This window comes from Acanthopagrus latus, chromosome 4, assembly GCF_904848185.1.
Source record: "Acanthopagrus latus isolate v.2019 chromosome 4, fAcaLat1.1, whole genome shotgun sequence".
Taxonomy (NCBI): Eukaryota; Metazoa; Chordata; class Actinopteri; order Spariformes; family Sparidae; genus Acanthopagrus; species Acanthopagrus latus.
In genome coordinates this window covers 18,818,610-18,935,678 of record NC_051042.1, presented here as the reverse complement: position 1 = coordinate 18,935,678, position 117,069 = coordinate 18,818,610, and the positions used below count along the sequence as shown (strand labels likewise).

The 117,069-nt window shown below is 39.5% G+C and overlaps 3 protein-coding genes across 8 annotated transcripts; 2 read left to right on the top strand and 1 right to left on the bottom strand.

Moving 5' to 3' along the window:
* The first annotated feature begins 13,723 nt into the window (after window positions 1-13,723).
* spi1b (Spi-1 proto-oncogene b) lies at window positions 13,724-24,233 on the top strand. Of its 2 annotated transcripts, none has more exons than XM_037096147.1 (5): window positions 13,724-14,909; window positions 15,438-15,528; window positions 16,708-16,940; window positions 20,228-20,378; window positions 23,065-24,233. In XM_037096147.1, the coding sequence occupies exons 1-5, from the start codon at window positions 14,868-14,870 to the stop codon at window positions 23,376-23,378; spliced, it is 831 nt and encodes a 276-aa protein (XP_036952042.1). In that variant the 5' UTR covers window positions 13,724-14,867; the 3' UTR covers window positions 23,379-24,233. The 2 variants fall into 2 exon arrangements, with proteins under 2 accessions (XP_036952042.1, XP_036952043.1); XM_037096148.1 differs by having other exon boundaries at window positions 13,753-14,909; window positions 16,744-16,940.
* Window positions 24,234-28,231: 3,998 nt separating this feature from the next.
* mybpc3 (myosin binding protein C3) lies at window positions 28,232-68,342 on the top strand. 4 transcript variants are annotated; one of them, XM_037094665.1, is made up of 32 exons: window positions 28,232-28,367; window positions 33,929-34,198; window positions 36,268-36,411; window positions 37,047-37,124; window positions 37,650-37,798; window positions 38,250-38,367; window positions 38,504-38,552; window positions 41,144-41,203; window positions 41,321-41,323; window positions 42,062-42,085; window positions 43,605-43,771; window positions 43,864-43,996; window positions 44,161-44,163; window positions 44,291-44,415; window positions 44,510-44,615; window positions 46,378-46,544; window positions 49,122-49,287; window positions 51,044-51,150; window positions 51,259-51,288; window positions 51,373-51,512; window positions 53,491-53,650; window positions 53,784-53,888; window positions 53,997-54,185; window positions 58,680-58,814; window positions 60,277-60,444; window positions 60,561-60,649; window positions 61,436-61,631; window positions 62,051-62,190; window positions 64,399-64,558; window positions 65,021-65,157; window positions 66,404-66,590; window positions 67,841-68,342. In XM_037094665.1, the coding sequence occupies exons 1-32, from the start codon at window positions 28,343-28,345 to the stop codon at window positions 67,888-67,890; spliced, it is 3,780 nt and encodes a 1,259-aa protein (XP_036950560.1). In that variant the 5' UTR covers window positions 28,232-28,342; the 3' UTR covers window positions 67,891-68,342. The 4 variants fall into 4 exon arrangements, with proteins under 4 accessions (XP_036950560.1, XP_036950561.1, XP_036950562.1 ...); XM_037094666.1 differs by lacking the exon at window positions 41,321-41,323; XM_037094667.1 differs by lacking the exon at window positions 42,062-42,085.
* Window positions 68,343-71,455: 3,113 nt separating this feature from the next.
* lgr4 (leucine-rich repeat containing G protein-coupled receptor 4) lies at window positions 71,456-107,981 on the bottom strand. Of its 2 annotated transcripts, XM_037094670.1 has the most exons (18): window positions 106,320-107,981; window positions 94,942-95,013; window positions 88,264-88,335; window positions 87,143-87,214; window positions 84,338-84,553; window positions 82,609-82,680; window positions 81,262-81,330; window positions 80,440-80,511; window positions 80,141-80,212; window positions 79,972-80,040; window positions 79,817-79,888; window positions 79,430-79,495; window positions 78,940-79,011; window positions 77,994-78,065; window positions 77,767-77,892; window positions 76,929-77,026; window positions 75,956-76,009; window positions 71,456-75,830 (listed from the first exon to the last, which is right to left on the bottom strand). In XM_037094670.1, exons 1-18 carry the CDS (start codon window positions 106,499-106,501, stop codon window positions 74,422-74,424), a joined length of 2,937 nt encoding a protein of 978 aa, XP_036950565.1. In that variant the 5' UTR covers window positions 106,502-107,981; the 3' UTR covers window positions 71,456-74,421. The 2 variants fall into 2 exon arrangements, with proteins under 2 accessions (XP_036950565.1, XP_036950566.1); XM_037094671.1 differs by lacking the exons at window positions 94,942-95,013; window positions 106,320-107,981 and adding an exon at window positions 93,762-93,942.
* Window positions 107,982-117,069: the final 9,088 nt, after the last annotated feature.

Below are 117,069 nucleotides of genomic sequence, written 5' to 3'. Positions count from 1 at the left end.
CAGTTTTGGCCCTCAAAGTGAAACTGTTTGGTGGTTTGCTTTGTTTTTGCTGACGCTGCTCTCTCCCTTCATTGACTCCATAGCTCGTTTGACCACTGCTGCTGCAGTAGTGTTGTCCTCAAGGGCCCATTGCAATGCATGTTGTTAGGTTTGACTTATGACATCTGTGTAATTGTAGGCTGTGTTAAATGTTGGAGAGTGATACATACAAGTAAATAATTTATCTAGCATACTGTCACCGGAGCATCTTGCAGGAAGTAACTGCTGGTAAACCCCCGGCCTGCTGGTTTGGATAGAGTGCATCAGCACAAGTATGCAGAGCTAAGCTGGCAGGTTTTTGACTGGATTATGTGGAAATGGTGGGAGGAAGCAAAGAGAGAAGGATTTTTGCTTTGTTTGCTCCAGAACCTCAGCTCAAAAAACTATATTACCCTGGAATGAACTCAAAAGCTCCTTCGTGCAGGTTTCAGTAGATTATTTGTTGCACTGATGAACTGTATTACTGCTATTACTACAGAGAGTTTTAAAATACGGCAACAATAAGTCACCAGATAAAACATATATATATATATATATATATATATATATATATATATATATATATATATATACACATCGAGGTATAAGGTATAGCTGGTGTAAGCCACATCATCCTCACAGTTATTTTCTTCTTTATATAAACACTACATCAGTCGAGATCAAGAAAATGGGGTTAATAAACTGATATATGTGGACTTCATAGAAACCGGCAGGGCTGCCACAAGTAAATTACAGACCCCACACCAATAGAGACAGTGGAGACCCCCTGTGCTTCCCAGGTATCTCCAGACACCCATAACTCATTGACATGTCTGCGCACTATGTGTATTATAAGTAATATAGCAATCAATTATCATACATACTTGAGGTTTAAAGCACTGGCTACTGATACAACACTGAATGTACTGTTAGTCTCTGTCAAGGGAGGATTATTTGATCCTCATTTTAACACATTGCTCCTGTAATTGAATGAGTATGGATGTGTGTATGGGTAGCAGAGCTTGTTTTGTTTTTTTTTCCTCTACCCATGCCAACCTGGGTACCTAGTAAATATGGAGCACTTTGAATCCAAAACAGGCTTCTGGCTTCTTTTAACCCCCACCCCCCAATACAATGTAAACTTAGCACTTTTCATCCATCCAGTTTTTGCCTTTGCCTCTTAGAGAATGTTTTCTGCCACTGCCTTCTGTTTGTCAGCCTGTCAATGGGGATTGATGTGGTGGGACCCCAAACCCCCCCATGACTGACAGAAACACCAACATGGCAGATTTTACAGCCCTGTTTCCTTTAAGACTTTAGAAACCGGAATTCTTGTCTCCAGGGCATCTGAAATTTGTTTAAATATTAACTCTCTCTCTCATTCTATGAGGCAGACCAGGTGCAACAGTATAGCAGACTGTATAGCAGCAGTTTAAAATCAGGAGGAATACAGTAGAATCGTGGCCCCAGGAGGAAACTGGGAGAGGGTAATGAAAAACAGGAGTCTGTTGGGAAAATCAGGAGGGTTGGCAAGTAGCCGACCCCATGAATCATCTCACAACCTTTGACATTTATCTTTAAAGCCTGAGGTAGGGAGTCACTGAGCTGATACTCCAAACTGTATACAGGCTAAACTTGATCTCGAAGGGCTACACTGATCAAATGCAGTCTACAGTTAAATGCATCAATTTTAACAGTCTAATTATATCATATTAGAAGAGAAAGGTCTTCATTGGCTGATTTTCTTTCTTCCTAAACAAACTAAATAAACAAACTCACTTTCGTAACATGACTGAAGAAACTGACCCTGAAGGATAACACAATTTCATACTGTTTTACTTTGTTTACATGTGGCAGACCCTGCCACCTTTCTAGCTTATAACAGAGTTCTGTGGACCTTATTATTTTCAGAGAACAACTTTTTTTAATGTGTCATGACAAAAAATAATATTTCTGACTTTGTATTATTTACTTATTAATGTTGTCTGAATTTCTTCTCCAAAACTACATAGTGCCCCTTTAAAATGCCAATAGACAACTTTTCAGTTCATCATGATGAAGCAAACGTTCCCTTTAATCCTTGCAATCACTATAACATTTTGCCAGATACCTCTGAGACAAACATAAATGATCCAGTTGTCTTTGCAATACCGCTTGGACATGTTAGAGGAGGATAAAGTTGTCTGTTGTCTTCCTCTCAAACAAAAGCACTTAACATGGCAAATTCAGAAAAAAAGTATTTGATGTATTTCCTATGTATATTCTGTTGAGGTCCACTATAAGCATTTAACTTTTTATAAATTACTCCCAGGGTTGGGTCCTGAGGTAGTGAGCACCCTTATCCCCACCTCCCCTCTAGAGCACCCCCGATCAACTGTACAATTCATTCTGTCAATGAATTGCCCGACCACCAGGGGGTGCGTCTGACAGGAGTTGATAACAGCCAAGACCTCTCATTATATTGTCACAGGAATTAGATTTTTCTCTTCTGCCTGATCTGTAATTTTTAAAACCTTTTGCACTTTTAGCTAGAATCACATAAGTTGAACGGGGCCCATATGTTTTTTTCCTCCTTTTCTTTGGATTTGGATCAGCTGTGAAGCCTCTTAACTTTCCTTTTCATTTCTCATAGTCTTAGATGTTTAAAGGGAATGTGTAGGAGTTGCAGAATGAATAATAATGGTCTACATTTTTAGGTTTACTTGTCACCATAATGATGAATAACATAAATTGCCTTACATGTACAAATCTGCAATGTTGAACAGTCTTAGCAACATTTTCTACATAACATATTATAGGAGCCACACCGACGGTGTGATCTTTGGGGTGGTTGTTTTTAACATTTAAGAAGTCAAGCCAATGTTTAAGTTCTCGGATTTTCAAAAATAGCCTGACCAACTGTGGCTCTGACGGTGGTGGCCTTAGCAGTGTGAGATGTGAAGATAACAAAAAAAAAACATGATTAATATCCGCACTGACTCATCTTTGTCTGACTTGAGCAATACATAAAGAAAGAGGAACTCAGTTGTTTGGTGGGATAGGGGCCCGAGGCCTTATACGGGTGTGTATGGGTGAATGTGCGTGTTTCTGTGCAGTTTATTTATGAAGACGTGCAAAAAAGTTAAATTCAAATGTTATAAAAGAGACAGCAGGTTAGATCTAGAACTGCCCAGTAGTATTCTAGTGTGTCATGCAAAAGAAAAAACACATTTTCCAATGTGAATGTGTGTGTGTGTGTGTGTGTGTGTGTGTGTGTGTGTGTGTGTGTGTGTGTGTGTGTGTGTGTGTGTGTGTGTGTGTCTGCGTGTGTGCGTGTGTGTGTCCATGTGCCTTGTGATTCACCCTTGTCTAATAATACCCACAGCCCAGTAGTCTGATAGTTGAGTCTTGTGGAGTCCAGAGAAAATGAGGAATCAGGAATAAGAAGTGAGAGGGCTGGATGTCCCCTCGCATGCATGTCAAGCGACCGTTCCATGTCATTGTGAAACACATGATGGCCACTGAAACCTCTGTTGACTATCAGCCAGGAAACAAACGCCTGCTCTGTGGACTGTCCACCCACAGAACTGAAATTTTCAGTGTTATATTCTCATGTTTTAGCAGATTTCAGAAGAATCACACAAGACACAGAATACATTTTATTTTAACCCACTTGCAGATCTCACTCGTAGACAGGCCCCACCGTCTGGTAGCTGAATCGACCCTGTAGGCGCCTGCTGGATTGCCTGTCAGGCTTGCTGATGATAGCTTGCATGCTGAAAGCTCAGAATTGGGTCGCGCAAAATTGCATGGCTTGTACAAGTGACAATGTTGTCACACACGTGTTAAATTGTGGCTTACACTCGTGTCATGAGAAATTAAGAAGGCGTCAGTAAAATAAATCATCCTACACATGTTCTTCAGTTTTCTTGTCTCTAAACTGAATTACTCGTGCATTCATTTCTGTGCTTGAATCCTGCTGTTTTTATTGTTAGCAGGTCGAGACTCACACACATATCAGATTTTATGCACCTTAGAACACATATTATGTGCAAGCAAACATTTCAGTGTAAGTAGAAACAGAAATTTTACTTAAGGGAGACCTATTCTGCTTTTTCATTTTATTCCTTTCCTTCTGTGTTTTTTATAGGTTGTGCATGTAAAAGAGCTTGTGAGTTAAAAAGGCAACATGTCCACACCAACAGATGCTCCTCTTTCCCACAGAAAACACTGCTCCTGAAACGCCTCATCAGTCGTCAGGCCTTTAATCAAGTGGCCTCATGACATCAAACTATGACACCATGTCACACATTTTTATGATTTATGGCAAGCATTGAGTTTGGCACATAAGAATTAACTAAACTGAGCTCCTCTGTTGTTATCAGCGATGCTGGCTCAGACATGAGTGAGTTGACCAATCAGAAGAAATTGGGTATTCGGGGATGGGGTGGGGTGGGGGGCTTAAAGAGACAGGAGTTATAACAGACAGTTTAAGACAACTGATGTGTTTTCTGAGCACTAAAGCACGTAAACCTGTTCTAGAAAAAATCAAAAATAACATTATGAACCTGAAAATAAATATGTCTCCTTTAAAATCTGTATTTGCTCTCTGTAACTCTTATTACAACTCTGTACCTTCTGTAGCTGCGAGGCAGCTTTCCTTTAATGCGAGCTGGTCTGGATACTCCTCACCATGGGTGCAGCTGCTCTGTTTTTCAAATGAGCCCCTCTCATTCATTCAGTGAGAACAAATGAAAATGAATGAGCTGATTTGAATACTTGTTATTTATTCTAGCTTTTGATGTCTCAGGGGTGCCACTGCTGCTGTGCTGACAATTCTGCACACACAATTATCACAAAAATATCTGTTGGTCACACACAAAAACAGTCCTTTAATTCATGCTGAGGTATTGTTTTATATTCTAACACTCCTTGAAATGCAGTATATGTGAGCTCTCTGTGCCTTTCATTGAAATTAATGAGATAAATCGGAGGCATCTATTTTCTAAGAAGCGCATTGTTCAATTCAAACAGTGACCAAACTTCTCTAAAATATCTTATGTTTACACATAACCTGCATCACTTGAAACTGTAAAAGTTATTGTTGAAAAAATGCACCAACATATGCTCTTTACCAGAAACCATAAAATGAAAAAAAAAAAACAGAATTTTCTTAGTGGACATGCAGTGTCAACACAAAATGGTAACCCATTTTGTCATTATATGGTGGTAGTTACAGTATATTAGAAAATAAAGAGAGGTTCAGAGAGTTTAGTGGAGGCCACAGATTTTAAACTCTAGATTTCAAGATGTGACCTCGAATGAACCGAGCTCAACAGCATCAGGAGTTAACAGTGGATTCACTCACCCGTAAACACGTTTTGTAGGAAGAGTTTGTCACCTTCTTGTTTTTAAAGGAAGAAGAAGAAGGAGAAGAAGAAGAAGAAGAAGAAGAAGAAGAAGCCTATGTTACCAACCTAAATTGGTAGAATTAAGGAAGTTTTTAGTTCCCCTGGTAATTCAGAGATATATAGAAAGCCTGCATTTTTCAACCACCTTTAGCAATTTGCTTCCAGTACTTCAACAACTCCCCTGTGGACACCTTTACAGCCTGTCGATGGATGTTACAGTACAGAGCGCAACGGTAAGACTGTCTGAGACTGTGGGCGTATCCTGCCTTTCCTTTTACGAGCACGCTGATGTTAGATTAGTATTACTTTGCGTGCTGTAGGTGTACAATGTTGAGTTTATGAGCTGATAAATCTGCAGTATTTACTTTTATTTCATGACTTCAGCAGTGTGTTTTTCTCTGTTTGCCTACATTTACATATCTTTTTAATGCAGTTTATTACTGATAGCATGCTTTTATTTTTATTTATTTTTTGTTATTTTACTCTACATTATCTTGCTCTTACTCTACATTAATGTTTAGATTCTTTTTTAAACTTATTTTATCTGTAACACATAATCCACTAAAACCTACAAATCAAAAACAGATCTATGTGAGTTTGTTTCTGTTAGTTTGTAATTTAATGTAGTCATTTTTGAAAAAAAAAAAAAAAACCTTCTATTTATTAACTTTATACTGTCATGGACGATTCCATTTTTTGTGGTTCACAATTTAAGCAAGTTTTTCTCTGCCTGCATTCGAGTTAAAGAACAGCACAACCTGCGTAGGGGACTTTTCTCTCTTTCTTTCTTTTTTAGACAAAAGCTCTTTTTTTTATTTCAACTGAATTACTCAACCAGCTCAGAAGAAATGGTGAGCGAAGACGATTACGAAATTTGAATACTGCCGCAAAAGCTACAGAGTGTGGACATCAACCTGCAGTCATTCTGGTCAAACTGATGTTCTGCAGAGGAGGAGTGCAACACTTCCTGTTGCGATGCACTCTGTATCCTGTTTTCCACAGTCAGTGGTCATGCGTGTCATTCCCCCTCTGCGAGGCTGTGTGGGTATGATCTTGTGACCCTGGGCTGTGAATCTTCTGAGACTCAATACACAGAGACTTTGAAAAACTCTGAATGTCAGCAAAAAAAAATGTATAATAGCACAATGAATGCATCCAAGTCTGTTGGGAAAAAAACTGTGACGTTAGTCCAGCTTGCACAAAGTTGACAGGCCAGACTACAGTAAATGGCAGTCTTTCATTGTATAATCCTTCTCAGTTTGAAGTGTTGGCAGCTCCAGCAGTAGTACTGTTTGATAACTATCAGACCGTGCTTCCCTCAGAATATTAGCAGCCTCTCAAAATAAGTGCATACAAAGATAGTGATGAGAACACTGACACCTCCACGCGACAGGCCCCGAAGGCCCCAGGGGCACAGCTATGTGACCGAGTATTAAGAGGTGCCAATGTTACTGTTTGTGTGCTTATGCGAGCTCGAACCATCAGAGATGTGTATCTTGTGACAGCATTCAGATGGAAAACTGTGAAGTGCTCAGTTACACCCTTGTGGTGGGACCAAACCAGAAAGCAGCACTTGGTCGGACCGACTGCAGGTCACAAGTATGTTACTTCACAGTTTGCTACTTACACCAGAAAACAAATATAACAATGTTTGCGACTTTACTTTATGCTGTAGGCCCATATCTAACTGTTTTTTATAGAGGTAGAGACACAGTAACATCAAAACCTAATCACCAGAATAAATGATGGCTAAGTAGGTTTCTGCAAAACTACTACTGCTACAAAGATCAACCTTAGGTTACAACTTCACGTTTGTTTAGGTTCAGTTTTAAATTTTACTTGTCTTGTCGATGGTTAGGTCTAGGCACAAAAACCTGGCTATTGTCAGAAAACATCACATTTAGCTTTAATTACCTCTTTTGGTTGCCACAACACAGCTGGAATTGTCTCCAGCTCTCCTAAAAAAATATCCAATGGTGTTAGGTTTAGGGTTAGGGTTACGCAACATAGACTTGAACAGGGTTTTTTATGGTTCTCAGCCTCGTCATTAGTCAGTATGGTACATAGCCTATGCAGCGGCAACCTTAGATATATGTGTGGTTTGCAGAAGTGTTAACTGCTAACATTATGTCCTGGCACTTGGCCGGAGCACCCGTTCATTGTAAGACAATATAATGCACTATAGTTTTTTAAGCCAAAGATTGTGTTTTTCTCGGTTTGGTATTATTTTGCATTGGTTAACTCAGAAGAAACAACTAGTATTGTTCCATTCAAAACTGACATAAGTAAGATATAGCTCATTCTGCACCCGTGCAAGAAATAGTACGGCCTGTAACCGCTTGTTAAACCAAAAATGGTTATGCTTAAATGTTTATGCAGATCAGACTAATTGGTATAAGTATATTTATTAGCAAGCTTAAGCCGTGCTGGTAGGTGGATTTTGGTTCCTTTAGAGCAGTGGTGTCAAACTGATCCAGTAAAGGACCATGTGACCAAGAACACACCTGATTTGGATCAGGTGTGTTCTGACTTGGTTGGAATGAAAAAAAGTTCTCGACTACGCTCTTATCTTGCAATACCAGACAATAAAACACTCAACACTAATAGTTTAAAGTCCAAGTTTGAAAATGTCAGTGCAAGATTATTAAACTAGCTCATGTAATTGTGTTGAATAAGAAATTATTACAAGTAAAAATGTGGATTTTCAAGCAATAAAACTTACCTTTGCTCATTTCGACACATTAGTTAATGTTGAAAACGTTAAATAATGCTGCGTACTGAGCCAGCTTTGTAGACATGGTGATCTTTCTCTATTTGTGCTATTGGTACACTACATTATGCAGTAACTGACACTTGTTACTACATATGCTCTTCTTCACAAGTTACATGGGATCACCTTAAAGTTAATGCTTTTGAGCCTCATTAGCCAAATGTAGTTAAATTAAGTTAAAGTACTCAATTCAGAAAAAGGGGCTTTACTGAATACTGATGCCATAATGTGCTATAAAGATCTTTTTAGGTTTTGCTGATCAGTTTAATTCCTGAAAACAAACAACCAAAAAAAACCCCATAATTTTTCATAAACTGCAAATTAAAGCCTGTATTTAAACTATGGCTGAAGTCCAAATGTAGTGGAGTGAACAGTACAATCCTCCAGAATTGCTTGTGGAGAAAAAGTTTACAAATGCATATCAGAGATACCCAAGTCACATACAAGCACCCCAGACTAGATTCAGTACATTAGTTAATGTTACTTCCCTTTTACTGCTTACATTATGTCTTGTGAGGCTTTTCAGTTATTTTGTTCAGGTGTGAACTGATATGCATCAACATATCTCTGACAGGGTCTAAGCTAAAACTGGGCAATGTGTGAGTGTCACATGTTGTAAAAGAGGTAACAACACTCGTGTTCATGTTTTTGTGTCTACAACTGCATCATGAAAAAAGAATGAAGTAACATAGTTGTTTATTGACTCTTAAAAATTTGTCAGCTGCCCCAGGCCACTTTATTTGGAACATCTAAGAAATTAAGTTCAGATTGAACAGATCGAAGAAATTCAACAGTTATGAAGATTATTATGTACAAGAGATGTCAGTACCACTGCATGTTTTTGACTGAGGGTGTAGTTTGCAGTCGCGTTGTACTGGACTGCATTTTGTTGAAATGTGTCACATCACTGCACACTACTACCTCAATGACAAACATACAGATGTACAAAAATGTTTTTGTCTGAGCAAGTACAGGCATACCTAATGAAGGCTTCACTGAGTACTACATTGCCAGCGTATCAACAGTAATATAGTCACGGTAAAATCATATGCACATGACAAATAGAAATACCTTGGAAAAAACACAGCAGGGCATGTGATCTGTGAGGGCAATGTTGTTTACGGCCTTTTTACGATGTCGCAATCTGTCTGCAGATGTCAGAAAAACAGTTTTGGATGAGCACGAGGGTTTCAAATGACTCAGTTACACTATATAAAAAGAAAAGTTTTTGAAAATCCATTTTTTGCCATTGCTTGTAGTTGATTTGTGTCTTAGTAAGACTGTGGTGAGCTTTGGAGGTATGATTTTGGTTTTAGAGCTGAAAGTGTTTTCTTCTGTCATTTATGTTCCAGTTTTCATTTTGGAGTTGTGTCGAGTGTATACAAAGCTGTGTCTATTTATCTTCCTGTAAGATCTGGCAAAAAAAAAAAAACGGTGCCAGTTCTGTCCTAAAGAGGATGACTCAGTGTAGTTTGCACAACAGCACCTGCAGCACGTCTAAAGTCAGTGCCACGTTAAAGGACATTTCACTGCACGTTGTAGAAGAAAGCATTAGCAGATTGAGGCACAGTGGGCTAAACCACCCAGGTCATCGTGTCACACAAGAATCAACAGAAAAAAATGTAGCAGCGAGGCTTCTAACCCCCCACAGAGTCCTGGCTCATCCCCACCATATGACACGTAAATGGATTCGTTTAAAGGTAGCCTTCAAGGAACTGAATCTGAAGGACGAATTCCCAGTTCCTCTTTTAACAATATGTCACTTTTGGTGTGCATGTGCTGTATGCTGTGTGTATTTCATCTCTTAGGCCACAAGGATAACAAACAGGCAGAGAAAAGAAGTGTTCTATGTATAAACCCAGATGTCAAGGCATCACAGAAACAAACCAAAGGGCTGAATGAGATATGTAGATGTTAAAAATTGTTATTATTATTTTTTAACACTTTATTTATAAAGTTGTTTTTAGGTTTAAACCACAGAAAAAAAAACAGATGATGTACAACAGCATAAACAGGATGAAACAAGGCAAAACGATACAAGACAAACTGCCAGTCGTCAGTAATATAAACATGGGAGAATTACAGTTATACATGGCAGCCCACTCACTGAGTCAAGTGTACAGAGGTAGCTTTTAAAGTCCAAGACAGAGTCCAGAGAGCCGGGATCAAGGGAGGTCAAGGAGAGACTTGGTTGTACAAAGCACAATGCAAACAGTACAAAACAAAGTGAGACAGAATAATATAGTCCAGTGTAACTAGTCCAGGGGATGAAGATTATCACTTTGAATGTAACCAGTAAAGGGTCCCCAGACTTCAAGGAACTTTTGGTGAGTGTCTGACAAAGTGTATCGAATTTCTTCCAGGTAGATACAGGAAACCATATCATTCAACTTTTTTTTTAAAAAAGGGAGGAGAAACTGATCTCCAGTCTCTAGAAAAAATGTAATTTTTAATTTTTAACTTTAGCAGGTGCAACAGTGATCGAATCAATTCTTTAATTTTATTTTGACCACTAATTTAATTCCTCCACTGACCCACCCAGGTGAAGTAATGCTTTTCCTCAACCAAATCAGATTCATTTCATTTCTTAAACAAAATACAACACACAATGATCTTTTGTTTTGAGAGTTTTTGAAGGTCTGTCAATAGGCAGTACTACAGTCAGACAATCTCCGACACAGACACTACACAAATTGATTCACATGATATAATAGCTTTCTTTAAGGCATATTGGAACTCATCTGTTTATATTTCAGTATTGATACACATTTGGTGACCACTGTCTGGGCACCCGAGTGACAATCAGGCCCCAGGCCTAGAATGCCGACACCCAGATCCTGCCCAGATCATTAATCTTGAAAATAAGTCAGAAGTCACTTCTGTCATCAGGCACACGGTGGTCATAACGGCATAATTAAATTAACAAGTGATTGACGGTATGCAGGGTATTTGGGGGTTCTTTCACAGATCAGTATGAATTCAAATAACTGCATGAATCTGAACACAAGAACAGAGAAGAATATTTAAATTCCTGCATAACCACAGGAGTTTTTTGGCCATCAGGTAGCTTGGCTGAAAGATTTGATGTAAAATCACCAGCTTTATACTTGTACTAGTCTTGAGTACAGTTTTGAGGTATTTGTTCTCAATGTTACTTCTTTACTTCTTCTTACTACATTTCAGAGGGTAACTTTTTACAACCATACATTTACCTTTGGGCCTCTGCTTTTGGTTTGCAGCTTCAGAGTGTATGTATGCAAAATATCCCCAACAACTGAATAAGGACATATTAATGTGTATCAAAAGTATTTACAGTAATTTAAAGGCAACATTATGTAGAATGAAAATTTTTACTTTATGCACTTGAAGTATTTTTTGATGCCTAACTTTTTATTTAGAGGTAGTATCAGTTTATCAATACTTGTCAGTAGTCTAGATCAGTGATGTAATGTAACAAAGTAAAAATATGAGGTACTTATACTGCATCAGATCCAAAATAGTGTATTTTCAATTAACTGTATTAATGAAAGTAACTGAGTCCAATAATCAGAACAATGCTTTACAAATTTACAAACATTAAACCCAGTAATCTGTCAGGCTGATAAAAAAATTAACTACTTTAGCTCATTATTCAATGATCAAACTTGACGTCTTTAACTAACTTTATAATGCATCCTTATTGAATAGTCACTTTCCCAGTCATTTTGCTGCTGAAAATGAACAAAGAGTCTCCATAATAAAAAGGACAAAAAACATTATGTCTTGGCTTCACTGAAAATAGTTGTGATGGAAATAGTGGCTGGCTCGCTGCAGCTCACTTTGTGTATTTATATTCTCGGAAAAACACTCTTGTATATGTCATCAGTTTTGCTCAGCCAGCTGTGATTAAGATGGGGCCGGTCGGGGCTGGCCACAGTCTGTGTGGTTTTAACAGCTCCCAAAACAGAGGCTCTACCCATCAGGGTCCTGCATCAGTTAACAAGAAAACAGATCATCACAGTCATATATGATGAAAGTCATCTGAGGTTAGAACCAACATGAAGTTGGAATGCTCCAAATAAAACACAGAATGTTGGCGATGAATCTTAATGCACTATTTTCTAGCTTCTTGTGTGATTAATGTGCCCAACTGACTGTTGCATGAAGCATGAAAACTGTATTTTTAGAGTATTTAGCCATGTTCCTCGTGTGTAGCTCAGATCAGACAACAAACATATCGATGGTGGTTAGAAGTTAAACATAACTTAAGCATTTTGATCTCACAGAAAGTCATATTTTCAGCACATTGCCTTATCACAAGGCTGCAGTCTTCCTCTTGAACAGGCAGTGCTAACAATATACTCTCAGATTTGTGCTGCACTGTTACTGTACTGCTCAACAGTTACCTCCACATCTGAGAAACACGCACCACTTCAGTTGGTACAGTTGCCATCGTGTGTCCAGAAACCAACCTATTGAACACTGGCAATTGTTCATTTGTCCGTATGTCAAACGTACAGTGGACCAAATACTTACCACAGTTTATTGCATAAAAAAAAAGCATTACTACACCAAACAAACATAGTTTTGCAGGTATTATACAGTGACAGGACTCAAACTTCCCCCACAGGAATAGTTTTATCTGTTCTTTGTGATAATTATAATCTCCATTTACCTCACAGTACAGATACTGTACCCTTCATCTTATCTGCCAGCTGTGTGTGTGTGTGTGTGTGCGCGCGCGCGTGTGTGTGTGTGTGTGTGTGTGTGTGTGAGAGAGAGAGAGAGAGAGAGAGACTCTGAGTGTGTGACTGTGTGTGTGTGTGTGTGTGTGTGTGTGTGTGTGTGTGTGTGTGTGTGTGTGTGTGTGTGTGTGTGTGACTGTGCATGTTTGTGCATCAACATTTTTCCTCAACAAACTTCTGTTTACATCACAAAACAACATGTTTTAGTCATTTAGCTACAGAGCACACTTTCAGTCAGTCCATCAGTTTCAGGTCTACCATACTGGACTCTCGGATGTTTACAGTGTGATACTTCACACCTACTAAAAATAATGTCCATTGTCACACTAATCACACTAATGTTTGTTCTAGACTAATGTTCTACTGTAACCTCAAGTACAGCCTCTTTCATTTCCTATGCCACCCATGGCAGTATTAGCAAAGACTTTATTTGCAGCCATCTTCATGTTTGCATTCATGTTAAATGTTGCGTATTTTGGATGTTATCAATGGTTTGTTGCACGATGGGAGGTGTATATACTTTTGCTAGCCTGTACTTTGGGAGAAGCGACAGTCAGTGTTCCTCCGAAGTGACCAATAAAGCCAATCATTCAATCAGTATATCATTCAAATTATTAAACATGTGTTTATATAATATATGATATAATATATGACTCATGTTGTTTTTTTATACACATATATTTCTAGTGTATAAACTCCCAATCATTTCATTTGATCTCATAATTGCATTTTTTTAGGGGGGTTTACGCAACTGAATGTTATTTTTAAATTATTCTAATTTTAATCAAATTAATCAAGTTTTTGTTGTAATGGCTTTTGTTTTATTTGTGTATTTTTCCTCAAACATTGTCTTTCCTGCCATCTTTGTTTTGAAAATGACAGTCACGTCTCAATGCTCTCTCTAGTATAAATAAAGCTTGACTGACTGATTGTTTGGTTGACTGATAGCGTGTTATTTTCTTTTTAACTTATGTAAAGTGTCTCTAAGTACCATGAAAAGCTCTGTATATATATATAGAATGCAATATTATAATATAATTATCTCTGTCAAATGCCTAAACATACCTTGGTCAATAAAACATATTTCGAATTTGAATCTCCTGATTGCTGGTTGTATAGTAGAGCCATAATATGCATTTACGGATCATATATTCAATTTACTTTTTTATAAGAACAGTATTGAATTTGCCCATCCTCTAATTATTAATTTCTAACACCTTATACAAACATTAAATAAATGGATTGTTAAATATATGGAACATTTTACTAAAACATCAATCATTATAATTACAAACCAGCTGTGAATAAAAACATGGATAAACATTTAAAGATATTTCCACAATGTGTTCTAAACTGCCTATAAATGCAACCTATTAGGGCCCGCATGGCAACAACAGCGTCTCCCCCTCCTGCTGTTGAGACCAGAGCACGCCGCCATTGAACTGAAACATGTTTTAAAAGCACAGGAAATGAGTTAAAGTCAACCAAACTCTAAAAGATTAAATTCACCATGTGTTTATCACAGTAAACTGGCAGTGAGGAGAGCCCTTGATGATGATTGGCTGCTAAGAGGAGGGGACAGTATATAGACTCTGATAAATGTGGTGTTTCATGGTCTCCCCTGACAAATCATCAATGGCCAGGAGCCTTCAGCAGACACACTCTGTTGCTCCCACCCACAGACATTTTACAGAAGTCAAAAGTTCCTTTTTTTCATTTTACAGTCGGGCCTTGTTTATTTCATTTTATTTGACACAGCTGAAGATCTCCAGTTCAGAAGTGTGTGCTATACAATAAGAGAGAGGGAGAGAAAGAGAGAGAGGGAGAGAGACACTTTTTGCTTTTTCGTTGAGTGAGAGGAAATTTTGAAACGTTGTGCAATGGTGCCGCAAAGGTTTTGAAAGGTTGTGAGAGGGTTTTGCCAGCAAAGCGTTTGAGAGCCGGTCCGTTGGAGACGAGGTCTCCATGTTGCATCCATACAGAATGGAGAGCTACCTCATCCCACCTGTGAGTATCTTTTTATTCTTTATTTATTATAGAAAATAAATAAATAGAGGAACTCTCAGGAATTTTTTACAGCATGTGATGCTTGAGAAAGTTTGTGTTTAAAGCAGCATCAAACAACAAACAGGTTTAACAATCAGTATGATGGAAGACGTGTGTAATCTCAAAATTACATGACTTTATGTGAGTTCAACTTCACTTTGAATACAGGACACAAACTGTAAGAGTCTTTTATACGACTGGAAACATGAAAATGAAACTCTAGAGTTCAAGAGAGTTTCAGAAGAGTCACGGGCAAGAAAAAAAAAAGTATTGTTACAACACAAATATTTTGCGATGCCTCATCTGATTTACAACTGAAAGATATCTAGAGACAATGTGAACATTTTATAAAAGAGAGAGGTGGGTATTTTAAGTTCTTCGATGTGTAATGGCACAAATAAGTTGTCTGCAGGATGAGCACCATGCAGTCAAAGACTTTGCTCCCGTGATATTTTGTGGCTGAAACTGTTTTTTTATTTGCTCTTGCAGCACTCTGAAGAGATGTACGATGCTGAGATCTACAGACATCAAATTACAGAATATTATAATCCGTATGTCCTAGATGCAGATATCCAGGCAGGTGAGTTTTACTTCAACAATCCTACTTTGTCTCATGTGAACACTGTTTGAATTGAATCACCACTTGTTCTTTTAAAATTATGTCATCTATATATTTTTAAATTAAAGACATTTTTAAAATATATATATTTTTTCTTTTTTTAAAAAAAAGGCCAAATGTCATTAATGACATAAGATTAACCTGCTGACAAGAATCTTGTCTTTATCTCAAGTTTAATTCAAATAAAAAACTGGTCCTCGAGTGAATTTATTCTTCAGATTAATCATGATGACCCGATGTGGTGACTTCTCTGGTGTATTCTACATAAAAAGCCCTCAGCGTGTGCAGCTGGAGCGCACCACATTAGGGTGTATGGAACACAGGAAACAGATGCCATTTCTTTCGGCTGCTACGGCTACAGACATAGAACAACTTTCGCCCCATGGGGTTTTGTTGATACATGAGAGGCGCTTTACTTTCTCTTGTAATCAACTGTTTTGCATATTGCACCAAAACAATCTAAATAGGGAGAAAATGCTGTTCCTGACCTAATGGCCCACTGAGAAGGCTTCAGTTAAGAATAGTTCTTGTCTGAAAACCACATCTAATATCTGAATCTAATCTTGAAAAAATATATAATAAATAAAGTTTGGACTCTTTACATGTACTGATATACAACGAATGATCCTACAGTGTTAAAGTATATGCATGACATGCCTAAATGATCCAGTTCGATGACTATGACTACATTTTGCAGCACTTATGCATCTGAAATACTTTTATTTGGCTCCAATTCAGTGACCTAGACCTAAAAGTAGGTAAACGCCTGAACATGTGAGGTGATTCTTGAATAGATTTTGAGAAAAAGAAATAGTCAAGGACAGCATGAGAAAGAGCGCTAATGCAAAAGTCAACGGCTGTGGCGACACTGCGAGTGTGTCGAAAAAAAAAAAAAAAACAGGAAAGAGCTTCATGCTGAATTCTCCATTATTCCCCTCTTTTCATCTGCTTTATGCAAACTCAAGCATTATGACTAAGCAGCTCGCTGTTGGCTCCAGTTCCATATGAATTGGTAGTTTTTAGATGAATTTCACTGGTTAAACATTGTTTTACACTGTATGAAACCATTTGAAGATGTGACCTGTATGAAGCACTGTTGACTTTACTGAGCTTCATTTCTGTCTTCTTTTCCGTTTTCTGTGGCCATTATGCCGTTTCTCACCTTCTTTCCTTTAGATCACTGGGACTACCACTCTCACCCTCACGTACACTCCGTAGAGTATGAAAACCTGCAAGAGACCAACTTCACGGAGCTGCAGAGTGTACCGGCTCTGCACCCACCCAGCCTCATACGACACGAGCCCATACGATACGACGCAGACAGCCTGCTCGATCCCAATCTGGGGGCACATCCACATGTTTTACAGCCCCAAGTAAGTCTTTTTGTCACCCCCCACAATCCATGTAATTCCATATGTCAGAGAATGAACATGCAGTACAGAAACACACACACACTGGTATCTGAACACAACAAACAACTTCATGCATTCAAATATGAAAGGAAATCGGATTAAAAAGGAGAAAAGTCTGTTGTTTCTTTAGTAAAAAAGTTTTTCCACCCCATGACTTACTGTTGCTGGAGGTATGTACTGTATTATTACTCAGAGGCTTTCTTGTAATGACACTGATCACTCATTGTTGAAGTAATGACCGTGATGATGAGTGAAGGGTTTTCCTGAACATAGAACTAATGGTACCCAGAGGGCTCTCAGCTTCTTTTGATGGTAAGGTAGTCAAAAAATAATTACAAGGAACAGACAACTGCTGACAAATACCCACTGAAGTTGTTCTAGTGCCCATTAACCAGTGTTGTATCTGAAATACATACTTATGTCTTATGTCTTATACATGAGATTAAAATATTACTTTGGTAAAAGTGAAAGACACCCACATGAGCAGGACTAAATGTGTTAAAGTACTTGGTGTGCTTAGGTATCAAAATGATTTTTTTTAAAATTACAAGTAAATTATATACGTGTGTAATAGTGAATACTATTGGTTCACCAGTTATAGCTGTCCCATTATTGGATAAGATATTCAGCATGTTTCCGATTATCAGAATAAGTGGTGAAAAAAATGCACTGCTTTGGCTCTGATGCAGCATGTACATAGTAACTAGTAACTACACTCGTCAGATTAATATAAAGGAGTAAGAGTACAATATTTGCCTCCAAACCATAGTGGAGTGTCAGTATAAAATAGCAGAAAATGCCAAGTACTATCAATACCAATAACCCAGTGCTGTAATCAGTACCCAAAAGTTATACTTGAGAAAAGTAAATATATTAGATTAAAAAGTCATAAATACAAATAGTTAATGAGGGAAAGTCTTTAAGTATCTGATAATAAATGTATTTAAGTATCAAAAGTACAAGTAGAAGTAACTTATACATATGATTGACATGGTTATACGTACTGTATACTACGGGTCAGCTGATTGTTGGACACAATATTCCGTGTTCCTAGTTTCTAGTTCTAGTTTAAAAAAGCTCTACTTTGGCTCTGATGTTGCATGCATTCTGCAAAGTAACTAGTTTCTAGAGTCAAATGAGCAAAAAGTGCAACATTTGCTTCCAAATGTCGTGGTGGGGAGGTAAAAAGTAGCAGAAAATAGAAATACTCAAGTACAAGCAGCTCAGAATTGTACTTATGTCTGTCTATGTCCTCAAACTCAACATTATTCACAGTCTGGTCTCAAATCAGAGCCGACATTTGAGGAGCTGGAGGCCATTTATGGACATGTGACAAAAATCAGGAAGTGAATCTTTGAGCTACAAGAAAAAAACTTTAATTTTAGCTTTTTTTTCTTTGTTGTCTTTAATTCCAGTTTAAAAAGCACATTTTCTTTGAATAGAGTCTGATGGCTCAGCTCGGTGTCCCAACTTCACCCCTCCAGTTGTAAACCACCGAACCAGAACAGAGATCTCAGTGTAGTGTGTTCAACCAAGACAAGCAGAGGGGAAATGTGTGCAGGACAAATCGTGCATAATGTCATAATGGTCAAAATACAAAAGCTGTATATACCAAAAGGTGTCATGGATTTAAATATTTCATAGCAAGTGTGAGCGAGTGCCAGTAAAGTGCTGGACTGAGCTGATACAGTAAATGTGCCACAGTCAAATATCAAACATAGAAGTATATTACAAGTATATACCAGAACAATTAACATATTTTGAATAACTCTGTGAACACTGGGGCACCTTTGTGTTCATACCTAAATACATTCTTCTTCTTTATCAGCAGTTCCTTAAAGCACAGGAGCTACAGATGTACACTGACACATTCACTTAAACACAAGACATTTTTTCATTTCAGCCACGCAAAACAGTTTGAACCCTTTACAAAGAGTACACAAAGCATGGGTGCTTCAAGGTCACATGGTGATTTTTGTAAAAAAAACAAAAAAAAAATCCAACTGACATTTTTATAACTTCAGAGTGTCTGTGTGTGTGTGTGTGTGTGTGTGTGTGTGTGTGTGTGTGTGTGTGTGTGTGTGTGTGTGTGTGTGTACGCAAAAAGAAAAAGGCGTTATTGTGCTAATTGTAACGTGGTGTGAGAATACAATGTGAAAAACCACTCTTCACACAAGGAATTCACATGAAGCTTTACACCCCTGACTGCTTTTTTTTTCTGAAGGATGTAAAGCGTTGCCCACCCAGGCATACAGCTATAGCAGCGTCCACACATCACAGCTCATGCAGAGAGAGAGACGCTGCCTTACTGTTTTCGCTTACAGTGGCGAGCGCTTCAGTGCAGAACACAGGTCTGATGTTAAGTTGCAGCAATGCGGTCTGTTGTTTGAAATGTGCTGAGAGGACACGAGGTGTCAAACATGGCAGTTTGAAAGTAAGAATAGACGTGCATTAAAAGATATCTGTTTGAAAGTAATAGGTGGAGGGTGAGATACAAAACAAATTAGAGGTGGATCTAGTATTTAAATGATTTACTTAAAGATCCACTTCACACATGCGTTAAAGCATCTGTACAAATTCTTTTTAACAGGAAAAAATGTCTCATTAAGTACAGTGCTCATACTTTGTTACCTGCCACCACTGAATATTGTAGCTTCTGAAGCTGAAGTGAGGCTGTGCAGAATTTAGACCAGTAATTGCACTCTTTAACGGTACAGACCTACACAATAAAAACAATAAATGATATCATTAAAAAATCGTACAAAATATTCTGGCAGCAGGGGGTATAAAAAATACTGAAAATAACCACAAAAAAAACAGTCATTTTTGTGCTAAAAAAAATATGTGCAAATAAATCCATTCATTCACAATTACAGATTCTTCATGTTATTTTACATTACACGTGTAAATTCACTGTCTATTCTTGTAATTGTTTTGTCTTTTGTGAACATTTTGTGCATTTGAAAATTCAGCAGAAATCTGTTCAGTGTACATTCACGTCCATCATCATGAGGTACATGTTTTACAATTAAACATTGTTTGCTAAATTCTTCCAAAATATCCCAAAAGATCCAAACATTATGATGATGGGGTCCATAAAAACAAAAAAAATAAAAATAATCTATGTTACATTTTGCTAAAACCTTGGGGCAACATAAAGTAAATTTGTATGTGATCAGCAGGCTCCAAATTCATTTATCGCAAATGTTTTGGTTGAAGCCTGATTGACTTTGACTCCTGTCCTGTAGGTAGCGTTCTTCCCCCGGCCTGTGTATCCAACGCACATGTCCCAGCGCAGCTCTGATGATGAGGAGCACGGAGGACGAAGCCCCCCGCTGGAGGTGTCTGACGAGGAGTGTCTGAGAGAGCGAGTCTCCTACATCACACCAGGAGATCTGGGTAAGGAACCAGGTTTACAAGACACTTACAACTATTTGTACAGCGGGTGAGTGCTCAGTCCTCAACTGAGCAGTTAACACGGTTACTTTAAGAAACAACAACTGTACCAGCAATGTGAAGACTCTCGGTCATGCGGGTCTGGTATATCTAGACGTGCTAAGACACTGGACCTGCTTCAGCTTCTTTAATCTCAAGACGTGTGCAGTTGCTTTGGTATCGAATCATCAGCTCTAAATGCCCTTTTCTGGACAATGGGTCAGTTTTGGTTTCCTCACATTGGGATGATGATGGTTGAGTCATGTCAGCTTTGTGTCTTGCTGACCGTATTAGATGCACTTTTAAGATGAGTTACTAGTTGCACAATTACTTCTACACTGCTGCTCATGCATCTTCTACAGAAGCGAGTCACAAAAGGACAAAGTTGTTGTATGTCTACGAGAAACTTTAAATGTCTCCAACGCTGGATTTTGAATGTTAGATTGTACCAGAAGAATGGTAGGCTACCCCAAGACTACATACACCTCATGACAACTGAAGTTCTTCTCATCAATATCATGACTGTTTTGATATTGTTGGTTGAGAACCGATTCATAATGTACTATAATAAATGTACTAGAGCATAGCTTAAGCTACATGACAGTTTCAGTGCACTTTCTTAGGCTCACTACAAAAGCACAAATATACACCTGTGCTGGAATGTAACTATAACATTTACTCAAGTACTGTATGTAACCCAGGTGGAAAAACCCTTACTAATTTATCATCAAAATACATCTTTGTGGTACCACTTTTCTTGAGTATTTCCATTTTCTGCTACATAATACTTTCACTCCACTATACAAAATTGTAATTTTTACTCCACTGCATTTTGTTATTAGTTTTATTACTAGTATCTTTGCATGCTGCATCAAATGCTGCACATTATTCAGTAACCCCCGATATACACTATCAAAAAGAGTAGTACAGACATCAACAGACTTACAAAAAATATACCTGAACACGTTCAGAAAACATGTTGTAATGTACACAATCAACTAAGAAAAGTCTAATAAAGTGTATCTTAGACTATGTTCATTTTGGAGTAATCTTGTAATAAATATACTGTTAAAGCACATTAAATACTTTAATCAAAGATACAGTAATGTTGAAATGTTCAGATGTTTTTGAAAATGTGTGTACAGTCTATAATTGATAATATATTTATAAATATTTTATGAATTTTAGCAAATTGACTTAATCACAGATTAAAGTTATATTTTTTCCTCAATATTCTTTATTTTACTTTTTTGAACATAGTTTACTTTGAATACACTGTCCACAAAAATACACATGACAACTACCATTATACCACTATGACACTACTCAACCCAAGTTTTACAGAGTTTTTTTGTTAGCTACATTTAGCTTCACTAAGCTATCAACCGCAAACACTGAACTTAACAGCTGTGCATATTTGATCAGTCACAGATCTACACAAAAGAGTTCAATTCTGTTTGATATGTGAACTCAACCATTGAGTATGATCAGTTCTTCAGACCTCGTATCTAGGGCTGAACAATTTGGGAAAAATTGTGCAATTTTTCTGACCTCCATTGCAGTTCCATTCGTGAGTGATTTTTCTTTTTTTTAAGTCAAGCTTCAGCTCAATATTCACTCTGTAATTGATTTAAAACATATGGTGGAGCATCACCACATTGATATACCATCAAAATATTAACTGATCTGTATCCTAATGATGATGATATCCCACTGTGCTTTCGTGAGCACGCGGTTCTGATATAGTCATTTTTTTTGACTGGGATGCAGCATCACTTGTTTCATCTTACTTTTTTGAAGTACTCTGGTCATAAAGGTACCTCTTGTGTTTTTTTTAAATGTTGGTACAAGTTTGTGGTGTTGCCTCGTCGTGTGGCAACTGTTCCATGATAGGTCTTGATTAGTACCTCTTTTTTTTTGCATATCTGTCTCTTTGAAGCTTCTACATCACGGAAGTACCGCCTGTCTTTGTTACTAAATTGGCCACGCTTGCTGCTGGATCAGAGGACGGCATTTTTCCGCAACACAAGTGTAAAGCTTTACTTGGGTTTCATGTGTTGTTGTTGGTAGTTGCCTTGGGCCATGGCTGATTGGTGAGCATGATTGGTGCACGAGGTGCACAGCACTAGGAGCACAGCATGCATTTGTAAAACCATTGACACGTGTTTAAACAATGGTTGGACGGGCATCCGACAGCAAAATTAACTGTAGTCTCAATTACTGCAATTTCGGTTGAAAACTGGTTAATCATTCAGCATTACTCATATTTCATATAACTATTTCAAAATCGGTTTATACGTCATTAACTGTGTTTATCACATAGCACCATGACAGTGTAGAAACTCTTAAATGATGAGTCATGAACAGTCTCATCTGCCAGTATTAGTTAGAATTGGTTCTCCGAAGTCAATGTCCTGTCCTACAAAATTAACTCATACTTTTTTTTGGTTACTAATTTGACACATGTCCTACTCTGAGTGCTCCAACTGATCTGGTTGAAACTAACAAAACTAGTTGACCCACTTCATTCACACTGACATGATTCCAACACCAACAAATTGGTCTTCTCACCGGTTTGAGTGTGATAGAATAACAAGGTGCGTATCAGTTTCAAATCAGTAATGATGGAACTCTTTCATGTTTCCAACAGGAAGTAAAAAGAAGATCCGTTTATACCAGTTCCTGTTGGACCTTTTAAGAAACGGCGACATGAAGGACAGTATCTGGTGGGTGGACAGAGACAAAGGGACATTCCAGTTTTCTTCCAAACACAAGGAGGCTCTCGCACATCGCTGGGGGATCCAGAAGGGAAATCGCAAAAAAATGACCTATCAGAAGATGGCACGTGCGTTGCGCAACTACGGCAAAACTGGGGAGGTGAAAAAGATCAAGAAAAAGCTGACATATCAGTTTAGTGATGAGGTGCTGGGAAAGAGTCATCTGGAGAGAAAACCATATGTGTAGGCTGGAGGGAGACTGAAAAGTCAAGATTTACTTCCCTTATGACAGGTGATGACAGCGTAGGCGTAGTTTCTGATGTTAGATGCTCAATCAACCCTGTTGACCTGGTGACTAGCATTTTGTGAATAGCCCCGTTACTGCGGTACAGTAAGGGAACAATACTTTGAAGGTTCGAGCTAATGCTGCATGAAAGTATCAAAAAAGACTCTTTCTAGAGACCACTTCATACAGAGCATGTAATCCAAAGTAGAGAATCAATATCATAGAAAGCTCAGTTTGTCTGTCTGTCTGATTGTTTGCATAACAAACTACTTCATAGCAACAGGACCAGCTATAAAAGTATGTAACTCAGATTGGGAAAACCGTGATTTGCCCTCTGATGTAAAACCTGCCCACAACCAGTGCAGCAATTTAGACGTGGCATATCAATTTGGCACACACACGAATCATGTGAAACAACTGAAATACCCCCCCCCCCCGTGCATACTGTAACAGAAAAAGTAATAAAATCCACATTGAAATCATGTTTTAGATCAGGGATTAGACATTAAACATGATTTAATTTGATGTTCTTTCCCTTCCTGTCTGGGCCCCCTAATCCAAAATGGCCATAAGAACACCTCTTGAAGACAGTTTCAACAAACATCGTGGTAAATTTAAATACCTGGACACCTCTTCCAAATTGATATACATAAGGTGCTACAATCAGCTTTACAAATAGCAAAAACAATCAGGAAAATTTGGAATGTATATGTATTTTATTCTCTCTCTCTCTCTCTCTCTCTCTCTCTATCTATATATATATATATATATATATATATATATATATATATATATATATATATATATATATATATATATATATATATATATATATATATATATATATATATATATATATAGCTTATAGCTTAGCATTAAAACAGGAAACAATGGGAACAGACAAGCTAATGTAACAAAATGTCTTCTGACACCTCCAAAGCTTGTTAATAAACATTTTCCATATGTTTTATTTAAACTGTACAAAATCCTCAATGTGAGGACAACAACCGTTCATAGCTTTGCAGGGAACAACTTCTTTCTAGTTCTTGTCCAGGAGCACTGATTTCCTTGAGTCTTCCATGTGAGGTTTCCAGTATACCAACGGACTTCTTATTCCTTTAATAAATATATTTGTTATTGTACAGTCAAAGACAGAGGGGGAAAAGAGAAGATGGGATGTTGCAGTAGCCTGACATGCATCTCAGATCCTGAGTCACTGAGATGGCCAGTTTGCATTTTTAAACACACACGTCGGTGCGTATTTAAATTGTGAATGTCTGTTCACCCATTTTCAATATTAAAGTCTTCGTTTCATGTCAGAAAACAACTTTTTGTGCTCAGAGGATGAATGGACACTTCAAAGTTGGACTCTTTCCGGAAACGCTTAAGTTCTCTTTTATCTGTGGGTCGTACCACTGTATGTATATAAATCCACTTTGCATTTTAATATTTAAAAAAGAAACTAACACAAAGAAGTCATAAATGAGAAAAGACCAACATTGTGATTATTTACATGACTTGAAATGTTTTGTACAAATAGATGAACTGTATGTTACAATGAGGAATTACTTGTAAAAATAAATTGTCTATGAATGTACGTGTGTTCTTGGTGATAACAGTGATAACATCTCACACCAGCCACGATTGCGAAAAGAAGAAGAAGAAAAAGAAGAACAGTTAACTTTATATAAAGTTGTAGACATCTCTAGATTTACATGGCAGCTATAAAGATAATCAGCAAGTATGAGGAACTATGAGGTTAATACAGGGCGGAGAGGTGAAGTGCACTGTCACCCACTTCTTATATCTGCCTGTGTGTCCTGACACACTGCAGGCGCCGGCTCTCTGCTCAGAGAAGGTGTAACCAAGCCCAGCGTGACAACCCCTCTGTGTTCATGTGTTGTGATTATAGATCGTTTCCTATTGATGATTGAGTTTCACAATTTTTTTTCACATCAAAGGAGTTTTTTAGGAAGAGACTTAACAACAACGCTCATGAATCCTTATCAACTTCACAACCATCACATCTCTTTCAACAGAAAAACGGGAAGTCATATTGAGACTTCACTGTATGCTTACCACATTTCAGTACCAATCAATAAAATGTAATCAAACAATGCTAAAAATAACACATAAAATCAAATAATGATGAGAAACATAGTACACAAAACTGCATTATAAACGAGTAATGACTTGCCAGAATGTATTATGCAGGGTTGTAATGTAAAAATACTACACAGCACCTGGTGTCCCAAGAGCCAACAGCTCCCCTCAATGGTCAAGCTGTAATTGATATCCATGACTAACAGGTGAGAAGATGAAAAGAAATGGCCTTGAATAAAATAGAACAGAGTCCAATGCAATGCAGGGCAATACTATACAGCAGAGCTCCGTCTTAATCAGTCTCACATTAGACACAATCATTTCACAGTGGTGCACATCTGATCATCATCACATTGGGGTGAGTAATGGTAAAAATTGAAAGCAAGGGTTGGTAAATGCATCACAGAAATGCAAGAAAACTGCAGATTTGGGAATACTGGTCTAGATAGATTAAGGGTGTCACGATATGCCAATGCAAACAATAATTCTGATATCTAAAGCTAAAATATTTACATGGTGTTAATATTGCACTTTAATACTGTGTTATTAACCACACCCCTTTTAAATCATCCTGTCTCTTTATCTTCTACATTTAGTGCCTTTAGCAGACACTTGTCCAAAGCAATTTACAAAAAATCATACATACATTCATACACTGATGGCAGTGGCTGCCTTGCAAAGTGCCAACCAGCACATCAGGAGCAGTTTGGGGTTCAGTATCTTGCCCAAGGACACTTTATCATGCAGACCAGAGGAACTGAACCAGTGACCTTCCAGTAACAAGATGTTGGCTCTACCCCTGAGCCACAGCCACCCCTAGCATCTTCTAGCTTTGTCATACTAGGTGGCAGTTATGAGCCTTAACCCTAGTTGCTGTCTGCCATAAGACGAAAAAATTAATTGACCCAAATTATTCTTTTGGCTCATTTTTGTACAATTATAGTTGAAGACTCTCTGTTAATCTCGAGTGTAATTCATTTCCCCAAAAAGAGAGAAAATGACAAATAAAGTTAAAGATGAATTGGATTGAGCATTAACATTTTTTTTTTTTTTTTTAACAATTTTCAATCGATAGCTCAATAATATCGGGAACATAAATTGTCAAGTCCATGATAATCCTGTAGTTAAAACCTAATATTGTAACAGTCCTGATCTAGCGCCTAAAATCCTCATTCACAAGGTTCAGGAGGTTCCAAAAGCAACAAATGTGGCTCTTTCTGAACATTACACAGTGTCATTGATTCTTTGCAATACCAGCCTCAAATACATCCTCTTCACCCTGCGCTTGTTCCGCTGCTTGAGAATCTTTATCTCTGAGCACCAAGGATTAGCTGCTTGGCGCTTTAACCTCTCACTCGCCTCATCGTTGGCTGGGTTTTTCGAGGCGACAACCCGCGTGTTATCTTTAAAGCAAACAAAGTTGAAACTAACTCAACTTTTTGTTGCAGTGCATTCTTAGACTTTTATGAGGGGATTTAGATTAATGTTAGCACGCATGTGTTCCCCCTCAAGATTTCCTCTTCTGAGTAAAAATTCAGGAGGAATAAGACAGCTGGATGGACAGGTTAACATGGTGTGAGTCAATCAGATGGTTGTGTTAGTGGTAAGCTTAGTAACGTATGCTGTGCTATGGTTTAAGCGTATGAAATATAATATGATAAGAATAATAAGGTATTGGGGTTGGCCCAAATGGCAAAAAATGTCAGTTTCTACATAATGTTGCTTGGAAATGACTACGAGGAACTTTCCGATTGCATTTATTCTAGCGGCCCCTTCGGACAAAAGTGGTACAACACCAGTGCCTGTTGTCGTAAAGATATTTGTTAGAGTGTGCCACAGTTAGAGTGTGTATTTGCTTTGGAAGTGAGTGACTGGATGGGACACGATGAGGTCATGTAATTGTATGTGATTATATATGTGATAGATGCGATCGGACCCGAGCACAGGCATTAACAACAGCTATTTGAAAGTGGCAGTCTCTTCGCTGATGGTCTCGTTTGCTGTTATAGCTCATTTAAAATCATCTGAGGAATCACAAGAGTGTTTCATAAACACTTAAAAGTTCCTCATAGTGTAGTCACTTTAACATGGGGACTAAACAGAAGCCAGTCACGCCAAATGGCACTTCCACCGTCTGTCTAAACCGAGGCTGTTCAATGTGTAGCCCTGCAGGGTAAAGGTAAAGAAAATATTGTTATTATATTTTGTGGGAGGTAAAAATGCTCTTAAAATACATAGAATCTCTTAATAATTTTCAACAGCCTGAGCACAGCCAACAGAGTTAAGTTACTCAAGAAGTCAGTCGGTCAGGGGAATGTTTTGCAACTTAACAATAAAATCAACAATAAAATTAGATGTTCGCTTTCGGCCCATGACTCACCAATAACTTTCCTTTTTCACCTTCCAAAGGAAGCCCACGTTGGTTTACAGGGTGACAGGGTGCAACACAGATGTGGGAAGAACAAACAAACTTTTTTAGGATTCAAGGTTCTAAATTTAGCCTCACATCCTCTCCCCTCCCTCTCAAAGCCTATCAGTCAGCCGAGGTGTTGGAGGAAAGGATGGTTGAAATACAGCTCGGGGACTGACGTGACCGGGGGTGGGCTTGTTGCTGAGCTTTGGTGGTGGTGGGGGGGGGGGGGGGGGGGGGGGGGGTGTTTTCTGGACATCGTGTTGGGCCTCAGAAAAAGATGGCAGGAGAGGTGGGATGGTTCAGGAAAGGAGAGGAGGGGGCTTCACCACTATTAAAGGCATGAAGATTGAGACAGAGAGCAGACTGTTAGGATCTGAGTCAGGCTGTGGAGGAGAGGAGCTTGTTCAAGATGCCAGAACCGGTCAAGAAAGCAGGTAAGTGTGCCCATTCGCCTACTATTGAACATTTTGTCATAACATTTCACACAGGAGCTGTCAGCTCTGTTGTCTTTACAGTACGCTGTCTGAAAACCCAAACCTTTTTATATTAACACTGGCCTGTTGTCACCACGTATCTCTCAAATAAAGTCTACGTACAAGTGACCTGTTACTTCAACACTTATTGTTATCAACATGCTGCAGCTGATATCTGGTGGTATATTTTACTTCCTTTGTGCAATCTTTTCCTTGAAGAGTAACTGTGATATTACAATGTGCGTGAGAAATGATTCGACTGTGCTGTGGCCACGCCCCTCTTAGGCAACTATAAACCACAAAAAAAACACTCACATGAGACCTGTGCAGTTTATTCATCATTACATACATTCTGACTGTCTGCTTAACAATGTAATAGTAAATTTAATGTGTCATGTTATTTAGTTTAATTGTGTCAGTGTTCTTGAAGTCACGAATGTTTTCATTAGTCAATTTGAAGCTAATTTTTGCCATTATTGAGTATCTATTGAAAATATGGTACAAAACTAGGACACTTCAGTTCACAGGGTAATTATTTCTAGACCTGTAAAATAGATGAATTTCATTTTAAGAAAAAAAGTATTTTATTACTAAGAATGTCATAATGATATTTAAAATAAGGAGGTATACAAATAAAAAATGTAACTAAGTACACTTACTCAAGTACTTTTTTAGAGCAAATATTGTTTTTCTAACTCTAATTTTCTTTTGATAACTTAGTTACTTAGTTACAGATTACAGGCTGCATAAGAGTCAAAGTAGCACATATTTTGAAATATCAGATCTAATAACCTTCAACCTATACTGTATATACATATATGTATTTATGTACTTTGACTTGTACTTTTGGCAGTAAAGTACATTTATTGCCAGACACCAGGACACTTTAATATCAGTTACTATTACTCCTTTTACTCAAGTACTGTTAATATGGGTGACTTTCAAGGTAATAGTTCCACATGATAACTAAGTAAGACTTGACATACAACACTGTGTATAGTCATTTAAATAATTGCTTTAAATTGCATAAATGTACAAAGATGTAGCAGATCAAGTAAAGTAAACAATCAGTGCTCCCAGCACAAACAATTAAAATGTACTGCATTGCTTAACAAGATGGCACAGTTTGCTTTGGTAATGTCATGTTCCAGTACACACGTGGCCAGCAGCCAAAATCACAACATACTACGTGCAATTATCCATCCTCCACTTCAAAGTCATTTCCAGTGGTGTGACAGTCACTCTGCTCCATTCTGGCCTCGTCAGGAACTCAGTTAGACATCATGTTGGCCAGGTGGAAACATCGTCCAATGTGAAATCGACACTGTCACATATTCAGCATCGCTACATTCACAAAATGCACCACTGATCCAAAAATGTTCAGCAGGATCCTAGCTTGACAAATGACTCTCCACGGGTTTTTTTTCCCCTCCTCTCTTCAGTGGGAATGTATTGTTGTATCAGATGTCACAGTGCAACCCAAATGACCAGACTGTGTGCGCCAACAGTTTGAGTCTCATTCAGGATTATAACACTTATGAGCCTGTAGCATGTAGCATCAATTAAAAATTAAAATCCTGCTATCAACAGGATGCTCTACAGTGTTTTGAAGTGTTGCCAAAAAAAAAACAAAAAAAACCCAACAACAACAAAAAACAAGGACTGATTTGTTAACTTTAAAGTTAAAAGATCTTTGATTTATATTTTTATAATGATGTATGAAATGTTGATATGAAAACATGAGAATGTGAACAGAGTCGCTCATAGTGATGAACCTATGTTGAATTATCACTTGAATCTGTGGCTCCTCAAAGCTTTACAGAGCTTTATAGTGACTTCCAGCTCAGTGTTTGGCTGTGCAGCTGCAAATTTACTTATTTGGTTCACGGTCAATAATCTCATAGCACTGTGTTGTTTATAGTGAGAAAACTTGTATGAACCCACTGTACACTTCTTGCTAAGCAGTAGCTAACAGACGGACGTAGTTAGCAGATGACCTGGTGAGCAGAGGATTTAGGAGAGCATTTAGCAGCTTAAGAGCAACATATTTCCCTCTGGAGACCAAAAACTGAGCTAAAAGAGACTCAAAAAATGATGCCGTTGCTCTTTAACTGCTGGATGTGTTATTAAGCAACTGAAAGAGGCTAACATGATTAAATAACAAAGTTAAAGTCATATTTTTAGATTTTTTTATAAGTCTAAAAGACTAAACTGTACATTTTAAAAGTTGACTTAACTTTAAAAAGTCAATAAACCGATGACCTCAGAGTTACCAAGTAAAGAGGACTATTACACTTAAGTTATACAAGCTAAAAAGTTTTAACAACTCAATCACTTTACTTGGTAATCTTGAGGCAGTTTCTTCAGTTCTTTAAAGTAAAGTCACAGGTTTTACAGTGTACAGTGAGTCATGAGGAGCTTTGACTTGTTATGCCCTAAATTGATAATATGCATTTTGTAATTATCAGATATCCATATCAAATGTTGAGTAAAAAGATCTGAACTGTCTGCCTGTTCATTTTATTGACGCAACAAACTTTACCAAAACACGCCTTTACAAACACTTCTTAAAGCAACATTATGTAGAAATTGGCATTTTGTGCAATTTGGTGCTCCCCACAGTTTCTGAGTGTAACACCACTGTTGTAAATACAAATCCAATGTCTGTAACAATTTGTCAGATGTAATGTAGGTGCCAACTACAAACAAAACTCTTTACCTCATAACAAATGTAATGGACCTCTCACCTCTCAGTTACACAGTGCAGTAACAAGTGATAGAGACACCATTCACCTGATTCCAAAATGTTGCTTTAAAATCTATCCATAGTTGTTTACCAGCTAGACATTTATTGAGAGAGAACTGTATTGTACTCAAATAGTAGAGTCAATATCCAAATCTAATTTTATAATGTGGAAGTTTGTTTTTTTAATTTTAAAATCGAGGTTAGTCTTATTTTTAACTGCCACCAAGAAAAACAACACGTGTTTTATTTAAAGTCAACTTGACTTTAAATGTGATAATGGTAAAGCAGCAGGATTAATCGACACCATGTCAAGAGCTGCAGACAGACAGAGGGCACATCATTCTTTCTGTCTGTCCAGAGTCACAAAAATAGAGTCAGCTTAATCCCTTAACTATGATACCTGCACCCCATGTCGCAGCCTGCCAGCGTCATTTATTAGGCCAGTACATATGTCCCCTATATTTAAACCTATAAGGTCATCTAGTGACACACACAAGGTTCTTTTTTTTTTTTTTGTTCCGTCTTGGTTTGTAATGCTATGTTGAACTCGTTCAGGACTTAAAACTGGAAATATGCATCAGATTACAGCTACATACAGAACATGTCCTGATTCCAAACACCTGGTGTTACTGTGAAACACATGTCTGCTCTCAGGCCTGTCAGTTACAGTTACAATCACTATTTTTAGGTCCTTTTTTTAAGATGACAAGTGTTGGAGAACCACATCGCTGTGCACAATTTATAACTTTAGAAAAAGAAAAAAAGACTGTAGGAAAGCAACAGCTGGCGTTTCACACAATGATTGTAAAAACCCACTATTTATAGTTTCTAAGCTCAATGTCGACACAGTCTATTGTATTTATATCTCTTTTTTTGGCATTTAGCATCACTGACCATGCCTATTATTGATATCTGTGGGTAGTTCAGATGTTCGAGGTGGGTCTCTGGTCTTCTGGTGGGTTAATACTTACTACTTCTGTTATGGTTACACACAGAAAATAACCTAAATGCAAAAAACACAACAGCAGGCAGGTTAAAAAAACTCAAGGCAAGCTCTAGTAAAATAAAACTAAAGTCCATAATCCAAAATCCAAAGGCGCAATCAACAAATGCAGGCAACACAAAGCTAACAGCAGAAGGTGGACACAGGGAAAGTCCAAAAAACTAAAGAGAACAAACCAGGATGACAATCAGAGAACACAGGCAGGATGGAAGAGAGCACAAGGCAGAAAACACAATAAAACAGACAAACTGGGGGAAGAGAGAGGGAGAGACACAGACTAATAAAGAGGGGTCATTAATTAATGGCAAACAGGTCTACACAGAAAAAGGGAGGGAAGGAGACAAAGGCAGGAAGTGGAAAGTAAAACACGACAAACAAAGACAAATCTACCAAACCATGACAACATATTAGTGGAAAAATTGCTCTTCGTACTTTTGACTGATAATACATTCATTTTACAATTTCTAGACTGATTTTGTTAATAATGTTTCACAACATGTAGATGATCAGTCTGTAAAGTATAATGTTTTTCTATTTGAATTCTTAAAATTGTCTCTAAATTGATCAGAGCAGCTTTTTTAAAATGCTGTTGAGATACTGTATTTCAATAGGAATAGAGGCAACTCTGCATAATAACTCATTTTGATACATAAAGTACATATAGCTGATAACACCTCTTTTTTCTTATTTGAAAACATTTTTGAATGCCAGACTTTTACTTATTTTTTAGATTGTGGTATTAACTTGCATTAACTAGTATTGTATATTAACTAGTCTTGTATCTTTCAACCCTTTTCTATTTTAGCAAACTTCCCTTTCTCTCAACCTGTTTTGGTTCTTGATGTATTACTTGTTTTTAAATGTTTTTATATGCAATTATTAATGTCTTTAATGTTATTTGTATGATCCTGTAAAGCACTTTGAGTTGCCTTGTGTCTGAGTTGTGCTATACAAATAAACTTGCCTTGCCTGGCCTTGCAAGTAAAATATGTGAATACCTAATCCAACACTGTTCTCAGGCATGACATTAGTTTTTTTCACATTTGAACAGATGCCACATTATCAAGAGGAGGACAACAGCACTGAGTTTGCATTCTTAGGAGCAACTAAAAATGTGTCATAACTCTGATAAATTGGTGTTAATGTGTATGTTTGGAGGACTCCCTGCAGCAAACTTAATCTGTTTGCTTTAGAATTCAGTTTTCTGCTGTAAGAGAAAACCTAGACTTCACAAGTACAACTTACTATAAAGCCAGATGTTGGTGCTTTCATGTTCTGTGTGAAGAGGGTAAAGGCAAGTTCAATGGTTTTCAGTTAGCCCCACCCAGTGTGCTGCAGACTGTACAACATGTTTTCAATATGAGCAGCTCCGCTCAGCACATGAGCCTGCCTTTTCTTCTTTTTTAAAAAATATGAATGGTCCCATCCATCTTTGCTACACTTCACCTCTCTCTCTCTCTCTCTCTCTCTCTCTCTCTCTCTCTCTCTCTCTCTCTCTCTCTCTCTCTCTCTCTCAAAGAAGTAGTATAACTGTGTTGTGCATCCTTCCAAGACAAGATTAGGTTTCAACAGAACCAAAACAAAATGAACTGTACTTTGGGTCTGTTAATTTATTTGAATAAACACTTCAGGTGCAAACAGTGAGATTAAATGTCCACAAGACGATTATAGCCCCTGTGTTTTCCCTTCAATATGATTCGATTCTACCTTGTATCCCCTAACTCACACTTCAGAAGCCTTACTTTTTGTTTTGAACCCACCCTCCTTCTACAGTTTCAGCATTTGCCAAGAAACCAAAGACTCAGGAGGCAGAGGAGGGCTCCTCTGTGGTCTTCACTGCAGAGACCGAGAAGCCTGATGCTAAAGTAAAGTGGCAATGCAACTCAAAGGACATTGCCAATGGCAACAGATATGTGATCGCAGCTGACGGAAACAAGCACTCCCTCACAATACAAGCTATTACCAAGGAAGATGCCAATGTCTATGCAGTGATTGCTGGGGGGTCAAAGGTCAAGTTTGAGTTGAAGGTCGTATCAAAGCCAGGTGGGAGACTTTGATGCTGCAGCTGTGCGTTCTCTGCTCCATCACCTGCAGGCTGCGCCGTTGACACAGAGCACAAAGCAAAGTGGGGCACTTGATGCACAAACCCACAGAGGCCGTAAACACTTGATGCACAGCATGCTCGTGATGTTTCTGCACATGAACTCACACTCTGCACCTTGTGACAGCAGTTCACCACCAAGTCTCTGAACAGCTTTGTGTGCTCTATCCTTAAGAAGTGTCTGCTCTTGAAGGAAAAGTTTGACAGTGTGGGAAATACGCTTATTAGCTTTCTAGCAGGGAGTTAGCAAAGACGGTTAGCTTACCTTAGCATAAAGACTGAAAGCATCGCATGCAAGGAACAACAGTTAGTCTAGTTCTGCCTGCATGTACGGAAATGTGCCATTTACAAAAGTAGCCTGGAATGGGCGAACCAAACACTGTCTCTAAAGATTGCCTTTAGATTTTATAGCATCTTTAGCGTCCACTGAAGAGTAGGGTGACCCATTAGTCAGACTCACCAGATGTAGACTATTGGTATGAAGCCTGTCGCTGGGAGCCTATTACAGGACCAACCGACATGCTGAAACTGCTGAAAGTGACCCTAACCTAACCTGGACGCTAATGGTATAAACCAAAACAAGCTCTTTCCTCGTCATTCTGGGGGATTTAGCTATTTTAAGCCGGGGCTTAAAACAAGTTAAAATTTGCAGGGGCGCTATTTCTGCAAACCAAGATTTGCACTGACTTAAGATGTTTGCAGTTGGTTTAAAGAAATATAAATAAGCCAGATCATTTTTCCCTGTATACCAAAATGTAAATCAGTGCAGCCAAACATTTCTACTGCGCTGACACATTGCTGCTTGGATGGCTATGTGAGACTAGGTGAGTGAGGAGTTGGTTTTAATCTGCCATCATGCTACCAAATACCATCAAGTCAAGAGACTTGGATATACAGTATCATACTACTCTAGCTGCCAATTTCCCCCCCAGAGGCCACTAATGGTACTGCAACAAAAACCCCTCCAGGGCCCAATTAGCATTTTTCCCATAGACTACCATTATAACCATAATCATTACCAAAACCATCATGGTAAAACTCATACATCATACTTCCCAGAGACTAGGAAAGCAATAATTGGGGGCATGACTTCATCTGAATTTAAAGTTTCTGGGCCAGTAAAACAAAAACAGGCATGCAAAATAATGTGGAAACCTGGAAGCTAAAACTAATTCTTGTATTATATTGCTGACAGAATCCCGTATAAATCCATAGCTCCACTAGTAGGAGGCTTTTGCTAGCTGTAAACAGGGCAGGCTAGCTTTTTTCACCTGCTTCCAGTCTTTATGCTAAGCTAGCTGTCTCCTGGCCTGGTTGTAGCTCCATATTTATCACACAGGCATCAGCGGTATCCATCATCTCATCTATCAGCAAGAAAATGTATACGTTTATTTCTCAAAATGTCAAACTGTTGTAAATCACATCCATTACATAGAGCACTGCACTGCATACTGGAATGACTGTGTGCTAAGTGTGTCACAGAGCAACGTTGGTGCCATTAGTCTGTCAGTGTTCCCCGCTGAGGTCGTTTGTTTGAATTTGATAAGGTGGAAACAAATTTCGAAGAAAGGCAGCAGACTAATGGGCCCAGTCCTGCTGCAAGAGAGGCTGTCTGTGGCTCATATCATAGCCACCCTGACTCTGTCTGCAGGCTGACCTTGACCCTCGCACCAGCACATTATTTCCCCATGAGTAACCACCACTTGACTGGTGCTCGGGATAGGAATGAGAGGCAGCTGATAACACACGGAAAATCAGTCGACCAGTCGAAGATGATAAGACATAAGAAATATTCGGATGATAGATGTTTGCCAAAGAATATTTTAACTCTGTCAAAACAATGTTTGACAGAATATAAAGATAAAACGATATCAACCTCTGAGACAAATAATCAATAACACTATATTTCAGATTGGTCGTTTGTTTTTTGAGTAGATTATCAGCAAACGATACAGTTTTTTTTTTCATTCTACCTCTTACTTGTCACTTCTCTGTGGTGATCTAAAAACAGAAGCCCCGGCTGAGGCCCCTGCAGAGTCCACTGCAGAACCACAACCAGCACCAGCACCGGAGCAGAACCCGGCTCCGCCTCCAGCAGAAACACCCACTGTGGACCAGACTGCTGCCCCACCTCCAGATGCTCCCCCAGCTGAGGGTGAGTTATGCTGCGTCAGTCATTGATATACATGATGCCCATCGAATCATATTCTTTGACGGCAGCTTTTCTGGAAAATTTCAAACATCCCAGTCTGTTTAAATGGGTTATATCTCAGATTATAGTTTTTGACAAACCAAATGTTTGATGGTTTGTCTAACGAGAGAAGTGTCTAATGCAATAACCCAGCTGCAGACGTCGAAGTTAAATTTCAAAATAATGCAATTCCAGATGGTAGAGTTTTTATTCTGTAACTCATGCAAGACATTAAAGGAGCAATTTCTAAGTTATAGTTAGTTATGGTAAGTTAATAAAATGTAATGAACTGAAATATTCTGCTATTAAGACTTTGAATGAGCAATTCAGTCTGGAGTGAACTGCTGAAATGCTAGAATTTTTTTTTGATCTCTTGGAATTCTTGTAAATCAACACATTATTGAATGTAGTTCTTCAGAAACCCAAACTGTCTTGAATGAAAGAAAGCCATGTCAAAGCTACGAGCTCATGATATTCTGGTTGTAACTTCAGTGCAGCTACTGAATGAAGAAAGTCTTTGTTTTTCATCGATTTCTAACATGCTTTTAAATGAAACTTCATCTGATGTTGACTGCGCTCTGACCCTGTTGCATTTTCAGACGGACAGCCTCCAGACACCAGACAGGACCTGACTGGACTCTTTACAGAGAGACCCCAGAGTGGAGAGGTCACTGTGGGTGAGTGGCTTCACATACAGGACGTCTTCCAATATACTGGAAATAATCTTAAATATACATCAGTGAGACCGCTGCATTAGTGCTGGACGTCACATTTTGTGCAATAAACTGTTGACGAAATAGTAAGATTTAACATTTAACATTTGACACTCTGAAGAAGGCCATGCCACAAGACATGGATTGATATTCAGCTCCTTTTTAACATTTCAGGCATTTTAGTTTAAACAATTTCAGTGTAAAAAAGCCATTTTTAATCAAGACTTTTTAACCTTTTTGCCAGAATAGTGCCTTGGATTATTCTGTTCCCTACCAAAGGGCACCTGAGCATTCTGGACCTTTTCCGTCTACGGATTTAATCAATTTAATTTAATGTCATTTAGATAAAGCTTATTTTAGTTTTAAATTAAATTTTAAATTCGTAGAATTGAATCACAGAATAAACAATAAGCAATAAATCCGAGCCGTCCTGGGTGTCAGAATCTGAAGATCGATTTGTTAAACCACACAAACTATTTGCTTTCGCAGGTGGAAACATCACGTTTGTGGCCAAAGTGAATGCTGAGTCATTGCTGAAGAAACCAACCATTAAATGGTTCAAGGGGAAGTGGATGGACCTCGCTAGCAAGTCTGGGAAACACCTGCAGCTGAAGGAAACATACGACCGCAACTCAAAGGTAGACTAATGCTGCAAACACCAAGACAGAAGAAAACAAATAAACATATTTTTAATGTCATGAAACACATTACATACCTACCTTTTATTATAGTTGGCTGAAAAACTGCAATTGTAACATTTTTCTTTGAAGCAACAAAGGTGTGTGGCAAGTCTAAAAACTTCTCACCCTTGAATTTTGCAAGTTCTTGCCTCAGTCCTGATAACGTGATGAACCGCAGCCGTGGTTACATTAGAGGTAATGTTTTCGTGGAGGCATGAAGACGTGTTACAGATGTGACAAAAACAAGACAGAAAGAGAAACACTGAAAAGCAAAGTAAGGAGAGAAATCAGTGGTACACCCAAAAAAGATCCCTCATCTTGAAGGTACATTAAATGGTTATAAAGCATATGTACAACAATCACCTCACTGTGTTGTGTTTGTCTTGCCACTACATGCACGCGGTTTCAGGTCTATACCTTTGAGATGCAGGTCATCGCAGCCAAGGCTAACTTTGCTGGAGGTTACAGATGTGAGGTTTCATCCAGGGACAAGTTTGACAGCTGTAACTTTGAGTTAACTGTACACGGTGAGTTGGGCCGCTGTTGAAATATTTTTGTTTTTTACCTTGTCATTTGCTCTTTTGCTCGTGGCGCTCATCAATTTTGTTTCTAACATCATTCCAGTCACTAACACCATTCTGACTTTGCTGCTCTGCATTTTAGAGGCTTGTGTCACTGAGGGTTTTGACATAAGAGCAGCTTTCAGGCGCACGTAAGTTTTACACGACTTTATTACTTCACATAAAGCAAAAAATAACCGTTGGTATTATCAGAATTTGATCATATGCTGATTGATTGGTTTCTTTTTCCCCATGTTAGTTTCTCATTGAGAGTCTGACTTCTGGCCCGCTGACACATTCCATTGATAGCGTCATATACATATGAAAGTCAATCTGTTTCATTTCCCTTACAGGGCTAAAGAAAACTGTTGTGTGTTAGATATTGAAATGTCTCAAACTCAAAATGTCATCTTGGAAACTTGGTGTTTGTGATTGCAACTACTATTATATATTCTATTATTTTTAAAAAAAATCTGATATCTATTCAAAATAATTTATATAAATATGAATTAGAAACTACGACTTTTGATCAAGAGTATATGAAGTTTTTTTGAATTCTTTAACTTTAGCCATATAATAAATCTGAGATCTAAATTTATTGATTTATTGATTTATTTATTTTAAGACAGTCAACATGTGATAAAACATGACACCAAATAAATGTAAAAATAGCAGTGAAATTGTCTGTATTATGCTAATCACTTGTTTACTACACTGTGAATAGGTTTCTTCCAGGTCAGATGTATTTCAGTCGCACTTTAGGCTCCATCTAGTGAGCTTCATTCTGCTGTAAATACGGTATAAAAATATAACCGCATGAACAGCACGGTGACAGGGAGGCAGGCTGACATATACAAAAGAATTAAAGACCATTTAGCGGTTAAAGAGCTGAAGAGGTTTCACAGTGATTAGCGTCCAACTGAGTGTCAAAAAGACATACAGATAAGTTTGTACAGTGACTGATATCAGAGCTGATAAGGATTATTGTTAATGTAAACAGTTGTTTGTTGCCAAACTTAATTAGCACCAAGTCATATAATCAGTCCAATCATTTTATTGGCTCATCAGGAGATTTAAGGGATTAAAGGTACACATAAAATACACAGACACAGTTGCCAAACATCAGTGGAATTAACTGTGTTTTGTGTAACAAGTAACTGTGCAAATGCTGACCTATCAGGAGTGAAGCCAGTAAGAAGAGAAGTGGACCACAATCAAGGTAGTAAAGGTGCTTGTTGCAATGATGGAAGCTCGTATTCAAACTCTGAGGACTCTGTTAAAGAACAGAGAAACCAGGTCCGGGAGCAGAGACTCTTTCTCTCTCCTGCGGCCTGTTTCTTCTCTGCCTTCACGTGAAACAGAATCTGTGTTTTGGATGGTGCAGCCTCCAGCCTGCTGAATTTTGAGACTGACCACAGTGAGAAGACCATGAGAGAGCTGAAAAGACTCAAATTCAAAACCCTGAATGTTGTCGATGACTTTAGTAGTTGTCATTGTGTTAACCTTTGACTCAGACAGATTTTGATACCGTGAAATTTGGTTCATGAGCTTTTAAGTAACATGCGCTGCTCGCAGCCATCAGCTCTGTGATCTTCTCCTGGGTCTCAATCAAAACAGCAGAGCCAGCTGCACAAACAGCTACCCGGTAGAGTGAGATTTGACGGTGGTTTGATCGTGCTGAAAGTGCAGGATGTGCTAAGACACACAGGCTTTTCAGTTGTCGTGCTCGTCCACAGGGTTGCCACAGAGAGGAAGCGCAGATATGGTGTGTTGTAACTTCACCACATAAACCAGAGACTCAGCTTCTAATCCTGCTGTTGGATTAGAGGCAGGAGACAAGCTCACAGTCAAATATATGCCCTTGTCTTTGTGTTTCATCCAGCTGATTAGAGTCCAGCAGACACTGTGGTCACCGTTGTTTTCTTTAACCTTGAGTGTTTTGTATTGTTCTTGCTTGAATGACTGCTGCTGCTCATGACCTTAAGGGAATAGCTTGACATTTTGGAAAATATACTTCTTTACCTCCTTTTAGAGAAGAGGATTCATATGAAATAGTTCAGATCAAAATGTTGAGGTGCATTTCAAATACTTAAAACATCCCTGGTTTGAACCTGTACATGTAGAGATCTTTGTTGTACGCCATATCTCTCACTCTCTCAAAATAAATTCCAGTAAAATTAGCTTAATGTCATCACTAATTATAAGATATTGTAGTTTTTTTTATTTTTCAGCTATCAGTCCAGACTGAAAACTCAGGTTAGTATAGAGTATACTATAGTATAATTTTAAACTAATATTTCTACAAATTGCACCTTAAATGTGCTGCTAGCTAATCTAGGCTAACCCTTTTTTTCATTATTATTGTTTATGCTAATTCAAGCTAATGGATTCCCAGCCCTGGTTTCATAGTTAACATACAAACATTACAGTGGTAGACATAGATAAGTGTATACCCAAAATGTCGAACTATCCTTCAAACATGGTAACACCTGTCACAGCAAAACATCTGCCTGTACATTCATTTTCACACTTTAATTCTTAAGTGTACACATTTCCTTCAGTCTGAGTGACACTGTATCCTTCTACATGTCGGAGCACGAGTAAACAGGATTGCTTAAATGCCCCAAAATGTGGATTGATTCTATATAAAACAAACCATGTCTGTGAGGTATTAACATTTATCTTGTCCTGTGTTGCGCTACCGATGTTGATGTGTTGATGCTGCTGGCTGATGTTTCTGCAGTAGCACGGATGGAAAAGAAGACTCTGGGGAGCTGGACTTCAGTGCCTTGTTAAAGAAGAGGTGAGCAGTTACAAAATTGTGACAGTAATTTGTTTTTGTAATTTTCCCTTTTTTGCCACTTTTGATAATCGAACTCTGTCTCACTATCATTCTTCATGGATCATCCTGCATTTTCAGAGAGTAAGTTTAAAGTTGGAATGATCGCCTGATAACACTGACCTGCAAGCGAACGAGCCCGAACATTCTCTCACAACGCCTGATGATAAGTTAGGGTGGCACTTTGTTTCACCATGGCATCTTTTTGAGTCCACAAATGTTTCTTTAATACATTAGCATCTTTGCCAGTGAAAATACAGTTGAATACAATACAATCATATGTTTTGGTTGATCCTGTGATCGCTAATATTGCATTTGGTGTTTTCTGTTTTGAAGGCATTCTCACTCATAATAACTCAGACAACAACACTTCTTTAAGATCAGGCACTAAAAGAGTTTCTACTCTTTTCTCTCCCCTTTAAATGTTTCTGATGGTTTCCCTGACATATTATATATGGCCAGCGAGACTTCCTCACAAGCTTTCTTTTGTCATTCTTACGAGCACATATAAAAAAAAATCACTTCCATGTGTATCACACACCATTATTAGATTTTTGTTCCCTTTTGCACAAGAGATGTGGACACCATTTCCAAACCCTGAACAAAGAATGATGTTCACACATGACTTTGACTGATCGGGTGTCATCCAGGCCAGTTTGTGCCGGCTTGCGTCACAGATTAACAACTGGTATAACACTAACTTTGTTTTAGAGGCATATCTCTAATATGCTGATTGTGCTGTTGCTTTCGTAATGCTGTGTTTTAACTTGTCTGGTTTGTTTTGCCATATTTGCCTCTTGGGTTCTTCCTCTGAATGAGCAGCAGTTTCTTAAAAAACTCCAATCGGTAAGAAACTGCTGACATGTCATTTTACTGCAGGAAAACTTTGTTGTGCATGCACCTTAATTGTTCAGTCAGGTGGCAAATAAACCTTTTACTGTATTATTTAAAAAATAATTATTAAATATATAAAAATTGTTGTTCATTATTCTTCATTACATCAATCAATCATTACAACATGAAATGACAATACACAGAAATTAGGAGTTTTATCATTTATATCAGAAGCTAAAATGTAGAATTATTATTGTTTATTAATGGTTTAAATAAATTCACAGGGCATCAAGGTCACAAAGTACATTTACTATTCTTTTATTAACAATCTTTAGTTGTTCCACCACATTTATTTGATAGCTCAAGTTATTTGTTATTTTGCAGAATGAGATTTTACACACAAAATGGTATGATCATTTAATACGATGCTTTGTTGAATTTACCTTTCGACCAACTGGCATCAGCCAAATGCTAAAAATGCTAAAAATAATAATAACTAATGCTTAGCATTTATAATGCTAATAAATGATAATAACTAATAATAATCAAATCATATATATATATATATATACATACACATATATACACATATATGTGCATATGATGAATATACACATATATGTGTATATAATGACATACACAAGAGTTATTTTGCATAATGTGTTGATATAATTCACTCGTAAGATTTCTGACCTTAGTGTACTTCAGTATATATCAAATATTTCAAAATGTCAGCAACAAATAAGCAAAAAGGTAAACAGGTAGACCAAGAAAACATCTGACAAGTGGCAGCTTGATAAAGCGAGATGAGTCAGCAGATTCTCTCACCTATGTACACTGTGAGCTACTGAGTTTATAGCGATAGCGGGAAGCTGCAGGTACATGGCTGCTCACAACAGCTCTCAGGTGATTGTCTGGGGTAACAAGGGGTAGCTGAGGGCACCTACTGGACAGGTGTGGTAAGAACATCAACTAGTGAGAGAGCGATAGAAGAAAACTAGGCCAAGGGAAAATCATAAATATAACCTTTGTTTAAATTAATAAGCAAGATTTACTAACCACATTTACTCACAAAGGCCTGTAAGGTGAAAGAGAGGGGGTAAAAATCAGCTGTATCAAAGCCGAGCTATTATATTGTTTCGACTCCCCTCTAATCGTTATTGACGGTTCTCCCTGACTCTCTGTCTTCACCCTCTTTACCTTCTTTTTGGTCATGCAAGAAATGTTTGCACTGTAAACACCTGTTGACAGCTTTATTACACATTGTCAGGAAAATTAGCATCTACATTATCAACCTGCTGGCCATTACATACTGTAACAATGTAAACAATGTATGAGGCTGATTATTCATCAGTTATCCTTTGATTCAGTAACATAATGGTTAACAGTGAGTAAAATAGAAACACAGAGTAGTAACCTGTTAATAAGATGTGTTGGTATTACTGTACTCCTGTTACAGTCTATGTCCTTGCAATCTCTGAGCCAAGAGACTGGTTTTATCATTTTCCTCCGCTTGTTTCACGTGTGTCAGAACCGTGCAGGTGAGCAGCTCCGAGCCTGAAGTGGACGTGTGGGACATCCTCAGCTCTGCTCCTGCTTCGGAATATCAGAAGATTGCTTTTCAGTATGGCATCACTGACCTGAGAGGCATGCTCAAGAGACTGAAGAAGATGAAGAAAGAGGAGAAGAAAAGCGAAGGTGTGTGGAGACTTCATAAAACACTGATCTAACTCTGACAAAAGTGCGTACACCTTATTGAATATTGTTCGTCTAATTTCCCTGGAACTTAGCTTTCCTCAGGAAGTTGGATCCTGCATACCAAGTGACAAAGGGACACAAGATAAAACTGGCCATCGAGGTCGCCAATCCAGATGTTGATGTGAAATGGCTGAAGAACGGACAAGAGATTCATCCAACTGGAAGGTTAGAAATGAGAGAGGAGATGGAAACTATTCACATAAGCCCCACTAGACATGTTGTACGTCATAATGCATTAAACAATCCCTGACTTTTTATTTCTTCCTGTCGATCTTTGACCTCTGCTCTCATCAACACATGGATGAACTCCATATCTTTCACATCACCAGCAAGTAAGTCCAAGAACAGAGAAAATTGTTAATGTTTCCAACTTGTCTTTTCCATAAAATTACACAGATATTGTCACGTATATATTATTAAAAACTTAAATCCCAAAAAATGTTACCGGCCTTCCTCAAGGTACATCTTTGAGAGTGTTGGCAACATGCGCTACCTCACCATCAACCACTGCTCCCTGTCAGATGATGCAGCGTACAGCTGTGTGGTGGGAGAGGAGAAATGCACCACTGAGCTCTTTGTTAAAGGTATTCAAAAGGTTTAAAAGGGGAGAAAAAAAAACAATTTGGAAGATCAAAAGCTGCTGCTCGTTCTCTCACGCTTTCATCTTCTCTCTTCTAGAGCCTCCCATCCAGATTGTGAAGAATCTGGAGGATCAGATGGTGATGAAGGGTGAGCGGGTGGAGTTAGAGTGTGAAGTCTCGGAGGAAGGAGCCAATGTTAAATGGTTAGATATTCTTCTTTTGTACTCACAAATCACGTGTGTGTTAGGAGTTACATTGTCATGCTATATGTTGCAGCTTTACATCTTTTAGGTTGAATGTTCTATTTCTCTTGTCACAACACTGTACTTATGCTCTGGTACGGTTTACGCACACAAAGCTCTTGGTCAGGGTTAGGAAAACATCAAGAGACCTGTTTTAGTCGCCATGATCGCAGATGGAGATTATATGACTTCCAGGGAAAGAGGGGCAATTTTGGTTGCCACAAAAACTTCCGGAAACATGGGCAGGTCTCCTCAAAAAACACATGTTTTTCGTGCCACAGAAACAGTTGTCCCTTGGTGTCCCTAAAGGTATCCAGTGGTGTGACACGAGCTGCCTCGTTGGCAGTATCACCGCAACCATCCCGTCCACCTCCTATTGAGAGAGGGGTCTAACGATCATGATGCAAACGAGATATGCCACGTTTGGTACAACCATGAACGTGTCTGTGCTCTGTGGAAACATTATATCCAGCACTGTGTAAACCTAAAAATATTAAGCATCACTTACAGATAACCCTACAAAGAACTAATACCCATTAAGGTCCCATTGATGAGTTGTTGTAAATTACTAAGATATAAAACCAGTAAGCAGATGTTGCCATGTTAACTGCCGTTCTTTAAGTCACTCTCACACAATGTCCATTGCTCACACTCCCAGTAGGTGGCATTTGAGTTTGTCATGTCCCCAGGCAGAGAACTGACAGACTGAATTATAGCTACAAGTCGTAAATTATCACCTCTACAAAAAGGTCCCTTCAGCATTTAAATATGTCCCATGTAACCTTTGTCTCAAGGAGAAAGTTGCTGCCAGTGTGTTTGGGCTTGTGTCCCAAATAATGTTCTTGGAAACGAGGCCAAAGATCAACATGCGGGGTGAAAAAGTCAAATGATTAATGGTGAAACGGAGATAAATTTAATGTCACAGAAGGTGAGTCATTGAGTTTGTCTGCTTTAGATTGTGACACTTCATGATCTAAAGTAGATGATCTCAGTTCAGATACATCTAGTGTAGTTACCATCAAAGGTCTGTACCACCTCTCCATGTTAACATCATGTTTTTAGTCTGTGCACAGATGATTGTTTCTGACCTTTATCATGTCATCACAACACCTACACACGGCCTGTCTGTGTCGTAAAAACAAGTCATATACAACATGGACGAGAGATCATAAAATGATGTTGAAAGCTCCAAAAATAGGACCTCTGAGCTCAGATTCACTTCATCATACGGTGTTGTAAGTAAACCTCAGCTCTTTGTTGCTAGCTCTTCCGAAGTCTGTCTGTGGCTGTGGGCAATATGCGGGTTACAACTGAATACCTAACATTAATTAAGCTAAATCACATATCACTGAATTATTACATTTTACACAAGAAAACTAAATAGATGATCACAAGATAAGAATTGTATTTTAAACATTCACACTTTCAATCAACTTAAAACTTATAGTGCAGAGCTTGTTTCTCTAGTAAATATAGTATTAAAAAAAACTATTAATATGCAAAACAGTATTAAAAATAAGAAGCATCTTTCTTTCGCTTTCTTACAAAACAAATGCACTTGCTAACCTGATCAAGATTTTGGCCCCAGAATCAACAATGAATGAAAGTGTCTTGTACTTGTCCCTTGTAGCTGATCTAAAGACCTGTCAATGAGGAATAATCTTAAAAGTAACTTAACTTTTAATCACGACTGTTTTCTCCACCATGTGAATTTTACGTACAGGGAGAAAGACGGCGTTGAATTGACAAGAGACGAGTCTTTCAAGTATCGCTTTAAGAAAGACGGCTGCAAACATGTCCTGATCATCAACGAGGCCACGAAGGAAGACTGTGGCCACTACAAGGTTAAAACAAATGGTGGCGAGTCGGTGGCTGAACTCCTGGTGCAGGGTGAGTGTCAGTACAGTATGAAACACTTGTGCACATTCACATACCCTACGAGTAGCCGTGTGGCCTTGCCACTCCTGGCATGCTGTCTATGTTTGGGATATCGTGTCTATTGCCACTGCCAACGTCACTCTGCCAAGGTTACCACGGCGTCGCAAGTCCACATGCCAGCTAAAGTTAGAAGACGTGGACCATATTTCTCCTGAAGGGCACAGGTCTGCACGAGGGACCCGGTTTGTCTCCCTGCTCTATTGTTTGTGTTGTTGTATACTTGTCGTGTAGATTTAATGTTTGTCTTTCACACTTTTTCAGTCAATACATGATAACGTAGCAGTCAACCGCCACGTTATCATGTGTAACCACAACCAATACACAACCCGAGATTTCTATCATTCAAAACAAAAGAACACTATCCACTGAACTGCTAAGTTTTCAACTGCAGGAGCTCCCTCATTATATTTATTTATGACATAATAGATTTTCTCTCTCATTCAAGATACAACAGCCTGATGATGCTGATGAAATGTCTGCACTTGGCCCCTCAGAAATCTGATTCTTTCACTGTCGGTTACTATTCGTGAACACACAACAAGCTGCTATAGTAGGCACGTTACATTTGCTGTTATGGAAAGGCCGAAACTTTAATCGGCCAACTCCTCATCCGCATCCGCCTCCATTTCTCGCACGCAGATGAGAGTCAATCCCAGACCTAAAATTTTTTACACTCAGGTAGATTGCAGAGTCCAGCTCTAAAAGTGTGAAACAATATATTTGGGGCTTCAAGATTGATTTATTGAACGGTATAAGCACTGACAACCAATCAAAACCCATCTGAATTTGCAGTTCCATGAATTACCTTGATTTTGGGGACATTTTTCCAAAAAAGTAGTGTTACAGGAGTGCTTATAATAATGTTTTATCACTGTAGCAGAACTCTTTTATGAAAGCTAATTGATAGCATTTAAGAGATCGCTTTTTAAATGGTCTACTCTAGTGACCCAGTCTTGGATAGTTATCCAACACGCATGCTCAGCACATCTGTTTACATTGTCACTGATAGGTATGGATGCTCACATCGTTGTCCTTATACTTATGGTTGTAATAATAGCAGTGGATGGCCTTTAACTCTTGCCTAGAAAGTTGTTTTAAACTGCTTGCCTTTTTACGCCCTCAATATTTTTTCTGTTCATTGGTGCTCTGTCCTCAGGTCTTATAGCATCTTCCTAGTGTGGGTGTGTTGCTTACGGTCTGGCCTTTAGAAAGCCCTGACCTCATCTGCTAACATTGTTATTGGCTGATACAACAGCTGCCCAGTGATTGATGCCCATAAATGTCACAACACACCAAAATGAGAAGAAAACAAGGAAATAAAGGTTGAGGATTGCAGACAAATACAATGCCACGCACACCTAATGGGTCATAACCTTGTTCTGATTGAGAGAGAGTTGCATGTTGTTTTTTTAAGAACATCCTGCAAAGTGTACATTTTAATATTATGTTTTATAAATGTATTTGAGTTATGAAATGTTTTGCAGGTGAAGGTTTGAGATAAATATGCTTAGAAGTCTTAATCTCAATCCACAGATGATCTTAAAATGATGGATGCGGACGGTTCAAACTCATCCACACATGGACATGGGCGGAATACAAACTCCAGCGAGTTACAGCCTATTTATTTTATTTGCCACCCAATAACCATTTCACTTTAGCACCATTATTCCATGTAGCAAAACTATTTATTAAGAGTAAAAAGAGAAGTTGAAATCATCACATGACAGCCATCTACATTTGGACATAATTTGACTTTTGTGTTTCCTTGTAGAATCTATAATTTAGTCCTGGCTACATACTGAATGAATATACTTTTGCATATATATTCATGTGTATGTGTAACATCCTTGTGTGTCTATGTGCAGGTGTGTGTCCCAGTGGTTGCTCTGTGTAGATTTAAACCCAACTATTGTTCCAGCTCTGAGTCTAGTTGAGTTTATCCAGGCCGTTAGTCGAGCCTGCCAAGAATCACCAGCTGCCATCATGTAGCAGGAATCAACACCTCGGTCCACAGCAGAACTCCCATTATAATGCCATTCTCACCTTATTTGCTCTCCCTGGCAGCTAGCTTAACATGAAACTCCCGTAACCTTTACCAAGAGCATGGTGTGAGTTATCTCACCCAGGTTTCTTTGGGATAACTTTAAATACTCAACTAAACTACATTAGTTCTTGTGATATACAGCAATAGCCTGAAGCTCCAGCATCTGGTCTTCATATCCGTCCACTTTATTTTCTACCATAAACCCAATTAGCTATCCCCTCTTGAGTCTGTTGCTAAGAGACAATGCACAAAGGCTGCACACTGATAATGAACACCTCACGCTCAAACATGTTATTACCATATTGCCCTCACATACAATAGCTGCATCTAATTCTTTTGATTTCATTACCCCCCCCCCCCCACACACATCATCAGCTTATTGCATCTTATTCCGCCATCTCATTCTGTAGCACCTCCTCCGGAGTCCGGAGGCCTCCAGAGTGTTCATTATCTGCACTCTGAGCCTTGTTTTTCTGCCCGAGTAGAGAAAGAGCTGGAGGTCTACCAGAGCATCGCGGACCTCACAGTGAAGGCGAAGGACCAGGCGGTTTTCAAGTGCGAGGTGTCGGATGAGAACGTGAGGGGGACCTGGTACAAGAACGGCGTAGAAGTCAAATCTGACACCAGAATAAATATCACACATATTGGCAGGTGAGGACACTTAAATGTTTTAAAAATGACTAGACCCTTGTTACTTACACCATCCCAACATGTTCCAACAGTGTTTAAACCCAGACAAATCTGCAAGTTTACTCAAGGTAACATTGCTTTTCATTGATATAACTCCCGGGAGAGAGTCAGAGAGTTAGGAAGCTTAACTGAATCAAACAAACAAAAAAAAACCTCTTCTGTGAAAGTTTGTGCAAGTTCAACAGTGAGATCATTTGTTTTTATTCGCTCCAACAGCCAGTCTTACTTCACTGTGTATTAGCTGTAACCTTGCAAGCGCCAGCACGTATCAAGTGTGTGTTTCTGTCATAGATGTAGTGGAGTTTGTGAGTGAGAAAAAAGTGTTAAATGCTCAAGATCCAATTGAATCCAAATTATCACTGAGGTGTCTGTCATGCAAAGTTGTCAAACAACAAAAGAAACAGAATGTCATACTGACATTTATGGTGTGCTAATTGATTCATGACATCAACTCATGCTTTGAGTAACATGCAAGAAAATGTTTCACCTTAAAAGATGCTGATAGTCTGTAAATAATTAACATTAACATTTTTCCTTGATTTTGGCAAGCTGAAAACGTAGAAACACAACTTTGATTTTTTTGGAACAGTCTTAAGAGTTAAATCAAACTTTACTATACATAAACAAATAGCACTACATTCCCTGGTGTTTAAATTCAGGTCAATTCTCACTCAACTCAGCACCCACCAGAGACTTTGGTTCTCTCTCTGCTTTCCATGATGTTACATTTATGAAGTAGAGTGCATTTACACTGTCCAAATGAACATCCCACAATGTGGATCACAGCTGCAGTCAGGTTGATAAATGGGAATGAAGATAAATCCACCTCCCAAAAGTTTACAAAGTAATCTCTGAACTCTCCTGCTGTTGGTTATTAATCACTCTGGATCAGAGCAGAATCAGATGTGACTCCAGGTGCCCGACTCTCTTCCAGAGCTAGCCGTCTCTGAGCAGCGGTAACTGCTATGCCCCTCACCACCCTGCTCCGCCCTCCCCACACAACATTCTGCAAACAACTTTCAACTGATAACGAACCCCCAGACATATCTTGCGTTTGAATATGCTCCATAATTGTCAGGCTCAGACAAAAAGAGAGGACTTAGATGCAGAATGGCAGAAGTAGACAGGCTTTATTTCCTGAGTTGCAACTCTTCAGATAGAATGATAAATCAAATTCTGTGAAACTCTATGGTGGACAGACAAGACGAACGAGATGAAAAAACACAGAAGGAAATAAGGACGCTTCAAAGGAGGAAAGCCTACACTATTTTTAGGTCTGGGTTAAGAAAATTAAACAAACAAACACTCCGAAGAGGAAAGCACACAGGCTATGAAAATTATCTACTCTATGACTGTACAAAAATCACTCTTCTCAAGAGTAAAAAAAAAAAACTTAGCTTTCAAGAGATTCAAGACTGTGAACAGGGCTGAAGTACATGACAAGACGACAAAATACTCCGGCAACGCAGACAGAGGAAGACAAAGACTTTATACACATGGGGGAGGGGAACACAGGTGAAAAAAATCAAGGATTAGGGATGACGTCAGACCAGGGACACAAGAGGAAGGGCAAGTGACCTGAAACGAGAGGAGAGTTACCTTTCAAAATAAAACATGAATTTCACAAGACAAAAAACCCAAGACAGGACATCCCTCATCGCGATGTGACAATAATAATGACACCATAATATAAATTCTGGCAAATCTCTTTTTTTAGGATCCACAAGTTGACGATTGATGAAGTCAAACCAGAGGATGAGGGAGACTACACTTTTGTGCCAGATGGCCACGCTTTCAACCTTTCCGCTAAACTCAATTTCTTGGGTAAAACTGATGCCTTTACTTTATACACTTCATTAACATAATTTATGGGTTCGCAAGTTAATCTCTACTTCAACAATTTCTCACCATCTTGTTTACCTGTGTTCCTAGAGGTGAAGATCGATTACGTGCCACGCCAAGGTACCATAAACTTACCTTTTTGAAGCAAAGACTAGTTGAAATACAAGGTTCTGCCCATTTAAACCGTTTCTCTCATCTTCTTAGATCCGCCTAAAATCCACCTGGACTGTATGGGCCGCACTGCTGAGTCAACCATTGTGGTTGTGGCTGGCAACAAACTGCGTCTGGATGTGCCCATCACCGGGGACCCTGCTCCCACAGTGATCTGGACCAAAGGAGAGAAGGTAAAACAGACAAATAGATTGTTGTTATATTCAGCATCATACCAACTGTCACCGAGAAAAAAGTAGGTAAGGACTGTAATCTGAGGCTCATTCACTATCAAAAGATCTCTCCAAAGATGTACTAATGCTGCAACATTAAGAAAAAGGTTGGCACATGTTGTGCAGTTAAAATAATAAAAGCTAAGGAGATAACCCTCCCATTATCCAACCTTTTTGAGTCTGAAAAATAAGGTGAGCTTTGTAAGCACACCGATGTCTGACAACTAATACATTTAGCCGGGACACAGAGATGTTTTAACTGAGCTGAGTAAGTACAATCCCACTGACAGCTTACAGCTTAATGCAATGATGCCCAGCAGCAAGCTGATCCTTGAGTCCTTGAGGAGACAGAGAGGTCACGTGGCCTCGCTGTCCTCTTTTGCTTTTACCGCTTTGCTCTGCTCAAATGTAGGCTAGTTCTGTAAAACCCAGTGATGGAGAGGAGACAGAAGGGCCAACGTCATCTTGGACCATGAAGGATGGGGAAGTAAGTGTGCATGTCCCGTACAAATACGTGCCTGTTTCAAGTATTCTGGCTCAGAAGTACAAGTCACTATGTTGACAGTATTGTTTTTCAATACGTTTACGAAAGAAAAGCTAAAGAAAATCTATGGAAGCCAAACACAGCCTCACTTGCAATTCATTTTTTAAGGCGATATCTTGAGATAACAAGATAATCAACTGAGAAAACAAAAGGTTAATTCCTTTTATATTCATCATGTTCATCAGTGATCAGGAGTGCAATGCCAGCATGCATAGCGTCTCAACAACTGTGGCAGCTAATTTAAGCTGAAATTGTCAGATCAAGGAGTACCCATTACTGGTGGTCGCTCACCTTCGCCCCCTTGTCCTGAACCAAAGCACTGGGTTCGATTCCAATCCATCTATCTTCAGCTCTTCCATCATATGAAGGTACAAAATGACCTCTGAAAAATTACAAAAAAGTTTACAGCTAATGTTTTATTGTATTGTATTGTAGTGTATCGTATCGTATCGTATCGTATCGTATCGTATCGTATCGTATTGTATCGTATTGTATCACCATATTAAAAAATAATTGTAAGCGTTCTTGGCTTCCTTAGGAGTCTAAATACATTCCCACAGATGGAAACTTGCTTTTGTGTTACAGCTTGGGTTTCCAAAAGAGAATGTTTTCAGCTGCAAAAACACAAAAGAATGAACTGAATGTATGTGTTTTGCTTACATGGCTTAGTTTTACAAAGAACTAAGAGCGAAGTAAAACAACTGCATGAGATGTTACTCAGTACTACACAATAAGGTAAGTGCACGTTTTACATCTTCCTACAGGCAGACACAGGTCAGAGGAAACTGGCAGTAAGTATATTTTTGTGTGACAATTGAAATAATCTTTGGATCGCATTCTCAAATATATAATTGCATAATCAAACAAAGATGAGAAATATTCTGGAGCTTTTTGACAGTGGGGGAAAGGTCCACCTTCCCTGACTGTCATATTCAATAAAAGATGCTTTTGTAGTCCGTAAATAATCCTTGAGTTAAGATTGTTTTTGTCAAAACACTGGAGGTTTTTAGTTTTTCCTTACATGCTGAACATTTTTCTTGAAGTCATTTTAATTAATGTTAATGGGATCGATATATAACCATGACCATCTTTTCAAACTGCATGAAATCAATACACGGAGACAGCTGCCTTGGTTTTATCTCAGATGGCACTGGTCCTGCATCTGCATGCTGACATCTAAAGATGTGTGTTCAAATCGTCATGTGTTGTTCGCTTTGAACAGCATGACTTTCCCGAATACTTGAAGAAGCTTTGTGCTCATCACCTCTCCAAAGTGTGGGGTGATTCTGAAATGCCTCTGCTACATCTGCAGTGCAACCAAACAATCAGTTTCAAGTGAGAGGACCAAAAGGCACTCCACTCAGGCAACAATCTGCTCTGGCTCTCGTTGCGTAGGTCGTCACAGAGGGAGACGGTCGGGTCCACGTTGAAACCACCAAAGGACACTGTGTCTTCACCATCGAGGGGGCTGAGAGGCAGGACGAGGGAGTCTACTCTGTGGTGGTTCGAAACCCTGCAGGCGAGGACACTGCAGATATCAACGTGAAAGTTGTCGGTAAGACAGAGAGCAGTCAGTTGTCATTATCATCGGTGTATAGACCTGAGCACTGTTTACCACACAAACAATCAAAGCAGTGGAATCAGGCCATGTAGCTACAAATATTTGATATGAAATGGATTTTCCTCAGACGTGCCTGATCCTCCCGTGGCTGTCAGAGTCGTCAGCGTGGGAGAGGAGTCCTGCATCGTCCAGTGGGATCCTCCTCTGTTTGATGGAGGGCAGCCAATCATTGGTAAAAAAAAAAAAAAAAAGAAGAAAACAAGAGGAAGTATACTGTATGCTTAATATGTGTATCAAAATGTAATGCAACAACATCATTTGCTTCTGTTTTAACTCTCAGGCTATGTGCTGGAGAGGAAGAAGACGAAGAGCTACAGGTGGATGAGGCTGAACTTTGACCCTTACCCTGAAACAACCTATGAAGCCAAGCGGATGATTGAAGGAGTGGCGTATGAGATGCGCGTGTACGCTGTCAACAGCATCGGCATGTCTCGTCACAGTCTGTCCTCGCATCCTTTCGTGCCCGTCGGTGAGTCTTTTTACCAACAGGTTTAAACCGGCTCCTATCCAACTTGTTGAATTCAATTTAATCATAATCAGGCATATGCTCCACTGCATGTTCATATAAAGGGCTGATGGCGATGGAGTTGACATGTCTGTATTTAACAGCCTTGGGGTCATGTCAGGCCTGGTTTGGGAGGTTTAAAGTTTCACTCAGGTCCTGGGACCTGGTTGACTTGTGGTCATGACAGAAGAGGGTCACGTCTGCTCTGTGTATGTTGTAATCCAAGAAGTCTGTGAGACAAAAATACTGGTTGCACATACATGATCCGTAAATCACATGGGTGAGTGTGTGTGTTCGTGTGTGTGTGTGTGTGTGTGTGTGTGTGTGTGTGTGTGTGTGTGTGTGGTCATTTGACTATGATATGGAACAGACAGATTGTTGTATGCCAGGTGACGAGGAAACAACACACCACAGTTATAACATGCTAGTTTGGTTGTTAAAGACCTGTGTCTGTGGCCCAGACTGGTCGATCAATCCTCCTCTTCCGGCAGTTTGTTGAAGTGTCCTTGCGCAAGTTACTGAACAGCTACTCAAAAGATAGCTTTCAAAGTTTTTGAGGGAAAATGAGGACCCTGAAATTTTTTTTTCGCAAACAGACATAAGTAGTCATGGGTCACTGAAAATGCTTGAATTGATATGTTTTGCACCTGAATAGAAATTGCAGTTCCTTGGATATTGCTGTTTTTTTTTATTTTTTTATTTTTTTTATGATGTCCCACTGTGCAAAACACATCTAAAAGAATTCAACTCAGCATCTTCATCGAGCATTTAAAACATCCAGAGAGAAACCTTGTGTGACATACACTACTGACAGGCTTCAATATGTGGTGAAGACAAGAAAATACTTCATAAAAACGCTTCTTTTTAACCAACAAAGGACATCTGTGGTTCGAGTTGACGAAGGAATCTAAAATTACGTCTTTAAAACTTGTGAGCACTGTAAGGGCATCACTGGATGTCAATGGTGAAGATTAAAAAGATGGAAAGTAAGCAGGCTACATTCCACTATTTGCATGTATCTGTCCCACAGCTGTGTCATTGCTTCACGCGCCACCTGCCTCCAGAGTGTGCAGCGGTCACGTTCGTGCATGACAGAATGGAGTCACATGATGCATGTTACAGATAGCAAGCGAGAAAAGGAGGCTCTATCAGTAATAAACCTTGATCATCTCACTGTGTTAGTCGCTTGAATTTGAGAGGATTGGGCTTGGTGACTGCACACTTCAAGTTTAAAACATTATATAAATGCAGTGCATGCAGTCCAAGGAATCTTTCTTCTGTAACACAGTACTCACAGAGCTGCATTCATGTCATATCACATGACCACTTACAAATCATTTGTCTGATTGTGACCAATTTTTTAATCAAACTAATTAATTAAAACTGTATTTATTAAAGTATAGCTATTTAGTAGAATGTATTAAGTCCAGGGGCTGAGAGACACACTGTCAAACTAAGAAGAGTCGATCTAATTGTCTTTTCATTATTTTTTTGGTGTTTGGCCTGCTCTATATTTTTGGGGCGCCATTTTAATTAGTGTAGTTTTGTGGTTGAAATGTGAATAAAGACCCCAGGAAGACTAGCAGCCAGTCAGTGGAAGCTAAAGGGGTTTCATGACAAATTATGGTAGTAGTAATCCAGAAGTCTGCAGCCACTCCAGTAACTTGTACTACTTCAGCGGCTCAGGTTTGGATTGCCTCTAAGTCCATCATTCATTTTTTTCGAAAGTACCATCTCATTCTCCACTTGTTGATTTAAGAGGGAACATCATGGTATCCAGAGGGCCAATCGTTCGTAAGACAGCTGATTAGGAAACTATCCACGGCATCCCTCTCTATAAATAATGGCTTGGAGGGTCTGGGCTCCGCTGGGACCAGCTGCTTAACACAGAGGAGCTCAAGCTACTGTGGAGGAGGCTGCTCCAAAGGAACCACCGTTGTCACCACAGCAAAGACAATAGCAAAGATAGACTGTATGTGTGCATGAGAGAGAATGAGAGCGTAGGTTGAGCGAGGCATTTTGTAGAAGAGGCGGACAATCGGCTTCCATCAGCAGCAGGACTGCACAAGACTGAGACAGGATGACAAAGCCTAAACTTCCAAAAACAGCTGAGAAGAAGCCGGTGGAGGAAGAGAAACTAGTAGAACCAGCACAAGAGACCCCAGCTGATGCTCCAGTGGAGGCACCGGCAGAGGTGGAGGTGGAAACCAGCAAGCCTGAGACAGAGACGCCTCCACCTCCTGTGGCAGAGCCAGAACCAGAAGCCAGTAATGAACCAGCAGCAGCTGCAGACGCCCCTGCAGACGCAGCTCCCAGCGGGGAAGAGGGAGCTCCAGCTGAGAAAGAGACACCACCAGCAGAGGGTGTCCCCCCAACAGAAAGTGATCCCCCCGCAGAGAAGACCCCTGCAGAGCCTGTTCCTGCAGCTGAGCCAGAGCCAGAGCCTGAACCTGTCTGCAGTAGGCAATTATTTGTTTTTAAATGAAATAGAAATTAATCTCAATTTTGTTTTTATGGTAATGACAATGGGGAAATTGTCAAGCTGTCTTGAATGTTCCACCGTTATTTGTTTGTCATGTACATGCTTGACAGCGTTGAGCATGGTGGATGATACAAGTAAAACAAGTAAAAGAAATCTCTGTTTGAGAACATCCGAACAAGATCTTTGCCAGTCACCTAACGTCTAGACGACCCTGAGCTGCCTTTTGAAACAAACCCTCCTGCAGTGACTCACAAGTAAATCCCTTGACCTCTGACACGCGTTCCCATCATTTGCTTCCACTGTATGCATAGCCTGTGTCATCTGACAGGGAGTCCTGACCTTAGTGACGACGGGGCCGCGTCAACTAAATTCAACACCTCTCAGTGTGTCCTCACTTTGTCGACAAGTTGGTGCAACAACACAAAAATACACAGCTGTGTAAATATGACCTGACCATGAAAATGTGCGTAGCCCGACCGGTGATATCTGAGAAGCTATTGCATGGCCACAATTCAACAATGGGTGGCAGGTAATATTGCTTTAATACTAATAATGAATAGTGCACATTCCTCTCTATCATGAAACCTGACTTTGACCAAAGTGACCGCAAAATGTATCACCAAAGTTGAAAACCGATTTGCAAGACAAACACAAGAACTAAAACCAAAGCTTATATTAGGAATGAAAACTGCAATCAGTAGAGGAGTCCTCCAGTTTTGACAATGAGTCCATTTTCTCTTTATACTATTTTTTCTTCCCCTCATTATTTTAATTGAAAAAGAATAATATTAAACAAACAAGTGTCAGAGCAGCTGGTATGTTGTTGTCAGCAAAAAAAACAGCTCTTTAAGTATGGTTCCTGTCCTAGCCCAGGATGAATTGTACATTTATAATGTCAGATATCAAAGTTTTCATTTTATTCCCAATAAAAAGCAACATAACAAACACTTGGTTAGGTTGAGGAAAAGATCACGTTTTTGGACACAACATGGCTGGAAATATTGCTGTCTGGTTTTGCTGCCACAATCACACACCCAGCACCGCCAAAATGTCTGCTGGTTCTATGCTTACAAATATTGAAATGCCAACACTTTTAAAGTATTTTTTAGGCCTTTTTATGGCTTTATTGACTGATCAGCTGAAGATGTGACAGGAAACAGGATGAGAGAGAGGGGGGCAGTGGCAAAGGGCCCCAGGCTGGGAGTCGAACCCGGGGCCGTTGCAGCGAGGACAAAGCCTCTGTAGATGGGTCGCCTGCTCTACAAACTGAGCTAAACGGCGCCCCATCATTTGCTTTTTTGCTTGAAAAAAAACAAGGCTTTCCAGTCTCAGTTGCTTGATTTTGGCACGTCCATGGTGAAAGCAGTGCGTGGGAAGTAGCTGATGAACCAAAGTCTTCTAACGTGCACTCAAATCAAGTCATTTCATCCCTGCGGGCCAGAAGGTACAGCAGGCACTTAGACTTCAGCCCAGCTGTGAACTGCAGGTCATTCAGACGGCTCATCTTTCCCGGGATGACATAAGCCGGCTTACTACGGGCTAATAGACTGTTTTGATAACTGATAACACAAACATTTGATATCGCCGGGATCAAGCGGCCTGTTGTTAGATTACACACAGTAATGCTCATTCACGTCACTCTTAATAGATTCATTTATTCTGTGGGCGGGCCTGCAGGATGTCTGTGATTGTGTCTAATGCTGTTTGTTTGAATGACTGTGTGTCTTCTCTATTTCTTCTGCTGTTCTCATTAAGAGCTCTCATTCTTTACTCAGTGATGGTTCATAAAGATGCCGTGTGTGTGAAACGAGATGTTTCGCCGTCGAAATGCTTTGTGCAGGGTTTTTTTTCTTCTTATGTTGCATAATGACTCCTGATCAGGTTCATCCACTCGTCCATGATTTAATTCAGAATTTATATGATTAATGCTCTAACCGACTAACGGCCACTTTATCCGCCCTCTGCTTCACTCTCAGCCCCGACAAGCGAGCCCATCGGACTGTGCGTGGACGACATCAGCGACACTTCCATCTCGCTGAAGTGGCGTCGGCCTGAGAGGATCGGCTCGGCAGAACTCGAGGGTTACGGGGTCGAGTACTGCAAGGAGGGCAGTAAGTGCTGGAGCCTCTCGCCTGCATGCTTTTGATTAGGAAGGTTTTTAATAGCGTACATCGTCAAAGCTCACACAGCCCACACAGGACAGTCAGAATATTACCAAAAACTGCCATCAGCTGGGAACAGGATGTGAAAAGTCTCCACCCAGGAAGATGAGTTAGGAGATAATGGACACATCACCTGCTGCATATGTCACACCCATCGTTCTTACTGTCAGAAATCCAGTGAGGGAATGTAAGTACATTTACTCAAGAACTCTACTTCAGTGCAATTTTGAGGTATTTGTAGTTCACTTGTTTTTCCTTTTTCTGATACTCCATACTTCCACTCCACTACAGACTAATGACCAGTGTTGTACATTTTACACAATACATTCCTTTGATAACTTTAGCGACGAGTTACTTTGCAGATTTCAGGCTGCATCAGAGCCAAAGTAGCACAGTTTGAAATTAATTGGCTTTATTGGCAGTCAGATTACAAGAATACTGATTCTGAGCATCAGAAAAATGCTTTATATCACATTTAATAATGAGCCAAGCAGGTTCCCTTTTGCCGACTTAATGATATAACATGACATCTCTACTTACTTACTTACCTTTTACTCAAGTATGGTGATTGGGCATGTTTCACACCACTACAGCTGCCAATACAGGCAAAAATTAACGAGTTCAGTGCATTAACCTGCAAACTTGTGTATTTATTTCCTGTATATGACCTGTGTGAGCCACTACATGTACGATGATTTAAACCAGTTCTGTTTCCCGGATTTGAAAGATTTAGTTTGAGCAGGACCGTCCGGCCCCGAATCATTTTGAACAGGCAGAACTGTGGTAACCTTCTCTGACTGATCGGGTTCTGACATCCACACGACTGCCAGTTTTTTCCAGCTGAGTTGAAACGACCTGATCAATGCTACTCATGCCACTTGTCAGTGGTTTTAATGTTGTGGCTGATAGGTGTCTCTGCCACACCTGTAAAAACAACACACCATGATTTATTTACAGTGTATTAATTGTCAAGTGTTAATTAGTGTTGTTTCAGTGTTACGGGTTGTAAGCAACAGGCTTGAAAGAACATGTAATCGAAAGCTGATGCACAGAAAAAGCCTTTCACAATTTATCTAAATCCCCAAAGGCTACCAGCTATCAGCAGTCAGGGCTGAAATAGATCACAGATAAAAGTTTATTGTTTTCACGCTCCTTTCAACACGTCAGTTTAGATGAAAGCCTGAGCGGCACCTCCTGTAATGACTTGTGCTGTAGGGCTGCCTGCAGGTCGTCAGCATTATAATTATGTGACTAAATTAACCGTGACTGGAATTCTCTCTTAGATGTCTTAACTTGAGGTTACATTTTAATTTTATTTGCTGTCATCAACTGTTGTTTCTCTCCAACATACACTCCAAACATCTGGTGATACTCAACTCCTTTTAATGTGTTGTGTGTTCTCCGGTTGCAGCGGATGAATGGTTACCAGCCATCGAGGGTCTGACTGACCGGACGTCGCTGACCGTCAGAGGTCTCACCACCGGAGACAAGCTGCAGTTCCGTGTGCGAGCCCACAACATGGCGGGACCCAGTGCTCCCGCCACCCTGGCTCAACCCGTCACCATCAGAGAGATAATGCGTCAGTACTTTTTGATCCGACCCCAAGATAGTTTCCACGCACTGACCTCGGCCCTAATGAGACACGATAACCATGAAAAAAACGAACTGATTTTTCCGTTTTTCCTTTCCTCGCAGAACGGCCTAAAATCTGGCTCCCCAGGAATCTCCGACAGACTCTCATCAGGAAAGTGGGAGACACTGTCAACCTTGTGATCCCATTCCAGGTGCGGTGCAGGCTAAATCGATCAGACACCTTCTTGAAATCATTTAAAACACCAAGACGCTGTACTTCCTACAGTATGAACATTACAGTTAACACCTTTACACACCTGGGATAAGACAAATAAACAATACAAATCTGCAGAATAACTGAACATGTTGCTTTAAAGCTATTGACACTGACATCAACAGGAATAGTATGCTCCACTGTGTGATTTTACAGCATGGTTCAGCTACCGGCAGGGCAGGGAGTGGTAGAAAAACAGTGCCAGCGTACAGGCCCCCGGGATCTTTGGGGTCGCAGTGCAGCATTAAATGGTTCACTGAAAGGCAGAGAGAGGTTGCATTCAGCTAAGCTGACTGACCCGGGTCGGTCCCTGTTCATGTATTAATACGTTAAAACACCAGCTAAGCATAAATTCACTCAAGTTCTGTGAGGTAAAAATACTGCTCTTATCAAAGCAGTCTGGTGGATTTGAGGAAAGCTCTGATGTGAAATAACAACAGTTCCCCTTCGGTAAATCAGGAGGAATCAAGATCACTCATCTCACATTGTTGTTATGATTTTATGTCCTTTGTCATATGTCATATGTTCACTATTCTCATGTGTTGTGACCTCACGTCCTTATTATTATTATTATTATTATTATTATTATTATTATTGTTGTTGTTGTTGTTGTTGTTGTTGTTATTTGTGTTATTACAATGATTCATACCAAATGTCTCTAGCATGTAAAGGCAATTTAACATGAATGAATGCACAAAGATAACACAGTTGTGGCTTCACGTAGGGTAAGCCTAGGCCACAGGTGACATGGAGCAAAGAGGGGGAGCCTCTGAAGCCCCCATTCGCCAGTGTGAGGAACAGCGAGGTGGACACCATCCTCTTCATCCGCAAGACAGATCGACAGCACTCGGGGAAGTATGATCTGCGGGTGCAGATCGAGAACGTTGAAGACACGGCGTCTGTCATGCTGCAGGTTGTCGGTAAGCAGGACTGAACACATGGAGAGCGGGCCGTCGCTATGACTGAATACAATCTCAAGCAATCATGTTAGTAACATCTCACCATAGTGTTTCTGCCAGCAGACGGTTAAAGGTGCACCGTGTAGTTTTGAAAGATCTTCATATGTGTATTTTTTTATGCCTCAACAAACTAAAAAACATTTTAAAAGTATTTTTGTGTAAAAAAAATATTTTTATTAATTTTGTTTATATGTGGCGGACTCAAACTGTGTTCTGTGGAGCTCATTTTCCTCTGAGAACAGTGTGTTTATTCAGTTGTGGAATAAATAAGTTTGAGTTTGTGTTATTGCCTCATTAATATTGTAAATGTTACATTTCTGAATTTGAATCTCTTCTCTAAAAGTACACAGTAACCCTTTAATGCTGCGTTTCCTCTGTAGACCTCCCAGGACCGCCTGAGGCTCTGAAGATCATGGATGTCTGGGGCTTCAATGTGGCACTTGAGTGGAAGCCGCCTAAGGACAACGGTAACTGTGAAATAAGTGGTTACACCATCCAGAAAGCTGACAAGAAGACTATGGTGAGACTCAACACAGTTCTGGCCTCTCAACAGAGGTTACAACTGTTTTTATATTACATTCCAAGGAAGCCGAATGTTGATGGCAAGAGTTTTGTTACCCAGATTAAATCATTTTAGAGCAATGATAACAGATGTAAACCTTCTAACGATGTATGTTCATGTGACATGAGACGTCTGAGTGGGATTAAAAAACTGACTGAACCTTATGTAGATGTGTTACATCTAAACAAATACACATCCACACTGGACCAGAAGACAATCAGACTGGTTCTCAGTGACTTCACTGTTGTGTGCATTAAAATAAGATTCCGCTAAAATATTCCCATTTACATACAGTGTGCACATGTTTCTATTTTGATGATTATGCAGCAGCTTTCAGTCATTCTGTAGACAACGAGAAACTGTAAAAATGAAAGTAATTTGGACCTGTTTTGACTTTGGTCTCAAGTCAGGTCTTGGCTACTTAGAGCCGAGTGGACTGCGGGGGTCCTCTCAGTGGGACTGTGGCGAACGTGTTGTTTCATCTCAAAGCTTCTCGTTCACTGAAACTGATCCATTGCAGCCATTTAGCCACCATGAACATGAATGTGTGTGTCGGTACGTGGGGGAGGATGAACACCGCATGGACACAGAGGGATATTTTAGCCTCCCTTGTGACATATATAAACTGTAATCAGCCAATGCTGAGCACACAGTCTTCTCTGTAGGCCTGGAGCAATGCATTATGGGCCGGTTGGCACCATCCTCCGCCTCGGGCTGCCAAGAACAGTGTTGGCCAGGAATGTCCTAATCTGATCCTCGAAGCCTTGACCTGGTCCGGATTGTCTGCTCGGTGACGCAGGGCCATTGTTCTGCTGCTCAGGTCGGCTGGTGGCTCATGTTTCACCGGAGTCGTTATTAGATCAAATTAATTTCACTCGCGAGCGTGTGGGTTCTGACGATCATGTTACCAATAACAATGTACTGTGAACCCGTTTGATGTCAGAGATAACGGCTGATAAGTGCCGAGGACACTTGTAGTTTAAATGTAGATGTATCGTGTTTCATTCCTGCACTTAAATAAATGAATTTAAACTTGGAGCAAGCTCACAGCTCCTTTAGTTTCAGTTGTATAGTAAGTCACAGCAGTGATGTCTCTAGGTCATTATTGCACAATGCTGTTTTTAATGTTTTTATGGTTAAATATGATTTGTGATTGTGTGAGAGAAAAAAATAGTGTTGTGGGCTAGAATTGCACAATATGGATGGACCTTTTTCTGACCTTATGTAACCTTAAAATTAGTTACAACTCCCAGATGTGCTCATGATCAACCTACTGGTTTACATTTCGACCCTGTACTACAAGCAGTATTTGGTCAAATATTTGATTGAAAGTGATACAAGCAGATACTTTGCAGTAGTCCACTTGCGGTCTTCGGGTGCAGGTGTTTTAGGGGAGTTCACAGAGCCGTACAAGTAGATACAGAAAGTGTTTTCAAGTAGGGCAGCAACCTGTTATTTTCCTCATCGATTAATCTGCATTTTGTTTACAGGGATAGCTGAATGACTGAATAACTGAGTCCAAAGTGCCATCTTCAAATCGCTGAAGTAAAAAACCCAAATCTCTTCATTTACGCTCGGGAATGAAAAAGAAAAGCGGCTAATCATGGCAGCTCTATTGTCAGGCGTAAATGTAGACATACGAAAGTTTAAATCCAGAGTTGGTATATGTCTGAAAATGGGCCCAATGTAAATAAGAGCAGATAAAGCACATATTGCAGGAAAAAAACAACATCAAGTCACTCAATGAGGCGTTGGCGAGGCCCTCTCTGAGTTTCTGAAACTATACTGATGGACATTCCTCCAATAAAAACTCAGTTTCCATGTTACGACACTGAAATTCCACCTTCAATACAATATCTTGAAAAATATCCCTATTCGTCACCAAGCTTGATACCACAGGGAAAATTGAGTATACACATTTTGGATTTTTAAGCAAATATAAATAGAACAGGGCTTGTTGACTGTGTGTTTAAAATAACAATAACACATTAACTTACCTCTAGAGTTGGTGGGTCTTGCTGACAAATCAATACTGCAAAACATCAGTGTTGGGACTGTTTCAAATACTCAGAATCAACATTCATCTGATCCGCTCATCATTCGTTACGATTCCCACCATATGTGAACATGTGAACGTGAAACGTTTTTTGTGTGATTCACATGAAGGAGTGGTTCACGGTCTACGAACAGTACCGGCGAACCAACTGCGTCGTGTCTGACCTCATCATGGGGAATGAGTACGTCTTCAGAGTCTACTCCATCAACCTGGTGGGCCTCAGCCAGGACCCCTGCAACACTAAAGACAGCGCTTACATCCAGAAAACAGGTGGGCTCTGACAGCACAGGGTGCGTAATACAGTACAATGCAGCTATGATTCTGATTCTGTCTGTCTGTCCGCCTGTCTGTCTGTCTGTCTGTCCGCCTGTCTGTCTGTCTGTCTGTCTGTCCGCCTGTCTGTCTGTCTGTCTGTCTGTCCGCCTGTCTGTCTGTCTGTCTGTCTGTCCGCCTGTCTGTCTGTCTGTCTGTCTGTCCGCCTGTCTGTCTGTCTGTCTGTCTATCTGTCCGCCTGTCTGTCTGTCTGTCTATCTGTCTGTCCGCCTGTCTGTCTGTCTGTCTGTCTGTCCGCCTGTCTGTCTGTCTGTCTGTCTGTCCGCCTGTCTGTCTGTCTGTCTGTCTGTCCGCCTGTCTGTCTGTCTGTCTGTCTGTCCGCCTGTCTGTCTGTCTGTCTGTCTGTCTGTCCGCCTGTCTGTCTGTCTATCTGTCTGTCTGTCTGTCTGTCTGTCTCAGGTATTGTGTACAAGCCGCCAAGCCACAAGGACCATGACTTCTCAGAGGCTCCCAAGTTCACACATCCTCTGGTGAACCGCTCCATCATAGCCGGATACAATGCCACCCTCAGCTGCTCCGTCAGAGGAATACCAAAGGTGAGTAGGGTCCTTCCATGGAAGATGTGCATGAAGAGATGTTTGTCATCCAGTTCACAGAAAACTGTGTAGCTTGTCCTCGAGCTTTCAACTGTATCACAGTAGCCGGTACAATATAATTTGGAGCACTTTAAGGACTTACTTTAGTCAGTGGTGGCTCAGTTCACTCAAAAATAAGAATTCAGTCATTATCTCGTCACCCACCCAATGTTGATGGAAAGTTGGGTGAAATTTTGTCGTCCGGAAAAACATTTCTGGAGCCTCAAGGAAAAACAACTTTGCAGCATTCTCCTAAACAACTTAAGTAGATGTGGACTTGTTTTAAAAAATACGCTTAGTCCTGTCTGTCGTGGGAGACTTGCTAATCCAAGTCACTGAAAGCCCTGAAACACAAAATTGATTTGGATAGACATTATTTATGCCAACGTTGTGGTGTGGCGTTTGAGCGTTTACACCCACCTCAGCTGGCATATGTGCTGATATGCTTTTAGCTACGCAGCTACAGTGAAGGATTCCTCCTTAAAAATGGAGGAGAAAAAATGTCTTTTCAAAACGTCAGGATCTTGAGGCTTCTTGAGACCTGGATTAGAGTGAACAATCTTAATGTGTCCTTTTTATTCTTTTCCACTGTCTTTTTCAAGTCACCCAATCTCCTCCATCCACTTTAGTTGTTCAGGAGAATCCTGCAACACTGTTTTGCTGTGAAGCTCAAAAAATATTTTGTGCGCCAAGAAACTTTGCGTGACTTTCCATCAGCATGAGGGTGAGCGAGTAGTTTGGGTGAACTGTTCCTTTAAGCATTAACTTCACTCTTGACTTTGGAAAAAAAAAAAAATCCAAACTCAAGGGCCATTTGCTGGCTTTTTCCAGAGCTTTTAAACAGTAAAGTTGAGAAACAAGAATAAGCTTCAGCGCTTAAATGTTTCTATTAAAATACAAAATAACTGAGTAAAATACATTGACAAAGAATAAAACCAAAGGAAAAATACCTTCAAACTAATAGAAAAATATACCTGCAACCCTCTTAGACACATGCACACACAAACACACACATACACCCCTGCCCTCCTTCTCAAGCAGACATTAGGGGATTCGTAGCAGCAATAAACACTCTGTCCTCAGTGAAACAGTATCCATCCACTTAAATCCAGTGATTATTGTTGTTAGAGGAGGAGCAGGACTAACTGTGCAGTGGTGACAGTGAACATCACCTGACACGATGTAACCCTTTGTCCTGCCTCGTTAGCCCAAAGTGACCTGGTACAAGAACAAGATGGACATCTCTAACGAAGCCAAGTACCGAATGCTCAGCAAGCAGGGTGTCCTGACGCTGGAGATCCGCAAGCCCTGTCTGTTCGACGGAGGAGTGTATACATGCAAAGCGGTGAACGACAGCGGCGAAGACATAGTGGAGTGTAAACTGGAGGTTCGCCGTAAGTATCCAGCTGGACGGCACAGGGACAAACACATATGGCACGTGACCCACTCCTGTATCCTCTGTCAGTAGTACCAAGGGTTGGGTCTTCATCTTTAAAAAAAAATAAATCTACTTAAATATTACATCACAGTGTTTATAGCAACAACAAACACAAACACTGAAACCTAACGTGATGTGGTCAGAATCACAATCCCAGCATTGTTTACGCGAATCTATGGACACATTCTGAAGGTTTAAATAGATCTTAAAGCTGTGATCCATCCACCCTACCTGAATGGGCGTCTCCCTCCTTCTTTTAAGTCTCACCCTTCACTTGATGTTTTGTCCTGTCAAGCTCTAAACAACCTGTGATCCTGAGGTTAGAACCAACCCCACCCCGCACTGTGATAAGTGCTTCAGGAGGATTTGGCAAATCATCTACGCTTAAAGACAATTATCTGACGTAGATGTTCAACGCTTCTTCACATGAACTTTACTTCCTTACTTAACATTTAGTAGAAGTATAAATAATAATACTAATAATAATACTACTAATAATAATAATAAAATGTGACACTGAAAACATTCCCCTCAACTTTCCTCAACTCCCTAAAATGCGTCACCAGCAAATCGGTTTTCCTGTGGTACTCTATCGTCTTTCTTGCGCCATGAGTTGCATATTCACTTTTTGACTATAATATTTATATTAAAAGACAATTAATAACTACATACGATGACCAGTTATGCATGCAGCGTTTTTTTAGAAGCAGCTGCACCTTTGGCGTCAAGTTTCAAGAAGAAGTTGTAACAATGTACATTTGCTGCTCTGCAACAAAATGGTAGACAGAGTTAACATATAGCTGGTGAACAGAGTGGAGCTGGTGGAGACCAAAAAGGGAGCTAAAAGAGAGTGACCTTTGCTCTGTGTTCGCTGGATGTTTAAATATTTCTGTCCTTGTTGACCAATTTAACACATTAAAGTGTGTTTACAGGTCATGGGGAGAACCACAGCATACGTGAAAAAAGACTTACAGGGTTTTTTTGTGGTTCCAGAGGAAGTTGAGATACCCTTTAAAAAAAATAGTATATCAGTTTTGTGTTGTGGTTACAGATACCCTCAAGTGGACAAAACAATCTGTCATTACAATTTTAAGTGAAAATTGAATAGAATTTAATTTGTATTAGTTTTTTTTTAATTTGTGTAAAAAATGTAACTTTACATCTCAATTTTTTTTTTTTTACATCTCAACTGTCCATGTCTTGTAGCTCAAGTTGCTAAAGAGGAAAAGAAAGAGGCAAAGAAGCGAGAGGACTGAGCTGCTCACTGAAGAAGACGGGATCGATTTGTCTCCATCACCTCCTGCATGTTGGCTGCTTTGTGTCCTGAGAAACTCCTCATTTGCTTCACAAACTGTTTGGCCCACAATCTTTTTTTTTTTTTTTTTGATTATTGTCCTACTTTTCTTCTGAAACCATCTTGCATCTGCTCTTCCTCACTGTCATGTTTCATGGTCCACCATGTGTGTCACCGGATTACTGGTCACCTGAAGTGACGAGAGCTCAAGTGTGAAGTCAAGTATGTATGTTTTATTTGATAAGTAACACTATTCTGTACTCGTTTCCAAGAGTCAAAGAAAGTAGCAATGTTCATGAGATTAATTTATGATTTGTCACCTGACTTGTTTCAGCTGATGACAGAATGGATTACGATGTTTTGGTTTGTTTGTGTGCATCCAAAGGTCAATATAAATGCTTCAAAAACACAAGAGTGGACGATATCATTCAGTCACAGTAGAGAATAAGTAAGAGAGACCCAATCCTTAAACTCCCAACATGTCCCCCAGAAAACGTCACAAGCATGCCACTGATACTCAGAAGTCCAGCAGAATGGACAAGAGTTGTCGGAGGGCTTAGTTTTATTGTAACAAAGCCTTGCTAAATCCAGTGGTGTGAGGCATGTGCCTAATGTGCACGCCACAGAGGGATGTATGCGAGGGGCTGGAATAGCTGAGATGTCCTTATACCGCTGAGGACAAGTGTCAGTGAAGTGGAACACATGGTGCGGTCCGTCGAGCAGGAGCCGCTGTAACATCACTCCACAGTTATTCCTTTGATGCCTTCAATGTAAATATTTCCTGTGCCCTCTCAACGTACAGCTGCGAAAGATCCAGCGAGGCTCACGCGTGTCCCCCAGCGGCTACTAATGCACATGACGAATGTCTTACAGCGCCTCCATCTCTGCCAGGTGTTTTGACACGGGTTTTCACCAAAATCCACAAATTACATGCGAAACGGCTGCACGGCTCAAAGCTACACAGGACAGATCAGATGTCGTGTCTGTTTCTTTGTGCAATCACGGAGGTTATTTTTCACTCATCGCAGCGTTACAGCTCGGCGCTCGAGTGACGGGAGCCAGCAGTGGTGGACAACGTGACTCGTGGCTGAGGGTGAGGGGAAAACTCTGATTCCCTCAAAATGGTCTTATACATCCTAACAGAAGAGAGAGGAAATAAAATACCACCGCTTGGAAACAATCTCCAAGTAAAAGCCATCTGCTTTCACTTAACTCAAGGAACCAATGCAACAATATAGAAAAGTTGTTACGAGTTAAACACGAGCAGTCAAAATGTAAGGCCTACCAGAGTCCAGGGTTTGGCATCAGCATCTACTTTAAGCGAAACTCTCACCAAAATGCAACCTAGGCTTTTTTTGTGAATGTGCCCAAGTCAAATCTTCATATAAAAGCAAAATTATGATGAAAGAGGCACTTTTAAGATTTACCATATTTTCATTTTCGGGTCAAACTCATTTTCAATGAGAATGCTACAGGCACTTTAGCAATAGCATCAAAATCGCTATTTTTAAAACACTAAGAAGGCTTGACACAACATGAAACTTTGCTCGTAGTATCACCAGGGTCTCTACACATGAACACGAGCATTGAGAACATTGCATTGAACACTGAGTTCACTAAAAAGAAAGTTTTTGAACATCTTATGTTAGCAGTTGCTTGTTCCGCTCGTCGCCATCCTGCCAGCCAGAAGTATTGATCTCCAAATGTGACGTAATGTGAGAGTTACGCTATACTTTTACACCTTTTACACAAAGGTTTGACTTGGGTACATTCACAAAAAATGCCTAGGTTGCATTTTGGCAAGTTTTGCTTTAAATTACCAGCAACTTACCAGCAAATGACCAGTGCTTGGTTACTTTCCGCAAATTAACATCAGCATGCTAACATGCTAACAGGGACAATGCTAACATGCGGATGTTCAGGTATGCAGTTCATGTTTACCATCTCAGAGGCTGTTTACACAACAATGGGTTTTACACTACAGCAGCAGAAACATGGTGCTGCATTGTGCTACAGACTGAGTTTATAAACTATTCTCCAAGAGTGTCTATTTCCTACACCATTACTGTGATGTGATGAGTCACTGCAGAAGAAGAAGGCATTCATACACAGGTGTGTCGTGTTATTCTGTGGCGTTTAATTGCAAAGTTACACCGACACCTGCTGGCCTGGAATGCATACTGCAAGTTTTTTTAATTGTTTTTTTTTTCACGGATCGGTGCAAACAAAGATTGTTTTCACAGCGTTGTTGTATGAATGCTGGAGATGTTGAAAACACAAAGGAAAAACTCTTTCCCTAGTTTTTCCCCCAAAAATGTTGCCAGGTCAATCAGGCCTTAGTTTAACTTGTTAGCAAGCTAAGATCTGCTGATTAGCACTCAACACAAACTATAGCTGAAATTTAATCGTCAACCAAAATATATGATTTAATGACAGCCCTTGATTAAAGTTATAGGGATAAAGGAAGTTCTTTCAGTTCTTCCCACAGGGGTTGTGAATGTGTGTGCCAAATTTCATGGCAACCCATTGTTAGGTAATTAGTTAATGGTTTCACTCAAAACTTCCAAAATTGAACTTAACGTTTCTGTTAAAAGAAAGTCATCAAGGTCTTTTACATCGTCTGAGAAACACGAAGGTCTGTAGCATTTAAAAAAATAAAAAATAAAAAAAATTAGCAAATGAGATATTTCAAAGTATAGATGTCTATTTTGACCTCATGGTGCCACTGAAGGGAAAGTAAAGGGATAACCAAGGTTTGATGATTTAACCCCTGAGGAACATGAATGTCTACAGAAAATGTCAAGGCTGTCCGTCTAAGTGTTCATCAGATATTCAGGTGGGACCAATGTAGCGGAGCAACAAACCAACAATGTTAACTGTTGAGCTTGAAAACGTCTTTTTGGGACATTTAGTTATCTTAACTACCAACCAAATTAATATGATTTCCTCATTAGTTTGCTGGACTCCTTGAAGGCTCTCAGTTTGGAGTATATGTCACATGTTTTGGTAAGAATAATGATAAGTCGGCGTTGAGTTGAAGAACTCTGCGTGGACTGGAAAAGGTAGGATTACAGTCAATATTTCCTCTTTAAGAGGATCTACCTTTCTATGATACAATACAATGAACAGATTCCTCTAGATTATCTTAAGTCGCAAAAATCTATGCAGCAACACAAAACTGCAAAGATTCTTTAGTGGGATGGATGTGATATGACAATGAGAGATACGAGAGAGATAGACGATAAGCTATCTAATGCAGTCGACTGCAATGTTTCGTTTTTAACACAAAGGTAATTAGCAGAGTTTGTGTGGTTTTCCAATTTTATTCATTCACAATTGATAGAATTAATTTTCTACTTGAACAGAAGAAATAAAAACAACTTTGGGAGATCTCACATGAAAAACTACAAACAAGATTTAATTTGAACTGAAAATTAAGTGAGATTCTGTTTTATAATCTGAATCATTTCTGCGTGTTTGTACCAATATGAGATAAAAACAAACATTTCATAGTTTATAGTTTGGTTAAAAAAAAAAAATCACAGTATACAGTACATAAGATTCCTCCCACAATTTGCGCTTATCTAAAATTATGATGTACAACCAAAAAAAAAAACAAAAAAAACAAATAAAAACAAACTTTTCATTTACAAAGCACTGCTGGTAGCCACTACAGTTGAGGAGGTAGCTTCCTTAGTTAGCATCCCATTTTTGATTACTTGTTTTCAAATAATTTACATACAAATACAAAAACGAAACAACAACAACAAAAAAAAAAAACAGAAACCAAACTACTTAAGGACTTTTGTACATTTTCACCAGATGGGACATCAGACATCTCAGACAATCAACGGACATTTTGGTTGGTGCAAGTATTGACACACCCAGTCGAGACAACGCCTGCATGAATACAGATAATAAAACCCAAAAGATTAAAATTAAATGGTGCATTACGAGGACACGAGAATGTCTCGCTGGTGGAAGGAAACGTTTCTCTACATCGCCTAAATTCCTGAGCACTCACATGACGTGCACTTGTGGATACATGCACCAAGGGTGTATCCACCTTTACTGTGTGCAGTCACGCTCCAGCACACCGAACATCAGTCAATCCCTCGTCACACAGTCTCACTCAGGTCAGCTCTCGGGGTGGGAAGAGATCTGCATTATGTCCTTTACAATACAATAATGCTCTTCTGATGAGCTGTAAAATAAAACAGGGTTATACAGGAGACAGCAGAAGTAAAGAGAGCAGAAGAGCAACATGTTTGAGTCACTCTGGAGGCAGTGAATTAAAGATAATTCTTATTATTTCAAATCATAGGCCTTATTCTACTGCTTTCATGCCGATTTATTCTGGTTATAATTTGGACAATTAGTTCACTGTAGAGCTCCAAGAACCTTGACAGGTACACAGACTGCCCACATAGCACGCAAACACGAAAAACTGCAGATACTTGTCTTTAAATATCTGTGGTTGAATAACGATCACCCACATTTCCATTATAATGCTCCGTTTCATACTTTTTGGCTCCGCGTGTACTTTTACTTGTTGACTCAGCTGGCTGCCAGTCTTGTGCTGCCTTCACATTTAAATTGGAAGAAGTGGAAGAGTGGGATTACATTCACGTGTTTGACTTGGAAGGCTTTCATGTGTTTAACTTGTTGCTTACGAGCCAGATTGTGTTTAAAATCAACCAGAATCGTACGTCAGCCATTACTCTTCTCATAAGATCAACTGGCATGAGTACAGTTGGTTTCTTGTTTTGGCTTTCCCGATTGATAAGAATCGAACCAAATTCTGCTATTATTAATATCATTATTATCATTACAGCAATTATAGTCCTTACAACTACAGTTATTATCTACGATTTGTGGGGCGAAATGAAACCAAAGCCTCGTGCCCAGTTAGATAAGATTAACGATCCAACTTGATCTGTATGCTAATTATGGAGCTACAGTTAACTACAGCAGTTAACTTAGCTTAGCATCAAGTCTGAGCCCCATGGGAAACAGTCCGACAGTCCAAAAGTGACTTAATCCACCCACCAGCACATCTAAAGCTCACTGATCACCACATGATATCTCGTTTGTTTAATCCTTCAGGTTTTGAATAGATTAAACAGGTTAGCTGTTTCCCTCCTCCTCCAGTCTGTTTGCTAATCTCAGACAACGAGCAGCTGTCTGTAGCTTCACACTAAGCATACAGAGTTAAGTGCAAGTGAGCTTCAAGAACATTTAAGCACATTTCCGAAAATATCAAACAATTCCTTTGTACTTTTTGATGTGATGACTGGAATTAATACTTTTAATCACAGGATACTCTAATTTAAAACAGATTACACCAAACAAAAACACGTTGTGTTCAACAGAGCAATGAGCCAACAATTGTTCTGTCAGCCAAAAAAAAGTTTTCTGTTTGTTGGGTTTGATTTGTCTCTTGGCCCTCTGACAAACGGAACATTGCGGCTCTGCGGTTAGGAAATAAAAAGTTGGATCCTAATCACACAGCCTGATGGCAAAAACTCAAAAAATAAGGCCTAGATTTAAAATAACTGGAATAATTCTCCAGACTAATGAAAATAATGACCAAACCAGTGTGGTCTTTATGAAAAGTTAAACTTAGAGAGCTGCTGTTGTTTTGGTGAATGCTTAGTTTATATTGTTATCATTCAAAGGCCACCGTTCGTACACCTGAAATCGTCTCTACCCGGACACTCCTGCTGCTCAAACAATAAATAACAATGTTTCACCACCACCAAGCATAGTTGTTGCTAAAACAGTGATATCTGCTACTTTTATCACATTTTTTGTCTTAGTGACTTAAAGCAAAGAAGTGTTTATTATAGACTGCAATTTACTTATACCATTCTCACGCCGGTGGATTACGGTCACAGGCAAGTGGGGGCAGAAGTTATTGCTGATGTTACATTATTCCCCCCTGGTGGGTGAGGACCACATGGAAGTTACATTCACACAGAAAAGTCTAGGCTGATTATTACATTTGCTACATTTATGTAAAAAAAGAAACAAAAAAATCAAAGTATAAAATCAACAGTTGCAGTGAAGAAGTTTTAAAAAAGGACAACATGTCTAACAATTTAAAATGAAAAAAGCTTATAAGTACAGGTGAAACAGAAAATCGCAAATTCTTTGACTGCAACATCCTGAAATCAAACTGAAAGCAAGAGGCAGGCACTGGTGGCAAGATTTTCCTTTGCGAGATCCTTTGTCGACCAGTTTGTGACACGATGTGCTCAGTTCAGCTCACTTGGAAATGTTGCCTAAGTTCAAAAAGCATTCCAAGTTCCCTTTAAATGATTGGTTGCATCTCTGTTTACTCAGTAATTACAAATATAAGTGCTCGCTGAATAGTCTTTTAGTAGGGTAGTTGGCACATGTTCTCGTTTGATATAAAAATGTTTTCTTGTAGCATCTAAATTCACATGACAGAGATCTGTGCATACAGACGTACTGGCACTCTGAAGCGTCCTTAGTCCTTGACTCGAGGTATGTTGTATGAGTAGTGTACCAGAGGAAGGCCTCTGCTCTGACAGAAGCAGGCCCTGCCACAGGCCTGAACCTGGTCTGAGCTGTCCGACACAAATGAGTCCCCCTCATCTGCATACTCGGACTGAGCAGAGGGCGTGCCGCTGTCTGCCCAAAACCCATCGGTGCGCTGGCAGACTGCAGCTCCCACCAGGAGGGTGGGACAGCTATGAGACTTCACCAAGTGTCTACAGACTGTGGAGGATGAGGGAGAAGAGCAGGTCCTGGCATGCAGTGCAGCCTCACACTGCTCACAAACAACTGTCTCTCCACAGAGCTGCGAGTAAACCCCACAGTCAAAGCCCACATGGGTGGAGGAGCCTCCATCCGTGAGCTCCGACCCTCCGCCTCCATCGTCCTCATGACTTTCCGTACCAGCCTTCACTTCCCTGCTCAAACCTCCACGGCCACGCAGTCTCAGCCAGTCCTCTCTGAAGGCCGGGCTGAAGAAGACGTACAGCACTGGGTTCAGGCACGCAGGCAGCGGGAAAAAAATTAGGGTGACAGACTTGGCGATCTCCGGGCCGCCGGCTGTAGAGCCAGTCAAGAGAGGGGCGAAGGAGAAGGCGGCAACGGGGCAGAAGAAGATGCAGTTGGTAAAGATGAGCCAGGCTACATGTCTTAGGGCACCCGTCTGCTCTGGATCTGCCAGCTCCACCCTGCCCAGGTGGCAGTACAGCTGGGTGTAGACAGCTGCAGTGAACAGGTAGGCCAGCGCGTTCAGCAGCACCAGAACGACTGTAACACTCAGAGCTGGACTCTCACCACCAGCAAAAGGCAGGCAGAGCGGAGAGGCCGACTGGTCACTGGACGTAAGGAGAGGCAGGCAGGCTCCAGCAGCAGCTAGCAGCCCCAGTAGTCCTGCAGCCAGGCTGAAGCGCCGATCTCCCCTCCAGCACCCGCGGTAGCTGCCGCCATTCCTCCTGGGTGACATCATAACCTTCCCGAGAATCGTCCGCACAGCCACACTGCGCTCCACGGCAGCCAGTGACAGTAACAAGACAGCCCACTCTGATGAGAAGACGGCCAGCGCTCCAGTGATTTGACAGCCAGGCCCCATCTCCCACCACACACCGAACTCAGCAAAGGAGCCCCAAGTAGCAACATCGAGCACAGTCAGCACGCCGACATACAGGCCTGTGAGCAGGTTGGCCAGGGCCAGCAGCCCCATCAGCAGCCTGGCTGGAGAGAGTGACGGGGTGAAGGAGTGCGAGTGGCCTGCAGCTTGGTGTGTGGGGGAGAAGGTGGCCACGAGCACCAAGCTGTTAAAGACCAGCGACACCAGGCAGATGAACCAGACTGTGAGACGGATCATCCAGTTACCCAACAAGTGCTCACAAGGCTTGAAGGCTCCTGAAGGCAGAAACACTTTATTTAGTGATTTGGTTTTTAGATGTTTTCAAGCTCTTTAACACTTTAACACTGGTCAAAATAAACAGACACATAATGAAAGATGTCAACAGCTGTTTAATGCTTACCTGGTGAAGGAGAGCAATGCATAATCATTGAGATTCTTTCCACATCCTCCCCACCTGAAAATAAATAATGTGAAATCAATCAAGTTGTCATATGTATACAGTCATCAGTAACTGTCCAAGGCTTTTATTTGACTTTCCAAATTCTTTTTCCTGCTATATAACAATTAACGATATTTAAGTGAATCTACAGTCAAAAACAAGCATGAGATCTTCCAGAACCTTAAAGTAATTTTCTGCTACTATACCAGGGTGCTGAAAGGGCTTTATGAAATAATTTCTGTTAAAAACTGTGAAAATATGAAAATTATCAATAGAACTATGAATCAATAATTATTTGGACGTTATGATGAATATGTATTGCATTGCAGAGATACCCAATGAAGTTAGCATGCTAACCAGCGAGCCCAGGCCTAGTTCGCTCTTACGCACAAGGCGTTAACAGTGACACTCCCCTGGTTCCTGGGCTACCAGTCTGAGCCACTAGCTACATGGCTAACTAAGCAAACCAGCTAAGGGCAACTACAGTTAGAGGCAGTAAGTGATAACTGTGGTTATACGCTAACATAAATTTGAGTATCAATGACAGGTTGCCAATTCTTCATTATGTGCATTTAAACAGAAATTTTATGTAAATACCATAAACAGTAATTTATATACAAAAAACTTGCAGAGAGGAAACTGTACTACAATTTGAATATAAAAGTGTGGTTATTCATTTTTTTCTTAAATGCACATTTCTTTGAACTTTGATGTTTCATGAAAAGTTAGTTGTTTAGTTCAAGTTATTTCAACTGTCAAAAGTTACAACAAAGCATGCAGGCTAATCCTAAAGTGACTTAAATTATGAATTATTACATCTGCTGTGGGAATAAAAAAAATACTTTTTGTTGCCATTACACATATAAAACAACAAAAAATGTTGAGCTAACATGTCAGCTGTTCAAAGAATAAAGGCTGGCCGCAGAATTCCCACCTGTAGATTTCTTTATGTCACTTTCCTCAGAAGAACTCGTCATTGAGTCACATCCAACAAATGCACAGCACTGGTAGGCGTACGGGACCGAAATGGACCTACAAACAAACAACAATCGTTTAAAACGGCTGTGAACATCCTGTTGAGGTTCTCTGTTAATAATAATACAGATGGTCCAGATTCTCAATACCGTACTGGGAGAAGTATAAATAATGTGTTTGTCTGCAAATATTTGGCCCTAATATTTGGATGTTTCCATAGTGTCCACAATTGAAGAGAAAACAGATTCAGCTGGATTTCTCATTAAACGGGGGAGAAGAGGTGGAGTTTGTTTCTGTTTTTCTGTCACACACATGAAATCACAGCAGACAGAGAATGACATGTACACTTTAAGTTCTCTACAGGATTGGTCAGGTTTATTAATAAAACTGCTTGGTTTTAGGTTATGTAACACGGCATCTCCATTTTGGACTGCTTGACCTCTTTGGGTTACAGCAAGTGTGTTTTCAATGCAAGAACCCGCACACTCAGACATTGTTATGATTGAGAGAAACTTCCCTGTAAAGTATCTTTCTGTGATGAATACAGGTATTTATGTAAAATATATAAAGACATTTAGGGCTAGTAAAGACTTTTAATGAAAAATACGTAAGGTTAGATGTTTTCCTACTTTTTAGTATGGAGCTGACTAAATAGGGAGGGAGAACGAGGTGGAGGATCACAAGCAAGAGTGTCCCCAGCCGGAATCAAACCCGAGACGTTGCAGTTGCCAGTGTCCACAAAACCAGCCAATGTTAAATGTTTCTACCTTCTCTCCTCAACAGACGTTCTTTCCCACCTGAGTTTGGGCAGATTTTTTGCAGTCAGCACATTTTTCATCTGCGGGTTCCCTGAGAGCTTCAACTGACTGAGTGCGCTCAGTCCAGTCGTTGGAATCACAGTCAGAGAGTTCATACTCAGATCTCTGCAAACAGTGAGAGATTCAGTACAAAACAGTCAAACCAAATAATGACACGTAACTGGACTTCTGTACTCAATCATGATGGGTGGTGCTATCATACTCACAGGTTGGTGAGTGCGGTGACGGTGAGGAAAGCATCTCTGTGGATGACTCTGATTTCATTTCTACTCAAGTCTCTGTGGAAAATCACAACAAAATGTCCTCACAATACAGAAAATAAACATCAGTTTTTACTGCATCCACTGTGTGTGACAGAGTGTGTGTGACTAAATATGTTTTACTGAGTGTGTGTGACAAATAAACAACGGGAATGTGTTGACTCTGCATTTACACCCGAGTCAATTGACTCCGCAGCAGACCCAGGTTTTTATCACCTCGGCTCAGCTTTGATCTAAAGGTAAAACCCGGATGAACATGCTAAATTCCGCTGCACGAAGGGGCGCAGTTTCAGCATCCAGTGGTTGTGCATAAATCTGGAAGGAATTTGGGTTGCGTCTATCCAAGTATGTTTTATTACCAGATATAGCGTTGGAGGCATAGCAATGTTTGTTCCTATGAAAGCTTCTGGTGTGGTGTTGAAGCCAAAAACTTGACTTCCCAGCCATGAAAATACCTGGTTCTCCACCCAAGCAGGCTAACTTCTGGTTTAGTGCCCGCCTTACTTGAAGGTAATAAAATAAGTTTATCATACGATCTTCTAGACTTTTGAAATGTTGTTGGACCGAATGGCTTAAATTGTGAAATAAGTCATTTCACGGGGGCTGTGATGCTCAAAAGTTTTTATCCACCATTTTACAGCTACATCTTTCACAAAGGGTCTATTGTTGTTTTCTCTTCTGTTACAACCGTTTCTGGCACATCAGTCACATATGTAAGTGGAGTATAACATAAAATTTCAGTTAAAAATTACAGATGGGCTGCCTTGCCTGCAGGAAGTGGGAATGGGGTCAATACACGTTTAAAAAAACCTGTGTCGACTTGCTAATTTTGGTGGAAAATGCAGTATGAGCGTGTGTGACTGATAGTATGTGTGTAACTGAATGGACTTACAGTAAACGGAGAGCAGAGAGACCTTGGAAAGTGTCCCTATCAATTTGCTGAATATGGTTGTGCTGAAAGCTTCTGTCGGTTGGAAACAAGAAATTACAGGTTATAAACAAGCAAATAATCACCTTCATTATCAATGTTGTTGTTACTTATAACACTATTAGCTCTGTCAAGGATGTTCTATTTTCATTTCACTTGTGTCTGTACTTTGGTTGGGTTGTCAGCAGCATTACACAAAAATCATTGAACAGATTTTCACAAAACTTGGCTGGAGGATGGGTCTCAGCCCAGAATAGATCCGATTAACTTTTGGTGTGGCTGTGGTTGAACTGCTGGGCCTTTGTGGAGGTATGTGCTCTACTGAATGCCATTACTATGTGTTGTTGTTACATTGTAAGCTCCAGTTCTCAAGATAGGATCCATTTTTTAAGCTTTACCATCGTTATTTGCAATGATTCAAATGACTTGTACGACTTGTAAATTCAACACTCACATCTCCTGCAGTTGGACACATCCCTGCAGGGCCGGTAACTCCTTGATCTCATTGTAGGACAGGTCTCTGATGGAGGAAAATGAACAGCAACAATTAGATGGTGATATCAAAAGAAGCCTCACTGGTCAATAAACAATTACTTTATTACTTTATTACGCTTATACAGTTTTTTTAAAATGCCAATTTTTAGCACAAAGGTGGCTCTAAATTCTGTCTGTGACAGTGTTAAAACCATAAACTGCCCATCAGGCTACACTGAAATACTTTTTACTGTCCTGCTAAGATGCTAACATTCTTAAATCTCAGGAAGGTGATATCAGATTAAGATGTGTTAAGATACGTTTTAAGTAGACTGCTGAAGATAACAGGAAAGGAAAAGTCTCCTACAGTGTTCGAAGCAACTTGAGATCCTCACAAAGATCAGCAGGGATGGACGATATCTTGGTTCCTGACAGGGTCCTGGAAATTAAAAACCAAATCAGTCACTTCTGAGACACACAAAAACACAAGCAGGAACAGATGCGGCATCAAAGTTCACTCACAGACTCTCAAGGTTATTAGTCCACGTGAGGATGGGGAAGTCCTGCATCATGCTGGCCCCTCGCAACATCCTGAAACACACATGGTGACAAAAAGTAAGATCTTAAACATCGAGGTGTGAGTTAGATGAAACAAACAAACTTCAATGGCTTTTGTGTCAGTAGGACTTACAGTGAATGCAGGTCAGACAGGTTCTGGAAAGCTGAAGCACCCACGAATGACAGGGGGTTGTCATAGAGATGTCTAAGCAGACGGGGGGGGGGGAGGGGGGGTTCAAAAAGATTTACTTTGCAAGAATGGCACCATCTTCTGGACATTCAACTACTGAAGCGTAACTCAGCTAATACAGTATGTGTGCTTCTCAGAGAGCATGTTGTAAACTGCACACACTACAAATTTGAGTTATTAGTGTGCTAGGTCTATTTGTAAGTAGTGTCTAGTAGTAAATCAGAGAGGGAGTTTGACCTTACATGGTTCGCAGCAGGGGGTTGTTATGGAAGGCCCCTTCAGGTATGGAAGCAATATCGTTGCTGTGAAACCCACTGCAGGTAGAAGGTCAAAGAGGAAAGGGCGGAAAACACTTTGTTCAATGTGAAACCTGACATAGGAGTATTTTAGGTAGACAGATTCAAAACCACCATTGTTCAGATGGCCATTATAAAGTTGCAAGTGGCGACTATAAACCTTTACAGTAAAATATTTTGTTAACTGTTTAAAAACCTGAAAAAGAAATGATACAAAAGACAAAGACAGCTCAACCACATCAGGCACAAATAAAAGACATTAACTCTCACTGTCTGCCACAGAAAAAAAAAAAGATCTGTCAATTGATTTTAAATAATTCTTCATTACATAATTAACATGTTCATCAGGAGGACTGGGAAGTATGACTTGTGTTTTTTTTGGCTTTCAAAACAAATCTCACAAATGTTGAAAATTGTTGCAAAATACTTCAGCAAATGTAGTTTTGTTTCATCATCACATTACACTTCATTACATACGTCAGAAAAACAATAATTTAATAATAAAATTGTTATTATAGGAAATAACTCCCCTTAAAACCTGTATGTGTCCGTATGAAGTTTTTAACCACTCAAGATTTTTATTTTAACAATTCACTGACACTCACAAAGATTGATAGTAGGTTAAAATAGCTTTGCCACTTGGCACGTGTGCTGAAGTTGTCTCTTGTTTAGTTCACAGCTACTTTGTCAGATATTTATCAGGTCCCTGACTTTTATTTTAGTACAAACTATTACTTTCATGGAGGAGAAATATTACAATATACTCACAGTTCTTTCAGTTTAGGCAGGGCCTCTATTGCTTTAGGAAATACCATCAGGTTGTTGAAGTTAAGATCTCTAGAACGAGACAGGAAGACACAGGAATTCAAGCTCACTAATTAATCACAAATTCAAACATAAAAGTAGACGATTAAGCATTACTAGTAGGAGTGTTGTAGTATTTGGTTCTCTTTGTAACTGCTCTCAACACCAAATTACACATACCAAAAACTAGGGAGACAAAATAACTAAATCCTAAAAACTGATCCTTGGTTCGATTAGTTTATAGAATCAGGCCCTCTTCAAAAAAAAGAAAAACAAAACACATACCGATACTCTAAAATACTAAAACTTATCTTTCAGCTGCATACAACTAAACCACAGGGCTAGTGCTTGACTTTAAAAAAAAAAAAATCCTAAGTTTTCTGATCTATGAAATGTCAAAACTAGAAGTATTATTCTTCACAGTGCTCTTTCTGTTTTCTGAAGTTATAGCTAATCACCAAAATGCATTCAATTTTAAATGACATGAAACAGAGAAAAGTAGCAAATCCACACATTTGAACAACAGAAAAAGGTGCATGTTTGTTTGGTTTTTTTGCATAATTAATGTCATAAATGATGCATTTTCATTTAACCGACTAAGTGCCAAACAGTTGCCGTTCAGGACAAGCAAATAAAAAGCAGACCAGCAGACATTTAAAATGTCAGCACTGAAAGCAAAACAGGGTTAGGTTATATGCTTTGGTTTGAAAGAACATGATGGATGCTTCACAGATGCTGCTGCATTTGAACTTCACTATTTTGTTTATTTTATAGATATAAAGCATGCATCTAATTCCTTAACAATCGTCCAGAACACAACAGAACAGATCCATTGGAAACACTGCAGAAAGGCTGTAACCCAGAACTGCATCACTGCATTTACTTGTTCATAGCAATGTGTCCCCTTTGCTGTGTTATTATACAAGAAGAAGTAAACACTGGGTCTGCCTGAGTACCAGCTGATACTTCATTCTTAATGCATTATACTGAGATTTAAAAACAAAAACAGGACAGCATCAGGACATCCCTGGTCTCCTGTGAATGTCTGTGTGTTTTACAGTAGCTGCTTGCCATTAGGTAAGGCTGTCACTGAAAGATTTTTCATGGCTGTGTGGCAGGAGGAAGTGAACAGTGGGAGGGCAGATATGATAAGCATCATGTACTTTGCTCTATTTATCCTAGAGCAATTAAAGGAGGAAGTGGACACAATGATGTCTGGAGGACTGGAGCAGGGGTGGGTGGGGGAGCTGTTAGCACACACAAACACCAGCGAACTCACACACGTCAATTACTGTATAACTGCGCACTTACAGAGTCTCCAGGTTCACCAGCCCAGCAAAACAGTTGTCTCCTATCTCCTTAATTCTGTTGTTGTGAAGATGCCTGGAAAAGCAAAAGCAGTTTTACAAACATCTATGTGGTTCTCATTCTAAGATGGATATAAAATAATCTTTCACATTCATCCGGTCTTTTGTTAGATGTTCCACGAGTCATTTTTAATGTCAGTGTGATTTCAGAATCAGGTGCCTGTACTCTATCTGTATATGCAGAAGGCTTACCTCGCCAAATAGATTCAACGTCTTTTCTTCCTGTTTATCCCTATGTGTTTATACTAACCCCGCAGCAATACCACTCAACGTGTGTGTATGCCAGTATGCGTCTGCTTGTGTGTGTGTTTGTGTGAATGTATAACAGAAGCAGTAAAAAAAGGAAAAAAAAATATGTTTGGAACAATCCCTCAGATTTGTAGCGCACCAAGTATTTGTACAAGTTCCTCTCATAGGAGGGTTTAGCATTTCCTGCCATGCATTCACAACAAGATAATCTTGATTTTACATTAATTCTCAGAGCTGAGTGACTTTTTTCAAGTGTCATTAACATTCAAATTCAAACCTCAATGGCACATTTCACTGCAAAAGTGCTTGCATGCAAAAAACACAGCAGGGCATGAATAGCATCCCGTTTTGTTGACTGATTAACTGTAAGCTGTAGAAATAAATACGACAGCATGTTTGTGTTTGGAATCTGATTTGTAGTCGCTTGGAGGATACAGTGAGAGCTCGAGCAGAACACAAGGAGAGGTGCTTTGCGTTGATTTGTGGTGACAGAAAAATGCAGAAGATATATGAACGGCGGGATAGGAAATACAGCTTCTTCAATTTAGAAGGGAGCACTAGCAGTACAGCCATTTTACTAATTTGATGTAATCTAAAGAGCAAGATGGATAAGAGAAGCACCCTAACAGAACCCTAATAAGACAAATATCGGCACCAAAATAAATCTCTAAACATTAACCAAAAGAAATGTCAGGCCACACATTACAAACATGGCTCAGAAACAAAAAAGACATCAAACTAAAATTTTCACACTGCAGAGAATTTGCATGTGTTGACATTCAGCTTGACAAATATCCTCATCTACTTAACGCTGAGTGACTTTTAACTTTCACAGCAGCTACTCCCTCAGGTCGTTTTAGTAAACACGTCAATGTTCTCAGTCAGTGTGTCTGGTTAATTGAGGCTTTTGAAAAAGTACATGAGCAGGTTGTTCCTGCTGAGCACTTTAGTGTATAGGTGCGTGCAAACTTCTCCTGGCTGTTCTGGGAAAGTTCACTGTAAGGACTGTGAAAACTGTTTGTTTCTCCATTACTGGAGCTTTTAAAAGGCACCAGATGCCCTGGCATCTAACTGTATAACAAACTTTAGATTCATCCACTGACTTATGGCTTCACCAAACAGCTATTTATCCATTTACAAACACTGTTCTTGCTTTTTTTAAAGCTTTGCTTATCAATGACGTAAAATAACATACTGTAATTGATTCAGGTTTATATCGACAAACAATACATAATTTTTAGTTCACCTGTAAATACAGAGAAATTCAATGGATGCTTTTTTTAATATGCACTCCACACATTGCACAACAGGTTCAGCTGGTCACAAACATTAGTGAACACAAGATACAAACATTTGTTATTCAACATCACATTATAATTTTTCATTCCAAACCACAATTAGAACAGTAGCTTAAAATAACTTACAGCACAACTAGACTGGTGAGATTGGCGAAGGCGTTGTCTGGTATGTACGAGATGCGGTTGAGCGCCAACGTTAGAGCCTGAAGGTTCGCCTGGTGTCTCAGAGAACTGATGGGGACCTCCGTCAGGTTGTTATCATCCAACCAGAGGTGACGCAGCTGCTGAAGGCTTTCGAAACTGTCGTCTGGAACTGTAGTAATATGGTTTGCATCCAGACGACTGCCGTACCAAGAAAACAAGGAAGTTAATTAGTATGATATTGAGGCTTTAGACATGGTTATATGTACAACTCAAAGCATAGTAGGTACATTAATTCATTCATTAAATCTTGCAGCTTCAAATCCATCTGGGAGATGAGGTTTATTCATTTATTCTCAGTTTGACTTTTGGTCTCTACATCGTTATTTACTAGAGTTACCAGTTGGATGCCTCCATGCACAAGTCAAGCTGCAATTCAACTATTACACTGAATAGTGATGAGTATCCTTTCCAGCTATCCTTTCCAACTATTCATTCTGCAACTGAACGACACACATCATACTTTTAACTGCCACAAAGAGGATGCCATGAATCTTTATTTAGCTGCCATGCTAAATTTGATACATTAACCTGACATTTAACTGCTGACTTCACAAAAGTTTCATAATAAAAAAGAGGAAAAGTTTAAATGCTGTGGATATTCTCTCCACTGACCCTTAGTTTGACCAGTAGTTTGTCGTTAAAAAAAAAATATATATTCAAGCAGTATTATGAATGCACAAGTGTTCTTTTCACCATCACCACACTGCTATCCTCCCTCACTGAGTGTCTCGCCCTCCCTCAAAATTCCTCAAGTGTCTGGGCTGGAAGAAAAACAGTCTTGATTGACATTTAGCTCTCTAAGGCTTTATACAAACCTACTCCTGGCTCTGGCAAAGCATATTACTTCAGCTACAGACCTTAAAACCCTCACAGAGAAAAGACATCTGTTAAATAGAAGGAAGAAAGGCAGAAAAAAAGAGTGGAAGGAAGGGACAAGGGGAGGGATATGGAGGGGTGATAATAGCTGAAAGCTGGATTTTCAGCACAATTCTCCAGCTGGATCCATTCCTCCATTAGTAGAGGTAGAGGGAGGTGGCACAAATAGAGTCATGTACATGTTATGGTCTCAATGAAACTGACATTCAGTAGCTGCAGAAAAACAGTGTTTAGACTGAAGGCGAGTAGAGTGGGACATTGTGAAAGGGCTGACAGCTATATAGAAACAAGTTTTTATAAATCCCACCAGTCCACTATGGACTATGACTGACCTACATTTATGCAGGGCTAACTTTGGGCTTAGTGCACAACAAACTCTGCAGCAGGAGTAAAGTGTGAATGGAACCACCCCAAAATGACATCAACAATGTCTTGAGTAATTAATAGAGATGTCAACTATCATTCTAGGATGAAGAGATATATCTTTATTCTCATTACATTGCCATGTTAGAGTCATGTTATTTAAAAGTTAAAACTTAAAATACCATCAGGGATGACTGCAGTCACATATTAAACAGGGAAATGTAACTATATTGATGAAAGTCTGCTTCCTGCCTAAATTTAGTGTGTACATTTTATTCAATCAAACGGACAAATTGTGACACAATTTATTTTGGAATTTCTGTTGCAAACTTTGATTGTAACATATGGCACAAATCCATGATGTTTCTGTTGTTTGGAGCAAAAAAAACAAAAAAAAACAGGCCAACTGAAATAACTGGCAGTACTGCCAATATTCCCAATGGAGTTTACTGTTTCAGTGAACTGATGTCATTTTAGACACAGAGGTTTATTGTCAAACTGTATCATATCCTGTCTCCATTTCATATCTTTGTTTGATAACCACATTTGACACTTTAATGTGGGCTTCAGCTCCAAAGAATGAGTAGAAGAATGAGAAAAGAAAAAAAAGATTTAAAAGTGTTATATCAGAATGTGATATTCAGAAATCAAGCATATGTTTTAAAAACTACAAGTGTAAATTCATCCAGCGCTGTAAGGGTGTATCATCCTCAACAGAAAATGTTCAACAACTAATGGAAGAATCAGGACTGTCAAAGCCAAAGTACTGATTTTAAGTCTACACAAATCTTTAGTGCATTCTGTCTGCTGTTCACACTGAGAAATCAGTGGCCAGTGACCTCAAACTAAACTTCACTGTTGCCCATGGACCCATATTTGCATACATTTGTTTTACAAATTTTAATTCCAAACGTTTAGATCTTTACATACATTAGTAGATAAACTGTTCTGCAGTTCTCCTTTTGTTGTTGTTTTATAATTATTTTTGTGAATTACTACCCAGAGTGATGTTGTTGCTTTTGATGGTAGGAAGTCTAAATTCACTACAGTGTTTTCTCTGACAACAGCACTTATGACTGCAGCAGACCTTCCTGTCCAGGAATTCGGGACTGAATAGCTTTTCTTATTAACTGTAATATTTAGTGAAAACAGGGGCTATTCAAAAAACTCACAACAGGGCTGTGTGACATACAACTTGAAAGTGTAATTCATCATGACTGCTTTTAGCAGTAACAACACAACATTTTGATATTAAGGTAGATATTTTTCAGTAGAAGACCAATTTCGGGTTGGCCATGTTTGCAACCAGCTGATCCAGTAACATATCCAACCAGTACAAGGACATTGACAAATAATCAATACAATGTCTGCTACAATAGCTGTGAGTGATTCCCTAATACAGTAAAATGGCTGAAAGGTGCATTTGAAGTTTAAGAGCTCTTTGAGTGGATAATACTAATGTGTGTGTGTATGGGGCAGATGACTTACAGAGACTGGAGAGACTGAAGGTTCTTCAGGGCGGCACTGGGCACCGTCTTCAGCTGATTATTCTGGAGCATCCTGAAGGTAAAAAGGCTGAATTATGACTTCAGCTCGCAACACTTATTCCTGCATCCTGGATACTGATTATTTGTGATCAAGGGGACAGACAACAGATATTGGAAAATAATATACATTTTCAATCAAAAGTAAATCTTTTAGTGATGTAACTACGTAACTAAGTGTAATTTACTCATGCACTATATTTTACTTTAGTGTTTCCATTTTCTGCGACTTTATACTTCCCCTCCACTATATTCATTTGATAACATAACTTACTAGTTACTATGCCGATTCAGATTAGTAAGTGCTGAAAGGCCATTACTTGTGATGTGTAACCAAGATATCAGGTATAATGTGGGTGGGACACTGAATGAGACCTCAGAGTGGTAAGTGCATCAGTGCAATTTTAAATAAATGTCCTTTATCAATGTTTGCAATGGTAAACAAAAGGTCTGGTTCACTAGGAGCATGTAAAATTATGTGTACTTGCATAGTTCCAGTATTTTTGAAAACTGATCAAAATCTGATGTTTTTTTTATTTCAGCAACATGTCGTCAAAATAATTCCATCTGTTTGACTTGTGTGATTACAGCTAAAATTGCGAATAAATAACTTGATATGATAGAGTGTTTGTGTTTTCAGTCCTGTAACCAAGACCTCACCTGTAGATCAACAGGACTTTGAACTTTCAACCTCATGCAGAATCAACAGGGGAGCGGTCTGTGTGGCCCTGATGTGTTCAAGTTTGTCCAAGCACACTAGGGTGTGCTGCATGGTGTAAATTGTGCAGAACTAATTTTTAAACAGGGATTGAATGTAATGCTCTGTTAGGGTTTTTCACAGCCACAGATGCAGTTGGGGCAACAGTGGAAAGTTGCTTGACGTCTCGTCCAAGTGGACGTAAATTTTACGGCTGTGTTTAGTGTGGCAAAAGCTGACAGCACCACAATGTTACCACAAGCTGCAATATATCCTCTCTCCCACAGCATGTGGAAAACTTCCCACTGTCACAGCAGTAAGCGTCTGTGTTGACAGTGGTGGTGGTTGCAAGGAGGGTGTATGCTTACAGGACTTTGAGCTGATGAAGTCCAGACAGGGCTTCAGGGTGGATGAATGACAGGTCATTCCCCGCAAGCCGCCTGTTGAGAGCGAGAGAGAGAGAGAAACTTATATTTTCAAATGTTTATGAGTTACAAGATATTTCTACACAAAAATATGAGCAAAATGTGACAACACAACAGAGTATATTTCCATTTGTGAATAAAGCAATTCATAGTGTTGAGAATATCATCACACCCAGCACCTCAGCAGATTAGGTTCCCGCCCTGATGCTGAACATGGGGCCAAGGGTGTCAAAGACATGAGTCTGTGCCACGTCCTGTTGTCACTTCGTCTGTCACCCTCAAGAGATTAGAACTGTTCCTGGATATCCCCTCTTCAGATCCCTTTCCGAGCCTCCCAACCACCACTACAGTCAGTGCTCCCTTTAGAGTGCATGAAAAACTAATTCAACCTTGCCTTGTCTTGAATTTATCAATACGCAGCTGTCTAAGTCTCTGCATGAATTACTTGAGTCTGTGGGGACACCTCCCTTTCCTGTCAGGAACAGGAAGTGTATAGGAAATAGGGGTGTAAATAAGCATGGGACAGGCAGACTGGGACAAACAGCCCAAGTATACTATCTGGCCTGAGAGATTAGCAACAGATTTATCACTCTGCAACATGAGTCAGGCCAGGCTGAATTCCCTGCAACAAGAGCAGCTGGGTGTGAGCCTGAGAATCAAGGCCGACTGTGTTAGAGGACCACAAACCCTTCATGTATACTTCAAAACTGCACTTTTGTGTGTTTGCCAGAATGTTTTTGTTAATTACCTGCTCCATAGGTTTACTGTATGTCATGTGTAGGTAAAGAGTGGTCCATTGACCAAATTCGGCCTTCCAAACTAGAGCGGAAATGATTACTTGAGTAACTTGAATAATTCTATTACAAAAAATGGTTGAGGGAAAAACACACATCTTTACGTTCAGAATTTAGTGCGCGTGATGGCAGAGAGCCAAGAAACTGTCCGTAAAAGACAGAGAATAAGTTTGGGATCATTTCACACTTAAAAAAGAAGATAACAAAGTGTAATGTGTGTACTGCACAGCAGAACTGGTGTACCACAACAGCACGTCAACAATGATTCAACATCTGAACCGAAAGCATCCAGTTGTTAACAGCAGCTCATCAAGCGTCGCAACACAAGGTAACATGAACACTGATGTTAGCTAATTCAATGTAGCCTACCATTGCTAGTTAGAACATATGGTATATGTACAGGCTGTAGCCTGATGTCGGTATGACTAGATATCATGTTGTGGAAACTAATTTGTGTCAAATTGCAAATAACTCCTTTCCACACACAGACACGCATACACATACACACACACTCATCTTGTCTTTCTCAATCTTCTTCATGCATGCACACACAAACCAACACACACCCTTACTCTCGGTGTTACGAATAGTTGGAATAAATACCTGTATGTTTTATTCAGGAATAAAAACCTATTGCTTGGTCTATTTAACAGGCCTGTCATTTTTGTTATGCATTATTTGCTAGTGTTGTTTAATAATGCAAAATTATTTTATTTTGGATTACTCAATTATTCAATGGAATAATCGGTAGAATACTCAATTCTAAAAATATTCAATAGCTGCAGCCCTACTCCAAACATATTAGGGCCCCCAGTGAAAACTGAAGGTTTGCTTTTTGTGTTCATCATTAAAACATTTGCGTAGTCACAAATCTAATGTAGGTAACAATGGAAATTCTAGGCTTGTGGGAATCCCAATAAACATGACCTTGGTGCAACAATTATAGCTGAAGATTTGCATCTCAAACACAACTAGGCAGCAGTCTAACAGGCATGCTGTGCTGATTCAAAGAAATATCTCAACAGTTATGGAACTGTGTGTGAATAACCCATCAGTTCCATTAAAGTTCCACTGTGCACATTGTATATAACAAATTTACCTGAAAAAGGAAAGAAAACACTTAATTGATGATACATGCTGCTGTATCTCCACTGTAGTCTGTAAATCTATGATGGCACCCACTGAACAATGCTGAATAATAAATGGCTCCTAGAAACGAAACTCATAAAAGGTCCACACATTTTCTCCAGACTGCAGATGTTGAGTGCAGAATCTAAGATCAGAATTAAACCTCATCAAGGTGAATCTGATCTTCAATGAACATGCGTCAATATGTTCAATAACTGGCAATTATCCACCATTATGAATGACAGCGGTGCAGATGCAAGTTGCACTATCTTGTCTGCAGAGTGGATGCTTTTAAACTGAAACTTAAAGATCGTCCTGCCACATGGGCTCTTTGTAGACTGGGCTTATGAGTTTCTATTTACCTGTATTTGTACATGATTGATCATGTTTTCTGCATTGTTTTTCCACCCTTCGTCCTTTGACTGGCGGTTTTAATTATGTCAACTCATTCTTCTGCAATGGTTTAATGGCACTAGACTAGACTAGATATATTGTGTTGCTGTTTGAATAATTGAGGTTGAGCTGTCATATTGGGATGTGAATGTTCACTAGCTTTATAAAATGGCTGTCAACCCTGGTTGACCTGACTTTGAGACAACCCCAAAGAACAACTTCCAAAGTTGAATACCACGATTCATCACACCACCAAATCAACCGATTGATAAGAACATTTCTTATGCATGCAACAGCTTTAACATTTAGGTCATATTCCAAATGACACAAATCTTGTCTGTGGATGTTGAGACTTCTTGTTCATTTCCAGCAGAGAGCGACCATGGTGGTTTATTCAACATGACCTGACTACACGAGAACTTGCACAACCCTGAACCTGCAGTGGCTGACACAAGCCGCTAACCACCAGATACAAACATGGTTTGACAAATCATTCAGTTATCCTTCAGGTTTCACAACATAAAAAGCTTCTCCTCCCCTTGCATCTTTCAGCAAATTCAGTACATGTCCCCCCGGGCTTCAACGAGGACAGAAGAATGTGCTAAATCTTGTTGAGGAAAGGCTAAATCCTCTCCTTGTGCAACACCACTCCCACAGGTCTACCTTTGTCAATAGCAAAATTCACAAAGTGCCCTGCAGGGATCCTAGACAGCAGGAAAGGCCTGCAAACATGATGTGATATGTTTACTGTCTAAAATATTTAGCTGTAACAATACTGGCAAAACCCAAACAAGCGCCCCTCCCCCACAACATGCTCCCACATGTAAATACACACCTTTTTGCACCACTGTTGGTATAAGTAGCTGTGATGACAAGACTGTGACTTAATTTCCTATACTCATGTTGTCTAATAAAATACTCATACTGTTGTGTGTCAACTGACTATCGTAGAGAAGAGAGAGCAAGAAAGTACAACTATACCAGTGTATAAATACTGATGTTTTTGATAAGAGTAGACAAGTTAATTTTTCTTATAATTCCTCTAAGATAGGTCTGAAACTGTGATTTGTACAAAAGATTAACATATGTGTTTCAGATTAAAATAAGTATTTTGCTAAAACACAAGACATGTACAATAAAATTTCTGTGTAGAAAAATAACAGCAACTCTCGAGGTGCATTTTTGTAGGAAACAGTCACCAAACAGAATAAACTGTCACCTCCAGCACTAACTGTGGCATGACCTAAAAATAATGCTGCTGAGTAAACTAACTTTACAATCTGCAGTTTTAAACAATGTTCTGTTGGATTCTAGTTTCATTTTGGATCCAATCTGATCATATAAAAAATACAACTATTAAGTGTTTTAAATTTGCTTTAGCTCTAATTTATGTCTGATTGATTCCTCCATGGCTTTTGGGAATCACCGACACGTGGTCGTTTATTTGCATTGTGTATATATGTGAAATTGGCAAATACATTAATTTCTATCGTCACTTTCAACCATAACTGTAACATTTGAGGATGTAGTCAAACATGGTGGTCCGTCCTATCAGATGTTTCCATGGTGATTATTTCACATACTGTGTTGCTTTGCTAAAGTTAGTGCTGGGCGGTATGCCAGTTCACACTGAATACCAATGTATATTTTCATTATGAAATGAATTTTTCATATACCGCCCTACCGGTGTAATTGATTACACAATGTTCGGAATGCTACACTGCGCGACACTGTTTCAGACTGCAGCCTTTTCAGTGTTGCGCTTCTAAACAGGCATGGTGCGACTGCGAGGCGTGGTGAGGGTAAACAGTAGTGCTCTGGTGTTGCGTTACGGTAGTGCTGGGCGGTATGACAAAAAATGTATATCACGGTATTTTTCAAAATTCTAACAGTTTCACGGTATATGACGGTATTTTTTTTTCATGCATAATCAGGTGTTCACAGCATTTTCTACTGATTGAGAGAGGAATTATTAGCCCCTTTTCGATAGAAAAGGCACCAAATTTGCTGCAAGGTAAAGGCAGCACTCTGCCACCTTGTCTATCTAAAAGGGGGGATTAATATTCCTTCTTTCCCACAAAGCTGCCACTGTGATAGGCATAAACATGTGATGTGACGTGAAGCACGAAGTTAGGCATGAACAGTGACGTACAACATCGGAAGAAATGTGGCGTCACTTGATAGATTTGCTTAATTTTAGACCCATGGCCCATATTCTTGCCTCCTCAGTCAAACACACGCCGATGTTAAAGCCCTGCTATTAAAGGAAGCATGCAGCGTAGTGCCTCGCATTAGCTGCCTCAAGCAACAGACAGCTAAGAGGAAGCAGGTCGAATTTGTCTTCAATGTAAGAGATTTACATTGCACCCCATTGGAGTTTAAAACTGGGTTCCTAACAGGGGGCTTTTAACTTGAAAGTAGCGATTGCTTGCTGCTACAACAACCAGCTGACAGCTACAGAGACCGAGGAGAGCTAGCATCTCCCGGATCTCAGCAGCTTTCCAGTTGCTCACCTTGACATCCGCGGATGAAGTCATTAACTGCAATGTCTATCCTAGCCATCTTCACCGTAAGGTAACACCAGAGCACTACTATTTACTCTCACCACGCCTCGCACTCGCACCATGCCTGTTTAGAAGCACAATATTGAAAAGGGTCCGGTCTGAAACAGTGTAGTGCGATTTTGGTTACAAAATGCAACCATTTGGTTGTAGTCTGGAAGCCTGCTGTCTGGAATGACATCGTTAAGAAAGACAATTATGTTGTATGTGAGCTCATGTGTGATGCAAGGTTTTTCTACCTGGATCTTACTGTTAACAAACATTCTAATTTGGTCAATGTCATAAGTGACGTCACATACTGATAGTTAAATGTCCATGCCGTTTTATCACTCATTTTGCCCAGATTCACAAAGACTATAAATGTCAGGAAAGAATAACAAGCGTGTGCTGATGCAATAACAAGAAAAATAGTTGAATAATTTAATTAGTGAGGATGATGTAAATTATAGACACAGAAGACTGACCCAGGTGTTAGTACCATAATTCACTCATGATATATAGAGGGCCTATCAGTCACAGGTTATTTTCAGGAATATAAACAAACTCCAAAGAAGACAGAGAATACCTGTCATCACGTTTGCTGGGCTTTGTGACGCCTTTGGCAAAAGAGAAAGAGAGTGCAGGTGATTGCGTGACTACGAAGGAGGGAATATTCATCTCCTTGTCTTCACTCCTGCCCTGTTAGAGGATGGCCTGCTCTCTTTTCTCTCCCTGATCTCTTTCTCTGTCAACTCTTTCTCTCTGAGTCTCTGCCCTCAGGGCCCATGCTCTGGTACACTGACACTGCTGCAGCCCTATGGCAAAAAAAGTCATCCACTAAAGTTCACTGAGACAAGCCTGCAGATTTGTTTCCAAAAAAGAAAAAGGTTAAACAAACATAGAAATGAAGTATGGGCTCATGTCAATCATAAGATCTTCAAAAAATAGACAGCTCAGCGCGAGTCCATCACGAATTTTGATCTAAGACAAGACAGAAGTAGCAAGCAAGACTGGGTGGGTTTTTTAGCTTTGTTGCCATGGAAACCATTGTTTTGCCCTCTTCCTTCCTGCCTTGCATTCCTCCACACAATGCGATGAAAAGTAAATTGCCTTTCGACAAAAGCAGACTGGAGTGGTGTATGGAAAAGAAGCGGGCGACGACTCAGGCGGCTGAAAGAAGCACAAGAGCTGAAAAAACATGCCCGAGAAAGTTCAAGTGGAGCTGGGACCGCTGGAGTGTGTTCACTCACTGGTCATTTTGTTTTCTCCGGGCTACATGTTACCTGATATCAGGTAGACTGATTTTTATCTCGGACTCCCAGCAGCACAGAGCCAGACAGTGGACTATTTAAAGAGTGAAGAAATAACAAACACCCACTCAGATTAGATGTACGCCACTCAACAAAGCCCCAGAGCATAGATGTGCTGTTGCCACTCTGATAATCCCTTAAAAGCAAAAAATCCACACAGGATGTCACGTGACTGTAGCTCCAATACACCTTGTCTCACCTCACCTTTTTAATTGAGCTTTACTGCACTTCTATAACTGCCCTTGCTCAGCTCATGAGCGGTGAGTGATTTGTTACCTCGTGTAATGCTTTGCTTATCTTCTTCCGCTGAGAAGAAGGGCATGTTGGGCACCGGTGCTGTGAGCTTTGCAGTACAAACTCAAATACCCAGGTGCGTATCATTAAGCCCAGTCCTCATGTCAACATTGCAGAGAGTAAATATTTCATTGACAAGAGAAAAAGAAAGCATGTACTCACAGTTCTTCCAGACAGGGGAAGTCCTTGAATACATATGCTGGAAGCTCAGTGATGTTGTTCATGCTCAGGTCACTGTGGAGAATAAAACGTCAGTCAGAAACACAGCATAATCATTTACTGAAACAGTTAAATTAACGTTGGTTCACCTTGCCTTCGGGGTCTTAATAGGCTGACTGGGTAACACATCATTATCATTACTTATTATTTCATGTCATTTTTCTTATTTCATTTTGCTTTAAATATTTGTTCAAATGATATTAGCCTGTCACAGATATACTGATATCTGCATAATGCAGTGAACATTTCAGTGCTACGATGTCTTTTTGGGCAATAAAGTTTATTTTTAAATTGTAAAATATTCTGCCTCCATCGTGCACATTCCTTTGTCATAAGTGTTTAATAAATACATTTCAATAATAATTGCAAAAAAGTAAATATAAGAATATTAGACAACCTGAGATTGAAAATCAACTATCTTTCCTTAAGGTACAGTGTGTTAAGTGCAGTGGCATCCAGCAGAAAAGACTTGGCAGAAATGGAATATAACATTCCTATGTATGTTTTATCAAGTGTATAATCAATGAGCCATTATTATCATTAGAATGAGCCATTTATATGAACATAGGGAGTGGGACCCGATCCATGGAGGTCACAATGTTGCACAGTAAACTGTTCCTACACTAGCCTAGAACAGACAAACCTTGCACTAGTGAGGGAATTCTGTCTCCCAGCACTGTTATCTACTGTCTTTGGCAGTAGTATGTTTTAAAAACATGCTAAAATGGCAAACATACTTAGGCATATCTGGGTGCCCTTCCAAAGTCAGGTCGATGTGTGGGAAACACTGATAAAGGTATATCAGTCAACAAATCAATGTCAGAATTGTTTCACCAGTTTCAATAGGGCTCTACTTTATATTGCAAAGTCTTTTTAAATGCTGATTTGGAAAAGTGTAAAGTTTGACTCTAAATTCTCAAATGACTCAAAATAAAGTCATTGGAGTATGAAGCCTTATTTTAACCACTAAACTCCAGAAAACATGTAAACACTGACTTGTTGACCGTCATTATAAAACGCATGGATAAACAAAAGGGTAGTTGTGTCACCCACACTTTATGACAGTTTTATGTCTTCTGACTATGCTTGCATGATCTAACCTCAACAAAAAACCCTTGAAAAAGCAGTTCTCTTTAGCCCCAGGGATCTTCATTTTTCAAACCAACTTCAAGTAAAGATAGGCATGTAGCAGCATGAAAAATATGCACACAGGACTTGATTTGCCTCCCCACCAAAGCTAATATGAGTGTATGTGTTTACATCTTCATAATGACAATTACAAAACCCACACTGATATGCCTGCTACTGAAAATGTGTTAACTTCAGTAAAACAGCAACATTTCCACCTGGGAAAAGTAAGGAACTGTCACAATAAAAGAGGGGACAAAGGGTTGTCTGAGTTCTACTGAGGAGACGTATACAATCTAATCTTGATTAGGATTCGACCAACCTGCTTCAAAGAAAACCCCACTCAACGTCATATATAAAGAGATGTTTATCAAGGGTGAAAAAACATCCGGGATTCACAAATGAAGCTACCCCCTGCCCCCCTTTCTCCTCTTTCACTCTCCAACTGGCCATCTTGAATTTCACTGCCAGATCTCTCATGGACCTTGTGTGTGGGCCCCTGAATCCTACAAGGATCATATTGCCCTTCCTCTGCAGTCCTAACTACACACACACACACACACACACGCACACGCACACGCGCACGCACACACACACACACACACACACACACACACACAGAGATGCACAGAAGCCTTAAAAGGCGGGCCCTGACAGAACCCTCATCATCCCTGCGACCTATGCCCATCTCCACTTACCTGGTTATCCAATTACCATATAGACTATGCAGCTACAACAACACTTCCTTCAACATTCGCCCACTCCTGAGCTTTTCTCCAATCCTGAAAACATCTCTGCTGGTGTTCTGCTGCAGATCTGCCACCACTGGTGGTTAGATGGATACATCCCGAACCACATTTCAAACAGTCTGACTAAATCTTCCGATTGTTGACTGGTCTTAACCACACGCAGGGCAAGGGAGTACGGGAGGCCTGCATGACTCTATCACACTTCCTCCCTCCCTCTGTGTCTGGCTGCTTTAGTCATCAAGGTCTTGGCCTGTCCGTGCTAAGACAGATTGAAGGGGACACTAAAAATGCAGCTGTGATAAATGGTGACAAGCCTAAACGCTTCTACAAACAGGTATCTGTAAATTTCTATCCCATGTGCCATTTGGCTTCATCTTAGCAGAGAGGAAGCAGAGAACTTGAGAAAAGTAGCAGACATGCTTTGAGAAATGGAAAGGACAATAGAGATGCTAAGGGGAAGCAGAACATGTTACAAAAGTCAAAAATAAAGATAAAATCTAAACTTTGCTATACTTTTAGAATGCAAGATAACAGGCCGGCAACAAATGATCGTGTATATTCTCTATGAATTACTAATGATTTATTGATCTAAATTCTTCATACCGTCTTTAAGTACAGAAAAAACAGAATACCCCAAAGCCCACCTTATAAATTCAAAATGGCTTCTTTGTTTGTTGGAAGAACATTTTAATGCCCAAAGACATTTTACTATCCAGTAAGATGAAGTAAAAAACAGCAAACCCAGGAGAATGTTAGAAGATTAATGATTTACCAAAATATATTTCTATCAATCAATACTAATCTATACTGTTTACAGTCCAAGCAACTGTCGATTCAATTAGCCTACACTGGATTAAAGTCAAATTACTAACTCACTCACTGGTGGCTTATGGTTTTTAGCACTATATCAAACTGCCAAGATGAGAGTGATATATAGCGTGATATAGCGAGAAAGTGCATCGGTTCCTATGAAAGTTTTAGCCAGAGGGACAACGATAAGTGCAGCATCAAGCCTATGTGGCAGAGTGGACATAATGAACGCACTTCCCCAAAAATGGCACATGCTTTCAATAAAGCTACAAACATATAACATTTCAATCATCATGCAAACTCTTCAATCAGACACAGCTCCTGTATCCATCCATCTACCATCATCCCACAATATACATTAAAAAAAGTATTTCAGAAGTCTAGGGCTACCCCCAACCAAGGTTTTTCTTGGTTGACCAGTGGTCGTCATTTAGAGCGATTAGTCGACTAATCGACGCATATACAGGGTTCTCCCCAGACAGTGGAACAATGGCGCTGCGCCGCTATACTGCTAGCTCAGCGCAACTATACACATTTTCAATGTTAGCTGCTTTATAGCAGGTGTTTGTGGGCCGCCACAGTGTTCTTGCAAAAAAAGCGTTTTATACACAGGCCAGCCGCCAGTCACATAGATTTTGACTTAATTTTGACAAGACACCGCTCCAAATGTTTTTGGGTTTTTTTCCTGCGACCAGTCGACCATTGGAATTTTGGTCGGCTAATGAGTTTTTGGTCGACCGGTGCTTGGTCGACTATTTGGGGGCAGCCCTACAAAAATCATCAGTTATTTTAGTTTGACATTAAAAATTATGGTCTGTCGACCTGTGTTGAAGGGGGAAAAAGCCAATTAGAGGCATAATTATGTGATTCAGTGCTAAAACAATAGGACATTTTGTTCAAAAGCAAATTGAGGGCACTTTATCGCTTGGTTAACATGAAAATATCTTGCCATCCAAACCCTGAAACAAAAAAACTACAGTTTTGTTTGAATTTGTGAATATTCAGCTGACTTAGATTGCCAGTTGTACCTGTGAGTTGTATCATTCTATAATAAAACTCCTGCTGTGAAAGTGAAACATGTAGTTCATGCAGTCATAACCACTTTCTTCGGTCTGTGTAAGTGACTGACCAGTACTGTCTCATAGTGTTCAGACGCTTGTAAATCACTTTAAAAGTATGTGACAAACAACAGTCAAGGTGGTAGAATTTAAGATTCAATTGCAGATCAGGTTAAAAACACAAAGTGTGCTTAATTAATGCTTAATTAGAAACAATTAGGATTGCAGACAGCCCTGGCATCTGAATAGTTAAAGGGCATAACATGCTGTTCCATGCTGGTTAGATGGTGTTACATTCAATTCCCATGCTGCAGAGTTTTGGGATGCCCAATGGTCTTTAATAAAAAAACATTAACCTATACTAATTTCCTGATATATTTTGAACTGCCAGCAAGGGGAGCCTGCATCTTTCCAGTCATTACAGAATTGTAAGCCTGTCACTCAGGTAAAAGGCTCACCCAGCACTTTGTACCCCACAAAAAAAAAAAGTTCAAATGTTATATAATAATGGATTCCAAGCTAAGGAACAGTATGGAAATGAGGTAACTGCTTTTTATTGATTCTTTATTTATGCAGGGGGACTTGAATGATTTATGATTACCTTATTAAAAGGTTGTTTCTTTTTCACAACAAGGATTTCCATCCCAAAAGATGTGTCTTATCTTGGATGCAATCAATCTCTAGCCGTTTTTAGACATGGCAGCAAGCCGCCAATTTGCCCATCCTTTTGGCGGCTCGGTCCGCTGTTTTAGACAGAGGGCCGTAAATTGGGGGTCTGATTTGGTCCATCAATTTGCCGCCTTGGAGGTACGTATTTCCACCTCATCACTTCATCCGCAGACGTCAAGATGAGCAAATGGACAGCCACTGAGATCCAGAAGATGGTAGCGTCTCCTCGGTCTCTGTAGCTGTTTAGTTGTGTCCGCTTGTTGTTGTAGTGGCAAGCTAGGACCGGTCGCTACTTTCAAATGAAAAGCCCCCCGGCTAAGAACCCAGTTCTAAACTCCAATGGGGTGCAATGTAAAGCTCTTATTTTGAAGACAAATTCGTTGTCAGTGTTCAGAGCACAACTTTGAGCTTCGCGTCACGTCACCAAAAGCCTACCTCAGTGGCGGCTTTTGGAAAAGGAGAAAAGCGCCTCAGTTTTAGAAAGACAGACTTGGAGCAAATGTGCCACCTTTTCTATCTAAAAAGGGCTTATGACTCCAGAATGTTTTAATGCCATTTTATCAGTATAAAATCATAAATTGCAGTTATTTTGGCAAACTCAATCGTGACATTACATTTTCGTATCATCCCATGCCTAACAATAAGCAACATTAATACATGACCTTGTGAGTATTGCAAATATACTGCAAGCTACTGTTTACACTGCAATTAATTATGCAGGTGTAGAACAAGCCTTGCTTAGTGTAAAATGTGTGTTACAATGACTTATACATTAAAACACATGCAATACCACCTTTATTTTTGAGTTGAACACATGTCTCAGCCCAGTACACTTCTAACATAGAACAAAGCAGAAGACCATTACTATACATTGGACACTGATGTTGACCAGAACAAAGTTTTATGCATCGTATTATGTGATTTAATGGATGCCAGCCAGCCTTTCAGATGACAGAAGCACAGGCTGTGATCTAGCACACGTTCTCATTCACAGTTTGTTAGTAATGGATATAAATACAGTGCGTTCACTGGGGTTAATTCCTCGGTCAGTCAGATGGTTCATGTGTTTTCATCTGGTCAGATGTGAGGAGCAGATCGAGATCTTGCTCAGGGGGACCTATTTTAAATTTCCCTTCTCCTTAGGGTGTCATGAGACAATTATCAGTACCATGTGTTGAATAAAGGAAGTGGTGCAGATTTTAGATGAAATTAAACTAATTAATCAATCTACATAAAATTAACTGAGAAATATTTTTTGGAAGATTTTTGAGGGACAAAAAAAGCACAAACTTCTACGATCTTTCTGATGTGAGAATTTGTGTTTATATCATTGAGAATATAATTTTTTCTTTGTTATGGACTGTTGGTCTGAAAAAACATTTAACCACTCCAACATTTTTCTGCCTTTTATTACATTGGACACATTTCAGTTTCCAGGCTCTGAGTTGTCTTTCTGATGAAGCCTCCATTTTTACCAGTACAGCTGCCTACACTGGCCTGTATACAGCTTTCACCTCACTGTGTCTGGAACCTGAAATGTCTTTCTAACCACATCTCTGTTTTTTTCACTTAGAAATATAAGTACATCACTGTGAGCTGGGCTTTGAGCTCTATCAGGTGTCATATAATGCACAACAATACTGCAGGTGAAAGATTCCAGTTCACACTGACAGCCACTGCTGCTGTTGTGCTGCTTTTACTGCACAGCCAATAGTGTTAAAGGACAATTCTAAAAATTGTTAGTAGTCAAATATTTTGCTATTGAATCTGTACTAATAAGGAAACACAGCCTCAGATAACAATTTGCACTTATATAGTTATTATCTTTGATCAAGTTTGAAATTCAGCCCCTGGTTATTTCCCTGTTTTATGCAATGTATCAAAAAAGGCTTCATGATCATTTAGTGCTAAAAGTACGGAAGGAACTTTGATCGAGGCAGTCCATTTAACTGTGACTGCAGTGAAGAGCTTAATACAGATCTAATTTTAACTGAGTGCAAGTAACATTTCCACGCTGTATCTTTCAGTAGTACTATCAATGAATTTGCCTATTCATAGTAGGATTTGCATATCTTGGAATGCAAATTACAAGTTAAATTCCCTCTCATTTGTATTTTAACTTGATTCCTTTCTTAAACAGGTGAGGAGAAGAACTTTCTGTCGTCTCCTGAACAATTTCAAAAAAATTCTTAAAAGTAAGATACTGGAATGATCAAGACCTTTTTCCAAAAAAATGGCCCTTAATGTTATGTCCCTTATAAAAAAAAAACTATGTCTTAAAAATCTAGCCTAAGTGTAATGCTGTTTTTCCACTTGCACTTTTGATTGCGCACTGTCAAAACGAGCCATGCCGGTTATGTTTGATGCTTTTCCACTTTCACTCCAGTTTTACTGCACTGAGTTGAGCCGAATCGCAATTGACCTACTCTGGAGTAGGGCCAAGGCGGACCCATCCCACCTCCAAGCATGTGGTGGTGACAACTTGCGACTCCAGCCAACCCGTACTAAGCAGCTACCAGGGGTTTTTGATAACTGACTAACTGTTTCAACGTCTTTTCAAGCAAAATGTAAAACATTTGCTAGTTCCCGCCTCTTGAATATAAGGATTTGCTACAATGGGTTTTAATGGAAATATTATGACTAAAAAAGCAAAACAGCGATTGGCAAGAAAAGGTAAATGGTGTATGTCTGAACACTGTATAACTTTAGTAACTCCAACTACAACATTGTCAAAAGTAAACTGAACACTTGCAAAGCAATATTGCTAACCATTAAAAAACTTACTAAACTATTGAAATAAAACACCTAAAACACAAATTAAAAAACAAATTTCAGCTTGAGGTTATATTTAATTGTGTATTCTGGGCACAGGACAGAAACCTGCAATCATTAGCAGTTAGAAGCTGTGTGATGGGGGGGATGGGACTAGGTGTATAAGTGGAGGGCAGGGTTGGGAACTCAGAGAGGGGGAGAGAGCGTTATATTCTCCCATCCACAAGTCACCCTGTTTGGGAGAAGGGAAACTACTGACTGGCTTCTTTCACCTCTGCTGACCAAGAACAAAAGTATCATTCAGTTAAAAATGGACTGAGGGCACCAATGGTGAGGCCGGCAAGCTCCACCGGCAGAGTGCAAGACCCCTGATGCTCCCCCTCCTTTTCCCCCAAGTCCCAACCTAGTTCATGCAATGAAAGGACCTAGCACAACTAAGATGCAAGCTGCAATGCTCCCTCAGACAGTAAAATAGTTCATGCAGGTAGGATACCAATAAGGAAAACCTCAAAGAGAGTCAGGTAAACTGCACTGAAAAGGACTGTTTGCTTTGTTACTGGCTGCAGGGCCATGTCTTTCCTCTCATCTGCTTTTTTGTGAGAGGCCTGTTTCCATTACAGGTGCCAAAACTCAAGTCCATGTGGGCTGTAGGTAAGAGTCCAATCCAATGTTGTCATATGATTTATTGGAAAATGTGTGGTCCTCCATTACCTTTAGTGATTTAGCCCAAAACTCTCATCCTTTGACAAGGAACTTCCCTGACCTTTGGGCTCTGCTACGCTTACAAAACACTCCCTTAACGCTCTCCATTTCTGCTATACATGTGTGTTTGTATCTGTCGAACACACCTTCCTTCATGTTGTTGGCACAGACTCAGACAAGATTTTTCTCAGCGACTCTATTCGATAACACTGATCCTAAAGACATGATCGCTGCAAACAAATTCAGTGGCAAATGTTTTAGAGAGAAACATTCCTATATGAGATTTTTCCTTTACACATCAGCAGAGCATTGTGGCTGCATTAGCCCTGAGAGAAGGAGTCCTTGCAGCTGCAATATGTCTCACTAATCCATCATGATCCCTAACCCCAGTGCTCCACATACAAAAGACGGAGGGAGTGGGAGAGGACAACTTAAGTTCAAGAGACCAGGAGAACAAATGAGAGTAGGACAGAGAGAGGGACAAACAACCTTTCACATACTTTTCAGAGTTTGAAGTGAATACATTAGGCAGTTCAGTGTTTAAAACCTGTCACGCAGCGTTTGGATAGCCAACTGTGAGACTAGAAGATAGCACAATCTTGAAAACAACATATTGTTTTTCATTTTGGCATACAAAAATCCCAGCAGAGAGGCAGGAACAGCTATCGTTTTGTGAAAATATTGTAACATGTTTTGATTGAGATGCCAGACTACACAGAATAAATTGGGGTTTTTTTTTCCTCCCCAGACTGGTATGTTAGGAGCTTCGGTGGGCCTTGTGTGACATGTCTTGACAGCCTGCTGTATGAATCCACTTCCTCTGGTTGCTTATAACTTCTTAATATAGGTGAATTAAAGAAGCACAATAATAGTTCTGGTGAAGCTAGGTTTGGGCCATCGCTCTTGACAACAAACAATAACATTTTCATTTTTAGGCCACGTGGCAGGAAAACACAGGTTACTTTGACTTGACTAAATGACACCTTTTAAAAAGACCAGCACTTGGGTAAACTTAAAATCCTAATCTCTTTTAAACTCTTTTTTAAAAGAGAGCAAAGTAATTACAAAAAGTCACATTAACTTGCTGTTGTCAATGCTGTTGCAGAGGTGGTTACTTTAGTTTATGATTAACCCAGAGGTTGTGAAACAAACTGAGGAGTTTCTTCATGAGGCAATCATCAACTGTATCTGCACCACCACATGAAGATCTAACCTACACTGTGCACGCCACTTTTTATAAAAATAAAAAAATCGTGTCTTTGCTTTAAGTAGTAGTTAAGTCAGACTTGTCAATCTGTTCATGGCACAAGCTTGACTCCTAATTATTTTGCACTACACATACAGCACTGGGAACAAGGCACTGTTGGCTACAGTCCATGCAGCATTACTCACCCAAATCTGGCCCTATGTGTGACCTCAGCACTCAGTACATTACTTTGTGATTCGGTCACATTGCATTTCACACCCAAACCTTAATAAGGGTAAAATCTCAATGCTATGTCTTAACCAGTTATCCTGCAGCAGGCTGCAATGAAGATTAAAAAGTTTGTTCAGGGGCCAAACTAATATTCTAATCCAATAATTCTATAGCATAGTTTGTGCAGAAGACTTAATGTACGTCCAGTAAAAAAGAATTGCACAACAGAGAGCCACAAACTGTGGAGGTATTCATTTTGCATGCTGGTTAGGCCCCTGATCCATGCAAAAGTAGGGAAATTCTACATCACAAAAATAAGTTTGAAGACAGCCTGCTGCTAGGAAAAAAGGAAATAATTACACTTTGAAGGGAGTGTTGAGGTCTCAAGTAGGATTAAACCAAATCATTAAGTGAAGACAAAACCTCATCGACGTTTACTAGAGCTGAAATCATTTATCGGTAAACAAAATTCTGATAATTGGTCACTTCATCTTTAAATGAGGAAAAAAGGTTTTGCTGCTTTTCTAATTGTACATTGAATATACTGGCTATTGCTGGGAGAAAGGAACTTGTGATGGCATTTCCACTATTTTGACAACTGACAATTATGATCATTATCAACTACTTTGCTACTTAGTTTCTCAATTGATTGTTTGGTCTAGGTTTGAAAGAAAATCACCAATACAATTTCCCATTTCCCACATTGGATTTATCCGAACAACAAAACCAAACCCCCCCCAGTATCTAGTTTACTATCATGTATGTCAAAGAAAAGAATCAGACCTGCACATCTGCACAGAAAAGTAGGTTGAAATGGTGTCGGTTACCAAAATAGTTGCAGTTGAGTTTTCTGTAGATTGATGAATGCACTTTTTTATTTCTCTAAGATAAGTCATAGATTACTAGAAAAAAATTTAATGATAATGTGGAGACTGTAATCATTAATTACAGTCATTCTACTATTCTAACTGCTAAGTGATTTAACATTGTTTCAGAGGAAGGAGTTTCAAGCTATAAAGTTGCACTTGGTAGTTTTGGGGAGGACACAAACTGAAAAACAAACTGACCATAACAGGATAACACAATTTCATACATTTTCACCTGTTAATATGTAGGGGACTCTACCACCTTTCTAGCTTCAAACAGTGTCCTGGGGGGCTTATTTTCCTCTGAGAACAGCTTGTTTATTCAGTTATGGAAAAAAATAAATCATTCTGAGTTTGTATCATTACCCTAATTTTAAATTTCCGAGTTTGAATTTCTTCTCCAAAACTACACAGTGCCCCTTCAAGTTTCTCAATTCACTCTTTAGTATTGACATCATCACAAAGTGAGAATGGTGACCACTACAATATTCAAGAGGGCACACTCAAATTGCCTGTTTATCCAAACAATACAACCCCCAAACTATCCAGCTAACTATGATATATGTCAACGAAAGCATCAGATCTGCACGCTGGACCGCAAAATTGTCAAACTGCCTTAAAAATTATAAGTCAATTACTAAAATGGTTGCTGGTAGGTTTTCTGTAGATTGACTAAAGCACTGATTTGCTCCAACTCTGACAGGAGAGATAGATTTCAGGACAAAACAAATGATAATGTAGAGTAAGTCATCATTAGCTACAGCCCTACACTACAACATGAGCTGATCTAATATTGTTTCGGAGATGGATTCAACTTTCTGACTGCGAGTTGCCTAAGCTTTAAACTTAACTGTGTGTATGTGTGTTTCACCTGATCACTGTAAAGGACCTCGAGAGCTGTGACACCTTAAATACTGACTTTAAACACTTCCTAACATCTTCATCAGGAGATTTTCCCTCTGGTTAGCCATTGTAGCAAGTTCCCCCTGTGATGTTCAATGCCCATGATTCACTTGCGATGTAAACACAGCGAACATCCCCTTAACTCGGGCCTTTTTTGTGTTTGTTTTACAGTCGAGGCGTTTTATAAGTGCACGGGCGTATATATAGGGTGTTATATTTGACAGTGGATGTCAGTGGAAGTACTTACAGGTAGTAGGTGAAAGCACTGAGCCCGGTCGGGACGGTGGTCAGCCCTCTCCCGGAGCAGTCTGCACCCCCATCTTCATCGCAGCTGCATGAGGGCGAACAAACGGCCGCCGACTGCCCTTGACCGGCGGCACCAGGACGAAGGAAACACCACAAACATATCCAGAACAAATCCACACGCATTTTGTTCCTCCTCGTCGGTTCAGGTGAAAAGCGATTTTCAACAAAAAATAAATAAATAAAAGAAGAAGGTAGTGGAGAAGGAGGAGGAGGGTGGAAGGGGGGGTTGTTTTGTGGTTGAACCTATTCCGGACGTCGACTTCTTCTTCTTCTCATGTGGTCGGTCGGTTGGGGCATGAGGAGATGAAGCCTAACCGACGCTTTTTTTCAAAACAAAAAACCTAACGTCCGAGCTGCTCATACATTCACCGACACACACCGAGACACACGGTCCACACGGTCAGCAGCCCGGCGGTGTCTTCGAGCGGGCTACTACCTTGTCGTGAAACATTTTCTCAAAGCCCCCCGTGTGTGTGTGTCGTACGAGTCCATGAAAATAAAAGTAGCAGGGGCTGGCGACAGGAGCGGTAGCCTACCTTGCGTTTTCTTGCGTTTTCGTTGTCCCATTAAGTAACGCCACAACCAAGAAAAAAAAAGCGGTGGCTCTCAATGCGGTTGTCCCGGTTGGTTTGGTGCGGAGGAGGGGTAGTGAAATCTCCAGTTAAACGTACCGGACAGTCATGAACCGTGCTGGGTTTTTTTTTTTTTTTTTTTTTGTTTCCTAACAGGAGCTCACCGTCAGTTTTCAGCCATTCCTCACGCTCCCCTCCTCTGCTCCAGACATCAACAGCACGCTTGTAGCTCGGCAGGCACCCTACCGGACAACCTGCAGCAGTGGGCCCGGCCTGTGCAACACTGAAACCTGCACCACCAACACCACCACCAGCAGCAGCAGCTGCAGGGTCTGCCAAACACACTGCACTCCCACCAGCTACGACTTACAAAGTACAAAAAAGAAAGAAAGAAAGAAAGAAAATCCTGTGAACGCATGCCTGGGAGTCCTGTACAAGTAATGAGCCGGTAATTCCTTGGAAAACAACTACTAACCACTTCTCAACCACAAGAGCCACTTTTTCTTTTTGCTGTTGTGTGCATCAGCAGTGGTGGAAAAAGTAACATAAGAGTTTTTACTTAGTGTAGTGGTGGTGGAGTGTAATTAAATACAATTTACTTGAATACTGTACTTAAAGTGTAATTACTGGGTGAAAAAAGTAGCCAAAAGTAACAGCTGAGTAAAAGTGAAAATAAATAAATAAATAAATCTGGTAAGAAATAGTAGTCTACTCACCTATAAGCTTCAAAAAGTACCAGGGTTAAAGTCTTAAAATATCTATCAGAAGTATTGTACTGGCAATTATAAACAACATAATAAAACAGTTAAACAACAATAAACCCTTTACAGTCTGTACTTATATTTGTATCTCATAAAGATATATATATATTTGTGTACACGTGCACCTTATCCCATGCATGCAGTCTGCAAAGTAACTGGTAACTAAAGTTAACAGATCAATGTAGTGGAATAAAAATTACAATATACACTTAAAGAATAGCAATAAGGCCCAACACAGTGGTTTAGTGTCAGGTGGAGACAGTTTGGGTAAAGGTTAAAGCAAAAAATATCGAAAATAGTTGCTAACTTGAGCAAAAGTCTTAAAGTTTCTGATATTAAATGAACTTCTGTATCAAAAGTAATTTACTGGCAATAAAGACAATAAACAACATACACTCTTGTTGCCTTTATATTCTGTAATTATATTTGTAGCTCATGTATATGTATGTCATGATAGATACATACACATGCACTTTATCCCAACGGTCCTATATTTGTATTCTGTATACTCTGTTTTCGTGTATCTTTATTTATTATTGTATTATCATTATTATTATTATACGTTATTATATACATTCCAAGCAAAAGAATACTTGTACAACCGGAGTGAAAATCAACATCTCGAATAAACATCTTGAATCCTAAATATCAAAAGGCCTATAAGTAAGAGTAAATGATACGTATAATTGATTACATGGTGACTATAGGAGTCCGCGTGAAGGGCTATGACATCTGATAGTCAGCATCTTTCTGATTATCTGAGCCAGTGTTTATTTTTGCCAATAAATTACATCAATTTAAAAATGAACTGCTCTGGCTATAATGCAGCATGCAGTCTACCAAGTAACTAATAAATAAAGTTGTCAAATAAATGTGGAAGAGTAAAAAGCACCATGTGTTCTTAAAGAATAGTAACACAGGTGTTTAGCATCAGTTTGAGTAAACACAACTTTAGTTAAGAATATGCTCATGCACACATTTAATTTGTTAGGTCATTGGATGGGTTTGAGAATTCAACATGTAGTCTGGCCTGATGAGTAATAAGCCCAGTTTAACTCAGTATTGAGCCCCATTTGAAGTTTTGCAGGCGTATTAGCAGCAAACTGTACCTTGGTAATAAAAAAAGAAGTTGCATTGACAGAATATCTGATACCAATTATAAAGTGTGTACCAAAGTTAACAGTACAGAGAGTTGGTAAAATGTTATTTATGTGGCTCATACTGCTGATTTATTTAGTCATCATGCTTTAAACACTGTAATACCTTAAATTCAATTATGTTATATGTTTATAGTGTAAAATCTTTATCTGGGAGGTAACCAGATGCAATAACTGTAATGGAACAAAAGTGCAGAGTACAGTGCCTTCACTTCCATACTGAACATCTCCAACACTGTGGTGAGATGAACTGGGTGGATGATTGACTGGATGGATTCTTCACAAAAGAAGTTCACAGTGTGCAAAGTTCAGTGAAGATCACATTAAGTATGCGCGGATACTGCAGGTGTCTGTGTGTGTTGTGTCAGTGGGAATGACAAGAAATAAAAAAAACAATGAATAGATGACAAATGGTAGATGATGAGTAACAGATAACAGGATAACAATCACTATTAACTGCAAGTGTCTAATAAACACAAGTTTAAAATTGTGTAAAAGTGCACAACCTTAAACCTCAGGTCGGTGATGAAGAGTAAATTAGTTGAAGAATGCTGTACACTTCCTGCCTCAAGGGGGTTGCATATTGTTGTTTTTAGGGTTACCTATTACCTGCTTGTCTGTTTAACCCACAATACACAGCAAAACACTTAAACGGAGGGTTGAATGAATCACCAGCTACCATCAAAGACCTTTGGGCAAGATGACACTGAACCGTGGAACAGCTCAGGCTGAACCAGACAGCTGACTGTGGCGGGTCTAAGCTGCGTTTAACTTTTTGTTGTGTCTTTTTCAAACTTGGGTCAACTCACCAGAAGCTTGTCATAAAGAACAAATAAGCTATCCCTGACCTTTTGAATATGTGAAAACAGGATATTTACATAATACAACCCTTTTCTGTTACATACTCATGTATTTTCATACATTGAAACCACCAAGTAACAAACTAATTGAACTTACATACAAACAAATGTAGGGAAATACACACGCCTACATCTTTACCTTCAGACAAATAAAATGACAAAGTACAAAATGGTTTCAGTGAATAGTACAGCCTTTTACATTCATGGCCTTCCTGTGGAATAATTTGTGGATTCCGACAGCTGAAAGTCCTCATGTAGAGTTGGTTTGGCAGGTCTTGAAGTCCGACATGATGTCTGACAAACAGGTTGATCTGCTGATGTTGCTATACAAAGAGACTGAGCAACCAGTAAAATAATAACCATAGAATAAAGGAAATAAACATGTCAGAGGATAAGCAAATCAGACATAACATTTATATTGTACATATCTTCATAATTATGCTTAGGTATGACTATGGCATGGTCTTTAGTGTCCTTTGCTATACAGATGTTAATTGTTTGCAGACTTGCTATCATGTGATATATGCATATGGCTCCTAAATGTTTCTCTCTTGTTACATTACTTTAGAGCCAGTACCCTGATGCTAGTGCCATTATTAGGGAGCAAAAGAATTGCGATATTTTTGCATTTTCCCTCATATGTGGTTATCAAACATGTAACATAGGCAAGATGTTTTATAGTTTAATATGAAAATTGTTAAATGATTATATGTAACTCTTACCATCTTGTTCTCCATTGTGTTTTGTAAAAAAAAAAAGGTTTTCATATTGCTGCGAACTGAACAACATTAATGCTGATATCATTATTTCTGTCATAAGCCGATGATTTCAGCTGAGTATCATAGCAATTGAGCTCTGTGTGACATCAATCTTTTCCAGTTTTTTTTAAACAGTTGCGCTTTTGAATGGTTTGATTGAGAACAGATTTTTGAGATCATGATCATGGTTATGCACACAGTATGTCCTTTCTGCTGCTAGGGGGCTCTTTCTCAAAACAAAACAAAAGAAAAGATGTGTCTGTGTTGTGTTGTGTGAAGAGCGAGCAAGACCATAGCTACTGAGAGTCAGGTGCAGAGCCAGAACGTCCAGAGGAGTCACATCAGATTCTTCTCTGATCCAGAGTTGTTCACTGACAGGACAAGATCTCTGACGAGAGGACTTTTTACCTTACTTCATGAACATAATGTTATAGAGAGGAGGGAAGGGTAAAAAGAGAGAGAACTGAAGTCTCTGGTGAGTGCTGGGTTTAATGAGAGTTGACCCGAATTCAAACACACAGACACAAACACCCTTGATTTGTGCTGTTGCAAGTTAATATAAGCTTACAGCTGATCTACAGTTAAGTAATGTAGCTGTTTGGGCTGGAAAGACACTACAGGAGTAAACACAAATGATCCTGCGCTCAATCTGGCTTCACTGACGGTGAACACAGCATTAAACAACTACCACTGCTGATTAAAATCTATCCTACGTGATTGAGGCACGAATGTTCAAGGTAATGTTTCAAAGTTTTATTCACCTTATGTAAAGTCTCATTCTTTAAGTGCTGGCTGCAAGCATAAATTGGAACAAACACCACACTGCCAGTATTGAAGGCTTATAACTCTATCCACCACATAGACCTCTGCATTCACTACATGTCATAAACATGTCAGTAACTACCCTTCTTATACCTGACTTCTGTCAGTGATCTTCCTCCTGCCTCCACACCTTTTTACCCCACAAACATTTCCAACATGAATGAAATGTGCATCTTAATATACCTCTTGCAAATTCAATAACAAAGTCACCTGACACGCAGAGCATCTCCACCCTTCACATTGTGGGATAACCATTGGTGCGTGGGGAAAAGGGCAATCAATCGGACAGGGCAAAAGGTGCACTGGGTGTGGCAACTATGTTTGGTATTCCTGTAGCCAGAGGCACATGGTGCACCTGCAGCACATAAAGAAACTGGGATTGGATTACGAGCAATACATTATGAGCGGGGTGGTTTACAGAATGGCATTAATCATGGCCAGTCAAATCAGCCACGGACATTCACTTTAAAATAACTGTTTGCACTACAGCATACACTTTTCTAAAATGAACTTCCCCCCCAAAAAAATAATGTCTTGTTCAGAAGCTGTAGAACTGTATTTGACTTGTGGATATTGTGCAAAATAACCGGGTGAAAATGAATTGAATCACAAAAAGTGTATGAAACCCATGACAGAAATAGTCACACATTATTACACATTATTTGTATTACTTATAAATGGAAATGTAGTGAAAAAAAATAGTTCCCCATTTTGCTGTGGACCCCCCTTTCAAAACCACTTCTACATATGACATTTCCTAGAGCAAAGTTCACCCCAATATCATTCTAACTGCACATGACTCGCCAAGTCACTTGTTTTGCTAACCAGCTTGCCAACAAAGAAATGTTTTGTTGTTGAAGCTACATTATGTAGAAATCAGCATTCTGTGTGATTTGGCACCCCCCACAGTTTCTGAGTGCAATACCACCACCTTAAAATACATATTCCAGGTCTATAACAATTTATCAGATGTAATTTAAGTGCCAACTACAAAGAAAACTCATTATGAAAACTTGTGTCTTGAAGTAAACATGTTTGTAACATTGTGATCCGACCCTCTCACTGAAGTCACATAAAGCAGTAACAAGTGATCGGGGGCGGAGAGGCTGAGACAGAGACATCATTCACCATATTACAAGACATTGTAACATCAAAATAATTGTAAAGCTCTTATTGTAAGGTACTAAAGTTACATAATGTTGCATTGATGAATTTGATCTCATCAGTCTTATTTTACTCCAGTTATGATGTCAAACAGCCATATCTTTCTGTTTTAAGTCATAATCAGTGAGTCGTGACGACACAAAGTAACAACTTAAGTTACAGTGAAGACTTTTGGCCTTTCATGACGTCCCTGTTAGTGAGCAAACAATTTGTGTGTCAGAGCAATGCTGAAGTGAGCTAAATCATTCTTTTGACAAAAGTACGAAATCAAAAGAAAAATACTTTAAGGCTTAAGAGTCAGAAACGAGACTTGTCTTATAAGTAGACATACTTGTGATCTATTTGAGTGAGACGTCAGGCGAAAGGTCAAAACACACTGAATTATCCACAAACTCAAGTTGCAGTCAGCCTTGAGTCCAAGTACAGCCTCAGCATTGTGCTGCATACTCTAAACGAGTGAAATGAACCTACGCAGAAGTCATCAAGTGGGTAGCTTCCGCAGCACTTTGTTGAATAAGTTCCCTGAAACATCCAAAAGGATAAGCAGTTAGGTCTTACATCATAACTGTGACTAAAATCATGTCTGTGTCTATTGACATGAAGGAAAATATGCACTGAGGGGCAGTGTTTCTTTAAATTGACAAGCACTCTGCTATGACCTCATTCAACAAACTCTCATATATTAGAAATATATGAAAGGTATACATGTCTGAGGAGGTTAATGAGTTTGTCCTGGTCTTTGAGGCCAATATGCCCACAAGCCCTAATAAAGGTGCCAAGTCATTAAATATGTGTACCCTGTAGAATTGGATATGATTGTGCTGTGATGTTTCAGCACACAGGTATTAAGCCAGGAGTGTACATTAATTGTTTTAATAGTGACTTTCTCAACACAGTTGTGGGTGTAGTGGAACTCTTATGAAGAGAAACACTACCCCACAGTGGTTAGATTTTCTCAGTGCTCCAAACTATGTTCCATTCACACTCGACGGTCATGAATTTCACCCCCCTGGAGCACTGGAAGAAAAAAAAACTGTGGCTTAATGTATTCCACATGACAGAGGATTAGAGCACGCTGTGTAAGAATTCAAATGTGACACTGGAGTTTAATATCTGTACGATGTGTAACAAATGTCATCTCTGTTGTCAGAAAGGCTCATGTCTGTCTCTAGAAAGAAACAGAAGGAATATGAGAAAGGGACTAAGATGGAAAAGGAGGAATAGAACAGAACAATTTTAAAATAAATGGAAATATTGAACCCCTTAATGATGTAATGAAGTATGACAGTGGATGACATGACTACAAAAAAATGAAGAAAGTGATCCCAATCGTGGAAAGTAACTAAATACACCTTCTTAAGTACTGTACAACTTCGTGTTACTTATCCCTGACTTGGTTGTATCAGCTTTATGATACTTTACTCCTGCTTAATTTGAGAGGGAAATATTGTGCTTTTTTCGCCAATAGATTAGGTTAGTCCACGGGCTTATGCAGAACAAAACTTTGGTTTTCACACAAGCCTAAATTCTTCCTCGGGGTCGAGTTGGACTTCTTTGTCCTGTCGGTCCCATAACTCCAGTGTAAACTTTGAAAAATGTCAGTGATTGTCACTTTGTCTCTTTCTGACAGGATGTTCCTTTTAGCTCTGATGCTCAATAATAAAGGCAAGCTCTGAGGGACAATTCGATGCTAAGGCTAGAACAGTTATTAGCAAGTAAGGGGTAAAGTGACCGTAACGCCAGATGACGCTATCTGTCTGTCCTCAGAGGAGTGTCAGTGGTCACAATGATCACCTTCTTCTAGATGGATGTCTGATGTTCGTCATTCCCAGACTATAATAAAGCTTCTTTTGTCCGACGACCATAGCTGACACAAATAAGGAGCATCTCGGGCAAAAAGGATCACAGAAACAGAGCAGGCTGTGAAGTGAGCTAATGAAAATGAAGTCATTGGCGTTTTCAAGGTAATGAAGCACTTGTCGTTTTGTTCAGACAGCATATATAAATAACCTTGGGCCATTGCTGTGTTTTTGAGGCTGTGAAAGGGAGGCTTTGAGGGCACACACAGTCGCAGCCATTCAAGTCTCAATGTGCTGTTGTGAGTGTCATTTACACAGATTTCATATGGCCCATCTGAGAGCCACTAAATTCACTATAAACCTGCGGTGATGGAGCTAAATGGAAACTGGATCGGGTTGTACTGACTCAGATGGATGAGGCTTGCGGATATGGTGACCTAGAAATGTTAACTATTAAGGCCTACAGCTAACATTCTTATATTAAAGGTTACTCATGGATATAATTCCTCAGCAGCAATGGAGGACAAATTGCTCTAAAGAAGCGTCTAAGTCTTAAGGCCTAAAGCTACCGCTCTCATTAAAAGTTACTCATGGATATAATGCCTCTCCAGCAACAGAGGGCAAATTGTTCCAGGTTTTTAATCAAGAAACGGTTGTTAAAAGTTACTGGAAACACTCTCATGTATTAGTATATACGTTTCAGTTGTCGTTTCTGTGTAAGGGCTCTCGGGGGAAGGAACATTGTGTCACAAATGTTCTGTAAGTTGAGACGTTTTATCCCCAAATTACCCTCTAAAATCTGGCAGAATGCATGTCCGGTAATTGCATCCTTGCATGATCGGCCTATGTGGTCCTGTCATTCATCCTCTCTGTCTGTATAAATGCTCATTGTGATACTGTCCCCTCAAGCTATATTCTTGTACACGAGCGTGGTAGCATCAGCACAGTGCTCACTGTTGTGTCTCACCAGTTGGTGACATATGACTGACATCAAGTATCCACTCAGATGAACAAGATGTGCCTTCATCAGACTGATTTCTGTAAATGATCAGACGTGACAATTCAATCCAGGATGGAGCGTCTGCATCACGAGCCTAAATGTGTCCTCATTTTCAGAGCTGCCATGATCAATCAGTTAATTGATACATTTTCATCTGTTAAATTGACAGCAAGCTATTTTGATAATGGATTAGTCGAGTCTAAATTATCTGTTTCCACCTTCTGAAATGTGAATATTTTCTGGTTTCTTTACTTCTCTACAACAGTAATCTGAATAGCTCAGAGTTGTGGAAAAAAATTATAAATTGGAGAACGTCACCTCGGGCTATGGAAAACACTGCGAGACATTCTTCACCATTTTATAACATTTTATTGACCAAAGAACTAATAGATTAACTGAGGAAGAGATCGACAGATTAATGGAAAATAATTGCTGCAGCCCTACTACTCCCTCAACAGGTAAGGACTGATTAAAGATGATAGGACATCCGTGGACATATAGGATGAACCATATGATGCAACACAATCAGTAGCTTATATAGAGTAATAATAAGTCTGTTATGACAGTTAAATAATACGGCAGCAGCTTTTGATTAATTTCATTCTTGCCAGATCAAATCAACAAACTGGTTCAGATTTTGCCGTTTACACCAGTACAAAATCCCCAAATAGTCAATTTAGGTCTAAGAAAACCAGCAAACATTAATATATCATATCATTTGACACCTATATATATTCAATATTCATAATGCCTTATAACAATATCCTTAACTCCATATAACACGGATGTCTATAATGCGTTATGAACATTAGTATTATGCATTGGGAAATCAAAAATACATGTTAGTGTTCTTGCATTGACGTTTTTTTAAAAAATGTTACTCAAAGCAAACAATGGTCATTTCCAGTAACAGTTTATACTTAATAAGACTGATCATAATGTGACATAAAATAATCATTATATTACACCTACAATCATTTTAATATGATCCTTGCATTAAAAATAAAGCAGTGAGTGACCAGCAGTTAGGAAGTATTGACCTCATAATTCATGAAAAATGTGTTATCGTTGTTATAAAGCATTCTGAATATTTACATATACTTATAACTACAAGCACACTATAACACATTATAAATATGTATCCATTTTGGACATCGGCATCATAATGAGTTATGATTACTATTGTTAATTATCATGAATAGTCATGTTAAGGGTGTTTATACATTTTATTATAAAGTGCTATAGTTGCTTTAGAATGCATTATAAGTATGTTTATAATGTGTTACAATTCTTTTTAGACATGGGCTTCATTGAAAGTATTAGCCAGTGTTAATCACATATAAAAGTAGTAATTTTCTGTCAATTAGCTGATCAATAAATCAACTAAGCTGTCATTGATATTTGTTTTATTTATTTACACTACCTGGCACATTGCTGTTGTTTGAGATGTGTTTCTGTTTTGACAGTTAACTGTGCTTTGAAACAAATCAGCTTTGGCACATTCCCCAGCAATAAAAGATTTACAAGCTAGTATCACTAAAAAATGTTCATAGTATACAACAAGAAAAAATCAGCCGGTTGATGATGAATTAAATGTGGACCTTTTCAGCCACAAAGAGCTTCCCAGTGTGAAACTCTGCCCAAACAGTCCCAAAACACAATAACCGAAAACCCACAGTGACAGGAGAAACATAGAAACACATATTAGCCCATGTGTGTCCAGTAGCTGCAGGCTGTCTTTTGAAAGCATGCTGTCAGATTAATTTTCAGCCTCTCAATCTGAAAGTCCTGCTGATGG

Bases quoted from the DNA above. Each gene is read 5' to 3' on its own strand.
- spi1b (XM_037096147.1), top strand. From the start codon at position 14,868: ATGTTGCATCCATACAGAATGGAGAGCTACCTCATCCCACCT. The intron at 15,529-16,707 runs GTGAGTTTTACT...TTCCGTTTTCTG, and splicing joins AGATGCAGATATCCAGGCAG to TGGCCATTATGCCGTTTCTC. The intron at 20,379-23,064 runs GTAAGGAACCAG...TGTTTCCAACAG, and splicing joins CATCACACCAGGAGATCTGG to GAAGTAAAAAGAAGATCCGT.
- mybpc3 (XM_037094665.1), top strand. From the start codon at position 28,343: ATGCCAGAACCGGTCAAGAAAGCAG. The intron at 38,553-41,143 runs GTAAGTTTTACA...ATGTTTCTGCAG, and splicing joins AGAGCAGCTTTCAGGCGCAC to TAGCACGGATGGAAAAGAAG. The intron at 42,086-43,604 runs GTAAGAAACTGC...CACGTGTGTCAG, and splicing joins TTCTTAAAAAACTCCAATCG to AACCGTGCAGGTGAGCAGCT.
- lgr4 (XM_037094670.1), bottom strand. From the start codon at position 106,501: ATGCGTGTGGATTTGTTCTGGATATGTTTGTGGTGTTTCCTTCGTCCT. The intron at 87,215-88,263 runs GTAAGCATACAC...TTTTACCTTCAG, and splicing joins CTTCATCAGCTCAAAGTCCT to GATGCTCCAGAATAATCAGC. The intron at 75,831-75,955 runs GTAAGCATTAAA...TTCTGCCTTCAG, and splicing joins GCATTGCTCTCCTTCACCAG to GAGCCTTCAAGCCTTGTGAG.